The 131,364-nt window shown below is 44.1% G+C and overlaps 3 protein-coding genes across 4 annotated transcripts; all 3 read left to right on the forward strand.

Moving 5' to 3' along the window:
- Positions 1-3,306: 3,306 nt before the first annotated feature.
- On the forward strand, positions 3,307-81,585 carry LOC106607542 (uncharacterized). 2 transcript variants are annotated; one of them, XM_082958472.1, is made up of 2 exons: positions 3,307-4,203; positions 78,318-81,585. In XM_082958472.1, exons 1-2 carry the CDS (start codon positions 3,543-3,545, stop codon positions 79,298-79,300), a joined length of 1,644 nt encoding a protein of 547 aa, XP_082814598.1. In that variant the 5' UTR covers positions 3,307-3,542; the 3' UTR covers positions 79,301-81,585. The 2 variants fall into 2 exon arrangements, with proteins under 2 accessions (XP_082814598.1, XP_082814599.1); XM_082958473.1 differs by lacking the exon at positions 78,318-81,585 and adding an exon at positions 60,496-62,155.
- Positions 81,586-85,371: 3,786 nt separating this feature from the next.
- LOC106607541 (uncharacterized) lies at positions 85,372-93,478 on the forward strand. The gene is made up of 2 exons (XM_045690501.2): positions 85,372-86,009; positions 92,191-93,478. Exons 1-2 carry the CDS (start codon positions 85,628-85,630, stop codon positions 92,868-92,870), a joined length of 1,062 nt encoding a protein of 353 aa, XP_045546457.2. The 5' UTR covers positions 85,372-85,627; the 3' UTR covers positions 92,871-93,478.
- A 6,747-nt stretch (positions 93,479-100,225) lies between these two features.
- Positions 100,226-105,801, forward strand: LOC106607538 (uncharacterized). The gene is made up of 2 exons (XM_045690502.2): positions 100,226-100,855; positions 104,349-105,801. Exons 1-2 carry the CDS (start codon positions 100,465-100,467, stop codon positions 105,362-105,364), a joined length of 1,407 nt encoding a protein of 468 aa, XP_045546458.2. The 5' UTR covers positions 100,226-100,464; the 3' UTR covers positions 105,365-105,801.
- Positions 105,802-131,364: the final 25,563 nt, after the last annotated feature.

Consider the following 131,364-nt stretch of genomic DNA (forward strand, 5'->3'; position numbering starts at 1 on the left):
ATATCTCCCATGGGGTACGAAGGTGGTGGCTTCAATACAGCCCCGCCCCCTTTTCAGTCATCCAGGGTTTGTACACATCATTGGTCGGAACAGTAGAATGTAACAAACAAATGGCAATTGGATAAAATTATTTTGGTTCCAACCCATGGGGTGTATTCATTCCGCCGATTCTGTTGCAAAACGTTCATTAAGTTAAATGGCAGCAAAAGGAACGAAAACGGAGGGGGACTTGAATTCGTCCAATAATTTTGTCCAACGTTCAGGCAGAATGAATACACCCCAGGTTTGGAAAGAGTTTTACCCAGTTAGGGATCCTGAAAACACATGAGAAGGAACACATAGGAGAAAAGCTTTTCTAATGTTCTCAGTTAAGGAACCTAATTGTGGAAAGGCATTTTCCATGACTTGAAATTAGAGAATAGAAAGTCTGTGTTCCGACTTGTGTTTTTGTCTGAGAATTTGCCTTTTTGTTTATGCCACCACATAAAATCATATTGTTTGTATGAAATCTTACTTTCGTTTTTTTCCTCTAAATACATTATTGTTAAAAACAGATTAACATTTTAAATGTGTATTTTATTTTGACTATGGATTTTGATTGATTAAATACAAGTCTGAATGCTAATGTAACAGTGTAGGTTCCGTCCCTCTCTTCGCCCCAACCCGGGACCCTTGCACACATCAACTGACACCCCACGAAGCATCGTTACCCATCGCGCCACAAAAGCCACGGCTCTTGCAACGCAAGGGGAAACCCTACTTCAAGTCTCAGAGCGAGTGACATCACTGATTGAAATGCTATTAGCGCGCACCACCGCTAACTAACTAGCCATTTCACATCGGTTACACTAAGATGTTGATGATATGATTTTGATATTTTGATATAGGGTTAGAATGGGGCTAGAATTCTAGAACATTCTAGAACACGAAGCCTAATTCTGGATTCTAACCTTGGAACCTCACTAATGTATTCGTTTTGTTTTACATTTACATTTACATTTAAGTCATTTAGCAGACGCTCTTATCCAGAGCGACTTACAAAATGGTGCATTCACCTTATGATATCCAGTGGAACAACCACTTTACATAGTTTTGATGTCTTCACTATTATTCTACAATGTTTAAAATTGTAAAAATAAAGAAAAACCCTGGAATGAGTAGGTGTGTCCAACTTTTTGACTGGTACTATATATAAATATAGACTGAAGGAGCCAAGATGTGTGGGGATTATCAGTTTGATGGAGACTGTGTAGCAGAAGAGTGTCATGAAGTGGCCCTTTTTGGGTATAACTAGTGGCTTCCCCCTCTCTCTCTCTCTCAAATACACAGCTGGAACGCACATGAACAGATCAAATACACAGCTGGAACACACATGAACAGATCAAATACACAGCTGGAACACACATGAACAGATCAAATACACAGCTGGAACACACATGAACAGATCAAATACACAGCTGGAACACACATGAACAGATCAAATACACAGCTGGAACACACATGAACAGATCAAATACACAGCTGGAACACACATGAACAGATCAAATACACAGCTGGAACACACATGAACAGATCAAATACACAGCTGGAACACACATTAACAGATCAAATACACAGCTGGAACACACATGAACAGATCAAATACACAGCTGAAACACACATGAACAGATCAAATACACAGCTGGAACACACATGAACAGATCAAATACACAGCTGGAACACACATGAACAGATCAAATACACAGCTGGAACACACATGAACAGATCAAATACACAGCTGGAACACACATGAACAGATCAAATACACAGCTGGAACACACATGAACAGATCAAATACACAGCTGGAACGCAAATGAAGGTGTTTACATACTTCAAAAATTAATATTTTTTTACCCCCTTTTTCTCCCCAATTTCAATCTTGTCTCATCGCTGCAACTCCCCAATGGGCTCAGGAGAGGTGAAGGTGGTGTCGTGCGTCCTCTGAAACATGACTCACCGCACTCCTTAACACCCGCCAGTTTAACCCGGAAGCCAGCCGCACCAATGTGTCAGAGGAAACACCATTCAACTGGCAACCGTGATCAGCCTGCAGGCACCCGGCACCCCACAAGGGGTCGCAAGTGTGCGATGAGCCAAGTAAAGCCCCCCCCGCCCCCCGCCCCCCGCCAAACCCTCCCCTAACCCGGACGACGCTGGACCAATTCTGCGCCGTCCTATGGGACTCCCGGCCACGGCCGGTTGTGGCACAGCCCGAAAATGAACCCGGGTCTGTATTAACGTCTCTAGCACTGCGATGCCGATTAAGATAAGCAGTATAAGGTGCTACCATGACTACTGAATCATCTACCTCCTGCCACAGACAGTTTAATATCGAACTATTACATTTAAATGTCCTCGTTGTTCCTGCAGCTGAACTATTCCTGGGGAATAGAGGAACTACATGGATTCTCACGCTGTCCCACCCTCTCAGACCCCACATAGGATTTTGAGGTTTCGAATAACTGAAGGTTTAGGAATATGAATATATATTTTTTTTATTTTTTTTGGTATATATATATATATATATATATATATATATATATATATATATATATATATATATATATATATATATATATAAGGGAAAATTAACACATGTATATATATATATATAATTAACATTCATCCACACAAACTACAACAAAAATAAAATAATAATAAAAAACGTATATAGAGGCGTATGTTTTTTATTATTATTTTATTTTTGTTGTAGTTTGTGTGGATGAATGTTAATTTCCCCTTCCCCCGTAGTGGAATTACTTTTCTTTAGTGAATTGTTTTAACTCCGTCCAGTTGGTGACGACAATACACCTTTTGAGTTCGCCAATAAACCCAAAGAAGAAGAAGTCAGCAACCTATTGGAGGTGTTCGGTGAGAGAAAGTTAGGTTGAGGTTGCCAGGGTTACAGTAGGACAGAAAGTGTTGTATGCCGAAGCAATGAAGAGAGTGGTAGAGGAAGATCGGTGAGGGATCCTGAGAGTATTCCTGTGAATAGGCAGAGACCAACGGAGAGTGCAGGACAGTTGCAGGTGGTGTTGAGTGGTAGTGTTCTTTCCTCCCAGACTATTGGCCTGGAGTAGGATTAAATAGGGTTAAATAGTGGAATGGGTTAATAGTTGCCAGTGAAACTTTACTTTTCCACAATTTGTATTACCAAGTCAAGAATTGAATGTAGGTAGGCTGTGAATGGCCTCACACACCAGTACAGGAGGTGGCGGTATATGCACCTTAAACCCGGATAAGCTCCGCCATCCAAATCCTAAAGAAGAAGAAGTCGGCCACCTCGGTAGCTTGCTAGGCAACATAGCTGAAACATTGGTGCTCTTCAGACGCTTTCGGTGATTATTAGCCACTGTGTTTTAAACTAATTTCTGTCGTCTAGCTAGTTACTACCCCTTTCGTTTAATTTTTATGTTGTTAGTCATCTAGCTAGCTGGTTAACTTAGTAGTAGTATTATACTAGTTGCTAATGATAACTAGCTAGCAAGCTAACATCCCCGACCATGAACTCACTAAGCTACTCCACCCATGAGGAGGTCTGCTGGACGGAGAAAGAAACTCTCGTGAAAGAGGAGAATGAAGAAGAGGATGTCACAATAAAAAAACAAGTAGAGGGTGAGGCTGTTACAGTGAAAGAAGAAGAGAAAGACGTTATAGTGAAAATAGAGGCGTGCAGAGTGAAAGAGGAGGAGGATGTTACTGAAGAGCTGGAGAATGCCGTTTTTGGAATGAAGAAGGATGAGGGGAAGATGACTGTTACTGTGAAGGAAGAGGAGGAAGACTATGCCGTTTTTGGAATGAAGGAGGGGGAGGTGACTGTTACAGCAAAAGAAGAGGAAGAAGCTTTCAGAGTGAAAGAGGAGGAGGATGTTACTCTGAAGGAAGAGAAAGAGGAAGCTTTGAGTGTGAAAGAGGAGGAGGATGTTACTCTGAAGGAAGAGAAAGAGGAAGCTTTCAGTTTGAAAGAGGAGGAGGATGTTACTCTGAAGGAAGAGGAGGAAGCTTTCAGTGTGAAAGAGGAGGAGGATGTTACTCTGAAGGAAGAGAAAGAGGAGAATGCCGTTTTTGGAATGAAAGAGGAGGGGGAGGTGACTGTCTCATTGGAGGAGGAGGAAGAAGAAGAAGACGACGAAGAAGAAGAGACGACAGGAGATCTGATTAACAGTAAGTACTGTCTTAAAAACAGGCAAATACTCGGCAGTTGTTGAACTATATGTGTATTATAGTTATTATCAATGTTAGTATTATTATCAATGGTAGTATTATTAGGTCCTAGGCTACCTGCCCCCCCCCCCCCCCCCCCCCCAGGTTTGAGATATCTACGGTACCATATCATACATTACAACCAACTCTGATTTCAAATGATGAAGAGGTCATAATCAAGTCAAGAAAGGATTCTTTTGAGAGAAAAAAATGAGCCACAGGTTATTGAATGTAAGCAATTAGGCATGAGAACCAGTGCTAGACTTGGACTGAAATAGGTTCCGGTACTCATTTAGGATGCCGGTACTGTTTATATTTAAGGTGCAGGAACTATACAATACTTTTGAACTAATATTTTATAAGAAGTGCAAGAACTCAAGCAGTGGAACATTTTTAGGTGCTGGTACTCAGTTCTGGTGAGCTCCAAATCAAGCACTGATGAGAACCAGTGTATTATTGTCAACAACAAAGCTATGGGCTGTTCTTAAACATGACGTGAAGCTGAGTTCCGGGAAACATCTCTAAAGAGTCTGTTATTCACAATAACATGGGTTTGACTGCTTTATTTCTTTCATAAAATGGTTTTGTATATTATTTTAACCTTTATTTAACAAGGCAAGTCAGTTAAGAACAAATTCTTATTTACAATGACGGCCTACCCCGGCCAAACCCTAACGACGCTGGGCCAATTATGCGCAGCCCTATGGGACTCCCAATCATGGCCGGTTGTGATACAGCCTGGAATGGAACCAGGGTCTGTAGTGACACCAATAGCACTGAGATGCAGTGCCTTAGACCGCTGTGATACAGCCTAGAATCGAACCGGGGTCTGTAGTGACACCTCTAGCACTGAGATGCAGTGCCTTAGACCGCTGTGATACAGCCAAGAATCGAACCGGGGTCTGTAGTGACACCTCTAGCACTGAGATGCAGTGCCTTAGACTGCTTCGCCACTCTGGAGCCCAAATGAGTACATTAATGAGTACATTCGTTTTATTTCATCCTTCTATGACTGGTGTTGATTTATTATCTGATAAAGAAACCAACATACGCCCAGCCAACATGTCTCCTCCCCCAACCTACCATCCTGTTCCCCCAACCCCACCCAGCCAACATGTCTCCTCCCCCAACCTACCATCCTGTTCCCCCAACCCCACCCAGCCAACATGTCTCCTCCCCCAACCCACCATCCTGTTCCCCCAACCCCACCCAGCCAACATGTCTCCTCCCCCAACCTACCATCCTGTTCCCCCAACCCGACCCAGCCAACATGTCTCCTCCCCCAACCTACCATCCTGTTCCCCCAACCCCACCCAGCCAACATGTCTCCTCCCCCAACCTACCATCCTGTTCCCCCAACCCCACCCAGCCAACATGTCTCCTCCCCCAACCCTCAATCCTGTTCCCCCAACCCACCATCCTGTTCCCCCAACCCCACCCAGCCAACATGTCTCCTCCCCAACCCTCCATCCCGTTCCCCCAACCCCACCCAGCCAACATGTCTCCTCCCCCAACCCTCTATCCTGTTCCCCCAACCCACCATCCTGTTCCCCCAACCCCACCCAGCCAACATGTCTCCTCCCCCAACCTACCATCCCGTTCCCCCAACCCCACCCAGCCAACATGTCTCCTCCCCAACCCACCATCCTGTTCCCCCAACAGGTGGTGGTGGTGTGTAGCATCTATATACTGGGTGGTGGTGGTGGTGGTGTGTAGCATCTATATACTGGGTGGTGGTGGTGGTGTGTAGCATCTATATACTGGGTGGTGGTGGTGGTGGTGTGTATCATCTATATACTGGGTGGTGGTGTGTATCATCTACATACTGGGTGGTGGTGTGTAGCATCTATATACTGGGTGGTGGTGGTGTTTTGTATCATCTATATACCGGGTGGTGGTGGTGGTGTGTAGCATCTATATACTGGGTGGTGGTGGTGGTGGTGTGTAGCATCTATATACTGGGTGGTGGTGGTGGTGGTGTGTAGCATCTATATACTGGGTGGTGGTGGTGGTGGTGTGTAGCATCTATATACTGGGTGGTGGTGGTGTGTAGCATCTATATACTGGGTGGTGGTGGTGTGTAGCATCTATATACTGGGTGGTGGTGGTGTGTAGCATCTATATACTGGGTGGTGGTGGTGTGTAGCATCTATATACTGGGTGGTGGTGGTGTGTAGCATCTATATACTGGGTGGTGGTGGTGTGTAGCATCTATATACTGGGTGGTGGTGGTGTGTAGCATCTATATACTGGGTGGTGGTGGTGGTGTGTATCATCTATATACTGGGTGGTGGTGGTGGTGTGTATCATCTATATACTGGGTGGTGGTGGTGGTGATGGTGTGTAGCATCTATATACTGGGTGGTGGTGGTGTGTAGTATCTATATACTGGGTGGTGGTGTGTAGCATCTATATACTGGGTGGTGGTGGTGGTGTGTAGCATCTATATACTGGGTGGTGGTGGTGGTGTGTAGCATCTATATACTGGGTGGTGGTGTTGTGTATCATCTATATTCTGGGTGGTGGTGGTGGTGGTGTGTAGCATCTATATACTGGGTGGTGGTGGTGGTGTGTATCATCTATATACTGGGGGTGGTGGTGGTGTGTAGCATCTATATACTGGGTGGTGGTGGTGTGTAGCATCTATATACTGGGTGGTGGTGGTGTGTAGCATCTATATACTGGGTGGTGGTGGTGTGTAGCATCTATATACTGGGTGGTGGTGATGGTGTGTAGCATCTATATACTGGGTGGTGGTGATGGTGTGTAGCATCTATATACTGGGTGGTGGTGGTGTGTATCATCTATATACTGGGTGGTGGTGTGTATCATCTACATACTGGGTGGTGGTGTGTAGCATCTATATACTGGGTGGTGGTGGTGTTTTGTATCATCTATATACCGGGTGGTGGTGGTGGTGTGTAGCATCTATATACTGGGTGGTGGTGGTGGTGGTGTGTAGCATCTATATACTGGGTGGTGGTGGTGGTGGTGTGTAGCATCTATATACTGGGTGGTGGTGGTGGTGGTGTGTAGCATCTATATACTGGGTGGTGGTGGTGGTGGTGTGTAGCATCTATATACTGGGTGGTGGTGGTGTGTAGCATCTATATACTGGGTGGTGGTGGTGTGTAGCATCTATATACTGGGTGGTGGTGGTGTGTAGCATCTATATACTGGGTGGTGGTGGTGGTGTGTATCATCTATATACTGGGTGTTGGTGGTGGTGTGTATCATCTATATACTGGGTGGTGGTGGTGGTGGTGGTGTGTATCATCTATATACTGGGTGGTGGTGGTGGTGATGGTGTGTATCATCTATATACTGGGTGGTGGTGGTGGTGATGGTGTGTAGCATCTATATACTGGGTGGTGGTGGTGTGTAGCATCTATATACTGGGTGGTGGTGTGTAGCATCTATATACTGGGTGGTGGTGGTGGTGGTGTGTATCATCTATATACTGGGTGGTGGTGGTGGTGTGTATCATCTATATACTGGGTGGTGGTGGTGGTGTGTATCATCTATATACTGGGTGGTGGTGGTGGTGTGTAGCATCTATATACTGGGTGGTGGTGTTGTGTATCATCTATATTCTGGGTGGTGGTGGTGGTGGTGGTGTGTAGCATCTATATACTGGGTGGTGGTGGTGGTGTGTATCATCTATATACTGGGTGGTGGTGGTGTGTAGCATCTATATACTGGGTGGTGGTGGTGTGTAGCATCTATATACTGGGTGGTGGTGGTGGTGTGTAGCATCTATATACTGGGTGGTGGTGGTGTGTAGCATCTATATACTGGGTGGTGGTGGTGTGTAGCATCTATATACTGGGTGGTGGTGGTGTGTAGCATCTATATACTGGGTGTTGGTGGTGGTGTGTATCATCTATATACTGGGTGGTGGTGGTGGTGATGGTGTGTATCATCTATATACTGGGTGGTGGTGGTGGTGGTGATGGTGTGTAGCATCTATATACTGGGTGGTGGTGGTGTGTAGCATCTATATACTGGGTGGTGGTGATGGTGTGTAGCATCTATATACTGGGTGGTGGTGATGGTGTGTAGCATCTATATACTGGGTGGTGGTGGTGTGTATCATCTACATACTGGGTGGTGGTGTGTAGCATCTATATACTGGGTGGTGGTGGTGTTTTGTATCATCTATATACCGGGTGGTGGTGGTGGTGTGTAGCATCTATATACTGGGTGGTGGTGGTGGTGGTGTGTAGCATCTATATACTGGGTGGTGGTGGTGGTGGTGTGTAGCATCTATATACTGGGTGGTGGTGGTGGTGGTGTGTAGCATCTATATACTGGGTGGTGGTGGTGGTGGTGTGTAGCATCTATATACTGGGTGGTGGTGGTGTGTAGCATCTATATACTGGGTGGTGGTGGTGTGTAGCATCTATATACTGGGGGTGGTGGTGGTGTGTAGCATCTATATACTGGGTGGTGGTGGTGGTGTGTATCATCTATATACTGGGTGTTGGTGGTGGTGTGTATCATCTATATACTGGGTGGTGGTGGTGGTGATGGTGTGTATCTATATACTGGGTGGTGGTGGTGGTGATGGTGTGTAGCATCTATATACTGGGTGGTGGTGGTGTGTAGCATCTATATACTGGGTGGTGGTGTGTAGCATCTATATACTGGGTGGTGGTGGTGGTGGTGTGTATCATCTATATACTGGGTGGTGGTGGTGGTGTGTATCATCTATATACTGGGTGGTGGTGGTGGTGTGTATCATCTATATACTGGGTGGTGGTGGTGGTGTGTAGCATCTATATACTGGGTGGTGGTGTTGTGTATCATCTATATTCTGGGTGGTGGTGGTGGTGGTGGTGTGTAGCATCTATATACTGGGTGGTGGTGGTGGTGTGTATCATCTATATACTGGGTGGTGGTGGTGGGTGTAGCATCTATATACTGGGTGGTGGTGGTGTGTAGCATCTATATACTGGGTGGTGGTGGTGGTGTGTAGCATCTATATACTGGGTGGTGGTGGTGGTGTGTAGCATCTATATACTGGGTGGTGGTGGTGGTGTGTAGCATCTATATACTGGGTGGTGGTGGTGTGTAGCATCTATATACTGGGTGGTGGTGGTGTGTAGCATCTATATACTGGGTGTTGGTGGTGGTGTGTATCATCTATATACTGGGTGGTGGTGGTGGTGATGGTGTGTATCATCTATATACTGGGTGGTGGTGGTGGTGGTGATGGTGTGTAGCATCTATATACTGGGTGGTGGTGGTGTGTAGCATCTATATACTGGGTGGTGGTGTGTAGCATCTATATACTGGGTGGTGGTGGTGGTGGTGTGTATCATCTATATACTGGGTGGTGGTGGTGGTGTGTATCATCTATATACTGGGTGGTGGTGGTGGTGTGTAGCATCTATATACTGGGTGGTGGTGTTGTGTATCATCTATATTCTGGGTGGTGGTGGTGGTGGTGGTGTGTAGCATCTATATACTGGGTGGTAGTGGTGTGTAGCATCTATATACTGGGTGGTGGTGGTGGTGTGTATCATCTATATACTGGGTGTTGGTGGTGGTGTGTATCATCTATATACTGGGTGGTGGTGGTGGTGGTGTGTATCTATATACTGGGTGGTGGTGGTGGTGGTGGTGTGTATCATCTATATACTGGGTGGTGGTGGTGGTGGTGTGTATCATCTATATACTGGGTGGTGGTGTGTAGCATCTATATAATGGGTGGTGGTGTGGTAGCTTCTATATACTGGGTGGTGGTGTGTAGCATCTATATACTGGGTGGTGGTGGTGGTGGTGGTGTGTAGCATATTTATACTGGGTGGTGGTGGTGGTGTGTATCATCTATATACTGGGTGGTGGTGGTGGTGTGTAGCATCTATATACTGGGTGGTGGTGGTGTGTATCATCTATATACTGGGTGGTGGTGTGTTGCATCTATACACTGGGTGGTGGTGGTGGTGGTGTTGTGTAGCATCTATATACTGGGTGGTGGTGGTGTGTATCATCTATATACTGGGTGGTGGTGATGGTGTGTAGCATCTATATACTGGGTGGTGGTGGTGGTGGTGGTGGTTTGTATCATCTATATACTGGGTGGTGGTGGTGGTGTGTAGCATCTATATACTGGGTGGTGGTGTTGTGTATCATCTATATTCTGGGTGGTGTTGGTGGTGTGTAACATCTATATACTGGGTGGTAGTGGTGTGTATCATCTATATACTGGGTGGTGGTGGTGGTGGTGTGTAGCATCTATATACTGGGTGGTGGTGGTGGTGGTGGTGGTGTGTAGCATCTATATACTGGGTGGTGGTGGTGGTGTGTATCATCTATATACTGGGTGTTGGTGGTGGTGTGTATCATCTATATACTGGGTGGTGGTGGTGGTGGTGTGTATCATCTATATACTGGGTGGTGGTGTGGTAGCTTCTATATACTGGGTGGTGGTGTGTAGCATCTATATACTGGGTGGTGGTGGTGGTGTGTAGCATATTTATACTGGGTGGTGGTGGTGGTGTGTATCATCTATATACTGGGTGGTGGTGGTGGTGTGTAGCATCTATATACTGGGTGGGGGTGGTGTGTATCATCTATATACTGGGTGGTGGTGGTGTTTTGTATCATCTATATACCGGGTGGTGGTGGTGTTTTGTATCATCTATATACCGGGTGGTGGTGGTGGTGTGTAGCATCTATATACTGGGTGGTGGTGGTGGTGGTGTGTAGCATCTATATACTGGGTGGTGGTGGTGGTGGTGTGTAGCATCTATATACTGGGTGGTGGTGGTGTGTAGCATCTATATACTGGGTGCTGGTGGTGTGTAGCATCTATATACTGGGTGGTGGTGGTGTGTAGCATCTATATACTGGGTGGTGGTGGTGTGTAGCATCTATATACTGGGTGGTGGTGTGTAGCATCTATATACTGGGTGGTGGTGGTGTGTAGCATCTATATACTGGGTGGTGGTGGTGGTGTGTATCATCTATATACTGGGTGTTGGTGGTGGTGTGTATCATCTATATACTGGGTGGTGGTGGTGGTGATGGTGTGTATCATCTATATACTTGGTGGTGGTGGTGGTGATGGTGTGTAGCATCTATATACTGGGTGGTGGTGGTGTGTAGCATCTATATACTGGGTGGTGGTGTGTAGCATCTATATACTGGGTGGTGGTGGTGGTGGTGTGTAGCATCTATATACTGGGTGGTGGTGGTGGTGGTGTGTATCATCTATATACTGGGTGGTGGTGGTGGTGTGTATCATCTATATACTGGGTGGTGGTGGTGGTGTGTAGCATCTATATACTGGGTGGTGGTGTTGTGTATCATCTATATTCTGGGTGGTGGTGGTGGTGGTGTTGTGTAGCATCTATATACTGGGTGGTGGTGGTGGTGTGTATCATCTATATACTGGGTGGTGGTGTGTAGCATCTATATACTGGGTGGTGGTGGTGTGTAGCATCTATATACTGGGTGGTGGTGGTGTGTAGCATCTATATACTGGGTGGTGGTGGTGGTGATAGTGTGTATCATCTATATACTGGGTGGTGGTGGTGGTGATGGTGTGTAGCATCTATATACTGGGTGGTGGTGGTGGTGTGTATCATCTATATACTGGGTGGTGGTGTGTAGCATCTATATACTGGGTGGTGGTGGTGTGTAGCATCTATATACTGGGTGGTGGTGGTGTGTAGCATCTATATACTGGGTGGTGGTGGTGGTGATGGTGTGTATCATCTATATACTGGGTGGTGGTGGTGGTGATGGTGTGTAGCATCTATATACTGGGTGGTGGTGGTGTGTAGCATCTATATACTGGGTGGTGGTGTGTAGCATCTATATACTGGGTGGTGGTGGTGGTGGTGTGTATCATCTATATACTGGGTGGTGGTGGTGGTGTGTATCATCAATATACTGGGTGGTGGTGGTGGTGTGTATCATCTATATTCTGGGTAGTGGTGGTGGTGGTGGTGTGTAGCATCTATATACTGGGTGGTGGTGGTGGTGTGTATCATCTATATACTGGGTGGTGGTGTGTAGCATCTATATACTGGGTGGTGGTGGTGTGTAGCATCTATATACTGGGTGGTGGTGGTGTGTAGCATCTATATACTGGGTGGTGGTGGTGTGTAGCATCTATATACTGGGTGGTGGTGGTGTGTAGCATCTATATACTGGGTGGTGGTGGTGGTGTGTAGCATCTATATACTGGGTGTTGGTGGTTTGTATCATCTATATACTGGGTGGTGGTGGTGGTGATGGTGTGTATCATCTATATACTGGGTGGTGGTGGTGGTGATGGTGTGTAGCATCTATATACTGGGTGGTGGTGGTGTGTAGCATCTATATACTGGGTGGTGGTGTGTAGCATCTATATACTGGGTGGTGGTGGTGGTGGTGTGTATCATCTATATACTGGGTGGTGGTGGTGGTGTGTATCATCTATATACTGGGTGGTGGTGGTGGTGTGTAGCATCTATATACTGGGTGGTGGTGTTGTGTATCATCTATATTCTGGGTGGTGGTGGTGGTGTGTAGCATCTATATACTGGGTGGTAGTGGTGTGTATCATCTATATACTGGGTGGTGGTGGTGGTGGTGTGTAGCATCTATATACTGGGTGGTGGTGGTGGTGGTGGTGTGTAGCATCTATATACTGGGTGGTGGTGGTGGTGTGTATCATCTATATACTGGGTGTTGGTGGTGGTGTGTATCATCTATATACTGGGTGGTGGTGGTGGTGGTGTGTATCTATATACTGGGTGGTGGTGGTGGTGGTGGTGTGTATCATCTATATACTGGGTGGTGGTGGTGGTGGTGGTGTGTATCATCTATATACTGGGTGGTGGTGTGTAGCATCTATATACTGGGTGGTGGTGTGGTAGCTTCTATATACTGGGTGGTGGTGTGTAGCATCTATATACTGGGTGGTGGTGGTGGTGTGTAGCATCTTTATACTGGGTGGTGGTGGTGGTGTGTATCATCTATATACTGGGTGGTGGTGGTGGTGTGTAGCATCTATATACTGGGTGGGGGTGGTGTGTATCATCTATATACTGGGTGGTGGTGTGTTGCATCTATACACTGGGTGGTGGTGGTGGTGTTGTGTTGTGTAGCATCTATATACTGGTTGGTGGTGGTGTGTATCATCTATATACTGGGTGGTGGTGATGGTGTGTAGCATCTATATACTGGGTGGTGGTGTGTGGTGGTGGTGTGTATCATCTATATACTGGGTGGTGGTGGTGGTGTGTATCATCTATATACTGGGTGGTGGTGGTGGTGTGTAGCATCTATATACTGGGTGGTGGTGTTGTGTATCATCTATATTCTGGGTGGTGGTGGTGGTGTGTAGCATCTATATACTGGGTGGTAGTGGTGTGTATCATCTATATACTGGGTGGTGGTGGTGGTGTGTAGCATCTATATACTGGGTGGTGGTGGTGGTGTGTATCATCTATATACTGGGTGTTGGTGGTGGTGTGTAGCATCTATATACTGGGTGGTGGTGGTGGTGTGTATCATCTATATACTGGGTGGTGGTGGTGGTGTGTATCATCTATATACTGGGTGGTGGTGGTGGTGGTGTGTATCATCTATATACTGGGTGGTGGTGTGTAGCATCTATATACTGGGTTGTGGTGTGGTAGCTTCTATATACTGGGTGGTGGTGTGTAGCATCTATATACTGGGTGGTGGTGGTGATGTGTAGCATATTTATACTGGGTGGTGGTGGTGGTGGTGTATCATCTATATACTGGGTGGTGGTGGTGGTGTGTAGCATCTATATACTGGGTGGGGGTGGTGTGTATCATCTATATACTGGGTGGTGGTGTGTTGCATCTATACACTGGGTGGTGGTGGTGGTGGTGTTGTGTAGCATCTATATACTGGGTGGTGGTGGTGTGTATCATCTATATACTGGGTGGTGGTGATGGTGTGTAGCATCTATATACTGGGTGGTGGTGGTGGTGGTGGTGTGTATCATCTATATACTGGGTGGTGGTGGTGGTGGTGTGTAGCATCTATATACTGGGTGGTGGTGGTGTGTAGCATCTCTATACTGGGTGGTGGTGGTGGTGTGTAGCATCTATATACTGGGTGGTGGTGGTGTGTAGCATCTATATACTGGGTGGTGGTGGTGTGTAGCATCTATATACTGGGTGGTGGTGGTGTGTAGCATCTATATACTGGGTGGTGGTGGTGTGTAGCATCTATATACTGGGTGGTGGTGGTGTGTAGCATCTATATACTGGGTGGTGGTGGTGGTGTGTAGCATCTATATACTGGGTGGTGGTGGTGTGTAGCATCTATATACTGGGTGGTGGTGGTGTGTAGCATCTATATACTGGGTGGTGGTGGTGTGTAGCATCTATATACTGGGTGGTGGTGGTGGTGGTGTGTATCATCTATATACTGGGTGGTGGTGGTGGTGATGGTGTGTAGCATCTATATACTGGGTGGTGGTGGTGTGTAGCATCTATATACTGGGTGGTGGTGTGTGTAGCATCTATATACTGGGTGGTGGTGGTGGTGGTGTGTATCATCTATATACTGGGTGGTGGTGGTGTGTATCATCAATATACTGGGTGGTGGTGGTGGTGTGTATCATCTATATACTGGGTGGTGGTGGTGGTGTGTAGCATCTATATACTGGGTGGTGGTGGTGGTGTGTAGCATCTATATACTGGGTGGTGGTGGTGGTGTGTATCATCTATATACTGGGTGGTGGTGTGTAGCATCTATATACTGGGTGGTGGTGGTGTGTAGCATCTATATACTGGGTGGTGGTGGTGTGTAGCATCTATATACTGGGTGGTGGTGGTGTGTAGCATCTATATACTGGGTGGTGGTGGTGGTGTGTAGCATCTATATACTGGGTGTTGGTGGTGGTGTGTATCATCTATATACTGGGTGGTGGTGGTGGTGATGGTGTGTATCATCTATATACTGGGTGGTGGTGGTGGTGATGGTGTGTATCATCTATATACTGGGTGGTGGTGGTGTGTAGCATCTATATACTGGGTTGGTGGTGTGTAGCATCTATATACTGGGTGGTGGTGGTGGTGGTGTGTATCATCTATATACTGGGTGGTGGTGGTGGTGTGTATCATCTATATACTGGGTGGTGGTGGTGGTGTGTAGCATCTATATACTGGGTGGTGGTGTTGTGTATCATCTATATTCTGGGTGGTGGTGGTGGTGGTGGTGTGTAGCATCTATATACTGGGTGGTAGTGGTGTGTATCATCTATATACTGGGTGGTGGTGGTGGTGGTGTGTAGCATCTATATACTGGGTGGTGGTGGTGGTGTGTATCATCTATATACTGGGTGTTGGTGGTGGTGTGTATCATCTATATACTGGGTGGTGGTGGTGGTGGTGTGTATCTATATACTGGGTGGTGGTGGTGGTGGTGGTGTGTATCATCTATATACTGGGTGGTGGTGGTGGTGGTGTGTATCATCTATATACTGGGTGGTGGTGTGTAGCATCTATATACTGGGTGGTGGTGTGGTAGCTTCTATATACTGGGTGGTGGTGTGTAGCATCTATATACTGGGTGGTGGTGGTGGTGTGTAGCATATTTATACTGGGTGGTGGTGGTGGTGTGTATCATCTATATACTGGGTGGTGGTGGTGGTGTGTAGCATCTATATACTGGGTGGGGGTGGTGTGTATCATCTATATACTGGGTGGTGGTGTGTTGCATCTATACACTGGGTGGTGGTGGTGGTGGTGTTGTGTAGCATCTATATACTGGTTGGTGGTGGTGTGTATCATCTATATACTGGGTGGTGGTGATGGTGTGTAGCATCTATATACTGGGTGGTGGTGGTGGTGGTGTGTATCATCTATATACTGGGTGGTGGTGGTGGTGTGTATCATCTATATACTGGGTGGTGGTGGTGGTGTGTAGCATCTATATACTGGGTGGTGGTGTTGTGTATCATCTATATTCTGGGTGGTGGTGGTGGTGTGTAGCATCTATATACTGGGTGGTAGTGGTGTGTATCATCTATATACTGGGTGGTGCTGGTGGTGTGTAGCATCTATATACTGGGTGGTGGTGGTGGTGGTGGTGTGTAGCATCTATATACTGGGTGGTGGTGGTGGTGTGTATCATCTATATACTGGGTGTTGGTGGTGGTGTGTATCATCTATATACTGGGTGGTGGTGGTGGTGGTGTGTATCTATATACTGGGTGGTGGTGGTGGTGGTGTGTATCATCTATATACTGGGTGGTGGTGGTGGTGGTGTGTATCATCTATATACTGGGTGGTGGTGTGTAGCATCTATATACTGGGTGGTGGTGTGGTAGCTTCTATATACTGGGTGGTGGTGTGTAGCATCTATATACTGGGTGGTGGTGGTGATGTGTAGCATCTTTATACTGGGTGGTGGTGGTGGTGTGTAGCATCTATATACTGGGTGGGGGTGGTGTGTATCATCTATATACTGGGTGGTGGTGTGTTGCATCTATACACTGGGTGGTGGTGGTGGTGGTGTTGTGTAGCATCTATATACTGGGTGGTGGTGGTGTGTATCATCTATATACTGGGTGGTGGTGATGGTGTGTAGCATCTATATACTGGGTGGTGGTGGTGGTGGTGGTGTGTATCATCTATATACTGGGTGGTGGTGGTGGTGTGTAGCATCTATATACTGGGTGGTGGTGGTGTGTAGCATCTATATACTGGGTGGTGGTGGTGTGTAGCATCTATATACTGGGTGGTGGTGGTGTGTAGCATCTATATACTGGGTGGTGGTGGTGTGTAGCATCTCTATACTGGGTGGTGGTGGTGTGTAGCATCTCTATACTGGGTGGTGGTGGTGGTGTGTAGCATCTATATACTGGGTGGTGGTGGTGTGTAGCATCTATATACTGGGTGGTGGTGGTGTGTAGCATCTATATACTGGGTGGTGGTGGTGTGTAGCATCTATATACGGGGTGGTGGTGGTGGTGTGTAGCATCTATATACTGGGTGGTGGTGGTGGTGTGTAGCATCTATATACTGGGTGGTGGTGGTGGTGTGTAGCATCTATATACTGGGTGGTGGTGGTGTGTAGCATCTATATACTGGGTGGTGGTGTGGTGTGTAGCATCTATATACTGGGTGGTGGTGGTGTGTAGCATCTATATACTGGGTGGTGGTGGTGGTGTGTAGCATCTATATACTGGGTGGTGGTGGTGGTGTGTAGCATCTATATACTGGGTGGTGGTGGTGGTGTGTAGCATCTATATACTGGGTGGGGGTGGTGTGTATCATCTATATACTGGGTGGTGGTGTGTTGCATCTATATACTGGGTGGTGGTGGTGGTGTGTAGCATCTATATACTGGGTGGTGGTGGTGTGTATCATCTATATACTGGGTGGTGGTGATGGTGTGTAGCATCTATATACTGGGTGGTGGTGGTGGTGTGTATCATCTATATACTGGGTGGTGGTGGTGGTGTGTATCATCTATATACTGGGTGGTGGTGGTGGTGTGTAGCATCTATATACTGGGTGGTGGTGGTGGTGTGTATCATCTATATACTGGGTGGTGGTGGTGGTGATGGTGTGTATCATCTATATACTGGGTGGTGGTGGTGGTGATGGTGTGTAGCATCTATATACTGGGTGGTGGTGGTGTGTAGCATCTATATACTGGGTGGTGGTGGTGTGTAGCATCTATATACTGGGTGGTGGTGGTGGTGGTGTGTAGCATCTATATACTGGTGGTGGTGGTGGTGTGTATCATCTATATACTGGGTGGTGGTGGTGGTGTGTATCATCTATATACTGGGTGGTGGTGGTGGTGTGTAGCATCTATATACTGGGTGGTGGTGTTGTGTATCATCTATATTCTGGGTGGTGGTGGTGGTGGTGTGTAGCATCTATATACTGGGTGGTGGTGGTGTGTATCATCTATATACTGGGTGGTGGTGGTGGTGGTGTGTAGCATCTATATACTGGGTGGTGGTGGTGGTGTGTATCATCTATATACTGGGTGTTGGTGGTGGTGTGTATCATCTATATACTGGGTGGTGGTGGTGGTGGTGTGTATCTATATACTGGGTGGTGGTGGTGGTGGTGTGTATCATCTATATACTGGGTGGTGGTGGTGGTGGTGTGTATCATCTATATACTGGGTGGTGGTGTGTAGCATCTATATACTGGGTGGTGGTGTGGTAGCATCTATATACTGGGTGGTGGTGTGTAGCATCTATATACTGGGTGGTGGTGTGTAGCATATTTATACTGGGTGGTGGTGGTGTGTATCATCTATATACTGGGTGGTGGTGGTGGTGTGTAGCATCTATATACTGGGTGGGGGTGGTGTGTATCATCTATATACTGGGTGGTGGTGTGTTGCATCTATACACTGGGTGGTGGTGGTGGTGTTGTGTAGCATCTATATACTGGGTGGTGGTGGTGGTGTGTATCATCTATATACTGGGTGGTGGTGATGGTGTGTAGCATCTATATACTGGGTGGTGGTGGTGGTGGTGTGTATCATCTATATACTGGGTGGTGGTGGTGGTGTGTATCATCTATATACTGGGTGGTGGTGGTGGTGTGTAGCATCTATATACTGGGTGGTGGTGTTGTGTATCATCTATATTCTGGGTGGTGGTGGTGGTGTGTAGCATCTATATACTGGGTGGTAGTGGTGTGTATCATCTATATACTGGGTGGTGGTGGTGGTGTGTAGCATCTATATACTGGGTGGTGGTGGTGGTGGTGTGTAGCATCTATATACTGGGTGGTGGTGGTGGTGTGTATCATCTATATACTGGGTGTTGGTGGTGGTGTGTATCATCTATATACTGGGTGGTGGTGGTGGTGGTGTGCATCTATATACTGGGTGGTGGTGGTGGTGGTGTGTATCATCTATATACTGGGTGGTGGTGGTGGTGGTGTGTATCATCTATATACTGGGTGGTGGTGTGTAGCATCTATATACTGGGTGGTGGTGTGGTAGCTTCTATATACTGGGTGGTGGTGTGTAGCATCTATATACTGGGTGGTGGTGGTGTGTGTAGCATCTATATACTGGGTGGTGGTGGTGGTGTGTAGCATCTATATACTGGGTGGGGGTGGTGTGTATCATCTATATACTGGGTGGTGGTGTGTTGCATCTATACACTGGGTGGTGGTGGTGGTGTGTGTAGCATCTATATACTGGGTGGTGGTGGTGGTGTGTATCATCTATATACTGGGTGGTGGTGATGGTGTGTAGCATCTATATACTGGGTGGTGGTGGTGGTGGTGGTGTGTATCATCTATATACTGGGTGGTGGTGGTGGTGTGTAGCATCTATATACTGGGTGGTGGTGGTGTGTAGCATCTATATACTGGGTGGTGGTGGTGTGTAGCATCTATATACTGGGTGGTGGTGGTGTGTAGCATCTATATACTGGGTGGTGGTGGTGTGTAGCATCTATATACTGGGTGGTGGTGGTGTGTAGCATCTATATACTGGGTGGTGGTGGTGGTGTGTAGCATCTATATACTGGGTGGTGGTGGTGTGTAGCATCTATATACTGGGTGGTGGTGGTGTGTAGCATCTATATACTGGGTGGTGGTGGTGTGTAGCATCTATATACTGGGTGGTGGTGGTGGTGTGTAGCATCTATATACTGGGTGGTGGTGGTGGTGTGTAGCATCTATATACTGGGTGGTGGTGGTGGTGTGTAGCATCTATATACTGGGTGGTGGTGGTGGTGTGTAGCATCTATATACTGGGTGGTGGTGGTGGTGTGTAGCATCTATATACTGGGTGGTGGTGGTGGTGTGTAGCATCTATATACTGGGTGGTGGTGGTGGTGTGTAGCATCTATATACTGGGTGGTGGTGGTGGTGTGTAGCATCTATATACTGGGTGGTGGTGGTGGTGTGTAGCATCTATATACTGGGTGGTGGTGGTGGTGTGTAGCATCTATATACTGGGTGGTGGTGGTGGTGTGTAGCATCTATATACTGGGTGGTGGTGGTGGTGTGTAGCATCTATATACTGGGTGGTGGTGGTGGTGTGTAGCATCTATATACTGGGTGGTGGTGGTGTGTAGCATCTATATACTGGGTGGTGGTGGTGTGTAGCATCTATATACTGGGTGGTGGTGGTGGTGTGTAGCATCTATATACTGGGTGGTGGTGGTGGTGTGTATCATCTATATACTGGGTGTGGTGGTGGTGGTGTGTATCATCTATATACTGGGTGGTGGTGGTGGTGTGTAGCATCTATATACTGGGTGGTGGTGGTGTGTAGCATCTATATACTGGGTGGTGTGGTGGTGGTGTGTATCATCTATATACTGGGTGGTGGTGGTGGTGTGTATCATCTATATACTGGGTGGTGGTGTGAGCATCTATATACTGGTGGTGGTGTGTATCATCTATATACGTGGTGGTGGTGGTGGTGTGTAGCATCTATATACTGGGTGGTGTGGTGTGTATCATCTATATACTGGGGGTGGGTGGTGGTGTGTAGCATCTATATACTGGGTGGTGGTGGTGGTGTGTAGCATCTATATACTGGGTGGTGGTGGTGGTGTGTATCATCTATATACTGGGTGTTGGTGGTGGTGTGTATCATCTATATACTGGGTGGTGGTGGTGGTGTGGTGTGTATCATCTATATACTGGGTGGTGGTGGTGGTGATGGTGTGTAGCATCTATATACTGGGTGGTGGTGGTGGTGGTGTGTATCATCTATATACTGGGTGGTGGTGGTGGTGGTGTGTATCATCTATATACTGGGTGGTGGTGGTGGTGTGTAGCATCTATATACTGGATGGTGGTGTTGTGTATCTTCTATATTCTGGGTGGTGGTGGTGTGTAGCATCTATATACTGGGTGGTGGTGGTGTGTATCATCTATATACTGGGTGGTGGTGGTGGTGGTGTGTAGCATCTATATACTGGGTGGTGGTGGTGGTGTGTATCATCTATATACTGGGTGTTGGTGGTGGTGTGTATCATCTATGTACAGGGTGGTGGTGGTGTGTACATCTATATACTGGGTGGTGGTGGTGTGTAGCATCTATATACTGGGTGGTGGTGGTGTGTATCTATATACTGGGTGGTGGTGGTGGTGGTGGTGTGTATCATCTATATACTGGGTGGTGGTGGTGGTGGTGTGTAGCATCTATATACTGGGTGGTGGTGTGTAGCATCTATATACTGGGTGGTGGTGTGGTAGCATCTATATACTGGGTGGTGGTGTGTAGCATCTATATACTGGGTGGTGGTGGTGGTGTGTAGCATCTATATACTGGGTGGTGGTGGTGGTGTGTATCATCTATATACTGGGTGGTGGTGGTGGTGTGTAGGTGGTGTGTATCATCTATATACTGGGTGGTGGTGGTGGTGTGTAGCATCTATATACTGGGTGGTGGTGGTGTGTAGCATCTATATACTGGGTGGTGGTGGTGGTGTGTAGCATCTATATACTGGGTGGTGGTGGTGGTGGTGTGTATCATCTATATACTGGGTGGTGGTGGTGGTGTGTATCATCTATATACTGGGTGGTGGTGGTGGTGTGTAGCATCTATATACTGGGTGGTGGTGGTGTGTATCATCTATATTCTGGGTGGTGGTGGTGGTGTGTAGCATCTATATACTGGGTGGTGGTGGTGTGTATCATCTATATACTGGGTGGTGGTGGTGGTGTGTAGCATCTATATACTGGGTGGTGGTGGTGGTGGTGTGTAGCATCTATATACTGGGTGGTGGTGGTGGTGTGTATCATCTATATACTGGGTGGTGGTGGTGGTGTGTAGCATCTATATACTGGGTGGTGGTGGTGGTGTGTGTATCTATATACTGGGTGGTGGTGGTGGTGGTGTGTATCATCTATATACTGGGTGGTGGTGGTGGTGTGTAGCATCTATATACTGGGTGTGGTGGTGGTGTGTATCATCTATATACTGGGTGGTGGTGGTGGTGTGTGTATCTATATACTGGGTGGTGGTGGTGGTGGTGTGTATCATCTATATACTGGGTGGTGGTGGTGGTGTGTATCATCTATATACTGGGTGGTGGTGGTGGTGGTGTGTAGCATCTATATACTGGGTGGTGGTGGTGATGTGTAGCATCTATATACTGGGTGGTGGTGGTGGTGTGTAGCATCTATATACTGGGTGGGGGTGGTGTGTATCATCTATATACTGGGTGGTGGTGTGTTGCATCTATATACTGGGTGGTGGTGGTGGTGGTGTGTAGCATCTATATACTGGGTGGTGGTGGTGTGTATCATCTATATACTGGGTGGTGGTGATGGTGTGTAGCATCTATATACTGGGTGGTGGTGGTGGTGGTGGTGTGTATCATCTATATACTGGGTGGTGGTGGTGGTGTGTCATCTATATACTGGTGGTGGTGGTGGTGGTGTGTAGCATCTATATACTGGGTGGTGGTGGTGTGTAGCATCTATATACTGGGTGGTGGTGGTGGTGTGTAGCATCTATATACTGGGTGGTGGTGGTGTGTAGCATCTATATACTGGGTGGTGGTGGTGTGTAGCATCTATATACTGGGTGGTGGTGGTGGTGTGTAGCATCTATATACTGGGTGGTGGTGGTGTGTAGCATCTATATACTGGGTGGTGGTGGTGTGTAGCATCTCTATACTGGGTGGTGGTGGTGGTGTGTAGCATCTATATACTGGTGGTGGTGGTGGTGTGTAGCATCTATATACTGGGTGGTGGTGGTGTGTAGCATCTATATACTGGGTGGTGGTGGTGTGTAGCATCTATATACTGGGTGGTGGTGGTGGTGTGTAGCATCTATATACTGGGTGGTGGTGGTGGTGTGTAGCATCTATATACTGGGTGGTGGTGGTGGTGTGTAGCATCTATATACTGGGTGGTGGTGGTGGTGTGTAGCATCTATATACTGGGTGGTGGTGGTGGTGTTGTGTAGCATCTATATACTGGGTGGTGGTGGTGGTGTGTAGCATCTATATACTGGGTGGTGGTGGTGGTGTGTAGCATCTATATACTGGGTGGTGGTGGTGGTGTGTAGCATCTATATACTGGGTGGTGGTGGTGTTGTGTAGCATCTATATACTGGGTGGTGGTGGTGGTGTGTAGCATCTATATACTGGGTGGTGGTGGTGGTGTGTAGCATCTATATACTGGGTGGTGGTGGTGTGTAGCATCTATATACTGGGTGGTGGTGGTGTGTAGCATCTATATACTGGGGTGGTGGTGGTGTGTAGCATCTATATACTGGGTGGTGGTGGTGGTGTGTATCATCTATATACTGGGTGGTGGTGGTGGTGTGTATCATCTATATACTGGGTGGTGGTGGTGGTGTGTGTGTATCATCTATATACTGGGTGGTGGTGGTGTGTAGCATCTATATACTGGGTGGTGGTGTGTAGCATCTATATACTGGGTGGTGGTGGTGGTGTGTATCATCTATATACTGGGTGGTGGTGGTGGTGTGTAGCATCTATATACTGGGTGGTGGTGGTGGTGTGTAGCATCTATATACTGGGTGGTGGTGTGGTGTGTAGCATCTATATACGGTGGTGGTGGTGGTGGTGGTGTGTAGCATCTATATACTGGGTGGTGGTGGTGTGTAGCATCTATATACTGGGTGGTGGTGGTGGTGTGTAGCATCTATATACTGGGTGGTGGTGGTGGTGGTGTGTAGCATCTATATACTGGGTGGTGGTGGTGGTGTGTAGCATCTATATACTGGGTGGTGGTGGTGGTGTGTAGCATCTATATACTGGGTGGTGGTGGTGGTGTGTAGCATCTATATACTGGGTGGTGGTGGTGGTGGTGTGTAGCAGGTGGTGGTGGTGTTTTGTAGCATCTATATACTGGGTGGTTGTGTTTTGTAGCATCTATATACTGGGTGGTGGTGGTGGTGGTTGTGTGTAGCATCTATATACTGGGTGGTGGTGGTGTGAGCATCTATATACTGGGTGGTGGTGGTGGTGTGTATCATCTATATACTGGGTGGTGGTGGTGGTGTGTAGCATCTATATACTGGGTGGTGGTGGTGGTGGTGTGTATCATCTATATACTGGGTGGTGGTGGTGGTGTGTAGCATCTATATACTGGGTGGTGGTGGTGGTGTGTAGCATCTATATACTGGGTGGTGGTGGTGGTGTGTAGCATCTATATACTGGGTGGTGGTGGTGGTGGTGTGTAGCATCTATATACTGGGTGGTGGTGGTGGTGTGTAGCATCTATATACTGGGTGGTGGTGGTGGTGTGTAGCATCTATATACTGGGTGGTGGTGGTGGTGTGTAGCATCTATATACTGGTGGTGGTGGTGGTGTGTAGCATCTATATACTGGGTGGTGGTGGTGGTGTGTAGCATCTATATACTGGGTGGTGGTGGTGGTGTGTAGCATCTATATACTGGGTGGTGGTGGTGGTGTGTAGCATCTATATACTGGTGGTGGTGGTGTGTGTAGCATCTATATACTGGGTGGTGGTGGTGGTGTGTAGCATCTATATACTGGGTGGTGGTGGTGTTGTGTAGCATCTATATACTGGGTGGTGGTGGTGGTGTGTAGCATCTATATACTGGGTGGTGGTGGTGGTGTGTAGCATCTATATACTGGGTGGTGGTGGTGGTGTGTAGCATCTATATACTGGGTGGTGGTGGTGGTGTGTAGCATCTATATACTGGGTGGTGGTGGTGGTGTGTAGCATCTATATACTGGGTGGTGGTGGTGTGTAGCATCTATATACTGGGTGGTGGTGGTGTGTAGCATCTATATACTGGGTGGTGGTGGTGGTGTGTAGCATCTATATACTGGGTGGTGGTGGTGTTGTGTATCATCTATATACTGGGTGGTGGTGGTGGTGTGTAGCATCTATATACTGGGTGGTGGTGGTGGTGTGTAGCATCTATATACTGGGTGGTGGTGGTGGTGTGTAGCATCTATATACTGGGGGTGGTGGTGTGTAGCATCTATATACTGGGTGGTGGTGGTGTGTAGCATCTATATACTGGGTGGTGGTGTGTGTGTAGCATCTATATACTGGGTGGTGGTGGTGGTGTGTATCATCTATATACTGGGTGGTGGTGGTGGTGTGTAGCATCTATATACTGGGTGGTGGTGGTGGTGTGTAGCATCTATATACTGGGTGGTGGTGGTGTGTGTAGCATCTATATACTGGGTGGTGGTGGTGTGTAGCATCTATATACTGGGTGGTGGTGGTGGTGTGTAGCATCTATATACTGGGTGGTGGTGGTGGTGTGTAGCATCTATATACTGGGTGGTGGTGGTGGTGTGTAGCATCTATATACTGGGTGGTGGTGTGGTGTGTAGCATCTATATACTGGGTGGTGGTGGTGTGTAGCATCTATATACTGGGTGGTGGTGGTGGTGGTGTGTAGCATCTATATACTGGGTGGTGGTGGTGGTGTGTAGCATCTATATACTGGGTGGTGGTGGTGGTGTGTATCATCTATATACTGGGTGGTGGTGGTGGTGTGTAGCATCTATATACTGGGTGGTGGTGGTGTGTAGCATCTATATACTGGGTGGTGGTGGTGGTGTGTAGCATCTATATACTGGGTGGTGGTGGTGGTGTGTATCATCTATATACTGGGTGGTGGTGGTGGTGTGTAGCATCTATATACTGGGTGGTGGTGGTGGTGTGTAGCATCTATATACTGGGTGGTGGTGGTGGTGTGTAGCATCTATATACTGGTGGTGGTGGTGGTGTGTAGCATCTATATACTGGGTGGTGGTGGTGGTGTGTAGCATCTATATACTGGGTGGTGGTGGTGGTGTGTAGCATCTATATACTGGGTGGTGGTGGTGTTGTGTAGCATCTATATACTGGGTGGTGGTGGTGTTGTGTAGCATCTATATACTGGGTGGTGGTGGTGGTTGTGTAGCATCTATATACTGGGTGGTGGTGGTGGTGTGTAGCATCTATATACTGGGTGGTGGTGGTGGTGTGTAGCATCTATATACTGGGTGGTTGGTGTGTATCATCTATATACTGGGTGGTGGTGGTGGTGTGTATCATCTATATACTGGGTGGTGGTGGTGGTGTGTAGCATCTATATACTGGGTGGTGGTGTTGTGTATCATCTATATTCTGGTGTGGTGGTGGTGTGTATCATCTATATACTGGGTGGTGGTGGTGGTGTGTAGCATCTATATACTGGGTGGTGGTGGTGGTGTGTAGCATCTATATACTGGGTGGTGGTGGTGGTGTGTATCATCTATATACTGGGTGGTGGTGGTGGTGTGTAGCATCTATATACTGGGTGGTGGTGGTGGTGTGTCATCTATATACTGGGTGGTGGTGGTGGTGTGTAGCATCTATATACTGGGTGGTGGTGGTGGTGGTGTGTAGCATCTATATACTGGGTGGTGGTGGTGTGTAGCATCTATATACTGGGTGGTGGTGGTGGTGTGTAGCATCTATATACTGGGTGGTGGTGGTGGTGTGTAGCATCTATATACTGGGTGGTGGTGGTGGTGTGTAGCATCTATATACTGGGTGGTGGTGGTGGTGTGTAGCATCTATATACTGGGTGGTGGTGGTGTGTAGCATCTATATACTGGGTGGTGGTGGTGGTGTGTAGCATCTATATACTGGGTGGTGGTGGTGGTGTGTAGCATCTATATACTGGGTGGTGGTGGTGGTGTGTAGCATCTATATACTGGGTGGTGGTGGTGGTGTGTAGCATCTATATACTGGGTGGTGGTGGTGGTGTGTAGCATCTATATACTGGGTGGTGGTGGTGTGTAGCATCTATATACTGGGTGGTGGTGGTGTGTGTAGCATCTATATACTGGGTGGTGGTGGTGGTGTGTAGCATCTATATACTGGGTGGTGGTGGTGGTGTGTAGCATCTATATACTGGGTGGTGGTGGTGGTGTGTAGCATCTATATACTGGGTGGTGGTGGTGGTGTGTAGCATCTATATACTGGGTGGTGGTGGTGTGTAGCATCTATATACTGGGTGGTGGTGGTGGTGTGTAGCATCTATATACTGGGTGGTGGTGGTGTGTAGCATCTATATACTGGGTGGTGGTGGTGGTGTGTAGCATCTATATACTGGGTGGTGGTGGTGGTGGTGGTGTGTAGCATCTATATACTGGGTGGTGGTGGTGGTGATGGTGTGTAGCATCTATATACTGGGTGGTGGTGGTGTGTAGCATCTATATACGGGTGGTGGTGGTGGTGTGTAGCATCTATATACTGGGTGGTGGTGGTGGTGTGTAGCATCTATATACTGGGTGGTGGTGGTGGTGTGTATCATCTATATACTGGGTGGTGGTGGTGGTGTGTAGCATCTATATACTGGTGGTGGTGGTGGTGTGTAGCATCTATATACTGGGTGGTGGTGGTGGTGTGTAGCATCTATATACTGGGTGGTGGTGGTGGTGTGTAGCATCTATATACTGGGTGGTGGTGGTGGTGTGTAGCATCTATATACTGGGTGGTGGTGGTGGTGTGTAGCATCTATATACTGGGTGGTGGTGGTGGTGTGTAGCATCTATATACTGGGTGGTGGTGGTGTGTAGCATCTATATACTGGGTGGTGGTGGTGGTGTGTAGCATCTATATACTGGGTGGTGGTGGTGGTGTGTAGCATCTATATACTGGGTGGTGGTGGTGGTGTGTAGCATCTATATACTGGGTGGTGGTGGTGGTGTGTAGCATCTATATACTGGGTGGTGGTGGTGGTGTGTAGCATCTATATACTGGGTGGTGGTGGTGTTGTGTAGCATCTATATACTGGGTGGTGGTGGTGGTGTGTGTAGCATCTATATACTGGGTGGTGGTGGTGTTGTGTAGCATCTATATACTGGGTGGTGGTGGTGTGTAGCATCTATATACTGGGTGGTGGTGGTGGTGTGTAGCATCTATATACTGGGTGGTGGTGGTGGTGTTGTGTAGCATCTATATACTGGGTGGTGGTGGTGGTGTGTATCATCTATATACTGGGTGGTGGTGGTGGTGTGTAGCATCTATATACTGGGTGGTTTGGTGTGTAGCATCTATATACTGGGTGGTGGTGGTGTGTAGCATCTATATACTGGGTGGTGGTGGTGTGTAGCATCTATATACTGGGTGGTGGTGGTTGTGTAGCATCTATATACTGGGTGGTGGTGGTGGTGGTGTGTATCATCTATATACTGGGTGGTGGTGGTGGTGGTGTGTAGCATCTATATACTGGGTGGTGGTGGTGTTGTGTAGCATCTATATACTGGGTGGTGGTGGTGTTGTGTAGCATCTATATACTGGGTGGTGGTGGTGGTGTGTAGCATCTATATACTGGGTGGTGGTGGTGGTGTGTAGCATCTATATACTGGGTGGTGGTGGTGGTGGTGTGTAGCATCTATATACTGGGTGGGGGTGGTGTGTAGCATCTATATACTGGGTGGTGGTGGTGTGAGCATCTATATACTGGGTGGTGGTGGTGGTGTGTAGCATCTATATACTGGGTGGTTCTATATACTGGGTGGTGGTGGTGGTGTGTAGCATCTATATACTGGGTGGTGGTGGTGGTGTGTAGCATCTATATACTGGGTGGTGGTGGTGGTGTGTAGCATCTATATACTGGGTGGTGGTGGTGGTGTGTAGCATCTATATACTGGGTGGTGGTGTGTAGCATCTATATACTGGGTGGTGGTGTGTAGCATCTATATACTGGGTGGTGGTGGTGGTGTGTAGCATCTATATACTGGGTGGTGGTGGTGGTGTGTAGCATCTATATACTGGGTGGTGGTGGTGGTGTGTAGCATCTATATACTGGGTGGTGGTGGTGGTGTGTAGCATCTATATACTGGGTGGTGGTGGTGGTGTGTAGCATCTATATACTGGGTGGTGGTGGTGGTGTGTAGCATCTATATACTGGGTGGTGGTGGTGGTGTGTAGCATCTATATACTGGGTGGTGGTGGTGGTGTGTAGCATCTATATACTGGGTGGTGGTGGTGGTGTGTAGCATCTATATACTGGGTGGTGGTGGTGGTGTGTAGCATCTATATACTGGGTGGTGGTGGTGGTGTGTAGCATCTATATACTGGGTGGTGGTGGTGGTGTGTAGCATCTATATACTGGGGTGGTGGTGGTGTTGTGTAGCATCTATATACTGGGTGGTGGTGGTGGTGTGTAGCATCTATATACTGGGTGGTGGTGGTGGTGTGTAGCATCTATATACTGGGTGGTGGTGGTGGTGTGTAGCATCTATATACTGGGTGGTGGTGGTGGTGTGTAGCATCTATATACTGGGTGGTGGTGGTGTTGTGTAGCATCTATATACTGGGTGGTGGTGGTGGTGTGTAGCATCTATATACTGGGTGGTGGTGGTGGTGTGTAGCATCTATATACTGGGTGGTGGTGGTGGTGTGTAGCATCTATATACTGGGTGGTGGTGGTGGTGTGTAGCATCTATATACTGGGTGGTGGTGGTGTGTATCATCTATATACTGGGTGGTGGTGGTGGTGTGTAGCATCTATATACTGGGTGGTGGTGGTGGTGTGTAGCATCTATATACTGGGTGGTGGTGGTGGTGTGTAGCATCTATATACTGGGTGTGGTGGTGGTGTGTAGCATCTATATACTGGGTGGTGGTGGTGTGTATCATCTATATACTGGGTGGTGGTGGTGTGTAGCATCTATATACTGGGGGTGGTGGTGTGTATCATCTATATACTGGGGGTGGTGGTGGTGGTGTGTAGCATCTATATACTGGGTGGTGGTGGATGTTGTGGTGTGTATCATCTATATACTGGGTGGTGGTGGTGGTGTGTGCATCTATATACTGGGTGGTGGTGGTGGTGGTGTGTAGCATCTATATACTGGGGTGGTGGTGGTGTGTAGCATCTATATACTGGGTGGTGGTGGTGGTGTGTAGCATCTATATACTGGGTGGTGGTGGTGGTGTGTAGCATCTATATACTGGGTGGTGGTGGTGTGTAGCATCTATATACTGGGTGGTGGTGGTGGTGTGTAGCATCTATATACTGGGTGGTGGTGGTGGTGTGTAGCATCTATATACTGGGTGGTGGTGGTGGTGTGTAGCATCTATATACTGGGTGGTGGTGGTGGTGTGTAGCATCTATATACTGGGTGGTGGTGGTGGTGTGTAGCATCTATATACTGGGTGGTGGTGGTGTTGTGTAGCATCTATATACTGGGTGGTGGTGGTGGTGTGTAGCATCTATATACTGGGTGGTGGTGGTGGTGTGTAGCATCTATATACTGGGTGGTGGTGGTGGTGTGTAGCATCTATATACTGGGTGGTGGTGGTGGTGTGTAGCATCTATATACTGGGTGGTGGTGGTGTTGTGTAGCATCTATATACTGGGTGGTGGTGGTGGTGTGTAGCATCTATATACTGGGTGGTGGTGGTGGTGTGTAGCATCTATATACTGGGTGGTGGTGGTGGTGTGTAGCATCTATATACTGGGTGGTGTTGGTGTGTAGCATCTATATACTGGGGGATGGTGGTGTGTATCATCTATATACTGGGTGGTGGTGGTGGTGTGTAGCATCTATATACTGGGTGGTGGTGTTGTGTAGCATCTATATACTGGGTGGTGGTGGTGGTGTGTATCATCTATATACTGGGTGGTGGTGGTGGTGGTGTGTAGCATCTATATACTGGGTGGTGGTGGTGGTGTGTAGCATCTATATACTGGGTGGTGGTGGTGGTGGTGTGTGTAGCATCTATATACTGGGTGGTGGTGGTGTGTAGCATCTATATACGTGGTGGTGGTGGTGTTGTGTATCATCTATATACTGGGTGGTGGTGGTGGTGTGTAGCATCTATATACTGGGTGGTGGTGGTGGTGTGTAGCATCTATATACTGGGTGGTGGTGGTGGTGTGTAGCATCTATATACTGGGTGGTGGTGGTGGTGGTGTGTAGCATCTATATACTGGGTGGTGGTGGTGGTGTGTAGCATCTATATACTGGGTGGTGGTGGTGTGTAGCATCTATATACTGGGTGGTGGTGGTGGTGTGTAGCATCTATATACTGGGTGGTGGTGGTGGTGTTGTGTAGCATCTATATACTGGGTGGTGGTGGTGGTGTGTAGCATCTATATACTGGGTGGTGGTTGTTTTGTAGCATCTATATACTGGGTGGTGGTGGTGGTGTGTAGCATCTATATACTGGGTGGTGGTGGTGGTGTGTAGCATCTATATACTGGGTGGTGGTGGTGGTGTGTAGCATCTATATACTGGGTGGTGGTGGTGATGTGTAGCATCTATATACTGGGTGGTGGTGGTGGTGTGTAGCATCTATATACTGGGTGGTGGTGGTGGTGTGTAGCATCTATATACTGGGTGGTGGTGGTGGTGTGTAGCATCTATATACTGGGTGGTGGTGGTGGTGTGTAGCATCTATATACTGGGTGGTGGTGGTGGTGGTGTGTAGCATCTATATACTGGGTGGTGGTGGTGATGGTGTGTAGCATCTATATACTGTGGTGGTGGTGGTGTGTAGCATCTATATACTGGGTGGTGGTGGTGGTGTGTAGCATCTATATACTGGGTGTGGTGGTGGTGTGTAGCATCTATATACTGGGTGGTGGTGGTGTGTGTAGCATCTATATACTGGGTGGTGGTGGTGGTGTTGTGTAGCATCTATATACTGGGTGGTGTGTGGTGTTGTGTAGCATCTATATACTGGGTGGTGGTGGTGGTGTGTAGCATCTATATACTGGGTGGTGGTGGTGGTGTGTGTAGCATCTATATACTGGGTGGTGGTGGTGGTGGTGGTGTGTATCATCTATATACTGGGTGGTGGTGGTGGTGTGTATCATCTATATACTGGGTGGTGGTGGTGGTGTGTAGCATCTATATACTGGGTGGTGGTGGTGGTGTGTAGCATCTATATACTGGGTGGTGGTGGTGGTGTGTAGCATCTATATACTGGGTGGTGGTGGTGGTGTGTAGCATCTATATACTGTGTGGTGGTGGTGTGTAGCATCTATATACTGGGTGGTGGTGGTGGTGTGTAGCATCTATATACTGGGTGGTGGTGGTGTGTAGCATCTATATACTGGGTGTGGTGGTGGTGTGTAGCATCTATATACTGGGTGTGGTGGTGGTGTGTAGCATCTATATACTGGGTGGTGGTGGTGGTGTGAGCATCTATATACTGGGTGGTGGTGGTGGTGTGTAGCATCTATATACTGGGTGGTGGTGGTGGTGGTGTGTAGCATCTATATACTGGGTGGTGGTGGTGAGTGTGTAGCATCTATATACTGGGTGGTGGTGGTGGTGTGTAGCATCTATATACTGGGTGGTGGTGGTGGTGTGTAGCATCTATATACTGGGTGGTGGTGGTGGTGGTTGTGTAGCATCTATATACTGGGTGGTGGTGGTGGTGTTGTGTAGCATCTATATACTGGGTGGTGGTTGTGTTGTGTAGCATCTATATACTGGGTGGTGGTGGTGGTGTGTGGCATCTATATACTGGGTGGTGGTGGTGGTGTGTAGCATCTATATACTGGGTGGTGGTGGTGTGTATCATCTATATACTGGGTGGTGGTGGTGGTGTGTAGCATCTATATACTGGGTGGTGGTGGTGGTGTGTCATCTATATACTGGGTGGTGGTGGTGTGTAGCATCTATATACTGGGTGGTGGTGGTGGTGTGTAGCATCTATATACTGGGTGGTGGTGGTGGTGTGTAGCATCTATATACTGGGTGGTGGTGGTGGTGTAGCATCTATATACTGGGTGGTGGTGGTGTGTGTCATCTATATACTGGGTGGTGGTGGTGTGTATCATCTATATACTGGGTGGTGGTGGTGGTGTGTAGCATCTATATACTGGGTGGTGGTGGTGGTGTGTAGCATCTATATACTGGGTGGTGGTGGTGGTGTGTAGCATCTATATACTGGGTGGTGGTGGTGGTGTTGTGTAGCATCTATATACTGGGTGGTGGTGGTGTGTAGCATCTATATACTGGGTGGTGGTGGTGTGTATCATCTATATACTGGGTGGTGGTGGTGGTGTGTAGCATCTATATACTGGGTGGGTGGTGGTGTGTAGCATCTATATACTGGGTGGTGGTGGTGGTGTGTAGCATCTATATACTGGGTGGTGGTGGTGGTGTGTAGCATCTATATACTGGGTGGTGGTGGTGGTGTGTCATCTATATACTGGGTGGTGGTGGTGGTGTGTAGCATCTATATACTGGGTGGTGGTGGTGGTGTGTAGCATCTATATACTGGGTGGTGGTGGTGTGTAGCATCTATATACTGGGTGGTGGTGGTGGTGTGTAGCATCTATATACTGGGTGGTGGTGGTGGTGTGTAGCATCTATATACTGGGTGGTGGTGGTGGTGTGTAGCATCTATATACTGGGTGGTGGTGGTGTGTAGCATCTATATACTGGGTGGTGGTGGTGTGTAGCATCTATATACTGGGTGGTGGTGGTGTTGTGTAGCATCTATATACTGGGTGGTGGTGGTGGTGTGTAGCATCTATATACTGGGTGGTGGTGGTGGTGTGTAGCATCTATATACTGGGTGGTGGTGGTTGTGTAGCATCTATATACTGGGTGGTGGTGGTGGTGTGTAGCATCTATATACTGGGTGGTGGTGGTGGTGTGTAGCATCTATATACTGGGTGGTGGTGGTGGTGTGTAGCATCTATATACTGGGTGGTGGTGGTGGTGTGTAGCATCTATATACTGGGTGGTGGTGGTGGTGTGTAGCATCTATATACTGGGTGGTGGTGGTGTTGTGTAGCATCTATATACTGGGTGGTGGTGGTGGTGTGTAGCATCTATATACTGGGTGGTGGTGGTGTTGTGTAGCATCTATATACTGGGTGGTGGTGGTGTTGTGTAGCATCTATATACTGGGTGGTGGTGGTGGTGTGTAGCATCTATATACTGGGTGGTGGTGGTGGTGTTGTGTAGCATCTATATACTGGGTGGTGGTGGTGGTGTGTAGCATCTATATACTGGGTGGTGGTGGTGTGTGTAGCATCTATATACTGGTGGTGGTGGTGTTGTGTAGCATCTATATACTGGGTGGTGGTGTGTGGTGTGTAGCATCTATATACTGGGTGGTGGTGGTTGTGTAGCATCTATATACTGGTGGTGGTGGTGGTGTGTAGCATCTATATACTGGGTGGTGGTGGTGGTGTGTAGCATCTATATACTGGGTGGTGGTGGTGGTGTTGTGTAGCATCTATATACTGGGTGGTGGTGGTGTGTAGCATCTATATACGGTGGTGGTGGTGGTGGTGTGTAGCATCTATATACTGGGTGGTGGTGGTGGTGTGTAGCATCTATATACTGGGTGGTGGTGGTGGTGTGTAGCATCTATATACTGGGTGGTGGTGGTGGTGTGTAGCATCTATATACTGGGTGGTGGTGGTGGTGTTTGTAGCATCTATATACTGGGTGGTGGTGGTGGTGTGTAGCATCTATATACTGGGTGGTGGTGGTGGTTGTGTAGCATCTATATACTGGGTGGTGGTGGTGGTGTGTAGCATCTATATACTGGGTGTTGGTGGTGGTGGTGTGTAGCATCTATATACTGGGTGGTGGTGGTGGTGTGTAGCATCTATATACTGGGTGGTGGTGGTGTGTGTGTAGCATCTATATACTGGGTGGTGGTGGTGTGTGTGTAGCATCTATATACTGGGTGGTGGTGGTGTTGTGTAGCATCTATATACTGGGTGGTGGTGGTGTGTGTGTAGCATCTATATACTGGGTGGTGGTGGTGGTGTGTAGCATCTATATACTGGGTGGTGGTGGTGGTTGTGTATCATCTATATACTGGGTGGTGGTGGTGGTGTGTAGCATCTATATACTGGGTGGTGGTGGTGGTGTGTAGCATCTATATACTGGGTGGTGGTGTTGTGTATCATCTATATTCTGTGTGGTGGTGGTGTGTATCATCTATATACTGGGTGGTGGTGGTGGTGTGTAGCATCTATATACTGGGTGGTGGTGGTGGTGTAGCATCTATATACTGGGGGATGGTGGTGTGTATCATCTATATACTGGGTGGTGGTGGTGTGTATCATCTATATTCTGGGTGGTGGTGTTGTGTATCATCTATATTCTGGGTGGTGGTGGTGGTGGTGTGTAGCATCTATATACTGGCTGGTGGTGGTGGTGTGTAGCATCTATATACTGGGTGGTGGTGGTGTTGTGTAGCATCTATATACTGGGTGGTGGTGGTGTTGTGTAGCATCTATATACTGGGTGGTGGTGGTGTTGTGTAGCATCTATATACTGGGTGGTGGTGGTGGTGTTGTGTAGCATCTATATACTGGGTGGTAGTGGTGGTGGTGGTTTGTAGCATCTATATACTGGGTGGTGGTGGTGTGTATCATCTATATACTGGGTGGTGGTGGTGGTGGTGTGTAGCATCTATATACTGTGTGGTGGTGGTGTGTAGCATCTATATACTGGGTGGTGGTGGTGTGTAGCATCTATATACTGGGTGGTGGTGGTGGTGTAGCATCTATATACTGGGGGATGGTGGTGTGTATCATCTATATACTGGGGGATGGTGATGGTGTGTAGCATCTATATACTGGGTGGTGGTGGATGTTGTGGTGTGTATCATCTATATACTGGGTGGTGGTGGTGGTGTGTATCTATATACTGGGTGGTGGTGGTGGTGGTGTGTAGCATCTATATACTGGGTGGTGGTGGTGTGTAGCATCTCTATACTGGGTGGTGGTGGTGGTGTGTAGCATCTATATACTGGGTGGTGGTGGTGGTGTGTAGCATCTATATACTGGGTGGTGGTGGTGTGTAGCATCTATATACTGGGTGGTGGTGGTGGTGTGTAGCATCTATATACTGGGTGGTGGTGGTGGTGTGTAGCATCTATATACGGGGTGGTGGTGGTGTGTAGCATCTATATACTGGGTGGTGGTGGTGGTGTGTATCATCTATATACTGGGTGGTGGTGGTGGTGTGTAGCATATATATACGGGGTGGTGGTGGTGGTGTGTAGCATCTATATACTGGGTGGTGGTGGTGGTGTGTAGCATCTATATACTGGGTGGTGGTGGTGTTGTGTAGCATCTATATACTGGGTGGTGGTGGTGGTGTTGTGTAGCATCTATATACTGGGTGGTGGTGGTGTTGTGTAGCATCTATATACTGGGTGGTCTTGGTGTGTAGCATCTATATACTGGGGGATGGTGGTGTGTATCATCTATATACTGGGTGGTGGTGGTGTGTATCATCTATATTCTGGGTGGTGGTGTTGTGTATCATCTATATTCTGGGTGGTGGTGGTGGTGGTGTGTATCATCTATATACTGGGTGGTGGTGGTGTTGTGTAGCATCTATATACTGGGTGGTGGTGGTGTTGTGTAGCATCTATATACTGGGTGGTGGTGGTGGTGTGTAGCATCTATATACTGGGTGGTGGTGGTGGTGTTGTGTAGCATCTATATACTGGGTGGTGGTGGTGTTTTGTAGCGTCTATATACTGGGTGGTTGTGTTTTGTAGCATCTATATACTGGGTGGTGGTGGTGTGTAGCATCTATATACGGGGTGGTGGTGGTGGTGGTGGTGGTGTGTAGCATCTATATACTGGGTGGTGGTGGTGGTGGTTGTGTGTAGCATCTATATACTGAGTGGTGGTGGTTTGAGCATCTATATAGGTGGTGGTGGTGGTGTTGTGTATCATCTATATACTGGGTTGTGGTGGTGATGTGTAGCATCTATATACTGGGTGTTGGTGGTGGTGTGTAGCATCTATATACTGGGTGTTGGTGGTGGTGTGTAGCATCTATATACTGGATGGTGGTGGTGGTGTGCAGCATCTATATACTGGGTGGTGGTGGTGGTGTGTAGCATCTATATACTGGGTGGTGGTGGTGGTGGTGTGTAGCATCTATATACTGGGTGGTGGTGGTGATGGTGTGTAGCATCTATATAGTTGGTGGTGGTGGTGTGTAGCATCTATATACTGGGTGGTGGTGGTGGTGTGTAGCATCTATATACTAGGTGGTGGTGGTGGTGGTGGTGTTGTGTAGCATCTATATACTGGGTGGTGGTGGTGGTGTTGTGTAGCATCTATATACTGGGTGGTGTTGTTTTGTAGCATCTATATACTGGGTGGTGGTGGTGGTGTGTGGCATCTATATACTGGGTGGTGGTGGTGGTGTGTAGCATCTATATACTGGGTGGTGGTGGTGGTGTGTAGCATCTATACACTGGCTGGTGGTGGTGATGTGTAGCATCTATATACTGGCTGGTGGTGGTGGTGTGTAGCATCTATATACTGGGTGGTGGTGGTGGTGTGTAGCATCTATATACTGGGTGGTGGTGGTGTGTAGCATCTATATACTGGGTGGTGGTGGTGGTGTGTAGCATCTATATACTGGGTGGTGGTGGTGTGTATCATCTATATACGGGGTGGTGGTGGTGGTGTGTAGCATCTATATACTGGGTGGTGGTGGTGGTGTGTATCATCTATATACTGGGTGGTGGTGGTGGTGTGTATCATCTATATACTGGGTGGTGGTGATGGTGTGTAGCATCTATATACTGGCTGGTGGTGGTGGTGTGTATCATCTATACACTGGGTGGTGGTGGTGGTGGTGTGTAGCATCTATATACTGGGTGGTGGTGGTGTTGTGTAGCATCTATATACTGGGTGGTTGTGGTGGTGTTGTGTAGCATCTATATACTGGGTGGTGGTGTTTTGTAGCATCTATACACTGGGTGGTGGTGGTGGTGTGTGGCATCTATATACTGGGTGGTGGTGGTGTGTATCATCTATATACTGGGTGGTGGTGATGGTGTGTAGCATCTATATACTGGCTGGTGGTGGTGGTGTGTATCATCTATACACTGGGTGGTGGTGGTGGTGGTGTGTAGCATTTATATACTGGGTGGTGGTGGTGTTGTGTAGCATCTATATACTGGGTGGTGGTGGTGTTGTGTAGCATCTATATACTGGGTGGTGGTGGTGTTGTGTAGCATCTATATACTGGGTGGTGGTGGTGTTGTGTAGCATCTATATACTGGGTGGTGGTGGTGTTGTGTAGCATCTATATACTGGGTGGTGGTGGTGGTGTGTAGCATCTATATACTGGGTGGTGGTGGTGGTGTGTAGCATCTATATACTGGGTGGTGATGGTGTGTAGCATCTATATACTGGGTGGTGGTGGATGTTGTGGTGTGTATCATCTATATACTGGGTGGTGGTGGTGGTGTGTCATCTATATACTGGGTGGTGGTGGTGGTGGTGGTGTGTAGCATCTATATACTGGGTGGTGATGGTGTGTAGCATCTATATACTGGGTGGTGGTGGATGTTGTGGTGTGTATCATCTATATACTGGGTGGTGGTGGTGGTGTGTATCTATATACTGGGTGGTGGTGGTGGTGGTGGTGTGTAGCATCTATATACTGGGTGGTGGTGGTGTGTAGCATCTATATACTGGGTGGTGGTGGTGGTGTGTAGCATCTATATACTGGGTGGTGGTGGTGGTGTGTAGCATCTATATACTGGGTGGTGGTGGTGTGTAGCATCTATATACTGGGTGGTGGTGGTGGTGTGTAGCATCTATATACTGGGTGGTGGTGGTGTGTATCATCTATATACTGGGTGGTGGTGGTGGTGTGTAGCATCTATATACTGGGTGGTGGTGGTGGTGTGTGTAGCATCTATATACTGGGTGGTGGTGGTGGTGTGTAGCATCTATATACTGGGTGGTGGTGGTGTTGTGTAGCATCTATATACTGGGTGGTGGTGGTGGTGTTGTGTAGCATCTATATACTGGGTGGTGGTGGTGGTGTTGTGTAGCATCTATATACTGGGTGGTGGTGGTGTTGTGTAGCATCTATATACTGGGTGGTGGTGGTGGTGTTGTGTAGCATCTATATACTGGGTGGTGGTGGTGGTGTTGTGTAGCATCTATATACTGGGTGGTGGTGGTGGTGTGTATCATCTATATACTGGGTGGTGGTGGTGGTGTGTAGCATCTATATACTGGGTGGTGTTGGTGTGTAGCATCTATATACTGGGTGGTGGTGGTGTGTATCATCTATATACTGGGTGGTGGTGGTGTGTATCATCTATATTCTGGGTGGTGGTGTTGTGTATCATCTATATACTGGGTGGGTGGTGGTGGTGTGTATCATCTATATACTGGGTGTGGTGGTGGTGGTGTGTAGCATCTATATACTGGGTGGTGGTGGTGGTGTGTAGCATCTATATACTGGGTGGTGGTGGTGTTGTGTAGCATCTATATACTGGGTGGTGGTGGTGGTGTGTAGCATCTATATACTGGGTGGTGGTGGTGGTGTTGTGTAGCATCTATATACTGGGTGGTGGTGGTGGTGGTGTGTAGCATCTATATACTGGGTGGTGGTGGTGTGTAGCATCTATATACTGGGTGGTGGTGGTGGTGTGTAGCATCTATATACTGGGTGGTGGTGGTGGTGGTGTGTAGCATCTATATACTGGGTGGTGGTGGTGGTGTGTAGCATCTATATACTGGGTGGTGGTGGTGTTGTGTAGCATCTATATACTGGGTGGTGGTGGTGGTGGTTGTGTGTAGCATCTATATACTGGGTGGTGGTGGTGTGAGCATCTATATAGGTGGTGGTGGTGGTGTTGTGTATCATCTATATACTGGGTTGTGGTGGTGGTGTGTAGCATCTATATACTGGGTGTTGGTGGTGGTGTGTAGCATCTATATACTGGGTGTTGGTGGTGGTGTGTAGCATCTATATACTGGATGGTGGTGGTGGTGTGTAGCATCTATATACTGGGTGGTGGTGGTGGTGTGTAGCATCTATATACTGGGTGGTGGTGGTGGTGGTGTGTAGCATCTATATACTGGGTGGTGGTGGTGATGGTGTGTAGCATCTATATACTTGGTGGTGGTGGTGTGTAGCATCTATATACTGGGTGGTGGTGGTGGTGTGTAGCATCTATATACTGGGTGGTGGTGGTGGTGTTGTGTAGCATCTATATACTGGGTGGTGGTGGTGGTGTTGTGTAGCATCTATATACTGGGTGGTGGTGGTGGTGTGTGGCATCTATATACTGGGTGGTGGTGGTGGTGTGTAGCATCTATATACTGGGTGGTGGTGGTGGTGTGTAGCATCTATACACTGGCTGGTGGTGGTGATGTGTAGCATCTATATACTGGCTGGTGGTGGTGGTGTGTAGCATCTATATACTGGGTGGTGGTGGTGGTGTGTAGCATCTATATACTGGGTGGTGGTGGTGGTGTGTAGCATCTATATACTGGGTGGTGGTGGTGGTGTGTAGCATCTATATACTGGGTGGTGGTGGTGTGTATCATCTATATACTGGGTGGTGGTGGTGGTGTGTAGCATCTATATACTGGGTGGTGGTGGTGGTGTGTAGCATCTATATACTGGGTGGTGGTGGTGGTGTGTAGCATCTATATACTGGGTGGTGGTGGTGGTGTGTAGCATCTATATACTGGGTGGTGGTGGTGGTGTGTAGCATCTATATACTGGCTGGTGGTGGTGGTGTGTAGCATCTATATACTGGGTGGTGGTGGTGGTGGTGTGTAGCATCTATATACTGGGTGGTGGTGGTGGTGTTGTGTAGCATCTATATACTGGGTGGTGGTGGTGGTGTTGTGTAGCATCTATATACTGGGTGGTGGTGTTTTGTAGCATCTATATACTGGGTGGTGGTGGTGGTGTGTGGCATCTATATACTGGGTGGTGGTGGTGGTGTGTAGCATCTATATACTGGCTGGTGGTGGTGGTGTGTAGCATCTATATACTGGGTGGTGGTGGTGTTGTGTAGCATCTATATACTGGGTGGTGGTGGTGTTGTGTAGCATCTATATACTGGGTGGTGGTGGTGTTGTGTAGCATCTATATACTGGGTGGTGGTGGTGTTGTGTAGCATCTATATACTGGGTGGTGGTGGTGGTGTTGTGTAGCATCTATATACTGGGTGGTGGTGGTGGTGTGTATCATCTATATACTGGGTGGTGGTGGTGGTGTGTATCATCTATATACTGGGTGGTGGTGGTGGTGGTGTGTAGCATCTATATACTGGGTGGTGGTGTTGTGTATCATCTATATTCTGTGTGGTGGTGGTGTGTATCATCTATATACTGGGTGGTGGTGGTGGTGGTGTGTAGCATCTATATACTGGGTGGTGGTGGTGTGTAGCATCTATATACTGGGGGATGGTGGTGTGTATCATCTATATACTGGGTGGTGGTGGTGTGTATCATCTATATTCTGGGTGGTGGTGTTGTGTATCATCTATATTCTGGGTGGTGGTGGTGGTGGCGTGTATCATCTATATACTGGGTGGTGGTGGTGGTGGTGTGTAGCATCTATATACTGGGTGGTGGTGGTGAGGTGTAGCATCTATATACTGGGTGGTGGTGGTGTTGTGTAGCATCTATATACTGGGTGGTGGTGGTGGTGTGTAGCATCTATATACTGGGTGGTGGTGGTGGTGTTGTGTAGCATCTATATACTGGGTGGTGGTGGTGGTGTTGTGTAGCATCTATTTTCTGGGTGGTGGTGGTATGTGGTGGTGGTGTGTATCATCTATATACTGCGTGGTGTTGGTGGTGTGTGGCATCTATATACTGGGTGGTGGTGGTGTGTGGCATCTATATACTGGGTGGTGGTGGTGTGTATCATCTATATACTGGGTGGTGGTGGTGGTGTGTATCTATATACTGGGTGGTGGTGGTGGTGTGTAGCATCTATATACTGGGTGGTGGTGGTGTGTAGCATCTATATACTGGGTGGTGGTGGTGGTGGTGTGTAGCATCTATATACTGGGTGGTGGTGGTGATGGTGTGTAGCATCTATATACTGGGTGGTGGTTGGTGTGTAGCATCTATATACTGGGTGGTGGTGGTGGTGTGTAGCATCTATATACTGGGTGGTGGTGGTGGTGTGTAGCATCTATATACTGGGTGGTGGTGGTGGTGTGTAGCATCTATATACTGGGTGGTGGTGGTGGTGTGTAGCATCTATATACTGGGTGGTGGTGGTGGTGTGTAGCATCTATATACTGGGTGGTGGTGGTGGTGTGTAGCATCTATATACTGGGTGGTGGTGGTGTGTGTGTAGCATCTATATACTGGGTGGTGGTGGTGTTGTGTAGCATCTATATACTGGGTGGTGGTGGTGTTGTGTAGCATCTATATACTGGGTGGTGGTGGTGGTGTGTAGCATCTATATACTGGGTGGTGGTGGTGGTGTTGTGTAGCATCTATATACTGGGTGGTGGTGGTGGTGTTGTGTAGCATCTATATACTGGGTGGTGGTGGTGTTGTGTAGCATCTATATACTGGGTGGTGGTGGTGGTGTGTAGCATCTATATACTGGGTGGTGGTGGTGGTGTGTAGCATCTATATACTGGGTGGTGGTGGTGGTGTGTAGCATCTATATACTGGGTGGTGGTGGTGGTGTGTAGCATCTATATACTGGGTGGTGGTGGTGTTGTGTAGCATCTATATACTGGGTGGTGGTGGTGTGTAGCATCTATATACTGGGTGGTGGTGGTGTTGTTTAGCATCTATATACTGGGTGGTGGTGGTGGTGTTGTGTAGCATCTATATACTGGGTGGTGGTGTTGTGTATCATCTATATACTGGGTGGTGGTGGTGTGTAGCATCTATATACTGGGTGGTGGTGGTGTGTATGCATCTATATACTGGGTGGTGGTGGTGTGTAGCATCTATATACTGGGTGGTGGTGGTGGTGGTGTGTAGCATCTATATACTGGGTGGTGGTGGTGTGTAGCATCTATATACTGGGTGGTGGTGGTGGGTGTAGCATCTATATACTGGGTGGTGGTGGTGGTGTGTAGCATCTATATACTGGGTGGTGGTGGTGGTGTGTAGCATCTATATACTGGGTGGTGGTGGTGTGTGTGTAGCATCTATATACTGGGTGGTGGTGTGGTGGTGTGTAGCATCTATATACTGGGTGGTGGTGGTGGTGGTGTGTAGCATCTATATACTGGGTGTGTGGTGGTGGTGTGTAGCATCTATATACTGGGTGGTGGTGGTGGTGTGTAGCATCTATATACTGGGTGGTGGTGGTGGTGTGTAGCATCTATATACTGGGTGGTGGTGGTGGTGGTGTGTAGCATCTATATACTGGGTGGTGGTGGTGGTGGTGTGTAGCATCTATATACTGGGTGGTGGTGTTGGTGTGTAGCATCTATATACTGGGTGGTGGTGGTGGTGTGTGAGCATCTATATACTGGGTGGTGGTGGTGGTGTGTAGCATCTATATACTGGGTGGTGGTGGTGGTGTGTAGCATCTATATACTGGCTGGTGGTGGTGTGTGTAGCATCTATATACTGGGTGGTGGTGGTGGTGTGTAGCATCTATATACTGGGTGGTGGTGGTGGTGTGTAGCATCTATATACTGGGTGGTGGTGGTGTTGTGTAGCATCTATATACTGGGTGGTGGTGGTGTTGTGTAGCATCTATATACTGGGTGGTGGTGGTGTTGTGTAGCATCTATATACTGGGTGGTGGTGGTGTGTGTGTAGCATCTATATACTGGGTGGTGGTGGTGGTGTTGTGTAGCATCTATATACTGGGTGGTGGTGGTGTGTAGCATCTATATACTGGGTGGTGGTGGTGTTGTGTAGCATCTATATACTGGGTGGTGGTGGTGGTGTGTAGCATCTATATACTGGGTGGTGGTGGTGGTTGTGTAGCATCTATATACTGGGTGGTGGTGGTGGTGTGTAGCATCTATATACTGGGTGGTGGTGGTGTTGTGTAGCATCTATATACTGGGTGGTGGTGGTGTTGTGTAGCATCTATATACTGGGTGGTGGTGGTGTTGTGTAGCATCTATATACTGGGTGGTGGTGGTGTTGTGTAGCATCTATATACTGGGTGGTGGTGGTGGTGTTGTGTAGCATCTATATACTGGGTGGTTGGTGGTGGTGTGTATCATCTATATACTGGGTGGTGGTGGTGGTGTGTAGCATCTATATACTGGGTGGTTGGTGGTGGTGTGTAGCATCTATATACTGGGTGGTGGTGGTGTGTATCATCTATATACTGTGTGGTGGTGGTGTGTATCATCTATATACTGGGTGGTGGTGGTGGTGTGTAGCATCTATATACTGGGTGGTGGTGGTGTGTAGCATCTATATACTGGGGGATGGTGGTGTGTATCATCTATATACTGGGTGGTGGTGGTGTGTATCATCTATATTCTGGGTGGTGGTGTTGTGTATCATCTATATTCTGGGTGGTGGTGGTGGTGGTGTGTATTATCTATATACTGGGTGGTGGTGGTGGTGGTGTGTAGCATCTATATACTGGGTGGTGGTGGTGAGGTGTAGCATCTATATACTGGGTGGTGGTGGTGTTGTGTAGCATCTATATACTGGGTGGTGGTGGTGGTGTGTAGCATCTATATACTGGGTGGTGGTGGTGGTGTTGTGTAGCATCTATATACTGGGTGGTGGTGGTGGTGTTGTGTAGCATCTATTTTCTGGGTGGTGGTGGTATGTGGTGGTGGTGTGTATCATCTATATACTGCGTGGTGTTGGTGGTGTGTGGCATCTATATACTGGGTGGTGGTGGTGTGTGGCATCTATATACTGGGTGGTGGTGGTGTGTATCATCTATATACTGGGGGGTGGTGGTGGTGTGTATCTATATACTGGGTGGTGGTGGTGGTGTGTATCATCTATATACTGGGTGGTGGTGGTGTGTAGCATCTATATACTGGGTGGTGGTGGTGGTGGTGTGTAGCATCTATATACTGGGGGATGGTGGTGTGTATCATCTATATACTGGGGGATGGTGGTGTGTATCATCTATATACTGGGTGGTGGTGGTGTGTATCATCTATATACTGGGTGGTGGTGATGGTGTGTAGCATCTATATACTGGCTGGTGGTGGTGGTGTGTATCATCTATACACTGGGTGGTGGTGTTTTGTAGCATCTATATACTGGGTGGTGGTGATGGTGGTGTGTAGCATCTATATACTGGGTAGTAGTGGTGGTGGTGTGTAGCATCTATACACTGGGTGGTGGTGGTGGTGTATAGCATCTATATACTGGCTGGTGGTGGTGGTGTGTAGCATCTATATACTGGGTGGTGGTGGTGTTGTGTAGCATCTATATACTGGGTGGTGGTGGTGGTGTGTAGCATCTATATACTGGGTGGTGGTGGTGGTGGTGTGTAGCATCTATATACTGGGTGGTGGTGGTGGTGTTGTGTAGCATCTATATACTGGGTGGTGGTGGTGGTGTTGTGTAGCATCTATATACTGGGTGGTGGTGGTGGTGGTGTGTGTAGCATCTATATACTGGGTGGTGGTGGTGGTGGTGTGTGTAGCGTCTATATACTGGGTGGTGGTGTTTTGTAGCATCTATATACTGGGTGGTGGTGGTGTGTATCATCTATATACTGGGTGGTGGTGGTGTGTAGCATCTATATACTGGGTGGTGGTGGTGTGTATCATCTATATACTGGGTGGTGGTGGTGGTGTTGTGTAGCATCTATATACTGGGTGGTGGTGGTGGTGTGTAGCATCTATATACTGGGTGGTGGTGTTGGTGTGTAGCATCTATATACTGGGTGGTGGTGGTGGTGTGTAGCATCTATATACTGGGTGGTAGTGGTGGTGTGTAGCATCTATATACTGGGTGGTGGTGGTGGTGTGTAGCATCTATATACTGGGTGGTGGTGGTGGTGTGTAGCATCTATATACTGGGTGGTGGTGGTGTGTAGCATCTATATACTGGGTGGTGGTGGTGTGTAGCATCTATATACTGGGTGGTGGTGGTTGTGTAGCATCTATATACTGGGTGGTGGTGTTGTGTAGCATCTATATACTGGGTGGTGGTGGTGTGTAGCATCTATATACTGGGTGGTGGTGGTGTTGTGTAGCATCTATATACTGGGTGGTGGTGGTGTGTAGCATCTATATACTGGGTGGTGGTGGTGGTGTGTAGCATCTATATACTGGGTGGTGGTGGTGTGTAGCATCTATATACTGGGTGGTGGTGGTGGTGTGTAGCATCTATATACTGGGTGGTGGTGGTGTGTGTGTAGCATCTATATACTGGGTGGTGGTGGTGGTGTGTAGCATCTATATACTGGGTGGTGGTGGTGTTGTGTAGCATCTATATACTGGTGTGGTGGTGGTGTGTAGCATCTATATACTGGGTGGTGGTGGTGTGTAGCATCTATATACTGGGTGGTGGTGGTGTGTAGCATCTATATACTGGGTGGTGGTGGTGGTGTGTAGCATCTATATACTGGGTGGTGGTGGTGTGTAGCATCTATATACTGGGGGTGGTGGTGTGTATCATCTATATACTGGGTGGTGGTGGTGTGTATCATCTATATACTGGGTGGTGGTGTTGTGTAGCATCTATATACTGGGTGGTGGTGGTGGTGGTGTGTAGCATCTATATACTGGGTGGTGGTGGTGGTGTGTAGCATCTATATACTGGGTGGTGGTGGTGGTGTGTAGCATCTATATACTGGGTGGTGGTGGTGTTGTGTAGCATCTATATACTGGGTGGTGGTGGTGTTGTGTAGCATCTATATACTGGGTGGTGGTGGTGGTGTTGTGTAGCATCTATATACTGGGTGGTGGTGGTGGTGTTGTGTAGCATCTATATACTGGGTGGTGGTGGTGGTGGTGGTGGTGTGTATCATCTATATACTGGGTGGTGGTGGTGGTGTGTAGCATCTATATACTGGGTGGTGGTGGTGTGTGTAGCATCTATATACTGGGTGGTGGTGGTGTGTAGCATCTATATACTGGGTGGTGGTGGTGTTGTGTAGCATCTATATACTGGGTGGTGGTGGTGGTGTGTAGCATCTATATACTGGGTGGTGGTGGTGGTTGTGTAGCATCTATATACTGGGTGGTGGTGGTGGTGTGTAGCATCTATATACTGGGTGGTGGTGGTGTGTAGCATCTATATACTGGGTGGTGGTGGTGGTGTGTAGCATCTATATACTGGGTGGTGGTGGTGGTGTGTATCATCTATATACTGGGTGGTGGTGGTGGTTGTGTAGCATCTATATACTGGGTGGTGGTGGTGGTGGTGTGTAGCATCTATATACTGGGTGGTGGTGGTGGTGTGTAGCATCTATATACTGGGTGGTGGTGGTGGTGGTGTGTATCATCTATATACTGGGTGGTGGTGGTGGTGTGTAGCATCTATATACTGGGTGGTGGTGGTGGTGTGTAGCATCTATATACTGGGTGGTGGTGGTGGTGTGTAGCATCTATATACTGGGTGGTGGTGGTGGTGGTGTGTAGCATCTATATACTGGGTGGTGGTGGTGTGGTGTGTAGCATCTATATACTGGGTGGTGTGTGGTGTTTGTAGCATCTATATACTGGGTGGTGGTGGTGTGTATCATCTATATACTGGGTGGTGGTGGTGGTGTGTAGCATCTATATACTGGGTGGTGGTGGTGGTGTGTAGCATCTATATACTGGTGGTGGTGGTGGTGTGTAGCATCTATATACTGGGTGGTGGTGGTGGTGTGTAGCATCTATATACTGGGTGGTGGTGGTGTTGTGTAGCATCTATATACTGGGTGGTGGTGGTGTTGTGTAGCATCTATATACTGGGTGGTGGTGGTGTTGTGTAGCATCTATATACTGGGTGGTGGTGGTGGTGGTGTGTAGCATCTATATACTGGGTGGTGGTGGTGTGTGTGTAGCATCTATATACTGGGTGGTGGTGGTGTGTGTAGCATCTATATACTGGGTGGTGGTGGTGTTGTGTAGCATCTATATACTGGGTGGTGGTGGTGGTGTGTAGCATCTATATACTGGGTGGTGGTGGTGGTGTGTGTAGCATCTATATACTGGGTGGTGGTGGTTGTGTAGCATCTATATACTGGGTGGTGGTGGTGGTGTGTAGCATCTATATACTGGGTGGTGGTGGTGGTGTGTAGCATCTATATACTGGGTGGTGGTGGTGGTGTGTAGCATCTATATACTGGGTGGTGGTGGTGTGTGTGTAGCATCTATATACTGGGTGGTGGTGGTGGTGTTGTGTAGCATCTATATACTGGGTGGTGGTGGTGGTGTGTATCATCTATATACTGGGTGGTGGTGGTGGTGGTGTGTAGCATCTATATACTGGGTGGTGGTGGTGGTGGTGTGTATCATCTATATACTGGGTGTGGTGGTGGTTGTGTATCATCTATATACTGGGTGGTGGTGGTGGTGTGTAGCATCTATATACTGGGTGGTGGTGGTGTGTAGCATCTATATACTGGGTGGTGGTGGTGTGTAGCATCTATATACTGGGTGGTGGTGGTGTGTATCATCTATATTCTGGGTGGTGGTGTTGTGTATCATCTATATTCTGGGTGGTGGTGGTGGTGGTGTGTATTATCTATATACTGGGTGGTGGTGGTGGTGGTGTGTAGCATCTATATACTGGGTGGTGGTGGTGAGGTGTAGCATCTATATACTGGGTGGTGGTGGTGTTGTGTAGCATCTATATACTGGGTGGTGGTGGTGGTGTGTAGCATCTATATACTGGGTGGTGGTGGTGGTGTGTAGCATCTATATACTGGGTGGTGGTGGTGGTGTTGTGTAGCATCTATATACTGGGTGGTGGTGGTGGTGTTGTGTAGCATCTATTTTCTGGGTGGTGGTGGTATGTGGTGGTGGTGTGTATCATCTATATACTGCGTGGTGTTGGTGGTGTGTGGCATCTATATACTGGGTGGTGGTGGTGTGTGGCATCTATATACTGGGTGGTGGTGGTGTGTATCATCTATATACTGGGTGGTGGTGGTGGTGTGTATCTATATACTGGGTGGTGGTGGTGGTGTGTATCATCTATATACTGGGTGGTGGTGGTGTGTAGCATCTATATACTGGGTGGTGGTGGTGGTGTGTAGCATCTATATACTGGGGGATGGTGGTGTGTATCATCTATATACTGGGGGATGGTGGTGTGTATCATCTATATACTGGGTGGTGGTGGTGTGTATCATCTATATACTGGGTGGTGGTGATGGTGTGTAGCATCTATATACCGGCTGGTGGTGGTGGTGTGTATCATCTATACACTGGGTGGTGGTGTTTTGTAGCATCTATATACTGGGTGGTGGTGATGGTGGTGTGTAGCATCTATATACTGGGTAGTAGTGGTTGTGGTGTGTAGCATCTATACACTGGGTGGTGGTGGTGGTGTATAGCATCTATATACTGGCTGGTGGTGGTGGTGTGTAGCATCTATATACTGGGTGGTGGTGGTGTTGTGTAGCATCTATATACTGGGTGGTGGTGGTGGTGTGTAGCATCTATATACTGGGTGGTGGTGGTGGTGTTGTGTAGCATCTATATACTGGGTGGTGGTGGTGGTGTTGTGTAGCATCTATATACTGGGTGGTGGTGGTGTTTTGTAGCATCTATATACTGGGTGGTGGTGGTGTTGTGTAGCATCTATATACTGGGTGGTGGTGGTGTTTTGTAGCGTCTATATACTGGGTGGTGGTGTTTTGTAGCATCTATATACTGGGTGGTGGTGGTGGTGGTGTGTATCATCTATATACTGGGTGGTGGTGGTGTGTAGCATCTATATACTGGGTGGTGGTGGTGGTGGTGTGTAGCATCTATATACTGGGTGGTGGTGTTGGTGTGTAGCATCTATATACTGGGTGGTGGTGGTGGCGTGTAGCATCTATATACTGGGTGGTAGTGGTGGTGTGTAGCATCTATATACTGGGTGGTAGTGGTGGTGTGTAGCATCTATATACTGGGTGGTGGTGGTGGTGTGTAGCATCTATATACTGGGTGGTGGTGGTGTGTAGCATCTATATACTGTGTGGTGGTGGTGGTGTGTAGCATCTATATACTGGGTGGTGGTGTTGTGTAGCATCTATATACTGGGTGGTGGTGGTGTGTATCATCTATATACTGGGTGGTGGTGGTGTTGTATAGCATCTATATACTGGGTGGTGGTGGTGTGTATCATCTATATACTTGGTGGTGGTGGTGGTTGCTTGTAGCATCTATATACTCGGTGGTGGTGGTGTGTAGCATCTATATACTGGGTGGTGGTGGTGTGTATCATCTATATACTGGGTGGTGGTGATGGTGTGTAGCATCTATATACTGGCTGGTGGTGGTGGTGTGTATCATCTATACACTGGGTGGTGGTGTTTTGTAGCATCTATATACTGGGTGGTGGTAGTGGTGGTGTGTAGCATCTATGTACTGGGTTTTGGTGGTGGTGGTGTGTAGCATCTATATACTGGGTGGTGGTGGTGGTGGTGTGTAGCATCTATATACTGGGTGGTGGTGGTGGTGTGTAGCATCTATATACTGGGTGGTGGTGGTGGTGGTGTGTAGCATCTATATACTGGGTGGTGGTGGTGGTGGTGTGTAGCATCTATATACTGGGTGGTGGTGGTGGTGGTGTGTAGCATCTATATACTGGGTGGTGGTGGTGGTGTGTGTAGCATCTATATACTGGGTGGTGGTGGTGGTGGTGTGTAGCATCTATATACTGGGTGGTGGTGGTGTGTAGCATCTATATACTGGGTGGTGGTGTGTGGTGTGTAGCATCTATATACTGGGTGGTGGTGGTGGTGTGTATCATCTATATACTGGGTGGTGGTGGTGTGTAGCATCTATATACTGGGTGGTGGTGGTGTGTAGCATCTATATACTGGGTGGTGGTGGTGTGTATCATCTATATACTGGGTGGTGGTGGTGTGTATCATCTATACACTGGGTGGTGGTGGTGGTGTGTAGCATCTATATACTGGGTGGTGGTGGTGTTGTGTAGCATCTATATACTGGGTGGTGGTGGTGTTGTGTAGCATCTATATACTGGGTGGTGGTGTTTTGTAGCATCTATACACTGGGTGGTGGTGGTGGTGGTGTGTAGCATCTATACACTGGGTGGTGGTGGTGGTGTTGTGTAGCATCTATACACTGGGTGGTGGTGGTGTGTAGCATCTATATACTGGGTGGTGGTGGTGTTGTGTAGCATCTATATACTGGGTGGTGGTGGTGGTGTGTATCATCTAGACACTGGGTGGTGGTGGTGGTGTTGTGTAGCATCTATATACTGGGTGGTGGTGTTGTGTAGCATCTATATACTGGGTGGTGGTGGTGGTGTGTATCATCTATATACTGGGTGGTGGTGGTGGTGTGTAGCATCTATATACTGGGTGTTGGTGGTGGTGTGTAGCATCTATATCCTGGGTGGTGGTGGTGTTGTGTAGCATCTATATACTGGGTGGTGGTGGTGTGTAGCATCTATATACTGGGTGGTGGTGTTTTGTATCATCTATATACTGGGTGGTGGTGGTGGTGTTGTTGTGTAGCATCTATATACTAGGTGTTGGTGGTGTGTATCATCTATATACTGGGTGGTGGTGGTGATGTTGTGTAGCATCTATATACTGGGTGGTGGTGGTGATGTTGTGTAGCATCTATATACTAGGTGTTGATGGTGGTGTGTAGCATCTATATACTTGGTGGTGGTGTGTAGCATCTATATACTGGGTGGTGGTGTTGTGTAGCATCTATATACTGGGTGGTGGTGGTGGTGTGTAGCATCTATATACTGGGTGGTGGTGTGTAGCATCTGTATACTGGGTGGGGAAGTTTATCATTTTCACTTTATAGCCTTTACTGGTTTTTACTGTCATAAGACAATTGTCAGAGATTTCAGTGCTGAATGCATCAGTACAGTGTATGACAGTGCGGTCGGAGTCCACTGTATGATGTTAAAAGGAGTCCACTGTATGATGTTAAAAGGAGTCCACTGTATGATGTTAAAAGGAGTCCACTGTATGATGTTAAAAGGAGTCCACGGTATGATGTTAAAAGGAGTCCACTGGAAGATGTTAAAAGGAGACCACTGTATGATGTTAAAAGGAGTCCACTGTATGATGTTAACCTCTATGGGCTAGGTGGGACGCTTGCGTCCCACCTACTCAACAGCCAGTGTAATCCCGTGGCGCGATATTCAAATACCTCAAAAATGCAAAAACTTCAATTTTTCAAAAATATGACTATTTTACACCATTTTAAAGACAAGACTCTCGTTAATCTAACCACACTGTCCGATTTCAAAAAGGCTTTACAACGAAAGCAAAACATTAGATTATGTCAGCAGAGTACCCAGCCAGAAATAATCAGACACCCATTTTTGAAGCTAGCATATAATGTCACATAAACCGAAACCACAGCTAAATGCAGCACTAACCTTTGATGATCTTCATCAGATGACAACCCTAGGACATTGTTATACAATACATGCATGTTTTGTTCAATCAAGTTCATATTTATATCAAAAAACAGCTTTTTACATTAGCAGGTGACTAGCATTCCCACCGAACACTGCCGGTGAATTTACTAAATTACTCACAATAAACGTTCACAAAAAACATAACAATTATTTTAAGAATTATAGATACAGAACTCCTCTATGCACTCGCTATGTCCGATTTTAAAATAGCTTTTCGGTTAAAGCACATTTTGCAATATTCTCAGTAGATAGCCCGGCATCACAGGGCTAGATATTTAGACACCCAGCAAGTTTAGCACTCACCAAAGTCAGATTTACTATAAGAAAAATGTTATTACCTTTGCTGTTCTTCGTCAGAATGCACTCCCAGGACTTCTACTTCAATAACAAATGTTGGTTTGGTCCCAAATAATCCATTGTTATATCCAAACAGCGGCGTTTTGTTCGTGCGTTCAAGACACTATCCGAAAGGGTAAATAAGGGTGACGAGCATGGCGCATTTCGTGACAAAAAAATTCTAAATATTCCATTACCGTACTTCGAAGCATGTCAACCGCTGTTTAAAATCCATTTTTATGCCATTTTTCTCGTAAAAAAGCAATAATATTCCGACCGGGAAATCGTTTTTTATTACAAAGAGAGTGAAAGTAAAAGCATGCTATCCCCTCATGCACGAGCCTCAGTCTAATGGCCCTCTGATAGAGCACTTGCCAAACGCGCTAATGTGTTTCAGCCTGGGGATGGAATTACATCGTTCAGCTTTTTCCCGCCTTCTGAGAGCCCATGGGAGCCGTAGGAAGTGTCACGTCATGCCAGAGATCTCCTGTATTTGTTAGAGATGATCAAGGAGGGCAAGAAATTGTCAGACAGGCCACTTCCTGTAAGGAATCTTCTCAGGTTTTGGCCTGCCAAATGAGTTCTGTTATACTCACAGACACCATTCAAACAGTTTTAGAAACTTTAGGGTGTTTTCTATCCAAAGCCAATAATTATATGCATATTCTAGTTACTGGGCAGGAGTAGTAACCAGATTAAATCGGGTACGTTTTTTATCCGGCCGTGCAAATACTGCCCCCTAGCCCCAACAGGTTAACATCATACCGTGGACTCCTTTTAACATCATACCGTGGACTCCTTTTAACCTCTATGGGCTAGGTGGGACGCTAGCGTGCCACCCGTGGTGCACTCCATCAACAGCAGGTGCATTTCAAGAGCGGCAAATTTGAATCCAAATAAATGTCAAAATTCAAATTTTTCAAACATACAAATATTTTACACCCTTTGAAAGATAAACATCTCCTTAATCTAACCACGTTTTACGATTTCAAAAAGGTTTTACGGCGAAAGCATAAATTTAGAGTATGTTAGGACAGTACATTTACAAGAGTTGTGTGTAATGTTTTGTCAATTCAAAGACAGGGTCACCAAAACCATAAAACCAGCTAAAATGATGCACTAACCTTTTACAATCTCCATCAGATGACACTCCTAGGACATTATGTTAGACAATGCATGCATTTTTAGTTCTATCAAGTTCATATTTATATCCAAAAACAGCGTTTTACTATGGCATTGATGTTGAGGAAATCGTTTCCCTCCAATAACCGGCAGTCAAGTCAGCGTCACAAATTAAATAATTAAAATTAGAAAACATTGGTAAAATATTATATTGTCATTTAAAGAATTATAGATTTACATCTCTTGAACGCAATCAACTTGCCAGATTTAAAAATAACCTTACTGGGAACTCACACTTTGCAATAATCTGAGCACTGCGCCCAGAAAAATACGCGTTGCGATACAGACTAGACGTCATGTTGGGGAGATCTAAAATCGAAAATACTATGTAAATAATCCATTACCTTTGATTCTCTTCATCAGATGTCACTTCCAGGTATCACAGGTCCATAACGAATGTAGTTTTGTTCAAAAAAGCTCATCATTTATGTCCAAAAATCTCCGTCTTGTTAGCACATGATCTAAGCCAGCCGGACTTCTCGTCATGAACGAGGGGAAAAAATATATTTACGTTCGTTCAAACATGTCAAACGTTGTATAGCATAAATCATTAGGGCCTTTTTTAACCAGAACATGAATAATATTCAAGGTGGACGAATGCATACTCTTTTATAACGTATTGGAACGAGGGTACCCAACATGATCTCGCGCGCCAGGTGTCTAATGGGACATCATCGTTCCATGGCTCTTGTTCGGTCAGATCTCCCTCCAGAAGACTCAAAACACTTTGTAAAGGCTGGTGACATCTAGTGGAAGCAATAGGAAGTGCCAAAATATTCCTCAGCCCCTGTGTTTTTCAATGGGATAGGTTTAAAGGCAATACAACACATCAGGTATCCACTTCCTGTCAGAAAATGTCTCAGGGTTTTGCCTGCCAAATGAGTTCTGTTATACTCACAGACACCATTCAAACAGTTTTAGAAAATGTAGGGTGTTTTCTATCCATATGTAATAAGTATATGCATATTCTAGTTACTGGGTAGGAGTGGTAACCAGATTAAATCGGGTATGTTTTTTTATCCAGCCGTGTCAATACTGCCCCCTAGCCCTAACAGGTTAATAGGAGTCCACGGTATGATGTTAAAAGGAGTCCACGGTATGATATTGCTAGGAGTCCACGGTATGATGTTAAAAGGAGTCCACGGTATGATATGGCTAGGAGTCCACGGTATGATATTGCTAGGAGTCCACGGTATGATATTGCTAGGAGTCCACGGTATGATATTGCTAGGAGTCCACGGTATGATATTGCTAGGAGTCCACGGTATGATATTGCTAGGAGTCCACGGTATGATATTGCTAGGAGTCCACGGTATGATATTGCTAGGAGTCCACGGTATGATATTGCTAGGAGTCCACGGTATGATATTAATAGGGTTAGGAGTCCACTGTATGATATTAATAGGGTTAGGAGTCCACTGTGTGATATTAATAGGGTTAGGAGTCCACTGTGTGATATTAATAGGGTTAGGAGTCCACTGTGTGATATTAATAGGGTTAGGAGTCCACTGTGTGATATTAATAGGAGTCCACTACTGTATGATATTAATAGGGTTAGGAGTCCACTGTGTGATATTAATAGGGTTAGGAGTCCACTGTGTGATATTAATAGGAGTCCACTGTGTGATATTAACAGGGTTAGGAGTCCACTGTATGATATTAATAGGCTTAGGAGTCCACTACTGTATGATATTAATAGGGTTAGGAGTCCACTACTGTATGATATTAATAGGCTTAGGAGTCCACTACTGTGTGATATTAATAGGAGTCCACTGTGTGATATTAATAGGAGTCCACTGTGTGATATTAATAGGAGTCCACTGTGTGATATTAATAGGAGTCCACTGTGTGATATTAATAGGAGTCCACTGTGTGATATTAATAGGAGTCCACTGTGTGATATTAATAGGAGTCCACTGTGTGATATTAATAGGAGTCCACTGTGTGATATTAATAGGAGTCCACTGTGTGATATTAATAGGAGTCCACTGTGTGATATTAATCGGGTTAGGAGTCCACTGTGTGATATTAATCGGGTTAGGAGTCCACTGTGTGATATTAATAGGAGTCCACTGTGGGATATTAAAAGGAGTCCACTGTGTGATATTAATAGGAGTCCACTGTGTGATATTAATAGGGTTTTGAATAGAAACAAAGAAACAATGATTTTATTTAGACTTCCTGATGTCATTAACCAGCATTTCTCTCCTGTTCTATTGGTTTCCATATCAACTTTCTTTCATTGTCCAGAAGCCAAAGGCAACATCCTGGTCATATTAACAACCCATCCTGGTCATGTTAGCATCCCAACCAAGTTGTTGCTATTAGATTCCCCCTCTTTCTACGTTTCTAGAGAAGATTTTCATCTCTGTCACATATTGAAATGCTTACATAAAGTACCACAGTATGAGTCATAATACCCATAAAACCTAGCGGTCAAACAGGTGGAATGATTCCAGTCGTTTTTCCCATAAGGGATTTTAGAAACTTAAGATAAGGGCTGTGTTTGTGTAGGCTTATCCTGGCGTGACGTTCTGATAACTGTGTACATTTCCCTTGGACAAGGTAAGGTGTGTGTGTGTGTGTGTGTGTGTGTGTGTGTGTGTGTGTGTGTGTGTGTGTGTGTGTGTGTGTGTGTGTGTGTGTGTGTGAGAGAACTCGACAACAAAAAAAGAAACGTCCTCTCTCTGTCAACTGCGTTTTATTTTCAGCAAACTTAACATGTGTAAATATTTGTATGAACATAAGATTCAACAACTGAGACATAAACTGAACAAGTTCCACAGACATGTGACTAATAAAATTGAATAATGTGTCCCTGAACGAAGAGGGGGTCAAAATCAAAAGTAACAGTCAGTATCTGGTGTGGCCACCAGCTGCATTAAATACTGCAGTCCATCTCCTCATGGACTGCACCAGATTTGCCCGTTCTTGCTGTGAGATGTTACCCCACTCTTCCACCAAGGCACCTGCAAGTTCCCAGACATTTCTGGGGGGAATGGCCCTAGCCCTCACCCTCCAATCCAACAACGCCCCAGACCATGACGGACCCTCCAAATCGATCCCGCTCCAGAGTACAGGCCTCGGGGTAACGCTCATTCCTTCGACGATAAACGGAATCCGACGATCACCCCTGGTGAGACGAAACTGCTCCTCGTCAGTGAAGACCACTTTTTGCCAGTCCTGTCTGGTCCAGCGACGGTGGGTTTGTGCCTATCGGCGACGTTGTTGCCAGTGATGTCTGGTGAGGACCTGCCTTACAACAGGCCTACAAGCCCTCAGTCCAGCCTCTCTCAGCCTTTTGCGGACAGTCTGAGCACTGATGGAGGGATTGTGCGTTCCTGGTGTAACTCAGGCAGTTGTTGTTACCATCCTGTACCTGTCCCGCAGGTGTGATGTTCGAATGTACCGATCCTGTGCAGGTGTTGTTACACGTTGTCTGCCAATGCGAGGACGATCAGCTGTCCGTCCTGTCTCCCTGTAGCGCTGTCTTAGGCGTCTCACTGTAAGGACATTGCAATTTATTGCCCTGGCCACATCTGCAGTCCTCATGCCTCCTTGCAGCATGCCTAAGGCACGCTCACGCAGATGAGCAGGGCCCCTGGGCGTCTTTATTTTTGTGTTTTTCAGAGTCAGTAGTAAGGCCTCTTTAGTGTCCTAAGTTTTCATAACTGTGGCCTCAATTGCCAACCTTCTGTAAGCTGTTAGTGTCTTAACGACCGTTCCACCGGTGCATGTTCATGAATTGTTTATGGTTCATTGAACAAGCATGGGAAACAGTGTTTAACCTCTCTTGGGCAGCACGGTTCACACTATTCAACAGCCAGTGATAAATCAGAGCGCCACATTCATAACCACAAAATGTCATAATTCAAAGTTCTCAAACAAAGGACTATTTTTCCACCATTTTAAAGATACACGTCTCCTTAATGTAACCACATTGTCAGATTTCAAAAAGGCTTTATGGCGAAAGCATAAAGTTAGATTATGTTAGGACAGTTCCAACACAAGAAATAGCACACAGCCATTTTCCTAGCAAGGACAGACGTCACAAAAAACAGAAAACCAGCTAAAATTATGCACTAACCTTTGACGATTTTCATCAGATGACACTCCTAGGACATCATGTTACACAATACATGCATTTTTTGTTCGATCAAGTTCATGTTTATATCCATAAACCCCATTTTACATTGGCGCGTGATGTTCATAAAATATTTTGCCTCCAATACTGCTGGTGAATCAGCACAACAATTTACAAAAATACTCACCGTAAACGTTGATAAAATATTAAACTGTTATTCAAAGAATTATAGATGAACATCTCCTTTATGCAAACGCTGTGACAGATTTCAAAAAAGCTTCACGAGGAAAGTAAATATTAAAAAAATTACTGGGAAGGCACACTTTGCAATAATCTGAGTACTGCGCTCAGAAAAATACACTAGGCAATACAGATACCCGCCATTTTGGAGTCATCTAAAATCATAAATAGCATTAGAAATATTCACCTACCTTTAATAATCTTCATCAGAAGGCACTTCCAGGGTTCCCAGGTCCACAATAAATGTTGTTTTGTTCGATAAACTCCATCATTTATGTCCAAATAGCTCCTTGTTGTTAGCGCATTGTTAGCTACTCCAAGTGTAGGAAGCGCGCGGAAAATGTCACGACGAAAAGTAAAAAAAGTTATATTTACGTTCGTTCAAACATGTCAAACGTTGTATAGCATCAATCTTTAGAGCCTTTATCACTTAGAACTTCAATAATATTCCAACCGGACGATTCCATTGTCTTGAAAAACGTTTTGGAACACAGCTAACTCTCACGTGAACGTGCGCCAATGAACGCCAGTACCTTCCTGAGTCAACAACTTCCAACTTCCTCTGTTCACTCTCTGTTCATCATAGACGCCTCAAACAACTTTCTAAAGACTGTTGACATCTAGTGGAAGCCTTAGGAAGTGCAAAATGAACCTTAAGTCACTGTGTGTTCGATAGGCAATGACTTGAAAGGACTACAAGCACCAGAATTCTCACTTCCTGGTTAGATTTTTCTCAGGTTTTTGCCTGCCATATGAGTTCTGTTATACTCAGACATCATTCAAACAGTTTTAGAAACTTCAGAGTGTTTTCTATCCAAATCTACTAATAATATGCATATTCTAGTTCCTGGGCCCGAGTAGTAGGCCGTTTAATTTGGGTACGTTTTTCATCCGGCCGTGAAAATACTGCGCCCTACCCTAGAGTTAAACCCTTTACAATGAAGATTTGTGAAGTTTTTTGGATTTTTATGAATTGTCTTTCATAGACAGGTTTCTGAAAAAGGGAGGTTTTCTTTTTTTGCTGCGTTTATGTATCTGTATATAGCACCAGTCAAAAGTTTGGACACACCTACTCATTCAACGGTTTTTCTTTATTTTTACTATTTTCTACATTGTAGAATAATAGTAGTGAATAATAGTGAAGACATCAAAACTATGAAAATAACACATGGAATCATGTTGTAACGAAAAAGTGTTAAACAAAATGATATAAAATAATATTTTAGGTTCTCTGAAGTAGCCACCCTTTGCCTTGATGACAGCTTTGCACACTCTTGGCATTCTCTCAAACAGCTTCACCTGGAATGCTCTTCCAACAGTCTTGAAGGAGTTCCTACATATGCTGAGCACTTGTTGGCTGCTTTTCTTTCACTCTGCAGTCCAACTCATCCTAAACCATCTCACTCGGGTTGAGGTCGGGTGATTGCGGAAACCAGGTCATCTGATGCAGCTCTCATCACTCTGTAGTAAATAGTAAGAAGAAAAAAAAGCCTGCAATGAGTAGGTGTGTCCAAACTTTTGACTGGTACTGAAAATACAAAAACCAACTCTTTCCATGGTTTTTCTTTATTTTGACTATTTTCTACATTGTAGAATAACATTGAAGACATTGGTGTTTACATGTCCTAATAATTATGTACCGTTCTAGTAACAACCCAACAATTAGACACTATCTGTCATTATAGCAAGTAAAGGGAGATTACATTTGAATAAATACATATTTTCATACATTTCTATTGAATAATAAATCACAAGTTCTATACATATCTTCTGTACAAACAGAATGCAGAGGTCAGATAGAAAGGTTTAGAACAAGTCCCTTCTGTTACAAACCAAATGCTGGACTAGAAACATGGGGTAATAATGTTGAGTTTCTTTTTTCCAGTGGAGATTAGTTTATGAATTTCCTGGCAGGGCTGTGGGACAGTGGAGATTAGTTGATAAATTGCCTGGCTGGGCTGTGGGACAGTGGAGAATAGTTGATGAATTTCCTAGGAGGGCTGTGGGACAGTGGATGTGTAGGAATGATTCAAATGGACCTGTTAACAGCCATTACCCAGGTAGTATTGTGAATAACTAATGGCTATTAACCAATCGGCATCCAGGATCCAAATGGACGGTTTTTTGAGGGATCTAGATTAAACCTCATAGGAAGGACGTTATATCATGTGGAGGTTTCATTCAGGTCTCTCTGTTTAACCAAATGCTCTGTCTTTGGCAGGAGAGAGACCAGACTCTCACTCTGACAGCAGTAAGAGTCCTTCAGAGGAACCAGACCCAGAGACTCCCAAACCAGTGAGACGACTCAACTGCTCTCAGTGTAATAAGAGTTTCAAGTTGTCATGGAACCTAAAAGAGCATGAGGGCACACACGGGAGAAAAGCCTTTCCACTGCTCCCAGTGTGGAAAGAGGTTTCCACGATCACAGAACCTAAAAATACATCAGAGGACACACACAGGGGAGAAGCCTTTTCTCTGCTCCCAGTGTGGAAAGTGTTTTACCCAGTTATGGAGCCTGAACAAACATAATAGAATACACACAGGAGAAAAACCTTACCACTGTTCCCATTGTGGAAAGAATTTTAGGTTGTTGGATAAGCTGAAGGAGCATGAGAGGACACACACAGGGGAGAAATCTTACCATTGCTCCTTGTGTGAAAATAGTTTTACCCAATTAGCTTACCGAAAAGAGCATGAAAGGAAACACACTGAAGAAAAAACTTACCAATGTTCCCAGTGTGGAAAGACATTTTCACGATCACAGGAACTAAATTCACATGAGAGGACACACACAGGGGAGAAACTTCACCACTGCTCCCATTGTGAAAAATGTTTTACGCACTTAGGGAGCCTGAACAAACATAATAGAATACACCCAGGAGAAAAGCCTTACCCCTGTGCCCATTGTGGAAAGAGATTTTCTAGATGAGAGGACACACACAGGGGAGAAACCTTACCACTGCTCCCTGTGCGGAAAGGATTTTACCCATTTAGGGAGCCTGAACAAACATAAGAAGAGAATACACTCTGGAGTGAAGCCTTACTCATGTTCCCATTGCCTAATGAATTTCAGGTTGTTAAATAACCTTAAGGAGCATGAAAGGACACACACATCTTACCATGCTCCCAGTGGAAAATATTTGACCAATTTAGGGAAACAATAAGATCATGAGAGGACACATGGGAGAAATCACGCAGTTGTTCCCAGTGTGGAAAGAGTTTTACCCAGTTAGGGAGCCTGAAAAGGCATGAGAACATACCCACACACACACGGGAGGATAAGCTCACATTTTGGAAAGAGTTTTAGTTAGGGAACCTAATTGCGGAAAGACATTTTCCTAGACGGAGGACCTGAATTCACATGACAGAATGGACAGGCAGTGTTCTGACTTAAATCATATTGTTTATATGAAATATTAATCAAGAATAGGCATGTTTTATTATTTTTGTCATCTGGAGACATGATTATGTCTAAAATCAGATCATTTTAAAATGTATTTTCTTTTGATTCTAGACTTTGATAGATTGGATACATGTAAGAACCCTTAGATGTTCATGACATGATTTCGATATATTAAAATGTAAATTATTAATTGGATGAATATTGTGTGTATTTCTTGATTCTACCCTTGAAACCTCAGGAAATGTAGTTGTTTGGTTTCATTTAGTTCATTTGTGTTCTAGTCCCCAAGCTAAAGATGTATGAAAATGTATTGATTTTCTGATAAAGTTGATAAGTTAACATGAAAACATTCACGACCTCTTGAATGTTCCCATTAGTATAATTCCACCATGTCAGAGAAAACACAGCTGCTGATTGTAAAACACATTTGATTAATGCAACATTTTTATCTGAATAAAAATGAACTTGATATTTTTAACTGTGTTAGCCACTAGTGGACATTGATTAAATACATCTACATCTATGTACTTATAGAAATGAGCTCTTCTGAATGGGTGATTGGATGGCTGGAAGGTAGACAACACAACATGTCAGTCAGAACATCACTAGAGGTCTTCTGAGTGGGTGATTGGATGGCTGGAAGGTGGACAACACAACATGTCAGTCAGAACATCACTAGAGGTCTTCTGAGTGGGTGATTGGATGGCTGGAAGGTGGACAACACAACATGTCAGTCAGAACATCACTAGAGGTCTTCTGAGTGGGTGAATGGATGGCTGGAAGGTAGACAACACAACATGTCAGTCAGAACACAAGGAGAGGGAAGTTTTAGCAATTTTTTTACAATGCTTTTGCTAATTTAATTCAAGGTGACAGACAGTGACACATTCAATATCACCTTACACACTCTTGCCTGCATCTAGCTGAATCATTACTCCATCAGTTGCAAAATATCATTTCTATTGGACAAATTCAGGTATGTTTATCCCCGTTTCGTAACGTTTTTCAACAGAATCAACAGACCCCTTTGCTCATGGTGTAATTCTTTCTCACATCTACGCGCTCTCCTCTTCTCACCTTTTCCTTCGTTTGTGGATTTCAATGCACAACACATCAGCTGTATGTGACCGGGTGAAAAAGCCTTTCCAAACCGTATCATAACCGCTACACACAGCTTTCATCATTGTCCTCATATTAGCTAATGTAACGTCATAGTCAACATAACTAATAGGACTAACATGTTAGTTACCCTGCTACAATCATGCAGTAACTTTACAGTGCAATTAATGAGTAAAACCAAAATCTTACCTTGACTTGGAAGAGTTCCAGTGTTGGATAGCCAGCTAGCTGACATGGCATCCTCTGTTTGAGCCGGGTGTCTGAGTACATTTACATTACATTTAAGTCATTTAGCAGACGCTCTTATCCAGAGCGACTTACAAATTGGTGCATTCACCTTATAATATCCAGTGGAACAACCACTTTACAATAGTGCATCTAAATCTTTTAAGGGGGGGGTTAGAAGGATTACTTTATCCTATCCCAGGTATTCCTTGAAGAGGTGGGGTTTCAGGTGTCTCCGGAAGGTGGTAATTGACTCCGCTGTCCTGGCGTCGTGAGGGAGCTTGTTCCACCATTGGGGTGCCAGAGCAGCGAACAGTTTTGACTGGGCTGAGCGGGAACTGTGCTTCCTCAGAGGTAGGGAGGCGAGCAGGCCAGAGGTGGATGAACGGAGTGCCCTTGTTTGGGTGTAGGGCCTGATCAGAGCCTGAAGGTACGGAGGTGCCGTTCCCCTCACAGCTCCGTAGGCAAGCACCATGGTCTTGTAGCGGATGCGAGCTTCGACTGGAAGCCAGTGGAGAGAGCGGAGGAGCGGGGTGACGTGAGAGAACTTGGGAAGGTTGAACACCAGACGGGCTGCGGCGTTCTGGATGAGTTGTAGGGGTTTAATGGCACAGGCAGGGAGCCCAGCCAACAGCGAGTTGCAATAATCCAGACGGGAGATGACAAGTGCCTGGATTAGGACCTGCGCCGCTTCCTGTGTGAGGCAGGGTCGTACTCTGCGAATGTTGTAGAGCATGAACCTACAGGATCGGGTCACCGCCTTGATGTTGGTGGAGAACGACAGGGTGTTGTCCAGGGTCACGCCAAGGCTCTTAGCACTCTGGGAGGAGGACACAAGGGAGTTGTCAACCGTGATGGCGAGATCATGGAACGGGCAGTCCTTCCCCGGGAGGAAGAGCAGCTCCGTCTTGCCGAGGTTCAGCTTGAGGTGGTGATCCGTCATCCACACTGATATGTCTGCCAGACATGCAGAGATGCGATTCGCCACCTGGTTGTCAGAAGGGGGAAAGAAGAAGATTAATTGTGTGTCATCTGCATAGCAATGATATGAGAGACCATGTGAGGATATGACAGAGCCAAGTGACTTGGTGTATAGCGAGAATAGGAGTGGGCCAAGAACAGAGCCCTGGGGGACACCAGTGGTGAGAGCACGTGGTGCGGAGACAGATTCTCGCCACGCCACCTGGTAGGAGCGACCTGTCAGGTAGGACGCAATCCAAGCGTGGGCGGCGCCGGAGATGCCCAGCTCGGAGAGGGTGGAGAGGAGGATCTGATGGTTCACGGTATCGAAGGCAGCAGATAGGTCTAGAAGGATGAGAGCAGAGGAGAGAGAGTTAGCTTTAGCAGTGCGGAGAGCCTCCGTGACACAGAGAAGAGCAGTCTCAGTTGAATGCCCAGTCTTGAAACCTGACTGATTAGGATCAAGAAGGTCATTCTGAGAGAGATAGCAAGAGAGCTGGCCAAGGACGGCGCGTTCAAGAGTTTTGGAGAGAAAGGAAAGAAGGGATACTGGTCTGTAGTTGTTGACATCGGAGGGATCGAGTGTAGGTTTTTTCAGAAGGGGTGCGACTCTCGCTCTCTTGAAGACGGAAGGGACGTAGCCAGCGGTCAAGGATGAGTTGATGAGCGAGGTGAGGTAGGGGAGAAGGTCTCCGGAAATGGTCTGGAGAAGAGAGGAGGGGATAGGGTCAAGTGGGCAGGTTGTTGGGCGGCCGGCCGTCACAAGACGCGAGATTTCATCTGGAGAGAGAGGGGAAAAAGAGGTCAAAGCACAGGGTAGGGCAGTGTGAGCAGGACCAGCAGTGTCGTTTGACTTAGCAAACGAGGATCGGATGTCGTCAACCTTCTTTTCAAAATGGTTGACGAAGTCATCCGCAGAGAGGGAGGAGGGGGGGGGGGGGGAGGAGGATTCAGGAGGGAGGAGAAGGTAGCAAAGAGCTTCCTAGGGTTAGAGGCAGATGCTTGGAGTTTAGAGTGGTAGAAAGTGGCTTTAGCAGCAGAGACAGAAGAGGAAAATGTAGAGAGGAGGGAGTGAAAGGATGCCAGGTCCGCAGGGAGGCGAGTTTTCCTCCATTTCCGCTCGGCTGCCCGGAACCCTGTTCTGTGAGCTCGCAGTGAGTCGTCGAGCCACGGAGCAGGAGGGGAGGACCGAGCCGGCCTGGAGGATAGGGGACAGAGGAAATCAAAGGATGCAGAGAGGGAGGAGAGGAGGGTTGAGGAGGCAGAATCAGGAGATAGGTTGGAGAAGGTTTGAGCAGAGGGAAGAGATGATAGGATGGAAGAGGAGAGAGTAGCGGGAGAGAGAGAGCGAAGGTTGGGACGGCGCAATACCATCCGAGTAGGGGCAGAGTGAGAAGTGTTGGATGAGAGCGAGAGGGAAAAGGATACAAGGTAGTGGTCGGAGACTTGGAGGGGAGTTGCAATGAGATTAGTGGAAGAACAGCATCTAGTAAAGATGAGGTCAAGCGTATTGCCTGCCTTGTGAGTAGGGGGGGAAGGTGAGAGGGTGAGGTCGAAAGAGGAGAGGAGTGGAAAGAAGGAGGCAGAGAGGAATGAGTCGAAGGTAGACGTGGGGAGGTTAAAGTCACCCAGAACTGTGAGAGGTGAGCCATCCTCAGGAAAGGAACTTATCAAGGCGTCAAGCTCATTGATGAACTCTCCAAGGGAACCTGGAGGGCGATAAATGATAAGGATGTTAAGCTTGAAAGGGCTGGTAACTGTGACAGCATGGAATTCAAATGAGGAGATAGACAGATGGGTCAGGGGAGAAAGAGAGAATGTCCACTTGGGAGAGATGAGGATTCCAGTGCCACCACCCCGCTGGCTCGATGCTCTAGGGGTATGCGAGAACACGTAGTCAGACGAGGAGAGAGCAGTAGGAGTAGCAGTGTTATCTGTGGTAATCCATGTTTCCGTCAGCGCCAGGAAGTCTAGGGACTGGAGGGTAGCATAGGCTGAGATGAACTCAGCCTTGTTGGCCGCAGACCGGCAGTTCCAGAGGCTGCCGGAGACCTGGAACTCCACGTGGGTCGTGCGCGCTGGGACCACCAGGTTAGAGTGGCAGCGGCCACGCGGTGTGGAGCGTTTGTATGGCCTGTGCAGAGGAGAGAGAACAGGGATAGACAGACACATAGTAGACAAGCTACAGAAGAGGCTACGCTAATGCAAATGAGATTGGAATGACAAGTGGACTACACGTCTCGAATGTTCAGGAAGTTAAGCTTACGTTGCAAAAATCTTATTGACTAAAATGATACAGTACTGCTGGCTGGTGGAGTAGGCTAGCTAGCAGTGGCTGCGTTGTTGACTTTGAACGTGTAGCTGGCTAGGTAACCTCGGTAGTTTCAGTACTACACCTTGTCATGATACAAAGCAACTTTGTAGCTAGCTAGCTAACATAACACTAATCAAGACGTTCCTTGTGGTGTATTTAGTTTCAACAATGCTGCTCGTCGGTAATAGTTGGCTGGGTTAGGAAAAATGGCGTCGCGGGGGACGGAAATAGCTGGCTAGCTAACCTCGATGGCTGGCTAGCTAACAATTATCAAGCTATGACAAAGACAACTAAGTAGCTAGCTAGGTAACACTGCACTAGTCAAATCGTTCCGTTGTAAAGTATTAGTATCTACAGCGCTGCTAGTCGGTAACGGTTGGCTAGCTGGCAGTGGGTTAATGATGACTAGGTGTGTTGAGTAAGTCTGGCGCCGCGTCGCGGCTGGCTAGCTCACCTCGATAATACTCAAACTCAAACTACACAATTATCTTAGATACAGAGACAGCAAAGACAACTATGTAGCTGGCTAACTAACACTAACACCACGCTAATCAAGTCGTTACGTTGTAATGTAATAGTTTCTGCGGTGCTGCTAGTCGGTAGAAGTTGGCTAGCTAGCAGTGATGACTAGCTAGCTAGCAGCTAGCAGTGTTGACTACGTTAGGAGGACGAAGATAGCTAGCCTCGATAATTACTCAGTTACTCTAAACTACACAATTATCTTTGATACAAAGACGGCTATGTAGCTAGCTAAGAAGAATTGCTCAGATCAAACAAATCAAGCCGTTGTAATGTAGTGAAGTGTAATATTACCTGTGGAGCGCAGCGTGATGCGACTGCTCGCTCCAAACCGGAAGCTCTTGTAGGCTAAACTAGCTAGCTGCATTCGCTATTAAGTGAAAGTGAAAAACATACTATGAAATATAGCTAGCTCTCGCTTTTTCATTTTTGAATAAATTATTTGTTCAAAAATGTTCAACTATTGTCTTTCTCTCTTTGAGTCAACTACTCACCACGTGTTATGCACTGCAGTGCTAGCTAGCTGTAGCTTATGCTTTCAGTACTAGATTCATTCTCTGATCCTTTCATTGGGTCGACAACATGTCAGATCATGCTGCAAGAGCTGTGATATGTTGGAGGACGTCCTCCGGAAGTTGTCATAAGTATTGTATAAGTCTATGGAAGGGGGTGAAAACCATGAGCCTCCTAAGGTTTTGTATTGAAGTCAATGTACCAAGAGGAGGACGGAAGCCAGCTGTCCTCCGGCTACACCATGGTGCTACCCTACAGAGTGCTTTTGAGGCTACTGTAGACCTTCATTGAAAAACAGTGTGTTTCTATAAATTTATTTGGTGACGAGAATATATTTAGTATAGTTTTATCTACTTCTGAGGAGCCTCCAATGGAAGACATCTGTTGGGTTGGTAGCATGTCGAAAGAGGCTGTTGGGTTGGTAGCGTGTGGAAAGAGACTTTTGAGAGCAGTCCAAGACACGTCTGTTGGGTTGGTAGCGTGTGGAAAGAGGCTGTTGGGTTGGTAGCGTGTGGAAAGAGACTATTGAGAGCAGTCCAAGGCATTTTGGGCTGTTTTTCACTACTGTCATAACTCTCCTGTGACGATTTGAAGGATCAGGTTACAGTGGGTCCGCTCTACAGCATGCTCTCTCTCTAGTAGAGGGGGAATGTCATGACTCTCCTGTGATGATCTGAAAGATCAGGTTACAGTGGGTCCTCTCTACAGCGTGCTCTCTCTCGTAGAGGGGGAATTTCATGACTCTCCAGTGAAGATCAAAAGGATTAGGTTACATAGGGTCCTCTCTACAGCGTGCTCTCTCTCGTAGAAGGGGGGAGAGCGAGAAGTCGACTGTTTTATGGTCGGTCATACAATACGCTGCCCCTATGCTCTGTAGTGTTCGAGATTGGAATGTAAACTGTGGAACACGGAGAGACCCTTGGACAATCAAAAGTTTGAATAATTAAACAATATTTATATTTTTGAGAATATGGGAGTGCTCCGTGGACACTTAAGGGTCAGTCATGACGAGTGTGCTTTATTTAGTGATCTCATGAAGGACAGGAAACACTCCTTACTGTGTCTTTGGTTGTGTACACTTTTTAATTATTGGGGTTATATCTACATATTGTGAAACATATGTGATTAAACATGAAACTATTTGTGAAAAGATGTAATGTGATGTTAACCTTCTAAATGAGAAAATATGGGTTTTCATGTAAAGTTAACAAAACCAGGCGCCACGGCAATGTGAGCATAGACATCATGTCGGCATCATGGACCACCCTTTTCTCAGAAGTATATAAAACCCACTCTTGACGAAATTTACATCAGACCACGTAAACGTAAGCTAAGCTTGCAAATGGTTGAATTTCTAAGATCAGAAAATATGAAGCGGTAGCTACAAGTTCAAATGGTTGCACTACAACTCTACCAAAGGACAAGACTATACAGCGTGGAGCATTGGCTACACGGCTGGAAATGGTTAAACTCTGAGACTATCGATTCACTACAGAAGTAAGAAGTCCTAGGCCGTCAAACTACCAGTCTGCAGCCAGAAATGTACGAAGCCTAGGACAAGAATACCGACAACCGCCAAAACATCTACAGTATTCTATGCGACAACCATGCCTGACGTATCCATTATGAACACAACCAGACTTTGTCGATTGACTCTCCAGCAGATGGACCGGCGACCACAGAGAGAGACAACAAGACATAGTCGTAAATATGTCAATTAAATTTATTTTCAAATGGGCGGTAGTTCATGTTAACTTCTTTTGGCTCAAATCCCGTTAACGGGATCGATTTGACAACAGCCAGTGAAATTGCAGGGCGCCAAATTGCAGGGCGCCAAATTCAAACAACAGAAATCTCATAATTAAAATTCCTCAAACATACAAGTATTATACACCATTTTAAAGATAAACTTCTTGTTAATCCAACCACAGTGTCCAATTTCAGAAAAGGCTTTACGGCGAAAGCATATCATGCGATTATGTTAGGTCAGCGCCTACTCACAAAAAAACACAGCCATTCTCCAGCCAAAGAGAGGAGTCACAAAAAGCAGAAATGGAGATAAAATGAATCACTAACCTTTGGTGATCTTCATCAGATAGCACTCATAGGACTTCATGTTACACAATACATGTATGTTTTGTTCGATAAAGTTCATATTTATATCCTAAAATCTCAGTTTACATTGGCGCGTTATGTTCAGTAATGTTTTGCCTCCAAAACAACCGGTGAATTTGCAGAGAGCCACAATTTATAGAAATACTCAGCATAAACTTTGATGAAAGATACAAGTGTTATACATAGGATTAGAGATAAACTTCTCCTTAATGCAACCACTGTGTCAGATTTGAAAAAAGCTTTACGGTGAAAGCACACCATGTGATAATCTGAGTACAGCGCTCAGCCACCAAAACAAGCCATACAGATACCCGCCAAGTTGTGGAGTCAACAAAAGTCAGAAATAGCGTTATAAATATTCACTTACCTTTGATGATCTTCATCGGAATGCACTCCCAGGAATCCCAGTTCCACATTAAATGTTTGTTTTGTTCGATAAAGTCCTTCATTTATGTCCAAATACCTCCTTTTTGTTCGCGCATTTAGTTCACTAATCCAAATGCACAAAGCGCGGGCACTAAGTCCAGACGAAAAGTCAAAAAAGTTCCATTAAAGTTCGTAGAAACATGTCCAACGATGTATATAATTAATCTTTAGGATGTTTTTATCATAAATCTTGAATAATATTCCAACCAGACAATTCCGTTGTCATTAAAAAGGAAAGGGAACAGAGCTCATGGCCACGCGCTAGACTAAACTAAAGGCTTTCAGCCTGACCAATTGTTGAAACGGCTCTTATTTTCTCCCCTTTCACAATAGCAGCCTGAAACAACTTTCTAAAGACTGTTGACATCTACTGGAAGCTTTAGGAAGTGCAATCTGACTCAATTTACACTGGATATTGGATAGGCAATCACTTGAAAAACTACAAACCTCAGATTTCACACTTCCTGGTTGGATTTTTTTCAGGTTTTTGATTGCCATATGAGCTCTGTTATACTCAAAGACATTATTTTAACAGTTTTGGAAACTTTAGAGTATTTTCTATCCAAATCTACTAATTATATGCATATTCTAGCTTCTGGGCCTGAGTAACAGGCAGTTTACTTTGGGCACGCTTTTCATCTGGACGACAAAATACTGCCCCCTTGCATCAATTTCTATGAGTGTAGTTATCAGCTATGAGTTGACCGCTCTTGAGCAGTCCACACTAGAGGTCGACCGATTATGATTTTTCAACGCCGATACCGATACTGATTATTGGATTGCCAAAAAAAGCCGATCCCGATTATTAGGCCGATTTTAAAAATTAAATAAAAAAAGATAACATTTTTTTTTTACATTTATTTGTGATAATGACAATTACAACAATACTGAATGAACACTTATTTTAACTTAATATGATGCATAAATACTACCAATTTAGCCTCAAATAAATAATGAAACATGTTCAATTTGGTTTAAATAATGCAAAAACAGTGTTGGAGAAGAAAGTAAAAGTGCAATATGTGCCATGTAAAAAAGCTAACGTTTAAGTTCCTTGCTCAGAACATGAGAACATATGAAAGCTGGTGGTTCCTTTTAACATGAGTCTTCAATATTCCCAGGTAAGAAGTTTTTGGTTGTAGTTATTATAGGAATTATAGGACTATTTCTCTCTATACGATTTGTATTTCATATACATTTGACTATTGGATGTTCTTATAGGTACTTTAGTATTGCCAGTGTAACAGTATAGCTTCCGTCCCTCTCCTCGCTCCTACCTGGGCTCGAACCAGGAACACATCGACAACAGCCACCCTTGAAGCAGCGTTACCCATGTAGAGCAAGGGGAACAACTACTCCAAGTCTCAGAGCGAGTGACGTTTGAAACGCTATTAGCGCGCACCCACTTACTAGCTAGCCATTTCACATCGGTTACACCAGCCTAATCTTGGGAGTTGATAGGCTTGAAGTCATAAACAGCGCAATGTTTGAAGAATTGCGAAGAGCTGCTGGAAAAACGCACGAAGGTGCTGTTTGAATGAATGCTTACGAGCCTGCTGCTGCCTACCATCGCTCAGTCAGACTGCTCTATCAAATATCAAATCATAGACTTAATTATAACATAATAACACACAGAAATACGACCCTTTGGTCATTAATATGGTCGAATCCGGAAACTATCTTTTCGAAAATGAAACGTTTATTATTTCAGTGAAATACGGAACCGTTCCGTATTTTATCTAACGGGTGGCATCCCTAAGTCTAAATATTCCTGTTACATTGCACAACCTTCAATGTTATGTCATAATTATGTACAATTCTGGCAAATTAATTATGGCCTTTGTTAGGAATAAATGGACTTCACACAGTCCACAATGAGCCAGGCGGCCCAAACTGCTGTACATACCCTGACTGCTTGCACAGAACGCTAGAGAAGTGACACACATTCATGTTAGCAGGCAATATTAACTAAATATGCAGGTTTAAAAATATATACTTGTGTATTGATTTTAAAGAAAGGCATTGATGTTTATGGTTAGGTACATTGGTGCAACGACAGTGCTTTTTTCGCAAATGCGCTTGTTAAATCATCACCCGTTTGTCGAAGTAGGCTGTGATTCGATGAGAAATTAACAGGCACCGCATCGATTATATGCAACGCAGGACACGTTAGATAAACAAACTAGTAATATCATCAACCATGTGTAGTTAACTAGTGATTATGTTAAGATTGATAGTTTTTTATAAGATAAGTTTAATGCTAGCTAGCAACTTACCTTGGCTTCTTGCTGCCCTCTTGTAAGAGGTAGTCAGCCTGCCATGCAAGCTCCTTGTGGAGTGCAATGTAAGGCAGGTGGTTAGAGCGTTGGACTAGTAACCGGAAGGTTGCAAAAACGAGTCCCCCCTGAACAAGGCAGTGAACCCACGTTCCTAGGCCGTCATTGAAAATAAGAATGTGTTCTTAATCTGACTTGCCTAGTTAAATAAAGGTGTAAAAAAAAAGAAAAGTAAAAAAATATATACATAAATCGGCAAATCGGTGGCCAAAAATACCGAATACCGATTGTTATGAAAACTTGAAATCGGCCCTAATTAATCGGCCATTCCGATTAATCGGTCGACCTCTAGTCCACACCCCCTTTCTTTTGACTACCAAGCCGTCATATCAGTTTCGTCCACTAGGGACTTTTTCTTTGTATCATGTAATACCCCATGTATGAACTAATTGTGTGTGTTTTCATGTATTTCTGTGACTTGATTAGTTAGTTAGTAAATAAATAATTAAACCAATTTGTATACAGCTGATTCATAATTTATGCTAGGGTTCGTGCAGATATCCAAGGGTTTGCGATGTTCAGTAATCAGAACTGATGAGGTACAATTCATTAATAAGCGACTGTTTTGATAAGATATGAAAAGAGTTGATTTGGGAAATAGATACTATAAACATTTTCTCGTGGTGCCCCGACTTCTTAGTTAAAGTTTAAATGATTAGTATAATCACATAATAATAATTACACAGAGAATTGATTTGATAAAATAAGTCTTCACATTTTTAATGATAGTCACGGAATGACACTACCTTGACATTTTGTCTTCTACAGTGGTCCTCCTTTATGGGATAAACCAGTCCTTTATGGTTATGGGTCAGCTGTATAGGATAAACCAGTCCTTTATGGTTATGGGTTCAGCTGTATAGGATAACCAGTCCTTTATGGTTATGGGTTCAGCTGTATAGGATAAACCAGTCCTTTATGGTTATGGGTTCAGCTGTATAGGATAAACCAGTCCTTTATGTTTATGGCTTCAGCTGTATAGGATAAACCAGTCCTTTATGTTTATGGATTCAGCTGTATAGGATAAACCAGTACTTTATGTTTATGGCTTCAGCTGTATAGGATAAACCAGTCCTTTATGTTTATGGGTTCAGCTGTATAGGATAATCCAGTCCTTTATGTTTATGGGTTCAGCTGTATAGGATAAACCAGTCCTTTATGGTTATGGGTTCAGCTGTATAGGATAAACCAGTCCTTTATGTTTATGGCTTCAGCTGTATAGGATAAACCAGTCCTTTTATGTTTATGGGTTCAGCTGTATAGGATAAACCAGTCCTTTATGTTTATGGGTTCAGCTGTATAGGATAAACCAGTCCTTTATGTTTATGGGTTCAGCTGTATAGGATAATCCGTGTTGACTCACCCTGTCGGCATCTCCGAGTTCCATCGGTCACTCACAGAGGCTTCGGTATGAAACCGCTACCCAGCTTACCAGCTTCACTTGAAGTCAGGTCACTTCTTCCTGTGGAGAACACGATGTCCAGGACTTCAAACAAATGTCTATAGAGCTCAGCCTCCGGCATCTAGCCAGGAGCTCCCCCGTACTGAACTAAAACATCCCCTTAAATTTCCCAGGTGTGTTGCAGCCGAACGAGGCTGAGTGGCCTTAGGTGTAGGCGTTCTATAGTTTCTAGCCAATCACACTGGTTGTTCATTCTATAGTTTCTAGCCAATCACACTGGTTGTTCATTCTATAGTTTCTAGCCAATCACACTGGTTGTTCATTCTATAGTTTCTAGCCAATCACATTGGTTGTTCATTCTAAACAGAAATGGTTGCTATGCAGGCTGACGAACATTCTTCTCCCTTGCTAGCTAGCCAACTAAAGCTAATAGTCACATCAACCTCTGCAGCTGGAATGAAACTAAACAAACTAGATGTATTGTTTTAGACTGTTTTTCTATTGATATTTCTTTGTATAAGATAATAATATATTCCTAATAGTGCTGATGCTTGATTTCACCAGGCTGGTTTAGAAAAGATTGTCTCATCCGGTCAGTTTGTTCATTATGGCAGGGCAGAGATCACGTTCGTTCCCTATGGCAGGGCAGAGATTACGTTCGTTCCTTATGGCAGGGCAGAGATTACGTTCGTTCCCTATGGCAGGGCAGAGATTACGTTCGTTCCTTATGGCAGGGCAGAGATCACGTTCGTTCCCTATGGCAGGGCAGAGATTACGTTCGTTCCTTATGGCAGGGCAGAGATCACGTTCGTTCCTTATGGCAGGGCATAGATCACGTTCGTTCCTTATGGCAGGGCAGAGATTACGTTCGTTCCTTATGGCAGGGCAGAGATCACGTTCGTTCCCTATGGCAGGGCAGAGATTACGTTCGTTCCCTATGGCAGGGCAGAGATCACGTTCGTTCCCTATGGCAGGGTAGAGATCACGTTCGTTCCCTATGGCAGGGCAGAGATTACGTTCGTTCCCTATGGCAGGGCAAAGATCACGTTCGTTCCCTATGGCAGGGCAGAGATCACGTTCGTTCCTTATGGCAGGGCAGAGATCACGTTCGTTCCTTATGGCAGGGCAGAGATTACGTTCGTTCCCTATGGCAGGGCAGAGATCACGTTCGTTCCTTATGGCAGGGCAGAGGTCACGTTCGTTCCCTATGGCAGGGCAGAGATCACGTTCGTTCCTTATGGCAGGGCAGAGATCACGTTCGTTCCTTATGGCAGGGCAGAGATCACGTTTTAAAATGTCAACATTGTTTCTGTAGTGGCTTCAAACAACGTCTCAATATTCTAATTAGCCACTTCCTTTAGACCTTTACAAGGATGTTTTAACACGTCTCCATGTGTCCATGAAAAGGCCTAAGATATATTTTATTGGTTGAACAAAATCACATTTATTATATTTAAGGGTTTGTCACAGTTGTTTTGTTGTTGAATGGTAAAGAAAGCAATTTATCCTGGTAAACACAGACCGGTCCCAGATGATAATGATGGTAAACACAGACCGGTCCCAGATAATAATGATAATGATGGTAAACACAGACCGGTCCCAGTTGATAATAATGTTAAACACAGACCGGTCCCAGATGATAATGATGGTAAACACAGACCGATCCCAGTTGATAATGATTGTAAACACAGACCGGTCCCAGATGATAATGATGGTAAACACAGACCGGTCCCAGTTGATAATGATAATGATGGTAAACACAGACCGGTCCCAGTTGATAATGATAATGATGGTAAACACAGACCGGTCCCAGTTGATAATGATAATGATGGTAAACACAGACCGATCCCAGTTGATAATGATGGTAAACACAGACCGGTCCCAGATGATAATGATGGTAAACACAGACCGGTCCCAGTTGATAATGATAATGATGGTAAACACAGACCGATCCCAGTTGATAATGATGGTAAACACAGACCGGTCCCAGATGATAATGATGGTAAACACAGACCGGTCCCAGTTGATAATGATAATGATGGTAAACACAGACTGATCCCAGATGATAATGATGGTGAACACAGACCGGTCCCAGATGATAATGATGGTAAACACAGACCGGTCCCAGTTGATAATGATAATGATGGTAAACACAGACCGATCCCAGATGATAATGATGGTAGAAACAGACCGGTCCCAGTTGATAATGATGGTAAACACAGACCGGTCCCAGTTGATAATGATAATGATGGTAAACACAGACCGATCCCAGATGATAATGATGGTAAACACAGACCGGTCCCAGTTGATAATGATAATGATGGTAAACACAGACCGATCCCAGTTGATAATGATGGTAAACACAGACCGGTCCCAGATGATAATGATGGTAAACACAGACCGGTCCCAGTTGGTAATAATGGTAAACACAGACCGATCCCAGTTGGTAATGATGGTAAACACAGACCGGTCCCGGTTGGTAATAATGGTAAACACAGACCGATCCCAGTTGGTAATAATGGTAAACACAGACCGATCCCAGTTGGTAATGATGGTAAACACAGACCGGTCCCAGATGATAATGATGGTAAACACAGACCGGTCCCAGTTGATAATGATAATGATGGTAAACACAGACCGATCCCAGTTGATAATGATGGTAAACACAGACCGGTCCCAGATGATAATGATGGTAAACACAGACCGGTCCCAGTTGATAATGATAATGATGGTAAACACAGACCGATCCCAGATGATAATGATGGTAGAAACAGACCGGTCCCAGTTGATAATGATGGTAAACACAGACCGGTCCCAGTTGATAATGATAATGATGGTAAACACAGACCGATCCCAGATGATAATGATGGTAAACACAGACCGGTCCCAGTTGATAATGATGGTAAACACAGACCGGTCCCAGTTGATAATGATAATGATGGTAAACACAGACCGGTCCCAGATGATAATGATGGTAAACACAGACCGGTCCCAGTTGGTAATAATGGTAAACACAGACCGATCCCAGTTGGTAATAATGGTAAACACAGACCGATCCCAGTTGGTAATGATGGTAAACACAGACCGGTCCTGGTTGGTAATAATGGTAAACACAGACCGATCCCAGTTGGTAATGATGGTAAACACAGACCGATCCCAGTTGATAAAACAGGTTGTAATTGATATTGATGGTAAAACAGGTTGTAATTGAAATTGAGGGTAAAACAGGTTGTAATTGATATTGATGGTAAAACAGGTTGTAATTGATATTGATGGTAAAACAGGTTGTAATGTGATATTGATGGTAAAACAGGTTGTAATTGATATTGATGGTAAAACAGGTTGTAATTGATATTGATGGTAAAACAGGTTGTAATTGATATTGATGGTAAAACAGGTTGTAATTGATGTTGATGGTAAAACAGGTTGTAATTGATATTGATGGTAAAACAGGTTGTAATGTGATATTGATGGTAAAACAGGTTGTAATGTGGTGTTGATGGTAAAACAGGTTGTAATTGATGTTGATGGTAAAACAGGTTGTAATTGATGTTGATGGTAAAACAGGTTGTAATTGATGTTGATGGTAAAACAGGGTGTAATTGATATTGATGGTAAAACAGGTTGTAATTGATATTGATGTTAAAACAGGTTTTAATTGATATTGATGGTAAAACAGGTTGTAATTGATATTGATGGTAAAACAGGTTGTAATTGATATTGATGGTAAAACAGGTTGTAATTGATATTGAGGGTAAAACAGGTTGTAATTGATATTGACGGTAAAACAGGTTGGAATTGATATTGATGGTAAAATAGGTTGTAATTGATATTGATGGTAAAACAGGTTGTAATTGATGGTAAAACAGGTTGGAATTGATATTGATGGTAAAATAGGTTGTAATTGATATTGATGGTAAAACAGGTCCCAGTTGATATTGTTAGTAACCCCTTATGTACCATTCTAGCCCCATCTTAACTTAACCCCTTATGTACCATTCTAGCCCCATCTTAACTTAACCCGTTATGCACCATTCTAGCCCCATCTTAACTTAACCCCTTATCTACCATTCTAACCCCATCTTAACTTAACCCCTTATCTACCATTCTAGCCCCATCTTAACCACTTATGTACCATTGTAGCCCCATCTTAACTTAACCTTTTATGTACCATTCTAGTAGCAAACCAACAATTAGCCACTAAGTGTCATTATAGTAATTAAAGAGATTACACATAAATATATAAACATGTTCCATACATTGCTGTTTAATAATGAGTCACCAAAATAAGTTTTATACATATTTTCTTTTACATACAAAATGTGTAACATTTGCCGAGGTTGGAGAGGCAAATAGCACGATTTGTACAAATCCCTTCTGTTGCAAACCAAATGCTAGTCTGTAAGCATGGGGTAATAATGTCTAGATGAGTCTTTTTAGTGGAGATTAGTTTATGAATTGCCTGGCAGGGCTGTGGGACAGTGGTTGTGTAGGAATAATTCAAATGGAACTGCTAACAGCCATTACCTGGGATGAATGTGAATAACTAACAGCTATCAACCAATCAGGATCCACATTTTGTGTTTCATAATAAGGGATCTAGTCTGGATTAAACCTCATAGGAAAACAGTTTTATAATGGAGGTTTCATTCAGGTCTCTCTGTTTAACTAAATACTCTGTTTAACTAAATACTCTGTTTGTCTTTGGCAGGAGAGAGACTAGACTCTCAATCTGACAGCAGAAAGAGTCCTTCAGGGGAACCAGACCCTGAGATGCCCAATCCAGCGATGCAACACCACTGCTCCCAGTGTAATATGAGTTTTAAGTGGTTATGGAAGCTGAAAGAGCATGAAAGGAAACACACAGGAGAAAAGCCCTTCCAATGCTCCCAGTGTGGAAATAGATTCTCACGATCACATGACCTAAAATCACACGAGAGGACACACACAGGGGAAAAACCACACAATTGCTCACAGTGTGGAAAGCTTTTTTCCCATTTAGGGAACCTGAACAAACATAAGAGAATACACTCTGGAGAGAAGCCTTACCCCTGTTCCCATTGTGGAAAGAATTTTAGGTTGTCAGGTAACCTGAAAACGCATGAGAGGACACACACAGGGGAGAAACCTTACCATTGCTCCCTGTGTGGAAAGGATTTTACCAAGTTAGGAAACCTGAAAGATCATGAGAAGAAACACACAGGAGAAAAGCCTTACCACTGCTCCAATTGTGGAAAGAGATTTTCAACATCATCGGACTTAAAAAAGCATGAGATGACGCACACAGGGGAGAAATCTTACCATTGCTCTCAGTGTGGAAATAGTTTTTTACGATCACATGACCTAAAATCACATGAGCGGACACACACAGGGGAAAAACCACACAGTTGCCCCCAGTGTGGAAAGTGTTTTTTGCATTTAGGAAACCTGAACAAACATAAGAAAATACACTCTGGAGAGAAGCCTTATCCTTGTTCCCATTGTGGAAAGTTCTTTAGGTCGTTAGATAACATGAGGGAGCATGAAAAGACACACACAGGTAAGAAGCTTTACCATTGCGCCTTGTGCGGAAAGAGATATTCACGATCACATGACCTAAAATCACATAAAAGGAAACACACAGGGGAAGAAAACACACAATTACACACACAAGGGAAAAATCACACAATTGGTCCCAGTGTGGAAAGAATTTAACGCAGTTAGAGAACCGTTCCCATTGTGTAACTATATTTTCCTGATCACATGACCTAATTTCACCTCAAATTAAACCAAGCAATATTTATACCGCACATTTCAGACATGGAATGCAACACAATGGGCTTCACAGGAAAAAAAATATATAAATGAAATGAAATATTTACGACACAACAAACATAAGAGGATAAAAAAGATTAGCAATAAAAACATTTGTGCCCAACTGTGGATAAAAACACTGTTGGGCTAGCACTGCTAGCATTTGTCTACTCCGTTTTCATGATGGCTAGCAGCTAATTGCTACTTAACAGGAATCCAGGTCACAAACTTGCGGTGCCAGCCGTAAAGGCTGACTGCATTGCGGAACCAGTAGCAATTATTTTTTTGTTTTTTTTAATTATGGAATATTACAGCATACAATCTACCTGCAGTGAAGCCGTTCAACATTTACATTACATTCAGTCATCTAGCAGACTCCCATCCAGAGAGATCCACAGGAGCAACCAGGGTCAAGCGTCCCGCCCAAAGGGATGTCGACAGATCTCCCACCAAGTCAAATCGAGGACTCAAACCATTTATATATTTTGTGAAATTAATACCAAGTATGTTTACTTCACCATCAGCACATTTTATAGGTAAACTACAGGGTCATGTATAAGCTGTATTTTTTTTAAGTTCCAATTCGTAGTATTGTACACTTATCATAATTAGGAGTCCGGAAAAGTTATCTAGATCTTCAGTGAGACATTGCAGGGATCTAGCTTGCAGACTTAATATAAAACTTGAGTCATTGGCATACATGGACACCTTGTTGTTTTTAAGTCTTGGATTTCTAATCGTCTAATGTTGTTGTTAGAGCCAATTTGGACATATTAGTATAAAAGACAGAACATACAGAGCTCCATGTACGTTTGTGTAAATTATTATATATTTATGTATATGATGAAATATTAGGTACCTTTATGATTTATGTTGACCTGATTGAGATATATTCCTTTATTAGTGGAACTTCATTAGTGGAACAAGTTTTTGGTTCCCTCTCTTGCCTATTCATTGTACTGTGGTAAGTGTGTTAGTGATAGGATAAAGGTAGGAAGTTGGGACTTTGGGGGAGGGGAGTCCTAGCTAGGCACAGGTGCGGTATAGTCTTTTGACCATACAAACAGGCCATTTTATGTATTTTTCATGTCAAGTAATCTATGCTTTAAGTTGATTGGAGAACCATTTTCTGTTAGATATAAAAATAATAAACCTTTTTGTTGCACCATATCCCTGGATCTCATTGAATGTTTTTGCCGTTTTGGAACTTTGAATGTGGACTGTATTTGTCCGAAACAACCCCGCTTCAGGCTTGGGCAGTGGCTGTGGTGAATTGGTAAGGAAGCCACTACAGTTGTTATCTGATTTTAAAAGCAAGCATTTCGATGGCCATAACGAATTGATATGTTGACAGCGGACACCCTTGTTTAACTCCTCTTGACAATTCAAAACTCTCTGAGAAGTAGCCGCTGTTTACTATTTTATACCTGGCGTTGCTATACATAACTTTTACCTATTGAATGAGAGACTCAACAAAAAATTTAAAATCCAGGCATGTATATATGAAATCCAGTCTTGCTTTATCAAAGGCCTTTTCAAAATCTGCTATAAATACCAGGCCTGACTTCTTAGATGTTTCATGGTGTCCTATTATTTCAAGTAGTATATTATATCCCAATGTAGTGTCCATGTAAAAAACCTGTCTGATCAGGATGGACAATACCTGGTAAAACCTTTTTAATTCTGACTGCTTTGCATTTTGCTAGTATTTTTGCATCAACATTGATGTGTGAGGGGCCTCCAGTTTTTTAGATAGACTGGGTCTTTATATTTGCCATCTGGGTCTTGTTTTAATAATAGAGAAATCAGACCTTCCTGCTGAGTACCTGACAGACTACCATTTCTATAGGAGTAGTTAAAACAAGCTAATAAGGGAGCTTTGAGTATATAAAAAAAGGCTTGATATACCTCTACCTGTATGCCATCAAGCTCTGGGGTTTTTACAGACTGAAAGGATTTAATAGCCTCAAAAAGTTATTCCTCTGTAATTTGGCCCTCGTAATGGTCTTTCTGTGCATTAGTTAATTTTCCATTTTATTTTTTGGAAAGAATTCCTTACAGTAATCATCATTCAGAGTATGAGACGGAAAGGAACATATCTGCTTAAAATATTTAACTTCCTCTTTTAAAATATCATTCGGAGAATCATAGATGACTTTGTCTTTAATAAGTTTCTGCCAATTATTTTGGTAGCGTTTCTGTGTTGGCGATTCAGGAAGAATTTGGTGCATTTTTCTCCATATTCCATCATTTGCTTTTTTTTGTAATAGATTACATTAGATCGTTCTTGAATAAGTTCCTCCAGTTCTTTTTGTTTTTCCTCTAACTTATTTTGTATCTCTGTAGTATCATTTTTATTGCTATCTATCTGAAATATAGGTTCATGTATTTCCATTGTTAGTCTTGTCTCTTTAGACAGAAACTACTTTTTTATTATTGATGAATATTGAATTGAATGATCTCTGAAGGTACATTTAAAGGTATCCCAAACAATAAGGGGATTTGCTGAACCTATATTGTACTGGGAAAAAATCTGTTATAAATTATTTAGTCTTAGTTAAGAGTAAATTGTCCTGCAGTAGACTTTGATAAAATGTCAATATCCCCGTCCACATGAACATTCTGTAAGAGTTAGGTGAAGGCCAATTAGATGATGGTCTGATCACATTCTGTCTCATATCAGTAGTTGTTTAACCTTTGATGCGAGAGAGAAAGAGACAAGAAAGTAGTCAAGACGACTAGCTTAATTATGTCTCCTCCAAGTATATCGCAATAGGTCAGGGATTGTTAGTCTCTAAATATCCACTATTTCTAATGAGTCCATAATATTTGTGATCTCCGTAAGGACACGGTGATGAGTGATTAGCTTTACGGTCCATTGAGGTACTTAACACTGTGTTATAGTCTACTAGTATAATAATATGATCATTTGTTGCCTGTAAGTTCAATAAATTGCTATAAATGTTTTCTATTAAGTATGGATCATCCTGATTTGGACCATATTGATTAATACCATATAGATTAATGAGCCAAATCAGTTTTTCCATCCACTTTTATATTCAAAAGGATCCACCTTCCTTGCGAATCATTCCTGACTCTTTACACATTCGGATCGACATTTTTGTTAATTAATATCATCACACCTTTTGAGTTCCTTTGTCCATGACAGAACATTATTTCACCACCCCAGTCCTTTTTCCACGCAACTTCATCTAAGAATGTAGATTGAGTTTCCTGTAAATAGTATATGTTATATTCCTTTTCTTTCAGCCTCATAAAGACTTATCTTTTCCTATAATCTCTTAAGCCGTTACAATTATAACTGGCTATACTTATTGTAGCCCTTACTATAACTATATACTATTCTCAGTCTAAATGGACCATAATTAGTGCTTGTAAAGTTACTGCCATAAGAGGTATTACGACGGTCAAAAATAGAGATTTCAAATGTCTGATGTTTAGAATTCAAGAAACAAGTTCGAGCAACATTTGTTTGGTTTTGTTTGCCTGTGAGCCAATGCCACAGATGTTAGAAAATTGAGTCAAGATATTATGTGTGTAGTAGATCTGTGTATGATCGTGGATGTGATTTAGTGAGAGTGTGTACGATGTCTGGATTAGAGTAAGACTATAATGTGTGATGTCTAAATAAAGAATAACCCGGCCAGTTCGCAGGGTTGAGTGTCTGTGTGTGTAACATGGAGTGTAGCCTTAATATTCATGATGATGATTGTAATCCGTATCGTATCATCGTCATAGTTACATTAAACTTCATTTTCATAGAAAAACACATCCCAGCATTTCGATAGTAATTGACGTTTCACATGATTATGAAAGAGACCTTGCATTACTATAGAGACAGCTTCACTACAGTACAAATGTATCCCGTACATTATCTTATTATTCCCCAACGTTTCTGTTCTGATATCTTCCCATTGCTTGTTGTAAACATAAATAAACATGTAGACAAAGACACAAAAGATAGACAAACAAAAATCATATTTAATTACAGAAAAGTTCTCGACAATAGAGAGAGACAGAGTGAGAAGAAAAGAGAGGGGAGAGGAGAGAGAGAAGCTACTGGGGAATCCTCCACAAGCTACTGGGGAATCCTCCACAAGCTACTGGGGAATCCTCCACAAGCTACTGGGGAATCCTCAACAAGCTACTGGGGAATCCTCCACAAGCTACTGGGGAATCCTCCACAAGCTACTGGGGAATCCTCCACAAGCTACTGGGGAATCCTCCACAAGCTACTGGGGAATCCTTCACAAGCTACTGGGGAATCCTCAACAAGCTACTGGGGAATCCTCCACAAGCTACTGGGGAATCCTCCACAAGCTACTGGGGAATCCTCCACAAGCTACTGGGGAATCATCCACAAGCCAAGAGTGTGCAAAGCTGTCATCAAGGCAAAGGGTGGCTACTTTGAAGAATCTGAAATATAACATATATTTTGATTTGTTTAGCACTGTTTTGGTTACTACATGATTCCATATGTGTTATTTCATAGTTTGATGTCTTCACTATTAAAGAAATAAAGAAATACCCTGGAATGAGTAGGTGTGTCCAAACGTTTGATTGGTACTGTATGTTGGGTTGGTAACATGTGGAAAGACCCAAAATATAGATTAGTACTCACAGTAGTAGACATCTGTTGGGTTGGTAACATGTGGAACGACCCACCACAGTCCACACACCACAATGGTTAGTTTTCTCCGGGTAATGAGTAATGCAGTTTATTAAGGGCAGTGGTGCATTTTGAAGCCACAACCCAGTCCCTCCCTGTTTTTCAACTAGATGCTCAGTACAGCACTGTTGACGTTTAATGGAATGTTCTACTACTTTTTTGTACTCAACACAGCTCAGTACTGTTACACCATGTAGGATCAGTTTGGACATACTCAGTACTGTTACACCGTGTAGGAGCAGTTTGGACCTACTCAGTACTGTTACACCGTGTAGGAGCAGTTTGAACCTACTCAGTACTGTTACACTGTGTAGGAACAGTTTGGACCTACTCAGTACTGTTACACCGTGTAGGAGCAGTTTGGACCTACTCAGTACTGTTACACCGTGTAGGAGCAGTTTGGACCTACTCAGTACTGTTACACCGTGTAGGAACAGTTTGGACCTACTCAGTACTGGTACACCGTGTAGGAGCAGTTTGGACCTACTCAGTACTGTTACACCGTGTAGGATCTGTTTGGACCTACTCAGTACTGTTACACCGTGTAGGAGCAGTTTGGATCTACTCAGTACTGTTACACCGTGTAGGAGCAGTTTGGACCTACTCAGTACTGTTACACCGTGTAGGAGCAGTTTGGACCTACTCAGTACTGTTACACCGTGTAGGAGCATTTTGGACCTACTCAGTACTGTTACACTGTGTAGGAGCAGTTTGGACCTACTCAGTACTGGTACACCGTGTAGGAGCAGTTTGGACCTACTCAGTACTGTTACACTGTGAAGGAGCAGTTTGGACCTACTCAGTACTGTTACACCGTGTAGGAGCAGTTTGGACCTACTCAGTACTGTTACACCGTGTAGGAGCAGTTTGGACCTACTCAGTACTGTTACACCATGTAGGATCTGTTTGGACCTACTCAGTACTGTTACACCGTGTAGCAGCAGTTTGGACCTACTCAGTACTGTTACACAGTGTAGGAACAGTTTGGACCTACTCAGTACTGTTACACCATGTAGGAGCAGTTTGGACCTAGCTACCTTATTGTGATATTATCTGTTTGTTTGATTGATTTCCTGAATGCAGATGTACAGTAGTATGGTAGGGTGTTTTAAATTCTCACTCATTAAAGATATTCACTAATCAACACATAATATTATATAATAAAATAAAATAAAAAAATCTACTTTTTGTCTCAAAATAAAATAAACATTTCCATTGACTCTTACCCTCCCACCCAGCAGATGGCGATGTGCCTGTTTCAGGCAATGCTGCCAGTGTGACGTATAATCTAATGGACGGGACGCTTCAACAACAACAGCGAGTTATCCACCTCGGTAGCTTTCAGCCAACATAGCCGAAATTATTCAAGCTCTTTATAAGCTTTCGGTGTTATAAACACACGTGTCGTATCTACTAGCTAGTTACTCAATTGAATTGAATATTTACGTTAGTTGTTAGTTGTTAGTCAGCTAGCTGGCTGGGTAAATTAGCAGTAGTGCTAGTCTAGTCACTAATGCTAACTAGCTATCATCCCGACCATGAGCTCACTAAACGACTCCCCCACTTCTAAAGAGGGGGTCTGCTGGACGGAGAAAGAAACTCTGGGGCTGAACATTGTCGTGAAAGAGGAGAAGGAAGAGGAGGATGTTACAGTAAAAAAAGAAGCAGCGATTGAGGCTGTTACAGTGAAAGAAGAAGAGAAAGAAGTTAAATTGACAGAAGATGAAGAAGCGTTCAGAGTGAAAGCGGAGGATGTTACAGTAAAAGAAGAGGAGGAAAAGAAAGAGGTGGATGCAGTATTTGGATTGGGGGAGATGACTGTCACAGTGAAAGAAGAGGAAGACATTTTTGGAATGAAGGAAGTGGGGGAGATTACTGTCACATTGGAAGAGGAGGAGACAGGAGATCTGATTAACAACAGTGAGTAATATCTTAAAAACAGGGGTACAAACTCTGCAGTTGTTGAACTGATGTGTGGTTTTAAAGGGACATTATACTGAAGTTCTACACTTTAATAGTTCTGTGCTGTAGGAATTGTGAAAGCTACAAAGAGCGGGGGGCGGCCAACAAAACGTTTATGGATCAAATGCTTCCCGTTATATTTTTTACAACATTTGTAAACATCTGAATATCTCTTTCTGTAGTGCTTTGCTTGACATCACATTAAAACAAAAATCAACTCATTTCTGACTTCAAATGACGAAGAGGACAGAATCAAGACAAGGAAGGATGGTTTTGATCAGAATGAAATGTATACAAAATAATTTCCACAGGTTATTTAAAAGCTGATGGAGTTAGTTTTGTGCCAACAGAAATAAGGGGTTAAATGTGTGTGCCATAGGGCGGCACACAATTGGCCCAGCGTCGTCCGGGTTAGGGGAGGGTTTACTTGGGGTAGGCTGTCATTGAAAAATAAGAATTTGTTCTTAACTGGCTTGCATAGTTGATCATTTAACGCCATAACCATCTTAAAACAATTCCATATGCACCAACATTCCCAATGTTGGAAATTATGGAAATAATGACCATTTCTGTCAAACAGTAACACTGTTTATTTTATTAACCTTTTGTTACACAAGTTGATGTTTTAAATTCCCCAAAATAAGCATATATTAAAACATTTGTACACATTTATTTGTCAAATTTTCTGTTTACAAATATGTTTTTCATGTTTTGAACAGTTATTTTGATATATTTAATCTATTCCATGTTATTCATTCAAGAGTTTCTGTGATAGGCTGAGAAATTGGCAATTGAGCTAATCTGACGACCTAAAATAGCCACTGATAAGGAACGCTATGTACTCTGGAACTCAACTCCGTTATGTCATGTCCTAAGTGTAAAACGAACAGTAACTCCATGATTCAGGCCTTCTGGGAGTGCTATAAAGGCCAAAAATTCTGGGCGAGAGTTAGAAAGTTGTCTGTCAGAAGTTTTACAATATGTACAACTTTTAATCCGTCTATCTTCATATTTCAAGACATGGCAAATGGGGGTGCGGTGAGATACCCAATGGGTTCAACCGTCCTTTTCTCGTCAATCATTTTGAAAAAAACTTGGGCTTAAAAACTGGAAATCAAATGACCCTCCATTGTTAAGACAGTGGATAAATTAATACAAAAATGAATTAATAAAAAAAAAAACTGAGATCCATCCGAAAAGGCCCGTGAGAAACAGAGCCAAACAGACCCGTGCTGGTTCGGATCCGAGAGACCCGTTCAGATCCGAGTGGAGAAAGAGAAATAGACCTCCCACTGGGTGTTGCCAGGGCAATGAATACAGATCTATAGGCTTAGGAGTCCACTGTATGATATTAATAGGGTTAGGAGTCCACTGTGTGATATTAATAGGAGTCCACTATGATATTAATAGGCTTAGGAGTCCACTGTATGATATTAATAGGGTTAGGAGTCCACTGTGTGATATTAATAGGGTTAGGAGTCCACTGTGTGATATTAATAGGAGTCCACTGTATGATATTAATAGGGTTAGGAGTCCACTGTGTGATATTAATAGGGTTAGGAGTCCACTACTGTGTGATATTAATAGGAGTCCACTGCATGGTATTAATAGGAGTCCACTGTATGATATTAATAGGAGTCCACTGTGTGATATTAATAGGGTTAGGAGTCCACTGCGTGGTATTAATAGGAGTCCACTGCGTGGTATTAATAGGAGTCCACTGCGTGGTATTAATAGGAGTCCACTGCGTGGTATTAATAGGAGTCCACTGCGTGATATTAATAGGAGTCCACTGCGTGATATTAATAGGAGTCCACTGCGTGATATTAATAGGAGTCCACTGCGTGATATTAATAGGAGTCCACTGCGTGGTATTAATAGGAGTCCACTGCATGATATTAATAGGGTTAGGAGTCCACTGCATGGTATTAATAGGAGTCCACTGCATGGTATTAATAGGAGTCCACTGCATGGTATTAATAGGAGTCCACTGCATGGTATTAATAGGAGTCCACTGCATGGTATTTATAGGAGTCCACTGCATGATATTAATAGGGTTAGGAGTCCACTGCATGGTATTAATAGGAGTCCACTGCGTGGTATTAATAGGAGTCCACTGCGTGGTATTAATAGGAGTCCACTGCGTGGTATTAATAGGAGTCCACTGCATGGTATTAATAGGAGTCCACTGCATGGTATTAATAGGAGTCCACTGCGTGGTATTAATAGGAGTCCACTGCATGGTATTAATAGGAGTCCACTGCATGGTATTAATAGGAGTCCACTGCATGGTATTAATAGGAGTCCACTGCGTGGTATTAATAGGGTTAGGAGTCCACTGATATTAATATGGGTCAACTGTATGATATTAATAGGAGTCCACTGCATGGTATTAATAGGAGTCCACTGCATGGTATTAATAGGAGTCCACTGCGTGGTATTAATAGGATTAGGAGTCCACTGTATGATATTAATAGGAGTCCACTGCGTGGTATTAATAGGATTAGGAGTCCACTGTATGATATTAATAGGATTAGGAGTCCACTGTATGATATTAATAGGATTAGGAGTCCACTCTATGATATTAACAGATATAGGTGTACAGATAGGCTACTACTTTTAGGTTACTAGTGTTATAGATATAGGTGTCCAGAAGGAGTTAAATAAATAAATACAATTTTATTAAATTTGCTGCTATATAAGTCTGTTCAAAACTTTTGTGAAGGTTTAAACCAGCTTTAAATACACTGCAACAAGTGTTTTGTTTAATTCTGTTGAGACATTTTCTGTTGTGTTTGAATGGTACATAAGGGGTTAAGATGCGGCTAGAATGGTACATAAGGGGTTAAGATGGGGCTAAAATGGTAGATAAGGGGTTAAGATGGGGCTAGAATGGTAGATAAGGGGTTAAGATGGGGCTAGAATGGTACATAAGGGGTTAAGATGGGGTTAGAGTGGTACATAAGGGGTTAAGATGGGGTTAGAGTGCTACATAAGGGGTTAAGATGGGGTTAGCGTGGTACATAAGGGGTTAAGTTAATTATCAGGACATGTAAACACCTTATGCTGTTAGTTTCCACTTAACACATGACTCTGCCGTTGTGCTGTAGAATTTGAATAGACTGAACAAAAATATAAACGCAACAGGCAACAATTTCAAAGATTTTACTGAGTTACAGTTCATAGAAGGAAATCATCCAATTGAAATAAATTCATTAGGCCCTAATCTATGGACTTCACATGACTGGGAATACAGATATGCATCTGTTGTTCACAGATACCTAAAATAAAAGGTAGGGTTGTGGATCAGAAAACCAGTCAGTATCTGGTGTGACCACCATTTGCCTCATGCAGCGAGACATCTCCTTCACATAGAGTTGATCATACTGTTGATTGTGGCTTGTGGAATATTGTCCCACTCCTCTTCAATGGCTTTGCAAGAGTTGCTGGAAATGGGTGGGAACTGAAAGACGCTGTCATACACGTCGATCCAGAGCATTCCAAGCATACTCAATGGGTGACATGTCTGGTGAGTATGCAGGCCATGGAAGAACTGGGACATTTTCAGCTTAGAGTAATTGAGTACAGATCCTTGAGACATGGGGCCGTGCATTATCATGCTGAAACATGAGGTGATGGCGGCGGATGAATGGCACGACATTGGGCCTCAGGATCTTGTCACGGTATCTCTGTCCATTCAAATTGCCATCGATAAAATGCGATTAGTTGACATCAGCAAACCGCTCGTCCACACGACACCATACCTGGGGTCTACCATCTACCTGGTACAGTTGAAACCGGAATTTATCCGTGAAGAGCACACTTCTCCAGCGTGCCAGTGGCCAATGAATGTGCGCATTTTCCCACTGAAGTAGGTTACGACGCCAAACTGCAATCAGGTCAAAACCCTGTTGAGGATGACGAGCACGCAGATGAGCTTCCCTGAGACGGTTTCTGACAGTTTGTGCATAAATTCTTTGGTTGTGCAATCCCACAGTTCATCAGCTGTCCGGTGGCTGGTCTCAGACGATCGCTGGATGTGGAGGTCCTGGGCATATTGCCAAATTTGGCATACTGCCAAATTCTCTAAAACGACGTTGGAGGCGGCTTATGGCAGAGAAATTAACATAAAAAAATTGGCAAACACCCTGGTGGACTTTCCTGTAGTCAGCATGCCAATTGCACACTCCCTCAAAACTTTAGACATCTGTGGAGTGGCCTTTTATTGTCCCCAGCACAAGGTGCATCTGTGTAATGATCATGCTGTTTAACCAGCTTCTTGATATGCCACACCTGTCAGGTGGATGGATTATCTTGGCAAAGGAGAAATGCTCACTAACAGGGATTTAAACACATTTGTGCACCAAATTTGAGAAGCTTTTTTGTGCGTATGGAACATTTCTGGGATCTTTTATTTCAGCTCATGAAACATGGGACCAACACTTTACATGTTGCGTTTATATTTTTGTTCAGAGTATTAAGATTTACAAATCGTGTACAGTGAGACAGTACGGGGGGGGGAGTAGAGCTCCACGGGAGTAGCCGGGGGGGAGCCACACAGAGTGGGCCAGTATAGTAGAGTTGAGTAGAGTTCATTACACACTAGAGTTGAACACACTATAATGTGCGTTATTGTACTGTACTGAGCTCTATTGTACTAAACTCTGTTTTCCATCAGCGCTGGCCGTCGGCTAATCAGCCAGTTACCACTCATTTTCAGCCCACTATTTTACCCACTTCATATTACTAGGTATACTTTTCATCTAACAGTTTTAACTGGCTAGTCTGTCGAGCCCTCTCCTGCTAGAATGAACAATATGCATATTCTAGTCATCTATTGAGAGGAGAAGCACCTCACAAAGTGAATATTGACAGGGACTCGTAGTCTGTACCCCCTCCCGGTACAATCTGTGTGCTCTGTAGACAGAGGAGGGAGAGAATTTGAACGTCCCATGTCATAGAAGTGGTAATGATGATTTGAAATCCAGTAGGGAATCAACTAAATGTATATAAAATGAATTAAAACAAAACATTTGTTGCATACCATTCTAGCCCCATCTTAACCCCTTATCTACCATTCTAGCCCCATCTTAACCCCTTATCTACCATTCTAGCCCCATCTTAACCCCTTATCTACCATTCTAGCCCCATCTTAACACCTTATGTACCATTCTAGCCCCATCTTAACCCCTTATCTACCATTCTAGCCCCATCTTAACCCCTTATGTACCATTCTAGCCCCATCTAAACCCCTTATGTACCATTCTAGCCCCATCTTAACCCCTTATGTACCATTCTAGCCCCATCTAACCTTAACCCCTTATGTACCATTCTAGTAGCAAACCAACAATTGGCCACTAGGCGTCATTATAGCAAGTAAAGGGAGATAAAACATTTCTATTCAATAATAAATCCCCCAAATAAGTTCTATACATATTTTATTTTACATACAAAATGGCTCAGTTGCAGAGGTCGGAGAGACAGATAGCAAGGATTAAACAAGATGCTTTTTTCCCAGTGGAGATTAGTTTATGAATTGCCTGGCTGGGCTGTGGGACAGTGGAGATTAGTTTATGAATTTCCTGGCTGGGCAGTGGAACAGTGGAGATTAGTTGATGAATTACCTGGCTCGGCTGTGGGACAGTGGAGATTAGTTTATGAATTTCCTGGGAGGGCTGTAGGATTGATTCAAATGGAACTGTTAACAGCCAACATTACCCGGGTAGTATTGTGAATAACTAATGGCTATTAACCAATTGTTATCCAGGATCCAAATGTAAAGTTTAATAATGAGGGATCTAGTAATCAAATCAGATTTTATTTGTCACATGCACTGAATACAACAGGAATAAAAAGCAGTTTTAAGAAAAATAAGTGTTAAGTAACAAATAGATAAATAAAAATAACTAATAATTAAAGAGCAGCAGTAGACGGTGGCAGAAACATTATGTACAAACTAAGTTACAAATAACGTGAAAAAACACACACAATAGCACAATTGGTTAAGAGCCTGTAAAACGGCAGCCATCTCCTCTGGCGCCACTATATATTACAACAGGGTAATGGGTTAAACCTCATAGGAAGAGCAGGAGATTTCATTCAGATCTCTCTGTTTAACTAAATACTCTGTCTTTGGCAGGAGAGAGACCAGACTCTCACTCTGACAGATGGAAGAAGAGTCCTTCAGGAGAACCAGACCCAGAGACGCCCAAACCAGTGAGACGACACCACTGCTCCCAGTGTAATTTGAGTTTTAAGTGGTTATGGAAGCTGAAACAGCATGATAGGACACACATAGGGGAGAAGCCACACCACTGCTCCCAGTGTGGAAAGAGTTTTACCCTGTTAGGGAACCTGAAAAAGCATAAAGGAATACACACAGGAGAAAAGCCTTTCCAATGTTCCCAGTGTGGAAAGAGATTTTCACGATCACAGGAACGAAAATCACATGAGATGAAACACACAGGTGATAAACCACACCACTGCTCCCATTGTGGAAAGAGTTTTACCCAGTTAGGGAGCCTGAACAAACATAAGAGAATACACACAGGAGAAAAGCCTTACCACTGCTCCCAGTGTGGAAAGAGTTTTATACAGTTAGGGAACCTGAACAACCATAATATAATACACACAGAAGAAAAGCCTTTCCAGTGTTTCTACTGTGGAAAGAGATTTTCAAGATCACAGGACCTAAAATCACATGAGATGATACACACAGGGGAGAAACCACACCACTGCTCCCATTGTGCAAAGAGTTTTACCCAGTTAGGAAGCCTGAACAAACATAAGAAGAGAATACACTCTGGAGAGAAATCTTAACATACTTTCCTGGACAGAGGACCTGAAATCACATGACAGAATAGAGAGGCTGTGTTCTGACTTATGTTTTTGAGGTTGTTTTTAAATAAATGTTGATATGAAAAATATGATTTGGATATTTTAAATTACAATTATTAAATAGATTAGTAGAATGTGCATTTCTTGATTTTAACCTAGAAATGTGATGAATTTAGTCGTGATTCATTGAGTTAAATTGTGTAGTAGTCTTCACGCTAAAGGTGTATGAACATTTTGATGATGTTGTTCTGATAACGTTGACAATGTTTCGACGTGAAGAACACTCACTTCCTCGTGCATGTTCCCATCAGTATTATTCCACCATGTCAGAGAAAACACAGGTGCTGATTTGATTAATGGAACATATTGTTGTCTGAATATAAATATAATGTGGAAAGGCACTAGTGGACATTCATTATATACTTCTGTGTATTGTTACATGTAGGACCATTATAGACCTAGGTGCTTCTTTGTTGATATATATGTTTGTTTGACTGAATGAATCAGAAATTGCCTAATGTGCATATGTGTAGTAGATGTTAAGTTTGTTTTAAATTCTAACTCATTAAAAATATTCACTAATCAATCAACACGTTTCTCTTTATACATCTCACTGCTTCTTGACACACTGCTCACTTAATCCGGAAGTCAGCCACACCAATGTGTCTTAGGAAACACAGTACACAGCAACTAAAATCACATGAGAGGACACACACCGGGGAGAAACCTTACCACTGCTCCCTGACATAAGAAGAGAATACACTCTGGAGTGAAGCCTTACTCATGTTCCCATTGCCTAATGAATTTCAGGTTGTTAAATAACCTTAAGGAGCATGAAAGGACACACACATCTTACCATGCTCCCAGTGGAAAATATTTGACCAATTTAGGGAAACAATAAGATCATGAGAGGACACATGGGAGAAATCACGCAGTTGTTCCCAGTGTGGAAAGAGTTTTACCCAGTTAGGGAGCCTGAAAAGGCATGAGAACATACCCACACACACACGGGAGGATAAGCTCACATTTTGGAAAGAGTTTTAGTTAGGGAACCTAATTGCGGAAAGACATTTTCCTAGACGGAGGACCTGAATTCACATGACAGAATGGACAGGCAGTGTTCTGACTTATATTTGATTGTTGTTTTCTGCCACATTAAATCATATTGTTTATATTAAATCTTAATCAACAATAGGCCTGTTTTATTTTTTTCCTCTGGAGACATGAGTATGTCTAAAATCAGATTATAATTTTTAAATGTATTTTGTTTTGATTCTACACTTTGATAGATTGGATACATGTTAGAACCCTTAGATGTTCATGATATGATTTAGATATTTTAAAATGTAAATTAGTAATTGGATGAATATTGTGTGTATTTCTTGATTCTAACCTTGAATTCTCAAGAAATGTAGTTGTTTGGTTTCATTGAGTTAAAGTCTCCAAGCTAAAGATGTATGAAAATGTGTTGATTTTCTGATAACATTGGTAAGTTGTTGTCATGAAGAACATTCACGACCTCTTCAATGTTCCCATCAGTATTATTCCACCATGTTAGAGAAAACACAGGTCCTGATCAAATCAAGTCAAATAAATGTTTATTTGTCACATGTGCCGAATACAACAGGTGTAGGTAGACCTTACAGTGAAATGCTTACCTACAAGCCCTTAACCAACAATGCAGTTTTAAGAAAAATACAAAAAGAACAAAGTAACAAATAATTAAAGAGCAGTAGTAAAATAACAATAGCGAGGCTTTATACAGGGGATACTGGTACAGAGTCAATGTGGAGACTATATACAGGGGGCACTGGTACAGAGTCAATGTGGAGACTATATACAGGGGGCACTGGTACAGAGTCAATGTGGAGACTATATACAGGGGGCACTGGTACAGAGTCAATGTGGAGGCTATATACAGGGGATACTGGTACAGAGTCAATGTGGAGACTATATACAGGGGGCACTGGTACAGAGTCAATGTGGAGGCTATATACAGGGGATACTGGTACAGAGTCAATGTGGAGACTATATACAGGGGGCACTGGTACAGAGTCAATGTGGAGGCTATATACAGGGTGTTATGGTACAGAGTCAATGTGGAGGCTATATACAGGTGGTACTGGGACAGAGTCAATGTGGAGGCTTTATACAGGGGGTACTGGTACAGAGTCAATGTGGAGACTATATACAGGGGGTACCGGGACAGAGTCAATGTGGAGACTATATACAGGGGGCACTGGTACAGAGTCAATGTGGAGACTATATACAGGGGGTACCGGTACAGAGTCAATGTGGAGACTATATACAGGGGGCACTGGTACAGAGTCAATGTGGAGGCTATATACAGGGGGTACCGGGACAGAGTCAATGTGGAGACTATGTACAGGGGGTACTGGGACAGAGTCAATGTGGAGGCTATATACAGGGGGTACCGGGACAGAGTCAATGTGGAGACTATGTACAGGGGGTTCTGGGACAGAGTCAATGTGGAGACTATATACAGGGGGTACCGGTACAGAGTCAATGTGCAGGGGCACCGGTTAGTCGAGGTAATTGAGGTAATATGTACATGTACAGTGAGGGAAAAATGTATTTGATCCCCTGCTGATTTTGTCCATTTGTCCACTGACAAAGAAATGATCAGTCTATAATTTTAATGGTTGGTTTGTTTATTTGAACAGTGAGAGACAGAATAACAACAAAAAATCCAGAAAAACGCATGTTACAAATGTTATAAATTGATTTGCATTTTAATGAAGAAAATAAGTATTTGACCCCCTCTCAATCAGAAAGATTTCTGGCTCCCAGGTGTCTTTTATACAGGTAATGAGCTGAGATTAGGAGCACACTCTTAAAGGGAGTGCTCCTAATCTTAGTTTGTTACCTGTAGGAAAGACACCTGTCCACAGAAGCAATCAATCAATCAGATTCCAAACTCTCCACCATGGCCAAGACCAAAGAGCTCTCCAAGGATGTCAGGGACAAGATTGTAGACCTACACAAGGCTGGAATGGGCTACAAGACCATCGCCAAGCAGCTTGGTGAGAAGGTGACAGGTGATTATTCGCAAATGGAAGAAACACAAAAGAACTGTCAATCAACCTCGGCCTGGGGCTCCATGCAAGATCTCACCTCGTGGAGTTGCAATGATCATGAGAACGGTGAGGAATCAGCCCAGAACTACACGGGAGGATCTTGTCAATGATCTCAAGGCAGCTGGGACCATAGTCACCAAGAAAACAATTGGTAACACACTACGCCGTGAAGAACTGAAATCCCGCAGCGCCCGCAAGGTCCCCCTGCTCAAGAAAGCACATATACATGCCCATCTGAAGTTTGCCAATGAACATCTGAATGATTCAGAGGACAACTGGGTGAAAGTCTTGTGGTCAGATGAGACCAAAATGGAGCTCTTTGGCATCAACTCAACTCGCCGTGTTTAGAGGAGGAGGAATGCTGCCTATGACCCCAAGAACACCATCCCCACCGTCAAACATGGAGGTGGAAACATTATGCTTTGGGGGTGTTTTTCTGCTAAGGGGACAGGACAACTTCACCGCATCAAAGGGACGATGGACGGGGCCATGTACCGTCAAATCTTGGGTGAGATCATCCTTCCCTCAGCCAGGGCATTGAAAATGGGTCGTGGATGGGTATTCCAGCATGACAATGACCCAAAACACACGGCCAAGGCAACAAAGGAGTGGCTCAAGAAGAAGCACATTAAGGTCCTGGAGTGGCCTAGCCAGTCTCCAGACCTTAATCCCATAGAAAATCTGTGGAGGGAGCTAAAAGTTCGAGTTGCCAAACGTCAGCCTTGAAACCTTATTAATGACTTGGAGAAGATTTGCAAAGAGGAGTGGGACAAAATCCCTCCTGAGATGTGTGCAAACCTGGTGGCCAACTACAAGAAACGTCTGACCTCTGTGATTGCCAACAAGGGTTTTGCCACCAAGTACTAAGTCATGTTTTGCAGAGGGGTCAAATACTTTTTTCCCTCATTAAAATGCAAATCATTTCATAACATTTTTGACATGCGTTTTTCTGGATTTTTATGTTGTTATTCTGTCTCTCACTGTTCAAATAAACCTACCATTAAAATTATAGACTGATCATTTCTTTGTCAGTTGGCAAACGTACAAAATCAGCAGGGGATCAAATACTTTTTTCCCTCACTGTAGGTAGAGTTATTAAAGTGACTATGCATCGATAAGAACAGAGTTGCAGCAGTGTAAAAGGTGGGCAATGCAAATAGTCTGGGTAGCCATTTGATTAGATGTTCAGGAGTCTTATGGCTTGGGGGTAGAAACTGTTTAAAAGCCTCTTGGACCTAGACTTGGCGCTCCTGTACTGCTTGCCGTGCGGTAGCAGAGAGAAGAGTCTATGACTAGGGTGGCTGGAGTCTTTGACAATTTTTAGGACCTTCCCCCGACACCGCCTGGTATATAAGTCCTGGATGGCAGGAAGCTTGGCCCCAGTGATGTACTGCGCCGTACGCACTACCCTCTGTAGTGCCTTGCGGTCGGAGGCCGAGCAGTTGAGCACGCACCCCTGATGGGCCCCCATGTTGAGGATCAGCGTGGAGGATGTGTTATTACCTACCCTTACCACCTGGGGGCGGCCCGTCAGGAAGTCCAGGATCCAGTTGCAGAGGGAGGTGTTTAGTCCCAGGGTCCTTAGCTTATTGATGAGCTTTGAGGGCACTATGGTTTTGAATGCTGAGCTGTGGTCAATGAACAGCATTCTCACATAGGTGTTCCTTTTGTCCAGGTATGAAAGGGCAGTGTGGAGTGCAAAAGAGGTTGCATCATCTGTGGATCTGTTTGGGTGGTATGCAAATTGGAGTGGGTCTAGGGTTTCTTGGATAATGGTGTTGATGTGAGCCATGACCAGCCTTTCAAAGCACTTCATGGCTACGGATGTGAGTGCTACGGGTCGGTAGTCATTTAGGCAGGTTACCTTAGTGTTCTTGGGCACAGGGACTATGGTGGTCTGCTTGAAACATGTTGGTATTACAGACTCAGTCAGGGACTGGTTGAAAATGTCAGTGAAGACACTTGCCAGTTGGTCAGCGCATGCTTTGTGTCCACGTCCTGGTAACCCGTCTAGCCCTGCGGCCTTGTGAATGTTGACCTATTTAAAGGTCTTACCGACATCGGCTGCGGAGAGCGTATTCACACAGTCGTCCGGAACAGCTGATGCTGTCATGCATGTTTCAGTGTTACTTGCCTCGAAGCGATCATAGAAGTTATTTAGCTCATCTGGTAGGCTCGTGTCACGTGGCAGCTCTCGGCTGTGCTTCCCTTTGTAGTCTGTAATAGATTGCAAGCCCTGCCACATCCAACAAGTGTCGGAGCAGGTCTAGTAAGATTCGACCGTAGTCCTGTATCGATGCTTTGCCTGTTTGATGGTTTGTCGGAGAGCATTACGTGATTTTTTTATAAGCTTCCGGATTAGAGTCTCGCTCCTTGAAAACGGTAGCTCAGTGCGAATGTTGCCTGTAATTCATGGCTTCTGGTTGGGGTATGTACGTACAGTCACTGTGGGGACAACGTCATCGATGCACTTATTGATGAAGCCAGTGACTGATGTGATGTACTCCTCAATGCCATTGGAAGAATCCTGGAACATATTCCAGTCTGTGATAGCAAAACAGTCCTTAGCATCTGCTTCATCTGACCACTTTCTTATTGACCGAGTCACTGGTGCTTCCTGCTTTAGTTTTTGCTTGTAAGCAGGAATCAGGAGGATAGAATTATGGTCAGATTTGCCAAATGGAGGGTGAGGGAGAGCATTGTATGCGTCGCTATATTTGGAGTAAAGGTGGACTAGAGTTTTTTTCCCCCCTCTGGTTCCACATTTAACATGTTGGCAGAAATTAGGTAAAACGTATTTGAGTTTCCCTGCATTAAAGTCCCCGGCCACTAGGAGCGCCACCTCTGGATGAGCATTTTTCTGTTTGCTTATGACCTTATACAGCTCATTCAGTGCGGTCTTAGTGCCAGCATTGGTTTGCGGTAGTAAATAGTTAGCTATGAAGAATATAGATGAAAACTCTCTAGGTAGATAGTGTAGTCTACAGCTTATCATGAGATACTCTACCTCAGGCGAGCAAACCTTGAGACTTCCTTAGATATCGTGCACCCAGCTGTTGTTTACAAATATACATAGATCGTCGCCCCTTGTCTTACCAGAGGCCGCTGTTCTATCCTGCTGATACAGTGTAATACCAGCCAGCTGTATGTTATTCATGTTGTCATTCAGTCATGACTAGGTGAAAAATAAGATATTACAGTTTTTAATGTCCTGTTGGTAGGATATACGCGCTTGTAGTTCGTCCACTTTATTATCAAGCGATTGTACGTTGGCCAATAGTACCGATGGCAAAGGCAGATTAGCCACTTGTCGCCGGATCCTCACAAGGCACCCCGATCTGCTTCCGCGAAACCTCCGTCAAGTAACAATTAAACAATTAGTAACAATTAAACATAATTAGTTTGATAAAATAAGTAACAGTCATCAGATTAATGATAGTCACATCACAACAATTTTTATCTGAATAAGAAGAAAATGAATATTTTTAACTGTGTTAGTCACTAGTGGACATTGATTATATACATCTACATCTATGTACTGACAGAAATGAGCTCTTCTGAGTGGGTGATTGGATGGCTGGAAGGTAGACAACACAACATGTCAGTCAGAACATCACTAGAGGTCTTCTGAATGGGTGAATGGATGGCTGGAAGGTAGACAACACAAAATGTCAGTCAGAACATCACTAGAGGTCTTCTGAGTGGGTGATTGGATGGCTGGAAGGTAGACAACACAACATGTCAGTCAGAACATCACTAGAGGTCTTCTGAGTGGGTGATTGGATGGCTGGAAGGTAGACAACACAACATGTCAGTCAGAACATCACTAGAGGTCTTCTGAGTGGGTGAATGGATGGCTGGAAGGTAGACAACACAACATGTCAGTCAGAACATCAGGAGTATTTTTCCAGGTTAGAACAGATGTTTCGACTACAGTGAATACACCAATGAGGTGGGTCTTTCCACATTCTACCAACCCAACAGATGTTTATACTACAGTGAATATTAACCAATGAGGTGGGTCTTTCCACATTCTACCAACCCAACAAATGTTTCTACAACTGGGAATACTAACCAATGAAGTGGGTCGTTCCACATCCTACAACCCAACAGATGTCTACTACAGTGAGTATTAACCAAAATTGAAACTTCCCTCGACTGTGTTACTCTCCACCCAGCAGATGGCGATGTGCCTGTTTCAGGCAATGCTGCCAGTGTGACGTATAATCTAATGGACGGGACGCCTCAACAACAACGGCGAGTTGTCCACCTCGGTAGCTTTTAGCCAACATAGCCGAAAACATTCAAGCTCTTTATAAGCTTTCGGTGTTATAAACACACGTGTCGTATCTACTAACTAGTTACCCAATTGAATTGAATATTTACGTTGTTGTTCGTCAGCTAGCTGGCTGGGTAAATTAGCAGTAGTGCTAGTCTAGTCACTAACGCTACCTAGCGATCTAGCTAACATCCCGACCATGAACTCACTAAACGACTCCCCCACTTCTAAAGAGGGGATCTGCTGGACGGAGAAAGAAACTCTGGGGCTGAACATTGTCGTGAAAGAGGAGAAGGAAGAGGAGGATGTCACAGTAAAAAAAGAAGCAGCGATTGAGGCTGTTACAGTGAAAGAAGAAGAGAAAGAAGTTAAATTGACAGAAGATGAAGAAGCGTTCAGAGTGAAAGCGGAGGATGTTACAGTAAAAGAAGAGGAGGAAAAGAAAGAGGTGGATGCAGTATTTGGATTGGGGGAGATGACTGTCATAGTGAAAGAAGAGGAAGACATTTTTGGAATGAAGGAAGTGGGGGAGATTACTGTCACATTGGAAGAAGAAGAAGAGGAGGAGACAGGAGATCTGATTAACAACAGTGAGTAATATCTTAAAAACAGGGGTACAAACTCTGCAGTTGTTGAACTGATGTGTGGTTTTAAAGGGGCATTCTACTGAAGTTCTACACTTTAATAGTTCTGTGCTGTAGGAATTGTGAAAGCTACAAAGAGCGGGGGGGCGGCCAACAAAACGTTTATGGATCAAATGCTTCCCGTTATATTTTTTACAACATTTGTAAACATCTGAATATCTCTTTCTGTAGTGCTTTGCTTGACATCACATTAAAACAAAAATCAACTCATGTCTGACTTCAAATGATGAAGAGGACAGAATCAAGACAAGGAAAGATCATTTTGATCAGGATGAAATGTAAAAAAGAAAATATCCACACCAAACCATAGCTAAACCCTGTAATATCCACACCAAACCATAGCTAAGCCCAATAATATTCACACCAAACCATAGCTAAACCCTATAATATCCACACCAAACCATAGCTAAACCCAATAATATCCACACCAAACCATAGCTAAACCCAATAATATCCACACCAAACCATAGCTAAACCCTGTAATATCCACACCAAACCATAGCTAAACCCAATAATATCCATACCAAACCCTATAATATCCACACCAAACCATAGCTATACCCTGTAATATCCACACCAAACCATAGCTAAGCCCAATAATATCCACACCAAACCATAGCTAAACCCTATAATATCCACACCAAACCATAGCTAAACCCAATAATATCCACACCAAACCATAGCTAAACCCTGTAATATCCACACCAAACCATAGCTAAGCCCAATAATATTCACACCAAACCATAGCTAAACCCTATAATATCCACACCAAACCATAGCTAAACTCTATAATATCCACACCAAACCATAGCTAAGCCCAATAATATCCGCACCAAACCATAGCTAAACCCAATAATATCCACACCAAACCATAGCTAAGCCCAATAATATCCACACCAAACCATAGCTAAACCCAATAATATCCACACCAAACCATAGCTAAACCCTATAATATCCACACCAAACCATAGCTAAGCCCAATAATATCCGCACCAAACCATAGCTAAGCCCTGTAATATCCACACCAAACAGAAACAAAAGTTTCTTAACTTTATTAGGGTAAATTCAAACGTAGGCCTGAGTCAAGTCATTGTTTATGGGGAAAATGTGAACAGGTTATTATATTGCAGCATTAAATTAAGTTTATCATCTGTCATTAAATTAAGTTTAGCATCTGTCATTAAATTACGTTTAGCATCTCACACTTTTTCCGTTTCATGGTTTGAGTGAGTAGCCCTATAGGCCTACTGGTAATTACATTATGTTGCAGAGAACACAACAGTAACTTAATTTTTAAAACAGAATTAAACAAAACACTTGTTGCATACCATTCTAGCCCCATCTTAACCCCTTATGTACCATTCTAGCCCCATCTTAACCCCTAATGTACCATTCTAGCCCCATCTTAACCCCTTATGTACCATTCTAGCCCCATATGTACCATTCTAGCCCCATCTTAACCCCTTATGTACCATTCTAGCCCCATCTTAACCCCTAATGTACCATTCTAGCCCCATCTTAACCCCTAATGTACCATTCTAGCCCCATCTTAACCCCTTATGTACCATTCTAGCCCCATATGTACCATTCTAGACCCATCTTAACCCCTTATGTACCATTCTAGCCCCATCTTAACCCCTAATGTACCATTCTAGCCCCATCTTAACCCCTAATGTACCATTCTAGCCCCATCTTAACCCCTAATGTACCATTCTAGCCCCATCTTAACCCCTAATGTACCATTCTAGCCCCATCTTAACCCCTAATCTACCACTCTAGCCCCATCTTAACCCCTTATGTACCACTCTAGCCCCATCTTAACCCCTTATGTACCATTCTAGCCCCATCTTAACCCCTTATGTACCATTCTATCCCCCATCTAAACCCCTTATGTACCATTCTAGCCCCATCTTAACCCCTAATGTACCATTCTAGCCCCATCTTAACCACTTATGTACCATTCTAGCCCCATCTTAACCACTTATGTACCATTCTAGCCCCATCTAAACCCCTTATGTACCATTCAAGCCCCATCTAAACCCCTTATGTACCATTCTAGCCCCATCTTAACCCCTAATGTACCATTCTAGCCCCATCTTAACCCCTAATGTACCATTCTAGCCCCGTCTTAACCCCTAATGTACCATTCTAGCCCCGTCTAAAACCCTTATGTACCATTCTAGCTCCGTCTTAACCCCTAATGTACCATTCTAGCCCCATCTTAACCCCTAATGTACCATTCTAGCCCCATCTAAACCCCTTATGTACCATTCTAGCCCCATCTTAACCCCTAATGTACCATTCTAGCCCCATCTTAACCCCTAATGTACCATTCTAGCCCCATCTTAACCCCTAATCTACCACTCTAGCCCCATCTTAACCCCTTATGTACCACTCTAGCCCATCTTAACCCCTTATGTACCATTCTAGCCCCATCTTAACCCCTTATGTACCATTCTAGCCCCATTCTAGCCCCATCTTAACCCCTTATGTACCATTCTATCCCCCATCTAAACCCCTTATGTACCATTCTAGCCCCATCTTAACCCCTAATGTACCATTCTAGCCCCGTCTAAACCCCTTATGTACCATTCTAGCCCCATCTAAACCCCTTATGTACCATTCTAGCCCCATCTTAACCCCTAATGTACCATTCTAGCCCCATCTAAACCCCTTATGTACCATTCTAGCCCCATCTAACCTTAACCCCTTATGTACCATTCTAGTAGCAAACCAACAATTGGCCACTAGGTGTCATTATAGCAAGTAAAGGGAGATAATACATCCCCCAAATAAGTTCTATACATATTTTATTTTACATACAAAATGGCTCAGTTGCAGAGGTCGGAGAGACAGATAGCAAGGATTATACAAGATGCTTTTTTCCAGTGGAGATTAGTTTATGAATTGCCTGGCTGGGCTGTGGGACAGTGGAGATTAGTTGATGAATTACCTGGCTGGGCTGTGGGACAATGAATGTATAGGATTGATTCAAATGGAACTGTTCACATTACCCAGGTAGTATTGTGAATAACTTATGGCTATTAACCAATCGGCATCCAGGATCCAAATGCAAGTTGAATAATGAGTGATCTCGTAATCAAATAAATAAAAAATACAACTGGAATACAACAGGAATACAACAAGCCCTTAACCAACAATGAAGGTTTAAGAAAAATAAGTGTTAAGTAACAAATAGATAAATAAAAACAAATAAAGAGCAGCAGTAGACTGTGGCAGAAACTTTATGTACAAACTAAGTTACAAATAATGCGAGAAAACACACACAATAGCACAATTGGTTAAGAGCCTGTAAAACGGCAGCCATCTCCTCCGGCGCCACTATATATTACAACAGGGTAATGGGTTAAACCTCATAGGAAGAGCAGGAGATTTCATTCAGATCTCTCTGTTTAACTAAATACTCTGTCTTTGGCAGGAGAGAGACCAGACTCTCACTCTGACAGATGGAAGAAGAGTCCTTCAGGAGAACCAGACCCAGAGATGCCCAAACCAGTGAGACGACACCACTGCTCCCAGTGTAATTTGAGTTTTAAGTGGTTATGGAAGCTGAAACAGCATGATAGGAAACACATAGGGGAGAAGCCACACCACTGCTCCCAGTGTGGAAAGCGTTTTACCCTGTTAGGGAACCTGAAAAAGCATAAAGGAATACACACAGGAGAAAAGCCTTTCCAATGTTCCCAGTGTGGAAAGAGATTTTCACGATCACAGCACCTAAAATCACATGAGAGGACACACACAGGTGATAAACCACACCACTGCTCCCAGTGTGGAAAGAGATTTACCCAGTTAGGGAGCCTGAAAAAGCATAAAGGAATACACACAGGAGAAAAACCTTTCCAATGTTCCCAGTGTGGAAAGAGATTTTCAGGATTGCAGCACCTAAAATCACACGAGAGGACACACACAGGGGAGAAGCCACACCATTGTGCCCTGTGTGGAAAGGATTTTACTCAGTTAGGGAACCTAAAAAAACATCAGATGAAACACACAGGAGAAAAGCCTTTCCAATGTTCCCAGTGTGGGAAAAGATTTTCACGATCACAGGAACTAAAATCACATGAGATGACACACACAGGGGAGAAACCACACCACTGCTCCCATTGTGGGAAAAGTTTTACCCAGTTAGGGAGCCTGAACAAACATAAGAGAATACACTCAGGAGAAAAGCCTTACCACTGCTCCCAGTGTGGAAAGAGTTTTACCCAGTTAGGGAACCTGAACAACCATAATATAATACACACAGAAGAAAAGCCGTTCCAATGTTCCCACTGTGGAAAGAGATTTTCACGATCACAGGACCTAAAATCACATGAAAGGACACACACGGGGGAGAAACCACACCACTGCTCACATTGTGGAAAGAGTTTTACCCAGTTAGGAAGCCTGAACAAACATAAGAAGAGATTACACTCTGGAGAGAAATCTTAACACACTTTCCTGGACAGAGGACCTGAGATCACATGACAGAATAGAGAGGCTGTGTTCTGACGTCTGTTTTTTTATTAAATGTTGATATGAAAAATATGATTTGGATATTTTAAAATTACAGTTATTATTTAGATTAGTAGAATGTGCATTTCTTGATTTTAGCCTAGAAATGTGATGAATTTAGTCAAAAGCATTTCATTAAAGCAACATATCTTTTAATATAAATCTGAATATAAATATAATGTGGAACAGCACTAGTGGACATTCATTATATACATCTGTGTATTGTTACATGTAGACCTAGATGACCTAGATGCTTATTTTGAAATATTTTGATATTATCCGTTTTATTTTACTGAATGAATCAGAAATTGCCTAAATACAGATATGTAAAGTTTGTTTTCAATTCTCACTCATAAAAATGTTTCACTAATCAATCAACACATGCTTATCTTTATACATCTCAATATAATATTGTTAGCTTTCTAGTAAAAAAAAAATATATATACTTTTGGTCTGAAAACAAAAATATATATTTTTTTACCCCTTATTCTCCCCAATTTAGTGGTAGTTACAGTCTTGACCCATCGCTGCAACTCCCGTGCAGCCTCGGGAGAGGCGAAGGTTGAGAGCCGTGCGTCCTCTGAAACACGACCCTGCCGCACTGCTTCTTGACACACTGTTCGCTTAACCCGGAAGCCAGCCGCACCCAATGTGTCTTAGGAAACACTGTACAACTGGCAACCGTGTCAACGTGCACCTGGCCCGCCACAGGAGTTGCTAGACTGGCACTCACAAGTGGCTGAATGATTTATTGCCATCATTGCGTCACACACAACCTGTATCATAGACACAGAAAACACTGGAGACTGTACAGTTCACACCTGGTTAACACATTGTGTAAAAATATCAAATACTTACAAATAACTGAGGTGAGCTTGATGCTAAAACAGGCAATTTGCAGTTGCTACATCCATTATAAATGAATGATCTGCACCCATTGATTCATGAGCTTAGTTGTAACTGTTATAACAGACAATATAAGCTTGTTTTACTCTTATGTTTAGAAACAAAGAAAATGTAAACAAACACTGTGTAGCCTCAAAACACTGTTAAAACTATAATTGTGATATCATGGATGGTCAGTTATTGCATTCATATCTTTGTCTATGAATTTGAAAGTGGTTCCATTTCTCCAGGGTCATCCCTAAGCTTTTCGCCCAAACAGTGGTGGGGAACTAGTTTCCCCTTTTAAGGAACTATTCCATTGGTTTCATTATCCAACAGTTGAGAAGAATATATCCAGCTCAAGTATTTATAAGTATTTGACATGAACAATATAGTACCGTTCAAAAGTTTGGGGTCACTTAGAAATGTCCTTGTTTTTTAAAGAAAAGCACATTTTTGTCCATTAAAATAACATAAAATTGATCAGAAATACAGTTTAGACATTGTTAATGTTGTAAATGACTATTGTAGCTGGAAACGGCTGATTTTTTTAAATGGAATATCTACATAGGCATACAGAGGCCCATTATCGTTGTGTTTGCTAATCCAAGTTTATCATTTTAAAAAGGCTAATTGATCATTAGATAACCCTTTTGCAATTATGTTAGCACAGCTGAAAGCTGTTGTGCTGATTAAAGAAGCAATAAACCTGGCCTTCTTTAGACTAGTTGAGTATCTGGAGCATCAGCATTTGTGGGTTCGATTACAGGCTCAAAATGGCCAGAAACAAAGACCTTTCTTCTGAAACTCGTCAGTCTATTCTTTTTCTGAGAAATGAAGGCTATTCCATGGGAGAAATTGACAAGAACCTGAAGATCTTGTACAACGCTGTGTACTACTCCCTTCACAGAAAAGCCGAAAACTGGCACTAACCAGAATAGAAAGAGGAGTGGGAGGCCCCGGTGCACAACTGAACAACTATTGGATATCAGAGAGACTTCAACTTACCAGCACAACCAGCACTACGACCAGGAATACGACTTTCCCAAAGCGAATCCTTTGTCTACACCTCCCAGGGCATTTTAACTGATTCCAGAGGCCTACCCAAAACAATGGCGCCGGAGGAGAGTGTACCGGAGCGGCCTTCTAGTGAGGCTTCGGATGCGCGCACACCACCCAGTATATTACTCGCTAATGTTCAGTCCCTAGTTAACAAAGTCAACGAAATCTGGGCAAGAGTTGCTTTCCAAAGAGATATCCGGGATTGTAACATACTCTGTTTCATGGAAACATGACTAGCTGGGAACGTGCTGTCGGAGTCCATACAGCCAACGGGATTCTCAGTGCATCGTGCTGACAGGAATAAACATCTCTCCGGTAAGAAGAAGGGAGGGGGTGTATGTTTGATGATTAACGACTCATTGTGTAATTGTAACAACATACAGGAACTCAAGTCCTTTTGTTCACTTGACCTAGAATTCCTCACAATCAAATGCCGACCGTATTATCTCCCAAGAGAACTCTCCTCGGTTATCGTCACTGCTGTGTACATCAACGTCTTGCTTCCAGACAAATTAAACAACTTCTTTGGGTGCTTTGAGGACAATACAGTGCCACCGACGTGGCCCGCTACCAAAGACTGTGGACTCTCCATCTCCGTTGCAGACATGAGTAAAGATTTTAACCTGTTATCCCTCGCAAGGCTGCTGGCCCAGACGGCATCCCTAGCCGTGTCCTCAGAGCATGCGCAGACCAGCTGGCTGGTGTGTTTACGGACATATTCAATCAATACCTATCCCAGTCTGCTGTCCCCACATGCTTCAAGATGGCCACCATTGTTCCTGTTCCCAAGAAAGCCAAGGTAACTGAACTAAACCATGAAGTGCTTTGAGAGACTAGTCAAGGATCATATCACCTCCACCTTACCTGTCACCCTAGACCCACTTCAATTTGCTTACCGCCCCAATAGGTCTACAGACAATGCAATCGCCATCACACTGCACACTGCCCTATCCCATCTGGACAAGAATGCTGTTCATTGACTACAACTCAGCATTCAACACCATAGTACCCTCCAAACTCATCATTAATCTTACATCTAGATGTTCCGCTAGCGGAACGCCTCGCCAATATTCAATGATAGAGCGTGGCGCGAATTACAAACACCTCAAAAATCCCAAAACTTCAATTTTTCAAACATTTGACTATTTTACTATTTTACACCATTTTAAAGACAAGACTCTCCTTTATCTAACCACATTGTCCGATTCCAAAAAGGCTTTACGACGAAAGCAAAACATTAGATTATGTCAGGAGAGTACCCAGCCAGAAATAATCACACACCCATTTTTCAAGCTAGCATATAATGTCACAAAAACCAAAACCACAGCTAAATGCAGCACTAACCTTTAATGATCTTCATCAGATGACACTCCTAGGACATTATGTTATACAATACATGCATGTTTTGTTCAATCAAGTTCATATTTATATCAAAAACCAGCTTTTTACATTAGCATGTGACGTTCAGAACTAGCATACCCACCGAAAACTTCCGGTGAATTTACTAAATTACTCACAAAAAACAAAACAATTATTTTAAGAATTATAGATACAGAACTCCTTTATGCAATCGCGGTGTCCGATTTTAAAATAGCTTTTCGGTGAAAGCACATTTTGCAATATTCTGAGTAGATAGCCCGGCCATCATGGCTAGCTATTTTGACACCCTCCAAGTTTGGCACTCACCAAACTCAGATTTACTATAAGAAAAATTGGATTACCTTTGCTGTTCTTCGTCAGAATGCACTCCCAGGACTTCTACTTCAACACCCAATGTTGTTTTGGTTCCAAATAATCCATAGTTATATCCAAATAGCTGCGTTTTGTTCTTGCGTTCAAGACACTATCTGAAGGGTGACGCGCCGGCGCGTATCGTGACAAAAAAAAATGTAAATATTCCATTACCATACTTCGAAGCATGTCAAACGCTGTTTAAAATACATTCTTATGCGATTTTTCTCGTAAAATAGCGATAATATTCCGACCGGGAGACCTTGTTTTCGTTCAAACACTGAAAATAGAAAATGGAGTCTTCACATGCACGCGCGCACCCGTGTCATTGTTCTCAGAACGACCACTTTCCAGAAGCCCTACTGTTTTTCGCCCAGGGACTGCAGAGATCTCATTCCACGTTCTGGCACCTTCTGAGAGCCTATGGGAGCCTTAGAAAATGTCACGTTACAGCAGAGATCCTCTATTTTTGATAAAGAGGCTATAGAAGGCCAAGAAATGGTCAGAGAGGGCACTTCCTGTATGGAATCTTCTCAGGTTTTGGCCTGCCATATGAGTTCTGTTATACTCACAGACACCATTCAAACAGTTTTAGAATCTTTAGAGTGTTTTCTATCCAAATAAAAAAAGTATATGCATATTCTAGTTTCTGGGCAGGAGTAATAACCAGATTAAATCGGGTACGTTTTTTATCCGGCCGTGAAAATACTGCCCCCTATCCTAAACAGGTTAAGCTGGAGTCCATGGGTCTCAACCCTGACCTGTGCAACTGGGTCCTGTACTTCCTGATGGGTCACCCCCAGGTGGTGAAGGCAGGAAACAATATCTCCACTTCGCTGATCCTCAACACTGGGGCCCCACAAGGGTGTGTTTTCAGCCCCCTCCTGTAGTCACTGTTCACTCACAACTGCGTGGCCATGCATGCCTCTAACTCAATCATCAAGTTTGCAGATGACACAACAGTGGTAGGCTTGATTACCAACAACTATGAGACATCCTACAAGGAGAAAGTGAGGGCCCTTGGAGTGTGGTGTCAGGAAAATAACCTCTCACTCAATGTCAGCAAAAACAAAAGAGATGATTGGTTGGTTAAGGGCTTGTAAGTAAGCATTTCAAGGTAAGGTCTACACATGTTGCATTCGTCTCATGTGACAAATAAAGTATGATTTGATTTACTATCTATTGCATCAGCCGCTCTGTCACTGCTCATCCATATATTTATATATTCTCATCTCATTCCTTTACTAGATTGTGTGTATTAGGTTTTGTTGTGGAATTGTTAGATATTACCTGTTAGATACTGCTGCACTGTCAGATCTAGAAGCATAAGCATTTCACTACACTCACAATAACATCTGTAACCATGTGTATATGACCAATAACATCTGCTAACCATGTGTATGTCACCAATAACATCTGCTAACCATGTGTATGTCACCAATAACATCTGCTAACCATGTGTATGTCACCAATAACATCTGCTAACCATGCGTATGTCACCAATAACATCTGATTTGATTTGAAGTGCTAAATGTGATTATGTTCTTTTTTTAATGTAGGAATTGTAAAAACAACACTATGTAGGCTAATAATGGACTGAATGAGCCTGACGGCTTACAGGAGATGTTGAATATGGAGATTCTCCTTTTCAAGCTTAATAATGTCAAAATACATTCTGGACTTTTAACAAAATAATTGATTTTCACTGAACAACTATGATCATTACTGCTGTCCCAACCGGTATGTACTTCCAAAAATGTTTTAAATAAAAAGTTACATGCAACCTAAAATAACACCTTTAAATAACTTGTCTGGGAAATAAGTGTCCATTTTTAGGCCCAAATCCACCTCCGGCACACCAGGAGGATAAAAATGTAGATGTTCTCTGTGTGTACCCATAGTGATTACGCCCTCTCCTGGTGAGAAGACGTTAGTGTAGCGTACCCCATAGTGATTACGCCCTCTCCTGGTGAGAAGACGTTAGTGTAGCGTACCCCGTAGTGATTACGCCCTCTCCTAGTGAGAAGACGTTAGTGTAGCGTACCCCATAGTGATTACGCCCTCTCCTGGTGAGAAGACGTTAGTGTAGCGTACCCCATAGTGATTACGCCCTCTCCTGGTGAGAAGACGTTAGTGTAGCGCACCCCATAGTGATTACGCCCTCTCCTGGTGAGAAGACGTTAGTGTAGCGCACCCCATAGTGATTACGCCCTCTCCTGGTGAGAAGACGTTAGTGTAGGCTATCTTTAGTATATTGTTATGTAGGCCTACAGTGTTTTACAGGCTATGCATTATTATTATAATGCTCCACTATCGTCACATGCGTTTTGAATGGAGCATTAAAGACGTCAATGAACAGTTGATGGGAGGGGGGGCTCTAAACCCATGGTTAAAGTTCTCTATTGATTTAGTCAACAGCTTTAGCAGTGTGTACCACTTAGAAGTGATGTTGATAACAGTAGCCTACAGGACTGCTATCTGACAAATCCAGAAGGCTCTTTGTTTGTTGTAAACACCTCATTTATCTTTTCCATAAAAGCACATGGATGTGTGAAACAGATAAACAAAAATTAAAATGTTGTCCAAAGTTAGTAGTAGCTGGTAGTCTAGTCAACGTTAGCAATAGCTGGTAGTCTAGTCAACGTTAGCAGTAGCTGGTAGTCTAGTCGACGTTAGCAGTAGCTGGTAGTCTAGTCGACGTTAGCAGTAGCTGGTAGTCTGGTCGACGTTAGCAGTAGCTGGTAGTCTAGTCGACGTTAGCAGTAGCTGGTAGTCTAGTCGACGTTAGCAGTAGCTGGTAGTCTAGTCGACGTTAGCAGTAGCTGGTAGTCTAGTCGACGTTAGCAGTAGCTGGTAGTCTAGTCGACGTTAGCAGTAGCTGGTAGTCTAGTCGACGTTAGCAGTAGCTGGTAGTCTAGTCGACGTTAGCAGTAGCTGGTAGTCTAGTCGATGTTAGCAGTAGCTGGTAGTCTGGTCAACGTTAGCAGTAGCTGGTAGTCTAGTCGACGTTAGCAGTAGCTGGTAGTCTAGTCGACGTTAGCAGTAGCTGGTAGTCTAGTCGACGTTAGCAGTAGCTGGTAGTCTAGTCGACGTTAGCAGTAGCTGGTAGTCTAGTCGACGTTAGCAGTAGCTGGTAGTCTAGTCAACGTTAGCAGTAGCTGGTAGTCTAGTCAACGTTAGCAGTAGCTGGTAGTCTAGTCAAGGATGCATCAGTTCAATATTGAAACACAACATTTTGTTACGGAACAAAAGGAAACATTGAATTTGTAGGTTTAAAATATCCCTCTAGTGTCCAGGGTTAACCTATTTTAAGAAATGCCATGTGGATCTAAAGTCTAAGATCTTTGATAGGCTGAAGAATTTGCAACATGATATAAATCACTGCCTCCTGGTTAGGTTAGCATAATGCTAACTTGTGCCATGTTATCTGATGGGACCAGCTACAATTTAGCGTTCTGTCACGTGCAAGTAAATCAACTATTTTAATGTTGAGCAGGAGAACCTGTTTAAATGTAAATGTTTGCTTATTGTTAGCTAGTGGTGATAGACTGTTCGCAAGTATGGCCGCTTCAAAACATGGATAACTATGACATTATCTATTATTATAGGGCTCTGCTCAGCCTGTAGACATGACATTACCTATTATTATAGAGCTCTGCTCAGCCTATAAACATGACATTATCTATTATTATAGAGCTCTGCTCAGCCTATAAACATGACATTATCTATTATTATAGAGCTCTGCTCAGCCTGTAAACATGACATTATCTATTATTATAGAGCTCTGCTCAGCCTATAAACATGACATTATCTATTATTATAGAGCTTTGCTCAGTCTATAAACATGACATTCCATGAGAGCAGGATTATTTTTATTTATTTATTTTATTTCACCTTTATTTAACCAGGTAGGCAAGTTGAGAACAAGTTCTCATTTACAATTGCGACCTGGCCAAGATAAAGCAAAGCAGTTCGACAACATACAAAAACACAGAGTTACACATGGAGTAAAACAACATACAATCAATGATGCAGTAGAAAAAAAATAAAAATAAGATTATATACAATGTGAGCAAATGATGTGAGATAAGGGAGGTAAAGGCAAAAAAAATGCCATGGTGGCAAAGTAAATAAAGTATAGCAAGAAAAACACTGGAATGGTAGATTTGTAGTTTGAAGAAAGTTCAGAGATAAAATATAAATAATATGGTGCAAAGGAGCAAAATAAATAAAATAAATAAATACAGTAGGGGAAGAGGTAGTAGTTTGGGCTAAATTATAGATGGGCTATGTACAGGTGCAGTGATCTGTGAGCTGCTCTGACAGCTGGTGCTTAAAGCTAGTGAGGGAGATAAGTGTTTCCAGTTTCAGAGATTTTTGTAGTTCGTTCCAGTCATTGGCAGCAGAGAACTGGAAGGAGAGACGACCAAAGGAGGAGTTGGCTTTAGGGGTGACCAGAGAGATATACCTGCTGGAGCGCGTGCTACAGGTGGGTGCTGCTATGGTGACCAGTGAGCGGAGATAAGGGGGGACTTTACCTCGCAGGGTCTTGTAGATGACCTGGAGCCAATGTGTTTGGCGACGATTATGAAGCGAAGGCCAGCCAACGAGAGCGTACAGGTCGTAGTGGTGGGTAGTATATGGGGCTTTGGTGACAAAACGGATGGCACTGTGATAGACTGCATCCAGCTTGTTGAGTAGGGTATTGGAAGCTATTTTGTAAATGACATCGCCGAAGTCGAGGATTGGTAGGATGGTCAGTTTTACGAGGGTATGTTTGGCAGCATGAGTGAAGGATGCTTTGTTGCGAAATAGGAAGCCAATTCGAGATTTCACTTTGGATTGGAGATGATTGATGTGAGTCTGGAAGGAGAGTTTACAGTCTAACCAGACACCTAGGTATTTGTAGTTGTCCACAAATTCTAAGTTAGAACCGTCCAGAGAAGTGATGCTGGACAGGCGGGCAGGTGCAGGCAGCGATCGGTTGAAGAGCATGCATTTAGTTTTACTTGTGTTTAGGAGCAGTTGGAGACCACGGAAGGAGAGTTGAATGGCATTGAAGCTCGTCTGGAGGGTTGTTAACACAGTGTCCAAAGAAGGGCCAGAAGTGTACAGAATGGTGTCGTCTGCGTGGAGGTGGATCAGAGATTCACCAGCAGCAAGAGCGACATCATTTATGTATACAGAGAAAAGAGTTGGCCCAAGAATTGAACCCTGTGGTACCCCCATAGAGACTGCCAGAGGTCCAGACAGTAGGCCCTCCGATTTGACACACTGAACTCTGTCAGAGAAGTAGTTGGTGAACCAGGCGACACAATCGTTTGAGAAACCAAGGCTACTGAGTCTGCAGATGAGGATGTGGTGATTAACAGAGTCAAAAGCTTTGGCCAGGTCAATGAATACGGCAGCACAGTATTGTTTCTTATCGATGGCGGTTACGATGTCGTTTAGGACCTTGAGCGTGGCTGAGGTGCACCCATGACCAGCTCTGAAACCAGATTGCATAGCGGAGAGGGTGCGGTGGGATTCGAAATGGTCGGTAATCTGTTTGTTAACTTGGCTTTCGAAGACCTTAGAAAGGCAGGGTAGGATGGATATAGGTCTGTAGCAATTTGGGTCAAGAGTGTCACCTCCTTTGAAGAGGGGGATGACAGCAGCTGCTTTCCAATCTATGGGAATCTCAGACGACACGAAAGAGAGGTTGAACAGGCTAGTAATAGGGGTTGTAATAATTTCGGCAGATAATTTTAGAAAGAAAGGGTCCAGATTGTCAAGCCCAGCTGATTTGTAGGGGTCCAGATTTTGCAGCTCTTTCAGAACATCAGCTGAATGGATTTGGGAGAAGGAGAAATGGGGGAGGCTTGGGCGAGTAGCTGTGGGGGGTGCAGTGCTGTTGAATGCAGTAGGGGTAGTTAGGTGGAAAGCATGGCCAGCCGTAGAAAAATGCTTGTTGAAATTCTCAATTATAGTGGGCTTATCGGTGGTGACAGAGTTTCCTATCCTCAGTGCAGTGGGCAGTTGGGAGGAGGTGTTCTTATTCTCCATGGACTTTACAATGTCCCAGAACTTTTTAGAGTTGGAGTTGCACGAAGCGAATTTCTGTTTGAAAAAGCTAGCCTTGGCGTTTCTAACTGCCTGTGTGTATTGGTTTCTAACTTCCCTAAAAAGTTGCATATCGCGGGGGCAGTTCGATGCTAATGCAGAACGCCACAGGATATTTTTGTGTTGGTTAAGGGCAGTCAGGTCTGGGGAGAACCAAGGGCTATATCTGTTCCTGGTTCTAAATTTCTTGAAAGGGGCATGCTTATTTAAGATGGAGAGGAAGGCATTTAAAAAAAATAACCAGGCATCCTCTACTGACGGGATGAGGTCAATATCCTTCCAGGATACCAGGGCCAGGTCGATTAGAAAGGCTTGCTCGTTGAAATGTTTCAGGGAGCGTTTGACAGTGATGAGTGGAGGTCGTTTGACCGCTGACCCATTACGGGTGCAGGCAATGAGGCAGTGATCGCTGAGATCTTGGTTGAAAACAGCAGAGGTGTATTTAGAGGGCACGTTGGTTAGGATGATATCTATGAGGGTGCCAGTGTTTGCGGCTTTGGGGTTGTACCTGGTGGGTTCATTAATAATTTGTGTGAGATTGAGGGCATCAAGCTTGGATTGTAGGATGGCTGGGGTGTTAAGCATGTCCCAGTTTAGGTCACCTAGTAGCACGAGCTCTGAAGATAGATGGGGGGCAATCAGTTCACATATGGTGTCCAGAGCACAACTAGGGGCTGAGGGGGGTCTATAGCAGGCGGCAACGGTGAGAGACTTGTTTTTGGAGAGGTGGATTTTTAAAAGTAGAAGTTCAAATTGTTTGGGTACAGACCTGGATTGCAGGACAGAACTCTGCAGGCTATCTCTGCAGTAGATTGCAACACCGCCCCCTTTGGTCGTTCTATCTTGTCTGAAAACGTTGTAGTTAGGGATGAAGATTTCAGAGTTTTTGGTGGACTTCCTAAGCCAAGATTCAGACACAGCTAGGACATCCGGGTTGGCAGAGTGTGCTAAATCAGTGAATAAAACAAACTTAGGGAGGAGGCTTCTAATGTTAACATGCATGAAACCAAGGTTATTACGGTTACAGAAGTCATCAAAAGAGAGCGCCTGGGGAGTAGGAGTGGAGCCAGGCACTGCAGGGCCTGGATTCACCTCTACATCCCCAGAGGAGCAGAGAAGAATAAGTATGAGGGTACGGCTAAAAGCTATAAGAATTGGTCGTCTGTGACGTCCAGAATAGAGAGAAAAAGGAGCAGGTTTCTGGGGGCGATAAAATAGCTTCAAGGTATAATGTACAGACAAAGGTATGGTGGGATGTGAGTACAGAGGAGGTAAACCTAGGCATTTAGTGATTATGAGAGAGATATTGTCTCTAGAAACATCATTGAAACCAGAAGATGTCATAGCATGTGTGGGTGGAGGAACTGAGAGGTTGGATAAGGTATAATGAGCAGGGCTAGAGGCTCTACAGTGAAATAAGCCAATAAACACTAACCAGAACAGCAATGGAGAAGGCATATTGACATTAAGGAGAGGCATGCTTAGCCGAGTGATCAAAGGGTCCAGTGAGATTCAGACAGCTAGCCGGGCCATAGGTAGCAAGCTGGTGGAAGATGGGAGGGAGGTCTGTTTTTAGCCACCTCGTGCGTTTCCGTCTGTGGGTTAGTGGGGTTCCGTGTGGAAGGGGGGACCAGTCCAAGTTGGCAAAATAGTTAGTTATAGTGGCCCAAGAAAAGTGTCCGATAGACCTATTCAGATCGCAGCCGAAAAGACAGCTAACGATTAGCGGGCCGCAGATGGGCGATCAGGTTACGTCGCGACGGAGGGGCCAGTTGGATAACTCCCTCGGGCAGATAACGTCGGTGGTCCAGTCGTGAAGACCCGATGGGGCTCCGCATCGGCAGTAAAACGGGTCAGGATAGGTGAGTTGTAGCCCAGGAGACACTTCAGCTGGCTAGCTCAGGAATAGCCCAGGAGTGGCTGACGGAACTCTTCAGCTGGCTAGCTGGCTAGCTCCGTAATAATGTGTGTTAATTCCGTGACCGACGTTGCCAATAGTCACTCAGGTAGCAGCTAGTTAGCTGCAAGATCCAGGTGTAAATGTCCAGAGCCTGCGGTAGAAATCGGGGAAAGGAGAGAGAATAGGTCCGGTATGCTCTGGTCTGAGTCGCGCTGTACAAAAACTGGCGATAGCTTTTCGAGCTAATGGATAGCTGAGGACAGCTAACCGTGGCTAGCTGAACTTCAACGTTAGCCAGTGAAAATGGCTAACCTCTTGCTAGCTTCTGTTGTGGAATTCAGATGAGGTAAATAATACTTTCTTTTTTAAATTGGTGTGTCGGGTTGCAGGAGAGTGCTTTGAGGTTGACTTTTTAGAATAAAAAAAAAATATATAAAAAGATAAGTGAAGAAAAAATATGTAAATATATATATACATGGGACACGACAAGAGGAGGGTAGAGGACGTCTGTACTGCTACGCCATCTTGGAAAAAAAAAAAAATGCTCGTCTAATGCTCGTCTTTCATAATTTTATCAGTTATACTTGGATGTGTTGTGTCAGCTTTTGTTATTGGCATGTCATGCCTTAGTTTGCTAATCTACTGCAGAGATAGTCTGCAGAGTTCTATTTTACTATCCAGGTCTGTACCAAAACAATTCGAGCTTCTACTTCTAAAAATTCACATTTCCAGAGACAAGTCTCTCACTGTTGTCGCTTGCTATAGACCACCTTCTGCCCCCAGCTGTGCCCTGGACACCATATGTGAATTGATTGCCCCCCATCTATCTTCTGAGCTCTTGCTGCTAGGTGACCTAAACTGGGACATGCTTAAAACCTGTTAGGGACAGACGTTCCGCTAGCGGAACGCCTCACCAATATCCAATAGTATAGCGTGGCGCGAAATACAAACACCCAAAAAATGCTATAACTTCAATTTCTCAAACATATGACTATTTTACACCATTTTAAAGATAAGACTCTTGTTAATCTAACCACACTGTCCGATTTCAAAAAGGCTTCACAGCGAAAGCAAAACAATAGATTATGTCAGGAGAGTACCCTCCCAAAAATAATCACACAGCCATTTTCAAAGCAAGCATGTATGTCACAAAAACCAAAACCACAGCTAAATGCAGCACTAACCTTTGATGATCTTCATCAGATGACACTCCTAGGACATTATGTTATACAATACATGCATGTTTTGTTCAATCAAGTTCATATTTATATCAAAAACCAGCTTTTTACATTAGCATATGATGCTCAGAACTAGCATACCCACCGAAAACTTCCGGTGAATTTACTAAATTACTCACGATAAACATTGACAAAAAAACATAACAATTATTTTAAGAATTATAGATACAGAACTCCTTTATGCAATCCCGGTGTCCGATTTTAAAATAGCTTTTCGGTGAAAGCACATTTTGCAATATTCTGAGTACATAGCCCGGCCATCACGGCTAGCTATTTTGACCCCCACCAAGTTTGGCACTCACCAAACTCAGATTTACTATTAGAAAAATTGGATTACCTTTGCTGTTCTTCGTCAGAATGCACTCCCAGGACTTCTACTTCAACAACAAATGTTGTTTTGGTTCGAAATAATCCATAGTTATATTGAAATAGCTCCGTTTTGTTCAGGAACTAGCCGAAGGGTGACGCGCCGGCGCGTTTCGTGACAAAAAAAAATCCAAATATTCCATTACCGTACTTTGAAGCATGTCAAACGCTATTTAAAATACATTTTTATGCGATTTTTCTCGTAAAATAGCGATAATATTCCAACCGGGAGACGTTGTATCCGTTCAAACAGTGAAAGAAAAAAATGGACTCGTCTGGTGCACGCTGGCGCCAGTGTCATTGTCCTCAGAAGGACCACTCACAAAAACCCCTTCTGTTTTTCGCCCAGAGACTGCAGAGCTATCATTCCACGTTCTGCCACCTTCCTAGAGCCAATGGAAGCCTTAGAAAATGTCACGTTACAGCAAAGATGCTGTATTTTTGATAGAGAGGCTACAGAAGGCCAAGAAATGGTCAGACAGGGCACTTCCTGTATAGAATCTTCTCAGGTTTTGGCCTGCCATATGAGTTCTGTTATACTCACAGACACCATTCAAACAGTTTTAGAAACTTTAGAGTGTTTTCTATCCAAATCTACTAATTATATGCATATTCTAGTTTCTGGGCAGGAGTAGTAACCAGATTAAATCAGGATCGTTTTTTATCCGGCCGTGAAAATACTGCCCCCTATCCCTAACAGGTTTTAACACCCCAGCAATCCTACAATCCAAGCTAGATGCCCTCAATCTCACACAAATTATCAAGGAACCTACCAGGTACAACCCCAAATCTTTAAACACGGGCACCCTCATAGACATCATCCTAACCAACTTGCCCTCTAAATACACCTCTGCTGTTTTCAACCAAGATCTCAGCGATCACTGCCTTATTGCCTGCATCCGTAATGGTTCTGCGACCAAACGACTACCCCTCATCACTGTCAAACGCTCCCTAAAACACTTCTACGAGCAAGCCTTTCTAATCGACCTGGCCGGGGTATCTTGGAATGACATTGACCTCATCCCGTCAGTAGATGATGCCTGGTTATTCTATAAAAGTGCCTTCCTCACCATCTTAAATAAGCATGCCCCATTCAAAAAATGTAGAACCAGGAATAGATATAGCCCTTGGTTCACTCCAGACCTGTCTGCCCTTGACCAGCACAAAAACATCCTGTGGCGTTCTGCATTAGCATCGAATAGCCCCCATGATATGCAGGGAAGGGAAGTTAGGAACCAGGAACCAGTTAGGAATTCAGGGAAGTTAGGAACCAATATACACAGGCAGTTAGGAAAGCTAAGGCTAGCTTTTTCAAACAGAAATTTACATCCTGTAGTACAAACTCAAAAAGGTTCTGGGACACTGTAAAGTCCATGGAGAATAAGAGCACCTCCTCCCAGCTGCCCACTGCTCTGAGGCTAGGAAACACTGTCACTACCGATAAATCCACAATAATTGAGAATTTCAAGAAGCATTTCTCTACGGCTGGCCATGCTTTCCTCCTGGCTACCCCAACCCCGGCCAACAGCTCCGCAGCTACTTGCCCAAGCCTCCCCAGCTTCTCCTTCACCCAAATCCAGATAGCTGATGTTCTGAAAGAGCTGCAAAATCTGGACCCCTACAAATCAGCCGGGCTAGAAAATCTGGGCCCTCTTTCTAAAATTATCTGCCAAAATTGTTGCAACCCCTATTACTAGCCTGTTCAACCTCTCTTTCGTATCGTCTGAGATTCCCATAGATTGGAAAGCTGCCGCGGTCATCCCCCTCTTCAAAGTGGGAAACACTCTAGACCCAAACTGCTACAGACCTATATCTACTCTACCCTGCCTTTCTAAGGCCTTTGAAATCCAAGTTCACAAACAGATTACCGACCATTTCGAATCTGACCGTACCTTCTCCGCTATGCAATATGGTTTCAGAGCTGGTCATGGGTGCACCTCAGCCACGCTCAACGTTCTAAATGATATCATAACCGCCATCGATAAGAGACATTACTGTGCAGCCGTATTCATCGACCTGGCTAAGGCTTTCGACTCTGTCAGTCACAACATTCTTATTGGCAGACTCAACAGCCTTGGTTTCTCAAATGATTGCCTCGCTTGGTTCACCAACAACTTCTCTGATAGAGTTCAGTATGTCAAATCAGAGGGCCTGTTGTCCGGACCTCTGGCAGTCTCTGTGGGGGTGCCACAGGGTCCAATTCTCAGGACGACTCTCTTCTCTGTATACAGCAATTATGTCGCTCTCACTGCTGGTGATTCTTTGATCCACCTCTACGCAGACGACACCATTCTGTATACCTCTGGCTCTTCGTTGGACACTGTGTTAACTAACCTCCAGACCAGCTTCAATGCCATACAACTCTCCTTATGTGGCCTCCAACTGCTCTTAAATGCAAGTAAAACTAAATGCATGCTCTTCAACCGATCACTGCCCGCACCTGCCCGCCCGTCCAGCATCACTACTCTGGACGGTTCTGACTTAGAATATGTGGACAACTACAAATACCTAGGTGTCTGGTTAGACTGTAAACTCTCCTTCCAGACTCACATTAAACATCTCCAATCCAAATCTAGAATCGGCTTCCTATTTCGCAAACAAAGCATCCTTCACTCATGCTGCCAAACATACCCTCGTAAACCTGACCATCCTACCGATCCTCGACTTCGGCGATGTCATTTACAAAATAGCCTCCAACACTCTACTCAACAAATTGGATGCAGTCTATCACAGTGCCATCTGTTTTGCCACCACAGCCCCATATACTACCCACCACTGCGACCTGTATGCTTTCGTTGGCTGGCCCTCGCTTCATACTCGTCGTCAAACCCACTGGCTCCAGGTCATCTACAAGTCTCTGCTAGGTAAAGCCCCGCCTTCTCTCAGCTCACTGGTCACCATAGCAGCTCATTAGTAACTGGAATAAGCAATTTCATAAATGTGTCAAGTGCTGCGTCTGGTTGCTCCTCATTACACACCACAGACCAACAAATATTCTTTACATGAACAACATATGAATCACTACAAAACTTCTCCAAGGGAAGTTGTGGTTCCTGTCTTCATTGGTCCAATGCCAAGGGAAGATGTGGTTCCTGTCTTCAGTGGTCCAATGCCAAGGAAGTTGTGGTTCATGTCTTCAGTCGTCCAATGCCAAGGGAAGATGTGGTTCCTGTCTTCAGTCGTCCAATGCCAAGGGAAGATGTGGTTCCTGTCTTCAGTGGTCCAATGCCAAGGGAATATGTGGTTCCTGTCTTCAGTGGTCCAATGCCAAGGGAAGATGTGGTTCCTGTCTTCAGTGGTCCAATGCCAAGGAAGTTGTGGTTCCTGTCTTCAGTCGTCCAATGCCAAGGGAAGATGTGTTTGTTACTATTATTGGTTCCTGTGTTCAGTGTTAGCTCTCTGTGTACATCCAAGGGCCAGCCGTGCTACCCTGTTCTGAGCCAATTGTAATACTCCTAGGTCCCTCTTTGTGGCACCTGATCACACGACTGAACAGTAGTCCAGGTGGGACAAAACTAAGGCCTGTATGACCTGCCTTGCTGTTATGATGGCAGAGCAGCGCTTTATTATGGACAGACCTCTCCCCATCTTAGCTACTGTTGAATCAATATGTTTTGACCGTGACAGTTTACAATCCAGGTTTACTCCAAGCAGTTTAGTCACCTCAACTTGCTCAATTTCCACATTATTCATTACAAGATTTAGTTGAGGTTTAGGCTATTATCCTCAGTAATGTTCTGTCCAAGTTGTCAGACCCCTGTGGCTTGACATTGTTGATACACCCCAATATTTTTTTTAACTATTCCACACTCACTTTTACAGAATTCAAAATTACAATGCTTTTCTTTCACAATTTGATTATATATACTTGGATGTGTAGTGTCAGCGTTTGTTGCTGGCATGTTATGCCTAAGTTTGATAATCTTGCCAATTAAAAAAGCATTAAAGTAGTTGGCAATATCAGTGGGTTTTGTGATGAATGAGCCATCTGATTCAATGAATGATGAAGCTGAATTTGCCTTTTTTTGGCCAAAACTTCATTTAAGGTGCTCCAAAGCTTTTTAATATCATTCTTTATATCATTTATCTTTGTTTCATAGTCACATGATTTCTACCTTTTCCAATCGGTTGTGCAGCCAGACCTATTTGCCATTCCTTTTGCCTCATCCTTCTCAACCATAAAAATGTTTCAATTCCTCATCAATCCACGGGGATTTAACAGTTTCTACAGTAATTTTCTTAATGGGTGCTCATTAGTAACTGGAATAAGCAATTTCATAAATGTGTCAAGTGCAGCATCTGGTTGCTCCTCATTAAACACCACAGACCAGCAAATATTATTTACATCATCAACATACGAATTACTACAAAACTTATTGTATGACCTCTTAAACACTATATTAGGCCAAGTCTTTGGAACTTTGGTGTTCCTAGATATGGCTATTATATTGTGATCACTATATCCAATGGATTTGGATACTGCTTTAAAGCACATTTCTGCAGAATTAGTAAAGATGTGATCAATACATGTTGATGATTTAATTCCTGTGCTGTTTGTAACAACGCTGGTCTGTTGTCTGATAACCTGAACCGGCTTGCAGTTACTAGTTACAGTTTGAAGCTTTTTCTTGAGTGGTCATCTTGATGAAAGACAGTCAATATTTAAATCACCCAGAAAATATACCTGTCTGTTGAAATCACATACATTATCAAGCATTTCAAAAATGTTATCCAGATACTGTGTTAGCACTTGGTGATCTATAGCAGCTTCCCATCAGAATGGGCTTTAGGTGAGGCAGATGAACCTGTTACTTCAACAGTATTTAACATGAGATCCTCTCTAAGCTTTACAGGAATGTGGTTCTGAATATAAAACAGCCACACCTCCACCTTTGGCAATTCTGTCTTTTCTGTAGATGTTATAACCATTCATTGCTACCACTGTATCATCAAATGTATTATGTAAGTGAGTTTCAGAGATAGTCAGAATTTGAATGTCAACTGTTACTAGCAAATAATTGTTGTTTTGTAAGCTACATATGTTAACGTGGGCTATTTTAGCACTTTTCTGGGATGCTTGATTGTTTTAATTGCTTTACTGGGATGCTTAGCGAAGTAGACATGCTCATGTTATTTATGTTAGTGCAGGGTGAACTTCCTACTAGGGCACACCGCCTCGAGTTTTTCTTTTCTTTTTACTATTTTCTATGTTGAACAAACAGTGAAGACATCAAAACTATAAAATAACTCATATGGAATCATGTAGTAAGCAAAGTGTTAGTGTTATTCTTTAAAGTAGACACCAAAAACCATTGATTGCAAAGTTTAACAAACAATACACCTACAGTACCAGTCAAAAGTTTGAACACACCTACTCATTCAAGGGTTTTTCTTTATTTTTTACTATTTTCTACATTGTAGAATAATAGTGAAGACATCAAAACTATGAAATAACACACATGGAATCATGTAATAACAAAAAAAGTGTTAAACAAATCAAAATATATTTTAGATTCTTCAAAGTAACCCTTTGCGTTGATGACAGTTTTGCATTCTCTCAACCATCTTCACCTGGAATGATTTTCCAACAATCTTGAAGGAATTCCCACATATGCTGAGCACTTGTTGGCTGCTTTTCCTTCACTCTGCCATCCAACTCATCACAAACCATCGCAATTAGTTTGAGGTCGAGTGATTGTGGAGGCCAGGTCATCTGATGCAGTACTCCATCACTCTCCTTCTTGGTCAAATAGCCCTTACACAGCCTGGAGGTGTGTTGGGTCATTGTCCTGTTGAAAAACAAATTATAGTCCCACTAAGTGTAAATCAGATGGGATGGTGTATCGCAGCAGAATGCTGAGGAAGCCATGCTGGTTGTGCCTTGAATTCTAAATAAATCCCAGACAGAGTCACCAGCAAAGCACCCCCACGCATCACACCTTCTCCTCCATGCTTCACGATGGGAACCACACATGCAGAGATCATCCGTTCACCTACTCTGCGTCTCACAAAGACACGGCGGTTGGAAACAAAAATCTCACATTTAGACTCATCAGACCAAAGGACAGATTTCCACTGGTCTAATGTCCATTGCTCGTGTTTCTTGGCCCAAGCAAGTTTCCTTATTGGTGTCCTTTAGTAGTGGTTTCTTTGCAGCAATTTGACCATGAAGGCCTGATTCATACGGTCTCCTCTGAACAGTTGATGTTGAGATGTGTCTGTTATTTGAACTCTGTGAAGCATTTATTTGAGCTGCAATTTCTGAGGCTGGTAACTCTAATGAACTTATCCTCTGCAGCAGAGGTAACTCTGGGTCTTCCTTTCCTGTGGCGGTCCTCATGAGAGACAATTTCATCATAGCGCTTGATGGTTTTTGCGACTGCACTTGAAGAAACTTGACATTTTCCGGATTGACTGGCCTTCATGTCTTAGAGTAAGGATGGACAGTCGTTTTTCTTTGCATATTTGAGCTGTTCTTGCCATAATATGGACTTGGTCTTTCACCAAATAGGGCTGTGTCCTGTATACCAACCCTACCTTGTCACAACACAACTGATTGTCTCAAAAGCATTAAGAGGGAAAGAAATTCAACAAATTAACATTCAACTGTTCATTGAAATGCATTGAAAATGCATAATTGAAATGCTTTTAGGAATCTCAAATATAACATATTTTGATTTGTTGAACACTTTTTTTTGTTTGTTTACTACATGATTCCATATGTGTTATTTCATGGTTTTGATGTCTTCACTATTATTCTACAATGTAGAAAATAGTAAAAAATAAAGAAAAACCCTTAAAAGCACTGAGGCAGTGTGCCCTAGTAGGAAGTCCACTGTGTGCAGTTCACCCTGCACTAACATAAATAACATGAGCATGTCTACTGTCTACATGTCTACTCAAACAAGCAGTTTCTACAATGTAGAATTTTTTTTGAAAAACCCTTGAATGAGTAGGTGTGTCCAAAACTTTTGACTGGTACTGTATGTGTTTTTGTGAGAGACTTACCTTTCCACAGAGGGGTCGTATCAGTGTTTAGCCCAAACTGTTCGGACGCTACAGGCGTTTTTGTTAGAAGGCTGATGATTGGCTGATGTGGTGGATTGAGATGCAAAAAAATAGAAAAATCTCTTGAAGCTTTAAACAAACAGCTTTTTATTTTATTTGGTTTTATCTTATTAGATGTCGGGGGGGGGGGGGGGGTGCAGACATCCAACTCTTAACTCTTAACCTTTCTCCTACCCCTCTCTGATTCACCTGGTCGGTGTATGTCATGGAAAGAGCAATGTTTTGCATATTCAGTGTACAGTGCATTCGGAAAGTATTCAGACCCCTTGACTTTTTTCCACATTTTGTTACGTTACAGGCTTATTCTAAAATGGATTAAAAAAATGTAAAAAATAAAGTATAAATTGGTTGATTTGCGACGATGACACAAACATTATATTAAGTAGGACAAACAAGCCTTACAATTTGAATCCAAAAGTAGTTTGAAATTGACTCATAAGCAACCTGTAAATGGAGGCTGTATTTGCTGTCAGCCTATGAGAACTCCCCTGGTGTTCCCCCATGGTGGATAAGAGCGTAGTGAATAGTGACACAGAGCTTAATGTGAGTTTCCTTGAGTAGCACTCCTGATCTTGCCCTGATAATGTGTAGTAATATTCAGAATACATTGTGGAAAACTACAATCGTCGCTCACCATTTTTGCTCAACGTAGATATACCACATCCTTAACTAACCGTTTCTTCTTCAGCGGGGAGAAGTTTCTGCAACCAAATGTATCCTCGTGTGGCAAATTTTAGCAAACACAGAAAGGGGCCTATATTCTAGAATCATCAACTTTACGACTAAAGTGAAAAAAAAATAAGACAGTATGACTGTTGTTGTTGTTCACTGATTGTCAAATAAGTTTGTAAAAGCATTTAAACATTCATTAAGAATGTCAATTTTTGTACAACGTCATGGGCATCGCTTTTATAGCTAAAAATAAACAGTGGATTTCTGTTGTTTTGGGCCTTTAACCATCTGTCTGACTTTGTTGTTCACACAGGAGAGAGACGGGACTATCGTGGATCCTCTGGGGAGCCTCAACTACATCATGATGCTGATGAGGCAGAGAAGAATCTCTCCACATCAGAACATCTCAAGCGGAAACCCACACGGAAGAAATCTCACCACTGCTCTGACTGTGGGAAGAGTTACTCAAGATTTGATTCACTAAAAGTACACCTGAGAATTCACACAGGTGATACAGCTCACTGCTCTGACTGTGGGAAGAGATTCACCTCTTCAGCAGACCTAAAAAGACATGAGAGAATCCATACAGGAGAGAAGCCTTATAGCTGTGATCAATGTGGGGAAGAGTTTTAATGCTCCAAGCAGCCTGAAAACACACCAGAGAACACACACTGGAAAGAAACTTATAGCTGCTCTGACTGTGGGAAGACCTTTTCAAAATTATATACATTACAATCTCACCAGAGAATTCACACTGGAGAGAAACCTCATAGCTGTTATCAATGTGGGAAGAGTTTTACTACATCTAGCCATCTGACTATTCACCAGAGAACACACACAGGAGAGAAATCTTATAGCTGCACTGACTGTGGGAAGACATTTTCAAAATTATATGCATTACAATCACACCAGAGAATTCACACTGGAGAGAAACCTCATGGCTGTGATCAATGTGGGAAGAGTTTTACTACATCTAGCATTCTGACTATTCACCAGAGAACACACAGGAGAGAAACCATATAGCTGTAATCAATGCGGAAAGTGTTTTGCTCATGCAGGCAACCTGGTAGCACACCTGAGAATACACACGGGAGAGAATCCTTATAGCTGTGATCAATGTGGGAACAATTTTGTTACATCTAGCCATCTGACTACACACCTGAGAACACACACAGGAGAGAAACCTCATAGCTGTCATAAATGTGGGAAGAGATACTCTGATAAAAGATCTGTGATTTAAACATCAGAAAATACATGAAGTATTTGTTTCATGAAATAATGTCACAATGTAGAATGTTTTAACGTCACAGAAGGAGTAGTTTAATATCACAATGTACAATGTTTTTAAAATTGTAGTAATGTAACCTTTATTTAACTAGGCAAGTCAGTTAAGAACAAAGTCTTATTTACAAAATGTAAATAAAAAGACGTTGAAAAGAAGACATCCAATATAATTTCAACGTATTTGCAGCCTATACTTGGTCTATGAACAATTTTATTGACAGTCACATCACTCCAGTATTTACACACAGTATTTCTTTACAACATTCAAGTGCTAATTGTCTTTATTCCACTATTGAAGAAGCATGACTCAAATCACCTCATATTTCAAACATTCAGCCTGACAAAAGATACATGTTTTATTATTCCATGCCTCACCATTAAGTTCATTATTGCCAATACATATTAACAAAGGGGTGTACATTTGGTTTTGATATTTTCATAATCTTTCAATGTAATGTAACATTTAGTAATCACAATTTATGAGACTAACTGAATTTTATTGGCACAATTATATCGTTATTAACAATGTTGTAAAACAAGCTTATATTTTGGGTTGGATATTACATCCTATTCTTACTATTTTAATCAATGTCATTTCCTTAGAATGCTCATTAGTCTTTCAGTTTGTTATTCTTCTGTTTTAATCCTCTTATGTTTGTTGTGTAGTAAATATTAAAGTTTTTTATTTTCATAGTGATTTTATTCATTTTTTCCCTGTAAAGCGCAGTGCATGGATCCATGTCTGAAATGTGTTACATTAGAGTTGCAAAGAAAAAGCCATATCTCAGACTGGCCAATAAAAATAAAAGATTAAGATGGGCAAAAAAACACAGGCACTGGACAGAGGAACTCTGCCTAGAAGGCCAGCATCCCGGAGTCGCCTCTTCACTGTTGACGTTGAGACTGGTGTTTTATTATTTACTATTTAATGAAACTGCCAGTTGAGGACTTGTGAGGCGTCTGTTTCTCAAACTAGACGCTCTAATGTACTTGTCCTCTTGCTCAGTTGTGCACCGGGGCCTCCCACTCCTTTTTCTATTCTGGTTAGAGACAGTTTGCGCTGTTCTGTGAAGGGAGTAGTACACAGCGTTGTACGAGATCTTCAGTTTCTTGTCAATTTCTCGCATGGAATAGCCTTCATTTCTCAGAACAAGAATAGACTGACGAGTTTCAGAAGAAAGGTCTTTGTTTCTGGCCATTTTGAGCCACTAATCGAACCCACACTTGCTGATGCTCCAGATACTCAACAAGTCTAAAGAAGGCCAGATTTATTGCTTCTTTAATCAGAACAACAATTTTCAGCTGTGCTGACATAATTGCAGAAGAGTTTTCTAATGATCAATTAGCCTTTTTAAAATGATCAACTTGGATTAGCTAACACAACGTGCCATTGGAACACAGGAGTGATGGTTGCTGATAATGGGCCTCTGTACGCCTATGTAGATATTCCATAAAAAATCTGCCGTTTCCAGCCACAATAGTCATTTACAATATTAACAATGTCTACACTGTATTTCTGATCAATTTGATGTTATTTTAATGGACAAAAAAATTGCATTTCTTTCAAAAACAAGGACATTTCTAAGTGTCCCCAAACTTTTGAATGGTAGTATATATCTACATGATGTATTGTTACACCATGTAGGAGCAGTATAGAGCTAAATGCTTATTTTAAAGTTATGTCTATTTGACTGAATACATCAGAAAATGCTTAAATACAAATCAAATTGTATTGGTCACATACACATATCTAGCAGATGTTATTGCGGTTTTGAGAAATGCTTGTGTTCCTAGCTCCAAACAGTGCAGTAGTATTTAACAATTCCCAACAATCTAAAAGTAAAAGAATGGAATGAAGAAATATGTAAATGTCGAAGTGGCATTGACTAAAATACAGTAGAATAGAATACAGGTAAGCAACACTGAGACACACGAGAGCACCAGCTGTTCTGGATGACTGTGATAACGCTCTCGGTAGCCAATGTGAACAAACCCTTTAAACAGGTCAACATTCACAAGGCCAGTGGGCCAGACGGATTACCAGGACGTGTACTCCGAGCATGCGCTGACCAACTGGCAAATGTCTTCACTGACATTTTTAACCTGTCCTTTTTTGAGTCTGTAATAATAACATGTTTCAAGCAGACCACCATAGTCCCTGTGCCCAAGAACACTAAGGTAACCTGCCTAAATGACTACCGACCCGTAGCACTCACGGTCTGTAGCCATGAAATGCTTTGAAAGGCTGGTCATGGCTCACATCAACACCATTATCCCAGAAACCCTAGACCCACTCCAATTTGCATACCGCCCCAACAGATCCACAGGTGATGCAATCTCTATTGCACTCCACACTGCCCTTTCCCACCTGGACAAAAGGAACAACTATGTGAGAATGCTATTCATTGACTACAGCTCAGCGTTCAACACCATAGTACCCTCAAAGCTCATCACTAAGTTAAGGACCCTGGGACTAAACACCTCCCTCTGCAACTGGATCCTGGACTTCCTGATGGGCCGCCCCCAGGTGGTAAGGGTAGGTAACAACACATCTACCACAACACGGGGGTCCATCAGGGGTGCGTGCTCAGTCCCCTCCTGTACTCTCTGTTCACTCATGACTGCACGGCCAGGCACAACTCCAACACCATCATTAAGTTTGCTGATGACACAACAGAGGTAGGCCTGATCACTGACAATGATTAGACAGCCTATAGGGAGGAGGTCAGAGACCAGACCATGTGGTGCAAGGACAACAACCTCTCCTTCAATGTGATCAAGACAAAGGAGATGATTGCGGATTATATGAAAAAGAGGACCGAGCACGCCCCCATTCTCAACGACGGGGTTGTAGTGGAGCAGGTTGAGAGCTTCAAGTTCCTTGGCGTCCACATCACCAACAAGCTAACATGATCCAAGCTACCCAAGACAGTCGTGAAGAGGCCACGACAAAACCTATTCCCCCCCAGGAGACTGAAAAGATTTGGCATGGGTCCTCAGATCCTCAAAAGGTTCTACAGCTGCACCATCGAGAGCAACCTGACGGGTTGCATCACTGCCTGGTATGGCAACTGCTCCACCTCTGACCGCGAGGCACTACAGAGGGTAGTGCGTACGGCCCAGTACATCACTGGGGCCAAGCTTCCTGCCATCCAGGACCTCTATACTAGGCGGTGTCAGAGGAAGGCCCTAAAAATCATCAAAGACTCCAGCCACCTTAGTCATAGACTGTTCTCTTTGCTACCGCATAGCAAGTGGTACCGGAGCGCCAAGTCTAGGTCCAAGAGGCTTCTAAACAGCTTCTACCCCCAAGCCATAAGACTCCTGAACAGCTAATCAAATGGCTAACCAGACTATTTGCCCCCCCAACGCTGCTACTACTCTCTGTTATTATCTACGCACTGCAACTTTAACAAGCCTACCTGCATGTACATAATTATCTCAATTACCGTGACACCGCACATTGACTCTATACCGGTACCCCCTGTATATAGTCTCCACATTGACTCTGTACCGGTACCCCCTGTATATAGCCTCCACATTGACTCTACCGGTACCCCCTGTATATAGCCTCCACATTGACTCTGTACCGGTACCCCCTGTATATAGCCTCCACATTGACTCTACCG

Source organism: Salmo salar, chromosome 12 (genome assembly GCF_965601325.2).
Source record: "Salmo salar chromosome 12, fSalSal1, whole genome shotgun sequence".
NCBI lineage: Eukaryota > Metazoa > Chordata > Actinopteri > Salmoniformes > Salmonidae > Salmo > Salmo salar.

What these genes read in the sequence shown, in the direction of transcription:
- LOC106607542 (XM_082958472.1), top strand. Translation starts at nt 3,543, where the DNA reads ATGAACTCACTAAGCTACTCCACCCATGAGGAGGTCTGCTGGACGGAG. An exon ending in GACAGGAGATCTGATTAACA is followed by an intron (nt 4,204 to 78,317) that starts GTAAGTACTGTC and finishes TGTCTTTGGCAG; the next exon opens with GAGAGAGACTAGACTCTCAA.
- LOC106607541 (XM_045690501.2), top strand. Translation starts at nt 85,628, where the DNA reads ATGAGCTCACTAAACGACTCCCCCACTTCTAAAGAGGGGGTCTGCTGG. An exon ending in AGGAGATCTGATTAACAACA is followed by an intron (nt 86,010 to 92,190) that starts GTGAGTAATATC and finishes TGTCTTTGGCAG; the next exon opens with GAGAGAGACCAGACTCTCAC.
- LOC106607538 (XM_045690502.2), top strand. Translation starts at nt 100,465, where the DNA reads ATGAACTCACTAAACGACTCCCCCACTTCTAAAGAGGGGATCTGCTGG. An exon ending in AGGAGATCTGATTAACAACA is followed by an intron (nt 100,856 to 104,348) that starts GTGAGTAATATC and finishes TGTCTTTGGCAG; the next exon opens with GAGAGAGACCAGACTCTCAC.